General features: G+C 35.5%; 2 protein-coding genes across 4 annotated transcripts; one reads left to right on the plus strand and one right to left on the minus strand.

Annotated features, from left to right (window-relative positions):
* Positions 1 to 19,687: 19,687 nt before the first annotated feature.
* LOC148955059 (endoribonuclease rege-1-like) lies at positions 19,688 to 83,102 on the minus strand. Of its 3 annotated transcripts, none has more exons than XM_089108035.1 (6): positions 83,056 to 83,102; positions 43,837 to 44,536; positions 41,350 to 41,489; positions 27,214 to 27,448; positions 23,137 to 23,381; positions 19,688 to 20,974 (listed from the first exon to the last, which is right to left on the minus strand). In XM_089108035.1, the coding sequence occupies exons 2-6, from the start codon at positions 44,526 to 44,528 to the stop codon at positions 20,187 to 20,189; spliced, it is 2,100 nt and encodes a 699-aa protein (XP_088964161.1). In that variant the 5' UTR covers positions 44,529 to 44,536; positions 83,056 to 83,102; the 3' UTR covers positions 19,688 to 20,186. The 3 variants fall into 3 exon arrangements, with proteins under 3 accessions (XP_088964161.1, XP_088964163.1, XP_088964162.1); XM_089108037.1 differs by having other exon boundaries at positions 83,066 to 83,088; XM_089108036.1 differs by lacking the exon at positions 83,056 to 83,102 and adding an exon at positions 82,986 to 83,017.
* LOC148955060 (uncharacterized) lies at positions 49,724 to 61,425 on the plus strand. Its single transcript, XM_089106084.1, has 2 exons — positions 49,724 to 50,203; positions 61,285 to 61,425. The coding sequence occupies exons 1-2, from the start codon at positions 49,724 to 49,726 to the stop codon at positions 61,423 to 61,425; spliced, it is 621 nt and encodes a 206-aa protein (XP_088962210.1).
* Positions 83,103 to 119,870: the final 36,768 nt, after the last annotated feature.

A 119,870-nucleotide genomic window follows, 5' to 3' on the forward strand; every position in this document is an offset into this window, starting at 1 on the left:
TAATAAATTTAGGGCGCGAGACAAAAGAAAATTAATTTTTTCAGCCTTGGAATCCATTCCAAAGAGTGGCTTTAGACTGCGTAATACAGGTCCATAGGTCAATAGCTAAATTTAATATTATTTTGAAAAGAAACAATAAATTTGAGCAAAACACCTTTTGTTAATTTTTTTTTTTTTTTTTAAATAAAACTAAGAGATAGAGATGACATTTCTCCCATTGTTCTGACCTATTTTCCTCCATTATTTAACTGTGACCTAAATTTATAAACAATTTTGTGTTTTTCATTTTTGATTATTTATGATTCAAGGACCCAAAGAGACACCCTTGCTCATATACCCCAACACCCCCTTCTTATTCTTTCTTCAAGGACTTTCAATGACGGTAACTGCAATGTGTAATGACGTAACGTCTTGTAATGACGGTAACTGCGATGGAATCATCAATGTATTTTATGAACTTTTCAGTTCAAAAACAAAGTAAAAAAAAGTTCCTAACATGAGGCCCAGGCCCGAAGTAGCTATCCTAAGCTATATATTCAATCTTCAAAAATTAAGTGCAGGCGTATTAAAGGAGAATGCTTTATTCAAAGCAAAACAACAAAAATTTTGAAAGTTGAAACCAAATGCTTTCTAATAAAATTTACACTAACTATTTAACACAACCCTTCTTGGGCTACTTTCTTATGATAACTTTTCTTTGAATAAAGTTCTTTGAGGGATTTTAACTCTTCTTCGAGCACTACTTTCTTTTTCTTCAAAAACCCAAACTTTATTTCAAGTTCTTGCTCCTCGTTTCTTCTTCTTTTTCTATAGGCACGGGCGGCTTCCTTGTTCCGTTCCTTAAGAGTTTTCAAACAATTTGCGGCACTTTTAGCCGCTTTCACCTGGTCTTTTTTACATTTATTGTTTGTCTCTTGATAGGCAGGCTTTGCACTGGCACTACTGCTTTCATCAATGTTAGTATCCATTTCGATTGAACAAGATGAAATTCCGACTTCAACAACTGAACGACTACCACAGCCTGGTAGTAACACTGCAGGTAAAGCTCCACCAGTATTCGAGCATTGATCAATGTTATGGTTTTTATTCACGACACTAGTTAATTCTGATGTCCCTGCATTTGTCTGGCTTTGTCGTTGGATGTCGATATGATCGTTTAAACCTCGAGACTGATTGAGTACCTCCTCCAATCCCAAAATATCCTGCAGTATGTCTTCTTGGTTTGTAAAACTTGTCATTCCACTCATCAGCAGCCAATCTTGGTCAAGGCCAAAGTTTTCATAATTTGAATCCATATCACTGACTGGATAATATTGGTTGTTTATATTCATACTTATTTTATCAGTAGCTATTGATCAGTTAAAACGAATTAAAATCTGATTGCATGTTCTCTCCTTTATAAGTCTGTACATTTTGTTAGGCCCCGCCTACTAGACAGCTTTATTCGATGACGTCATTTTATACTGTTTTCCTTTCTACCTATTCCGCTTAGGACTTTTATTGCGCAATCACATGACGTCATAAAAAAATTCTTCACGAAGAAAAGCTTCATGGTGACTAAAGTTGTTCATAAACTTTATTTTTGCTTACAAGGCTAATTGTTTCGGTAATATCCTCCTTGTTTAGATGGCTGTATTTATAAATACGATCTTTGATTCGATAGTCTAACTTATAGGCTTATTTGAGTCCATCCACCTTTTCTTCAAATTACATAAAATGTGCCGATAGAATTTTAAAGAAATAAATTATCAGGGGGGGGTCAAATTAGAGGGTGAGACATAACTAATTCAGTCAATCATGCCAATTCACTACACAGTATGTCCTTCTAAAGTTCGAAGTATTCTGGATACAGTGCTATCGTTAGTTTTCTCCTTATAGTCAATTAGAGTGTTAAATTAGTACAGAATTATGGGTCTCCCATTTATTATTTATTCATTAAGATTCACCATATCAAATAAATAGTCAAGATAGTTGAGGAAGAGCAGTAAAGAATATAATTCTCTTTCCCGGAAATTTAATTTTCAGTTTTTAATTTACAATACCAAAAAAAAAATTAATTATATTTCAATAAAATTTAGCCATAAATTAAATTTTTCTTTGAATAAGTATTTGAATCACCGAAAAGCTATTAAGCGGTACACGAGCCTACAGGATCGATTTATAAGGCCCACCAGCTATGTTATCAGTAGCTAGTACTACAAAAGTTTTAAAGGTAAAATCACACTAATGGATTATTCGAAATTAAGGACTAATATAAGTAAGAGCAATAAGTAATATTGTTAATTGACAATTTAGTACTTACTGAATAATCTAGTGTAAAATTAAGCGTTAGTAATATTTTTTGTTCTGGTAAGGCTATAAAACTGTCTCTGAGTGCACCGTCTTTGGAGATATGGTGCAAATACCCAAGAATAGTGACTACCCTAATGAGAATTTGACAAAGGCATGTCTCAAATATGTCCATCTCTTCTTCCTTAAAACAGTGGTAATATCAAGATAGCCCATTCGACCATCCAGTTCACTTCTCTAAATTTGTATAAAATGCAACCCCGACTTCTCTTGAAAGAATGTTTCTCACAGGACAGTTTTTTTTCGAAAACACGATTTTAAACTTTCAAGTACAACAGGATGTGGTTCCTTTTCGGCTCATTTCCACAAAAAAAAAATATTTCACACACAAAAAAGCCTTTGGCTTTTTCTTAGCTTGAGACTAGTTTTAGAGCAAACTCCTATTTTGAAGCTAAAGCTCTTTACTATGAGGGTATACACACAACATTTTGAGCATGGTGTCATATAGCATGATGTCATACGGATAATATTACAGAAATTAGACGAAAAAAGTTTTTTTGAAAATTAGTTTTGTACTTTAACTTTACCAAGAAGAAATTATAAAAATCACTTATTTATAAGCAGTAGCTTCCAAAACAGTCCTAAAAAATAGCCTAGCTGTGATATAACAGCAGCTGTGTTAACGCTGTGAATAAGGGGCTTTTGCTATTTTGGAAAGAAGTAAATTCATGAGAATGGAACTTTCAAAAGTAAATTCACAGCGTAAACAAAACAGTAATGTTTTGTTTTCCTTCTACAGTTTTACAACTATTAATAATAAGTTTTTTAACCATTATTTGATTTAAGACGTTACATGTCAAGCAAGGACTTTGACATTTAAATCGCATTTTAACAATTAATCGATTTGGTTCTTTAAGCGGCTTTTTTGTTTATTTTTTTGCTTTTTTAGACATTTTGATGTCTATATATTGTTTTATATTAGGAGCAACATTCAGTACTCAAGGCAAGCAATTGTAAAAGTTATTCTATTCAGGTTTTGTTTTCGGGCTTTTTCTTTATATTAAGTTTCTAATGTTGTTACTTCCTTGTACGTTTTATTTTTTCTTTTTTTCGTAAATAAGTTTTCAGACGTCAAACCGAAATTTTTGTATTTAATTATTTTGTTTAATCACTATCTAAATTATAAGCTTTAATCACTATCACATTGTTATATACTCCCATTTTAATATTTTAATAATAAAGCTTTTGTCACCAAATAATCAAATAAAACACAATTTCACTCAGTTTAAAGTAGCCTCGCCTGGAATTGAATACAGATGATTCATTAGTATATCCTTACAATCAAACAAGCCGAACAAGTAGCATCAGAGAAATATTTAAAATAAGCAATTAAATACTAAGGTTGGCGCTGCGTAAAAATTACCAATATTTACACATTACCAATATTATTAATCATTTGTGACAGTGCAGTGGAAGCTCCTCCATCAGGACAGAGGCTCATTCCTGGCAGTCGCAAGGAAAAAAGTTAGGGATCAGAAAAGTTACGTATAATTTTTTTTTACTGTCTTGTGCCACAGAGGATTAATACTCAGCTTGGCGATATGGGGTCCAGGGTTCAATCCCCACTGCACTAAGTTTAGGCGACAAGCTTTCAACTTGTTCCTGTACACAACCTAGTATTTGAAACGTCGACTCGACACCCTGTGTACCAACAATAGCTGTTAAGGATCTTTATCCTTTTATCCAATATTACGAAAAATTATCAATTTAATACTAGGTTGGCGTTACGCAGAAACCATGAATCAAAATAATTGAAATCTACTAAGTGCAAAGGAAGTTAGACAGAAAATGGATGCTTTATATGATATTAATTAAAAAAAAACTTTCCACCAAATGAGTTGTTTAAAGAAATGTAAAGAACTCCATTAAACCAAAAATGAGCAAAAATATAATCAAATAATCTACCAAGCGTGAAATTACCACAAATCAGCATCGATAAATAGATGAAACCCAAAACGAACAGAAATTACAATAAATAATCGAGTCAAACTCAAAACAAGCAGAAATTAGCCCTTTTTATTTTCAATCGATTGAGTCCTTTACGAATTTCCTACGACAACTCCTTCGATACGAAGTTCCTTGGTCTAAAAAAAAAAAAAAAATACATTGTACCCACATCGATTTTACTATGAAAATGTTAACCCTTTCAATCACTTTCGACTATTACAAAGGGCACTAGCCCTTTCAATTTCCAATCGAATGAGCCCTTTTTGAGTTTCTTCGATAACACTTTCTATAAATACCTTATATGCGCCCAGGGCATAGATTACAACCCTTGCCCTGAGGGCTGTGAGGGGGTCGTCATTCTCAAAGACCCAATTTCAAGAACTTTCAACTATGTTGAAAAAAATGGCTAACTAAAAATTTTGATTGGATGTGCTTGGGGAAATGGTGGGCGTGAGAGGTGCGTTAATTGCTCTCCAATCACTTTCAACTGTTAAAAAAGGCACTAGCCCTTTCAATTTCCAATCGAATGAGCCCTTTTGAAATTTCTACGACAAAACTTTCTATAAAACCTTGTATGCCCCCAGGACATAACTTTTGACCAGTTGTTTGCATGGGATTATTTCTTACCTAGTTAATGAGCATTGAAACTTGAAAGATGTATCATTTTCTTATATTCATTATAAAAGACACCTTCGATATTTATTTTTGATCTTTTGATTATTTTTTTTGTATTTTCAATACAAAACGCTAATTGGCTTTATATGTTCATGAACCGCTTTACAATTGAAATTATCTATGCATGTCTCAGTGTAGAACAAACGCTGAGATCACTAAATGTTTACTTCATAATTTCAGCGGTTATACAAAAACCGTTTAGTAAAACTCATAAATTGACATACGACTGACATATTGACATATTTTTATTGGACGTTTTACGGCAAATTATTAGCCACAAATTCAGTTTCTGAAAAAAAATTGGGATCAAAACTCGGAACTTGAGCATTGAAATTGGACAATTTTGAAACGGAAAAAATCACAGGAAGGCAATTCAAAACTGAAAAACTCAATCTCAGTGGCCCAATCTTCCTAATTTTTAGCCTTTCGTAGGATGGATGAAAACGCTGAATATAATTAATCATAGCACATAAAATGGCGGGACAATGCATTACATTGGCTGATCCAGAGGAGGTGGTGGAGCTCCCCCCCCCCCTTCACCAAGATTTTTTCTGGCGTCCTCATTCCTTGTTTTTTTTTCGGTTTTTCACTCTTTTTTAAAAATAATTTATCAATTTGGTCAATTGTTAGCGCCCTTGTCATTTTCCCCCCCCCTAAGATTGTGTTTATTGGCGCACTTTTCGCATTGGTCTTCCTCTCCCCCTCCCAATATTCTGCTCTAGATCAACCCCTGATCCGTTAAAAAGGAAATTTTTCACTTAAGATAGTGTGAGATACACATTTTTATTTTTATCTTGACGTAATAATAATTATAGAATCCTTATAATTTGTTTTATTACATTTGACACCTGTTTAGAATTTTAACAACTTATTTGCGCGACAGATGAGTAAAAGTAGAAAAAGTAACAAAAGTCAAAGACACCTAAGGGGCGGCCTCCCTCCCCTCTGGATTGCGTCTGCTGGAAATCTTTGCCATTTTCCGAAATTAGTTATTCTATTAGTCCACAGAGGATTGATACTCAGCTTGGCGATATGGGGTCCAGGGTTCAATCCCCACCGCACTAAGTTTAGGCGACAAGCTTTCAACTTGTTCCTGTATAAAACCTAGTATTTGAAACGTCGACTCGACACCATGTGTACCAACAATGGCTGTTAAAGATCTTTATCCTTTTATCCAATATTACCAAAAATTATCAATTTAATACTAAGGTTGGCGTTACACAGAAACCATGAATCAAAATAATTGAAATCTACTAAGTGCAAAGGAAGTTAGACAGAAAATGGATGCTTTATATGATATTAATTAAAAAAAAAACTTTCCACCAAATGAGTTGTTTAAAGAAATGTAAAGAACTCCATTAAACCAAAAATGAGCAAAAATATAATCAAATAATCTACCAAGCGTGAAACTACTTCAAGTCAGCGCCGATGAATAAATAAAACCCAAAACGAGCAAACAGTCAAATAAAAACCCAATTGAGAGTCAAAATGAAAGGAAATTAACATGAGTAGGGCTCAGAGCCTCCGTGTTTACCAATAGCCAGAGCATAATTTGCACTTCGATAAAAAAATATAAATGATTTTCATTTTATAACTTTAACAAATAAAGTATTATCAACATTTTGATTAATAAATATCAGTATGTGCACATTAAACTGACAATGCACATTATTTGTAGTTTATTTCTATTAAAGTGCAAATTATGTTTGCCCTTGGGAAGGCAAGGGGGTTTTGAGCCCTACTCATGTTAATTTCTACTCGTTTTGAGTTTGACTCGATTATTTATCGTAATTTCTGTTCGTTTTGGGTTCTATTTAGTTATCGATGCTGATTTGTGGTAATTTCACGCTTGGTAGATAATTTGATTTTATTTTTGCTCATTCTTGGTTTAATACAGTTGTTTACTTTTCTTTCAAAAAACTTATTTTGTGGGAAAAGTCTTTTTAATTTATTTCTATTCGTTTCAAATTGACATAGTATTTTCAGGGAAAAAGAAAATAATAGTTTAAATCCTTTCGTTTTTTTAACTGGAGAAAATTTTTCAGCAATTTTTAACAACATACACCCTTTTAAAAATCTGGACAAAAACAGTAGTGTTTAATTTAGTTTCATACCTCCTCTTTTTAGGTCATACCTAGTTGACCTGAAATAGAAAACTTGATACCATTCGCAAAAAAAATCTGTTTACTTTCTTTGATATATCCAAGCTATAGCTTGGATACACTTTCGGCATTTTGATTTGGTTAAACTTTAAGAGCAGAAGTAGCCCCCAAAGTTTGAACATAATACCCTCAGTCGTTCTTGGGGTACTGCTGAGACAGCTTATTGGGAATTAGCATTAACACAGTGCATTTTGATTTAATCTTAAGGCAACATTTAGTTTTTAAACATAATGGGCAAATAGGAGGGTGGGCGGGGTTATTTGTAAAGAACAGGTACAGTTTGAAGTGCCTTATAGTAAGTGATGGACCTTCATATTTTGATCTTAAAATATAATGTTTCAAGACACTTTAAGGATGCGATGTTCGATTGACAAAGCTTAGTTGTAACAATCAGAAGTCTGAGTCATCCTTGAGAAATTTGAGAACTCTTGACTGGCAACTATGGCTTTTAGTACGCAAAGAGTTTTCGAAAAGTAAATATTATAATATACCGTTGGCATAATTGTCCAAAGAACTTTATCCCCCAGACAGCCAAATATTTCTTTAGAAAATGTCATAAAAAGTCCATACAAAATGGGATACGTGTAGTGTTTTGGGTGTTAAGGGGTTTGAGTGGGGTAGGATGTGTTCCGCCTAGATTTTTCGCCTCCTTAGATTTAGAAAAATATCTTTTTGAGGGGTCTTTTCATTAGAAATGCCATGATTAGGTATTTTCTCGGACACATTTGCCCCCTCTCTAGATTCTGAAAAAAAATACCTTTCACTCCCCTCTAGATTTTCGTGAATTGACGCCACTGATTGTCACTGTTTGGTTTTTAGCCCCCCCCCTTCCTTTAATCTTGGAAATATTTTTCGGGGGGGGGGGATAAAATAATTAAAATTTTTTTTCTGGGTATTTTAATGGATAAAACAAAAAAGATTTGCCCCCCCCCCATCCCTTTTGATTTTCAAAAATTATATTTTGACCCCTCTCCCTTTTAAATTATCGTGAACTGATTGTTGCTGTTTAATCTTTTGAGTTCCCCAATATGTGGTAAAATTTTTTTTTTAAATGAAAACTTTCAAAATTATTCATATCTCTTGAAGGATTTGATTATTTTTGTGGGAAAAGTCTTTTTAATTTATTTCTGTTCGTTTCATATTGACATAGTCTTTTCAGGGAAAAAGAAAATAATAGTTTAAATCCTTTCGTTTTTTTAAGTCTTAATAGTTTCGCCTGCTATTTTTATGCTGGAGAAACTTTTTCAGCAATTTTTAACAACATACACCCTTTTAAAAATCTGGACAAAAACAGTAGTGTTTAATTTAGTTTCATGCCTCCTCTATTTAGGTCATACCTAGTTGACCTGAAATAGAAAACTTGATACCATTCGCAAAAAAAATCTGTTTACTTTCTTTGATATATCCAAGCTATAGCTTGGATACACTTACGGCATTTTGATTTGGTTAAATTTTAAGAGCAGAAGTAGCCCCAAAAGTTTGAACATAATACCCTCAGTCGTTCTTGGGGTACTGCTGAGACGGCTTATTGGGAATTAGCATTAACACAGTGCATTTTGATTTAATCTTAAGGCAACATTTAGTTTTTAAACATAATGGGCAAATAGGAGGGTGGGCGGTGTTATTTGTGAAGAACGGGTACAGTTTGAAGCACCTTATAGTAAGTGATGGACCTTCATATTTTGATCTTAAAATATAATGTTTCAAGACACTTTAAGGATGCGATGTTCGATTGACAAAGCTTCGTTGTAACAATCAGAAGTCTGAGTCATCCTTGAGAAATTTGAGAACTCTTGACTGGCAACTATGGCTTTTAGTACGCAAAGAGTTTTCGAAAAGTAAATATTATAATATACCGTTGGCATAATTGTCCAAAGAACTTTATCCCCCAGACAGCCAAATATTTCTTTAGAAAATGTCATAAAAAGTCCATACAAAATGGGATACGTGTAGTGTTTTGGGTGTTAAGGGGTTTGAGTGGGGTAGGATGTGTTCCGCCTAGATTTTTCGCCTCCTTAGATTTAAAAAAATATCTTTTTGAGGGGTCTTTTCATTAGAAATGCCATGATTAGGTATTTTCTCGGACACATTTGCCCCCTCTCTAGATTCTGAAAAAAAATACCTTTCACTCCCCTCTAGATTTTCGTGAATTGACGCCACTGATTGTCACTGTTTGGTTTTTAGCCCCCCCCCCCTTCCTTTAATCTTGGAAATATTTTTCGGGGGGGGGGGGGATAAAATAATTAAAAATTTTTTTGTGGGTATTTTAATGGATAAAACATAAAAGATTTGCCCCCCCCCCCCATCCCTTTTGATTTTCAAAAATTATATTTTGACCCCTCTCCCTTTTAAATTATCGTGAACTGATTGTTGCTGTTTACTCTTTTGAGTTCCCCAATATGTGGTAAAATTTTTTTTTAAAATGAAAACTTTCAAAATTATTCATATCTCTTGAAGGATTTGATTATTTTTGAGCTCCAGGTCAACTTTTGATTTTTTATTTTATCACCATTTGTAGAAGGATGTAAAAATATTGGATTTTCTTTAGTAGTGAATATGAACCAAAGTTGTGGGACTCTGTTATGCACTCTACAAACAGCTAATCAATTCAAGCCACACATTAAAATTTTTTCAAGGTAATGCTGGAAGCTTGAGAAAGATTTTAAACTATAGAAATTCTTAAAAAATTCGGTAAATTCTACTTGGAATGACCTTATGCAAGGGCCCAAAACCCAGGCATCACCGAAGCAAAGAGAGTGCCATTCCTGTGTGCCGATGACCAGAGCTGCCGACTGCAATGAGTAAAGTGAGTGAAAGGGTGCTGCAAAAAATTCTCAGATATACATCAATTTAAGACTAAAAGAAAAAGTTTTCAGTTTGTAAGGGGTCATGCGACACCTATAATTATTTATAGGTAAACTAAATCTCGGTTATTTTTTTGGAGAGGAAGGGGGGCATTTGGTGCCCCATTGAAAAAAAACTATTAAAAAATCAGCATAAAAGGAACCTTGCGGAAACTACGATATGTACTGATGTCATCATGGCCAGTTTTTGCTACCTAATGGCTTTCTAATAAAAAAAAATTATTTAAGAAAATTATACTTAAAAAAACAATGAAAGATAAAATAAAAAAAGCAGACATTCATAATTAAAGCAGACTAATTAAGCAGAATATTTCAAATATTTAGAAAAATTCTATGTTTTCCCAGCAAAGAGCAGAGCTCAATAGCTGGGAGAAAACCTCGCACCTTTTTTTTTTATTATCATTATTTATTGTAGTATTTGAGAAGCATTTATTTTCCTGTAATTTAACTGTGTGTATTTTTCCCCTTTCATTGTATTTGATGTATTATTTATTACTAAAATATTATTTAGTGAAACAAAAGCTGCTGATGAACCTGATTCATTGAAGGTTTAACCTATAGTTGAGAATAAATTCCTTGCTCCAGCAAGGTCGATCTCCCGTGCCAGTTTCTCAAGGACTCGTCAACGGGTAAGCGAAATTAATTATAAAGGTATTGACATTTTCAAATTCGCGCTCTCCAACGGGTATCGTAACGGGTACCCGTTCTTTTTTAAACGGGCACCTGTTATTCACTATATTCCATTGAAAAGAATGATTCGCTGCTAAGAATCGAACTGTATTTGCATATTCAAATACCCATTACGTAACGGGTATCTTTACCGGTACACGTTATTATCTTAAAAGATACCCGCTATTATCTTTACGGTTAACTGTTATTCACTAAATTATATTAGGAAGAACGATATATGAAAATAAATATAGTTATCACCTATAACTGAAAAAATATTCTTGCTCCAGCAAGATCGATCTGCCAGCTACTCAAAGACTCGTCAACAGGGAAGCGAAATTGATCCTAAGTAAAATAAGGAGAATTACCTTATTTATGGTAAAAACAAAATTTTGTTACCATATTACATTTTATTACAGTTTTTTTTAATTTCTTTGTCATTAATATCGCGAAATTAGTCTAAAAATAATGTAACAGGAAACCTTCTTTTCTTAACAGTCTCGGGTGTTTTCCTTCAGGTTTTCAGAAGGAAATTTCTTTTGGTTTGAACACAGCTTTAAGCTAAGGTCTAACAGAACACAGTAAATTTTAGGGGACCGTAAACGACCAAATGAATTCGTTATGTGAAGTCCGTCTGGTATGGTTCTGAACCAGAAATTCTCTGGTATTCCTTGAAAATTTACCTATCAAACAAGGCAGGTATTTTAAGTACCTATCTGAAACTGGATACCAATTTCTAAGGCTGTATCCAGGTGGGGTTACCCCCTTCCTCCCTACATCTTTTGTCTGATTCGTAAAAACTGACCAAAAATGCATATAAACAATTTCGGTACTTGTCAATTAGCTGAAACCCATGCGATATATTGTATACGGAAGATGCTGAAGAAAAAAGTCAAACAGTTTTTTTTTTAATAGATAATTGGACATTTATTTTTTTGGGAGAGGGGGGTTTTGGGGTGGGGTAAAGGTACCTAAGTTAGGTTACGTATTTAATATATACTATGCTTTATCCCCGACCCCCCTAATGTGCAAATATATAGCCCAAATTTGTTTCTAAACTATTGTATTTTCATTATATTTTGTTTTAATTCATTAGTATTAACATAACTTGACTTCTTGTATGGGTTCCAGCTTATTAACCAGTACCCTATACCGCAATTTCTTAATGCGTGTTTAATTTTTTGTAAACCTCGGCTTGCGTTCAGTAGCGCAAATTACTTCATAGGTCAGTTTTTCTAAGGATAGAATCTTATAGACGAATCGGGCAAGGGCTCCACTAACTCAAGTATCACCTCACTAGCTCAATATACACTCGATACATACTGCTTCCGTATATCGATCTATTATAAATATAGCTATAATGAAAATACATTATAGCCACTTTTTAAGGGTATAATGAAAGAAAGGTTGAGATGGATAGGCCACGTTCTGTGGAAGAACTATCATAGTTTGCCCAAGGTCGTCCTTGTTAGGCAACCATCTAGGGCTTGACGAACAGCTGGTCTCTCCCGAATAAGGTGGGAGGATGTACAAAAAAAAAAAGGAAAACGGTAACTTCCTGCGAGGGTTAAAGAGGGATGCTTTGAATAGATTGGGAGGGAGGAGGAGCGTGGGTAGGTGTGTTGGCCTCAGTTGGCATGGTGCTGCAGTGAGTTGTTAGTAGTAGTAGTAGTATTAGTAGTATAACGCATAGGTCAACATAGGCCTTTTTCTTTCTTAGTCAAAATTGGTCAGTCTGAATATCCACGGGAAATTCTGATCGGCAAGCATTTTAAAATTAAGGTAAATCATGCCATTAGTGGATATTGATATTTAAATGGAAACAAACACCTTGTCCCTAGCAGGTCATATCTGATATTGAAGCAAGCGGAATTTCGCTGTCAGCAGAAGCATTATGAATCAGCCTTTTCTACATTAGACCATTTTAGAGAAATATTTCTGGAATAAAACAGAGAGTGACCTATGAGTAGCTTTCCCATCAAGCTCTAGCTAAAATGGAAATAGATACCGGAAGAATATGTTGCCAGTGAAAAACCAAAATTATGCGTCTGTATTTTTTTTCTAATTTAACCCATAGGGACTTCCCCTCGGGGCAGGGGCAGATCCAGGATTTTTTTTAGGGGGGAGGGGGGTTTAAACTAGGTTGATCTAATAAAAAAAAATTAGGGGGCGCGCGCAATAAGTCGATCCGGTAAACTTGCGGTAGGAGAAAGTTTAATTAACGCAAACTTGGGTTAATTAAGTAATTTACATTACTTTAGACTGCACTCGGGGGGCGAGCACCCCCAAACCCCCTGGATCTGCCACTGCCTCTTGGTAAAATTTTTTGTTGGCACTCTTGACCAATACACTTCCCTCATTAAAGTGACCCTATATTTAGTGGTCATCTCTATCTTTTGAGTTTTTGGCTAATATTGAATTAATTTATAATTATACACTCGATTTTGAGTCGGTGATTTTCAGATTTAAAATTTCTGCAGGTATTTCATTAAGAGTAGAACTTTGAGAGACAAAGGGAGCGTTGTCTCCCAATATTTTTGAAAAAATAGTAGGACAGGCTTGGGAAATGGGATAATAGCCCGAATTGAACATTTTGAGTGATAAAATAAGCCTTGACCCCCTCCAACAGTATTCAGAGAACGGCATTGCTGTTAATTTAACTCTTTGGCTAAGAAAGCTGACTATCTCGGACATTGATTTGTGATCTCAACAGAAAGTTGTAAGACCGATTGGTACATTCCTTCAAGAGCCCGGAAAGCGATTCCAAATCGGTATCGAAAAAAGGAATTGGCATCTCAGTCTGTCACTGAAAGCCCTTTATAGCGGACAAGATATGACTTCGTCACGAAAAGTAGCTTTGAGTAACTGTTACTTTATTGTACTCGCTTCTTCAACATTTCAGTAGCCAAGGGAGAGAGCGAGAGAGAGAGAGCGCGAGAGCGAGCGAGAGAGAGCGAGCGAGAGAGATAGATCGAAAGAAAGGGAAAGAAATAAAGAAAGAGAGAGGGAAAGAGAAAGAGGGGGAGGGAGAGAGAGAGGTGCCATTGTTAGCTAACATCGTATACGTAATGCTTGCAATATTGCACATTTTAGCCGCACACGCTCTCTAGAGCTTAATGGGTGACCATTTTTATATATTTTGTTCCTTGTTTGTGCTTTTTTTGTATTCTAATAAATTCGTTCTCTCTCTCTCTCTCTCTCTCTACAGATCAAAAGATGAAATGAGTTAGCATTCCTATACATAGGATTAAAATGTGAAGTGAATGGTATAACAGGAACAAATGGCTGTTTATTATATCAATAATATACATTCAACACAATACACGGTATTGTTTTCTGAAATTAATTTCTGTCATTAATTGACAAGAAGAAATATATCAATAGGCTAACCTATCACCCAATAATGTAACAACATTACTTCAAGATAATATAATAAAACGAAATTAGTAAAAACGAAGAGAATAATTTTCAACAATTCAATCAAGTTTTAAAACAAACCCCACAACCTAAACTTGGGAACTATTCATGCATTAGGAATTAGAAGTACGCAATATCAAAGAATATCGAACTATTAATACATCGATTTTCTTAAGCATGAATAGATTATAATGCGTTTTTACCCTCCGCCCTCATATCTATACCCTGGTTCGGCTTTCAAACTTTTTCATGCATTCTGGAAGTAAGTTAATCCACTTCTTCTTTCATTTTTGAAAGTATTTTCTACAAGTGCTAAGGAGGACTCGTAACCGTTACATTTCGAGAAGCTTCAAAACTGGACCAATTAATGGATAGATTTCATAAGGGTCGTGCAAATATTGAGTGTGTTGGAGCACGGCCTATCCGATTTATCCGCTTAAATGAACTTCCCAGATGTAATCCCTAAAAGATAACTACAAAAAGTTTTCCGGCAACTTGTCAACTGAAACGCTATAGACAACTAGGCGAATAATAACACTAATCACGGTTACTTCATTGCAAACACAGCTTATTTACAAACACCTGAAGGTGTGCCACATTTCACAATTACTCTCCTTTTTTGTCCTCTGCATATTATTTCATATATTCTTTCCATTTTTGAAAAGATAGAATTTTTGTTTCATTATGACGTCACTTATTCTCAGTTATCCTACTTTTTCCAGCGTTAGCAGGAATAACTTATCAACAACTAATCCATACCGTTTCAAGAAGTAATCCCTTTTCTCTCTGATTTGTTTATGTCTCGCGAAACACTAAGGATAAGTAATCGGGTTTGATGGATAAGTGATCTTGGAATGCTCGTTATTTTATTTTCTGTACTCCTCTTATTCCATTTCACACGGGGAAGAGGTTGAATGAAATAAATTGTTATTATATTCAAAACACCAAAGACGACATTGTTTAATGTGGTCACTCTTGCATGCAAATTGCACTTTAAGTAGAATTTTAAGTAAAATAGTCCTAAGCGAAGAACAGTATGATAATACTAGAAGATAACAAACCCATGCATGAATAACATAAAAATAGTAAGGTTTTACTATTAAAATAGATTTTCGTTACTAATATAGTAACTTTTAAAATTGTTACTAAATAATATTTGCAACTAGATATTTCGTTTCTAACGTTTTAAAAATATTTTGTTGCTAAAAAAGTAATATTTTATTGTAAACATCATAAAAATAGCAATATTCAGACAAAGATATGATTTGTTATGACAGTTGTAAAAGTATTTGTTATGACTTTTATCACTTATGACTGGCATTTAATTATTTCATTAAAAGAGGAACTGAACCACTTACTTTCATTGGATACAACCATTTTTATGAAAAACCAATGTCACTTTTTCAGTCAATTTGCCCGTATTGAAAACAGTCAAACTGTATACTGAAAAAAAACCCTTAAAACCACTACATATAAAAAAGAAAAGGTACTGAAACCCTTAAGAAACAAGATTTTTTTTCTGTTTTACAGAAATCAAAAAAAGAAAATCAGATTAATAAATCCATTACAAACGCATTTAAAGCTGACAGACTGTGCATTGAAAAAAAAACCTTAAAGTTACTGCATAAAACAAAGAAAAACGTAATAAAGCCCCTTTGAAGAAAAATGGTTTATCTTAATCTTTATGTTTTAAAGAACCGAAAACCAGACAATATCATGATTTAAGCAATGAGAAACGACTAAAATATAGTCAAAATATGAACTGAAAAAAAAGAAGAAACTTAAAGTTACTTTATACAACAAAAGAAAAACCTACTGAACCCCTCTGAAACGAATTGTTCCTTTTTACAAAATCGTTCTGTTTTTCCCATTTATCGGTTTTACAAAACATGTCATAAAATTTTGTTATGACTGAGAATCCTATTATTAATGTTCCAGATATTCGATATTTTGCACCGATATTGATATACAGCTCGATATATTGATACCAGCATCAAATATTGCACACTACTATTACAGATGCATAAACAAAATCGGCATTTATTCACATACATTGAGTTGATTCATAAATAATTTCATAAGAGTAGCCAAAATTGTAATCTTTTCCGATTATGAAACAGGGTTAAGGATGTATATTTCCAAAGATTTCTAGTCAGAAAATTTGAAGAACATAAGGGCCCAATAGAAAGCAGGGAAATAGAAAAAGACAATCCAAGTAAAAAGATGAAAGAGCTCGAGAAATATAGATAATTCAAGTTGAAATATTAAGGAAACTATGAGCCCAGTTGAAAGCAGAGAAGTAGAAACGCAAGCCCATATGAATTTTTAAATATTAAGGAAACTATGAGCCCAGTTGAAAGCAGAGAAGTAGAAACACAAGCCCATATTAGTTTTCCAAACATAAAGCGTTCGTTTTTTAACCTCAGCCCAGCCTAACTTACTTTTATCACGCCTTCTCACGCCTCAAGTACTTAATAGGGCGACTCTAGGAACTCGGCCTCTACACATCCTGTCAATATGTATTATCAATCAAATCTACTCTTGGTTTATGAATTATTTATGAATTGACCCGTCAAAGATTAAAACGACAAACATGGCCTTAATTTAGAAAACTATACATTCACAACAAGACAGAGAGTAAATAGAAGTAACAAGAGTACTTCAAAGTACATAGATAGGAAATAGGTAAAATGAAACTACAGATAAACAGGGCTTAGTCACAAAAAATATTGTCAGCCAAAACTTCAGTATTTTTACTGACTTAATATTTCTCACAAAAAACAAATAAGGTATCAAAAAGGCGTTTATTGGTCTCTCCAGAAATTGCTTGTTATTCCACAACTATGTGCAACTTGATGTACAAATATTAAAAGGCAGGGTATTTGGATTTCCTTTTCGATATCTTTCAGTATTTAAATATCTAGCTGCTCTATCATTGAAGTGAGTAGCAACATCTATGTAGAGTGGAATAATAAATCCAAGATTGCAAACTGATGTTCAAAACTCCGAAACTAGGCGTTATATTTCAAAACTGTATCCCTCATTCTCATTTAATTTGTTTTTAAAAACACTAAAACTTCAGAGTTAATTCAAAATTTTAAAAACGTGAAAAACGTTCCCAATTTATAAGACATTATTGGAGTCAATTTTTAACGCACTTCATAATACAATAACAAGATGTTGAAAAAAAAAACTGTTCAAAACAAATATATAGCAAGAAAACCAAATAAAGAAGTCGCAATGAAAACACAACAAATTATATATATATATATATATATATATATATATATATATATATATATATATATATATATATATATATATATATATATATATATATATATATATATATATATATATATATATATATATATATATATATATAGTAACATAGTAACGTAATGTATAAAATAAGACAATCTACAAAAAAAATACAAAGAACAAACAAGCAGTTCTACCTAAAAGGAAAAAGGACTAGGTCGACTTCAAATCTTCACTTTCACTTATTATTTTCACTTCCTAGAGCTTAAGGCCATATTCATAATAATTTAATTTCTTAAGTATTATTTCCTTTAAATTTGAAAAATAACAAACAAAGTATGATAATAATTTTAAACATATGGATAACCCAGACTTAATCAGTTCCAAAGTCCTTCCCGAAGGAATAATACCTATTTCTGATAATAGCTATGGTAAAATAGAAGTGAGTAACAAAGCAGGCAAAGCAGTTCAAAGTAAAATAGCAAAATAGCTGAAGAGTCTTTACAGCATATGAAATTAAGATGCCTTCAAATTGAGATACATTCAATACAACTAATGAGAAACATTCTTTAACACTTCATGGTGAAGTATCAAAAATGACTATAGATAATCTTTATCTATTAAAATATACCGTTAATTGGACTCAATTAATTGGATTAATAATATACCGTTGGTTCATTAGGTCGTGTTTTTACCCTAAAATCATCTGTAAATATTCTAAATTAGTTAATATCGAGTTACCTAAAATGAGAAGGCATTTGTGGCAAATAAAAACATTTATAAATACATTTTTTTTATCTATAATAATGTAATATAGCAGTGATCTGTCAAATTCAGTGCAGTAGCATTGTGCAGTAGTGCAGTAGACAAATTTCTAAGAAGTGAAGACAAACAGCGACGCAAGGTCGAACCTCAACCCCACGCCCTGAGCACAACATGTATGTACCTTTACTTAGAGGCAAAGAGGCAAAAAATTATATACATACAGCTAAAATTCTATATCAAAAACATAAAAAAAAGGGGGAGGAGAAATAGGACTTGAAAGTCTTCACTGGGAACCAACTATTCGCACACATTCGCAAGCATGCGCTGAAATTTATTTCAAGCTTTGCATAAATATGTATAACTTTTCAAGCAGGGGAAAAAATTGAGGAAGAGAAAAAGATTAAGAAATTTAAGAAAGATTAAAAATAAAAAAGAAAGATTAAAATAAAATGAAAGATACAGCAAATAAAAGATAAATATAAAAAAAGACAAAAGCAACAAGAAAGAGATTACTCAACAATGAAAATAAACTATTGTCAAATTTTCCTAACACTAGATCTATGACGGACAGCAAAAACCTCATATCTGCATTTTTTTCAAAATGTCTGGGTGAACAGAAAATTATAAAAGCAAATTTAGTATTTAGATACAAGGTTGTCCCTGGCCAATAGCTTTGGACTTACGAAGCCCAGTAAAAAAGTTCACCAGTCCACCAGACGTATCTTCACTATATGGACACACAATAGGGATTTTGCAAAAGAAATAATTAAACAGATTTTTGAATGCCACGGTGATGTGTGAAATCTGGAATTTAATCAAAATTACAAAATAAAAAAACAATATCCAATAGGGGGAGAGAAGATTCCCAATTAATTATTTGAAAACAAGATGTTTTATTCGAACACTGTTAAACAAAGTACAAGCTCAAGTAAGACCCAAATTTTGACATGGGAAGTAAAAACAAGTAATGGACATGGGAGGGCTTAAACAAAATCGGTACCGGTGTATTATGCGGGCACTGCTAAAGAAGTCAAGTTTGGTTAATGCTAATAATGAAATGAAGAAAATAAAATAGGATGAATGTATATTAGTTTATAAACAAATTTGGACTATATATTTGCACATTAAATACGTAAAGCATACTATATATTAAATACGTAGCCTAACCTAACTTAGGTACCTTCCCCCCCCCCTAAACTCCAAAAAACAATCCTTTAAATATTGTAACTCGTTGAGAAACCACGGCTTTGCAATCATTTATCTATAGCGGTTTCTTGCAAATACCCTGTTTGACGGGTTTCGTGACTGGTTTCCTTGTACAATATATAGCAGTGCCCGCATAATGCAAAAGTACGCGTATTTAATATATGCTATGATTTACCCCTTTCCCCCCCCCCCTAATGTGCAAATATATAGCCCAAATTTGTTTCTAAACTATTATATATTCATCCTATTTTATTTTATTTCATTAGCATTAACCAAACTGGATTTCTTTAGCAGTGCCCACATAATGCACCAGTACCAAAAAAGTATTTACAAACCGTATCAAAGATTTATATATATATGCATTTTTGTTACTTTTTTACGTGTCAGCCAAATCTATTTATTTTGGGTGGGGAGTCACACCCGGTAGCCCCCCCCCCTCCTAGATACGGCCTTGCATATATATCATATTCAAATAAATAAGTAATCAAATTAACAAGGATTCTTGACTGCTAAGTTCCCTGGATGGGTCCTGCAGTGTGTTGTTACAGCCGGGTTCGTTTCTGGGTTTTCCCGTTTGACCAAGCTAAGTTAAGCCCACTACGCCATCACAAGACTCCATATTCTAATTACATTTAATTATGCACTTTTTAAAATCATCTCCTATTCCGTGCTGATACAGCTATATATCATGGAATAAATATGGCCCATCGTTGGCTTAAGCCACGGCCACTGAATGAAATAAACTTGAGTAAATTTTGCTAAGAAATAGAGTTAGCCATGCCAACCGAACAAAATAAGCTGCACGCGCTATGCCAATGCAGTAAGTCGTACACATTATACGAAAAAGAAATATACCTTCAAAACAAAATTTTTATGGGTTATTCTTAATTAGTTCCATGATAACCGAGGATATTTTCTGCGGGTCAGTTTCCTTTGGAAGTAGAGCCATGGCTTCCTGTACTTTACTTTCCGGGAAAAGAGCAGAAAAATGGAAGTACATTTCATCTCTCACCTGCTGATAGCTCAGTCCAGGGGAATCAGGAGGATACTCAGGATACAAAGGCCTGGAATGCGGATACCAAGGAAGTAGTTTTGGAGTTGATGGCGAAACATTTTGGTCTAATTCAGCAGTACTGCAGCGAAAACTATCTGGCAGTAAGTTCAATTGGGTATCGGAGGTACTAGACAACCTTGAAAACTGGGGTGTATACAGGACAGGCCTTTCTCGGGGCATAAAAGCTCCTGGTGCAGACGCATTTCTGGTAATCTGCGTATGTTGTATTTCGACTGGGTAATAATAGCCAGGTAATGGCCTTTCTGGAGCTATACTTAGCCTGTTCACACCATAAGGGTAGTAGTGAGTCAGTCTTGCATCACCTGCTGGATTCAAAGAGAGTTGCCGTTGAACAGGTCGATGAAGATTCTCATGCTGATCTTGAGAAAGTCCATGCCATGGATGATTAGGAGGTGGTTGTTGCAACATTTGTTGCATTTGATCAACAGGTATTGGCAGAGATGTTGCTTTAGAAGGACTTCTGTTCAGTTGCATGGGTTCGTGTGTAACACCTGTGGCAACAGAATTAGTTCGAGCAAGATTCCGCTTAGCTGGCAGAAGTCCGTCGCATGAACTAGGTTGAGCTGGGAGACTCACGGCCTTTGCTAGAAATAAAATCAAAATGATTTTAAATTTAAAATCCTTTCCAATTGATTAACATTAATTAGACAAATGAACACATTTCATAGTTATAAATACTCTTAAGCAACCATATTAGTATTTTTACGGCGGGGGGGGGGGGGTACATACTTAATGATTACGAATAAAAAATCAATTTAAAAAATTTAGGGCTCCAAACCTAGTCGATAAATTCAAAATAAAATTAGAGCCCATAAGTCCTCAAGAGCCAGTAGGCTACTGCAGCTTTATGATGAAATACAATTTTAGAAAAAAAAAGAATCAACTACACTATGGAGGGACTATATTCATTTATCCGCGGTTCACTTTACTAAATCATATCAAATTACTTAAAGGGCGCAACAGAAGTAACGCCCTTTAAAAAACACCGTAATTTCGTCAAAATCCTGGGGGGGGGGGGGGACAAAGCTGACGCCAAATTTCCCAAATCAAGTAAAATGACAGAGAAAACTGAAAAATAGACCATACAGTAACAAAAAAGGTAAAGACGTACTAAAGAAAACTGACCCGTTTCTGTGGATACTTGAATTATCCAGGCCTATTATAGTTTTGACAAGATTTTTGGAGAAAATAAATTCCAGCTGGGGGGGGGGGTTGCAAACTGGGGTCTGGGAGTGGGCTGGGGCAAGCTGAGGTTTGGGAGAGGCAGTTGCCCCTCCTGTCCCATAGAAAACTACGCCCCTGAAACACATACGAACTTTTAGCAGAAGTAAGATCTGTTATTCTTTTTTTTCTTATCACTCCGACTGTATTTCCGAAAATGGCGCTGAATTCTTGCAGTGTATTTAAACTTCCTTTTTGAATATCTTCTTAGGCTTAAGGGGTTTTCTGCCGTCCAATTGTTTGCTAACAATGTTAGCTAGCAGGTATCTATTTGGACAGCGGAAACAGAATTGTTAGGTAGCACAAATACTTCGCTTTAAATTCTCTAACACATATTCGATTTCTAAATTATATTCTTTAACAACGTTAGAAAAATTGTTCCAAGGGTTAACAGAAGGGTTAATAAGAAATACTTAAAAACAAATATGAAAAATTAAACATGATACACTTACAGCGATCACTTTTTGAGGGTTATAGCAGTATAGTTCAAACCTTCCAATTATTAAATACGTATTTAAATATTAAAAATTAAACAAGAATTTAATGTATTTAATATTTTTTAATATTTAATTTGTTAATCCTGTTATCAGAAATACTAAAACTTACAATAAAACCTGATGTTACAAGACCTTATCTAACCTTAAAAAGCCTTATTTGGCCTAACTTGACCATTAAAAAAGATAATAAAAGTACAAATTTGTTTGCTCCGGGATAATGATATTATGTAGTTTTATTGTGAATGAAATATTTATCTAAGTGTTTTTTCGATACACAAATTCACCCTCCAACTTCGTATAGAAATATATTTATTGATTTTTTTTCTTTTTGGTAGTAGCACACCCGCGCAAATGACGCTTTTGGTGTGCTACCGATTAATTTTGTCTCTGTTGTTTTTTCTTTTAATACAATATTGCCACTACTAATTCAAAATCAATACTTGTCCTATAAAACCTTAGTTGTTTACTCCGATGCAACTGAAAACACTGCAGAGAAGTGCCAGAAAAAGGAACGGTTGGAAATAAAAACATTGGGATAAACATTAGTCAGAAATAAATTTTGGATAAATATAGTACAAAAATAAGTTTTGGGCTTTTATTTTTACTTCACGAAGGAACGAAATGCGATCCATTCCTCTCAATAGGGCACACTCGTCTAGTAATTATGAACTAATTAAACTAAAGTTTTCAGCCTAAAATATGATTGGTGTATTGTCTTTTTTTCCAAAATGGGACAAAACCAGAATATGTATCTGCAACATAACATATACAACATATACAACATATTTAGAGGACTTTGCCACCCTCTACGTGCAACTAGACACTGACGATCTTAAAAAAAAAGAAAAATCTGAAAAAATAAAATATAGACCAAAGAAATGATGCTTAAAAACAAAGCTTAGGAAACATGAACTATTCTTAATTAAGAATCTTTAAAAACAAACTTCTCTCCTAAGTTTTGTAAGGTAATACGTACCCATAAAGACCCTAACATCTAATTGTACACAAAGCAACATAGAAATTCTTACCATTTTTATCCTGCCCTTTAAGTAGCTTCCTTTGGGAGGCTTGCTCTTGTAGCCTTTCAGTGACAGATTTCTGAGGTAGATTACCTCTTTCGGGATGCTGAAACTTGCATTTATTTCCATATGTACATTTTTTGCCGTAAGGACAAGGAGGAGCCGTAGAACTAGCCAAGTGGGGTGGTATTTTCCGCAGAAAGTCATCCAGTGTCGGTCCACTTCTTCCTAGTGGATCATCAGGGGGCATAAACCTGCAACAGAGATTTACTTTATATTTATTTTGTCCATTTTTCCCCTATCATCATAGAATTTATACGTTGATATATATATATATATATATATATATAATAATAATAATAACATTTATTCGCCCACCATCTACAAAAATAGACTATAGTGGAGCACTACAAAAAGAAAAATGAAAAGAAAAAGAAACCAGCTTCCAAAATGATAAAGATACGACATTCATTGTAATTTACGACACTCAAATAAATGCAGGTGAGAAACGCCGTCTATCTAATTTAACTTTTAGCACTGAATTATTTCGAATGCTGGACCAATGTTTGGTTGGCTCTCTAAGACCATTTTTTTCAAGGTGAAAATTCCTATAAAGCTTGGGTATGTACAATAAAAATTTTGCATTTTTACATTAGCATTTTTTGACGTTTTCAGTGTCTCTCATTTACAGCATGTGGGATGCACCGGCGAGGTTATGTCTGCTAAGCCCACTGAACAATAAATCAAGGCGAGAGATTTCCTGGAGTAGTGATTCGGCACTACAGACACATAAGCACATTTATTGGCGGTAGTCGTTTGCTTAACAATTGCTTGTCTAGTTTTAATAATTGTTTCTGCAACAATAATACCAAGATATCTCAGCTCTGATACCGTAAGGACAACATAATTTCCGAGAGTGACAGAATCCCTTTGCGGTGCATTAAAGGACAAAAATTCACACTTATCAATGTTGATAGAAAGCCCGATAGATTGAAAGTCACTTAGGAGTCGATATATATATATATATATATATATATATATATATATATATATATATATATATATATATATATATATATATATATATATATATATATCAAAATATGGTATCTATGTGATGGGTGAAGCTTGCAAAATACACGCATATTAATCAAATCATCCAAATACATACAAAAGAAGATTAGATGTATCCCCCTTAAGAACAAACTAGTAAATGCACACAAATCCGGGTTGAAACTGAAGAAAAAAGTAGACAAAAAGAAGAATAATGTGATTTTTGTGACTAATTTTAATTGTGACTGATTTGAACTATGGAAACTGATTTTAAACGTCAAAAAAGCTCGAAGCAAAAAAAAATTTCTAAACCAGCTTTCTGCGGTAAGAACTTTCCACCAAAACCTGAGAGCAATGAACAAGACAAAACAAAGCGGATTTGGCTATGACTATAATTAGGAAATAACCTAGGGATATTATCTGCCTTTCAGCAACTGCTGAAAAAACCACAGCTAATCGACAAATTAGAAATTCACTAATGATTGTACTAAAGGAATGTTGAATTTCAGCATAGTGCGGCAGGGGCATTTTAAAATCACAAGATATGGACTTAGCACCAAAGAGGATAAAAACTCATTGATTTATATTCCCTGAAACAGAGGGTTACTAGTTACTCTTGAGTAGTGAGAGGGTGTGAGAATTACAAACATTTCTTCCGTAATTTTTTCTTTTTGGCTCATGTGAAGCAATTCTCTGATAAGTGACCTTTGTGGCACTGATAAAGCCAAGACTTTCGATTAAAATAAGTACAGTTCGAATACTTTTTGAGGAGAGCGGCAGATATTAAAAAGTTCAAAATGAAAAACAAATATACAAAAATACCTAGGGTTTTAAAAATGTTGACATATTCTTGGAGGGTTCATGGAGGGTGGAAGAAATTATCAACATATATTCCCCGCTTGCAACTACTATATTTACCAATCTATCTATGCAACACGTCATCTACCTGCTTTTGGAGCCTCATAGTGGCATTAGGGTGGATCTTTTACGAATTTTTCTAACCAGAAGCGTGACTGTCAAAACCACACGAGGATGACCTCAAGGAGGTGCGAAACCTCGACGAAAACATAGCCTAGTAAACAACACCATATTCCCGGAACTTTGATTAATGGATAGTTCTAATGCATTTTGCTTATTTTGATGTTTTTGGCGACTGGGCAACTTCATCCAAGCTAGGTTATTTACAGAGAGTTGCCTTCCAATTTGTTATAAAATATTTGCAGGCCTGAATATATATTGAGTCGATGGTAATAGGCTTGAGATTTTATATCAAGGGCGTCAACACTAGTTGATAGGAGTGTATCGCCAATTGTGGTAAACTATATCAAACAGTTCGTGGTAACGAACTGTAAGTAAGGAGCGACCCGGCTCAATGGTAACCGAAACTCTAAAAAACGGGAATTTGGTACCAATAGATACATCAAAAGAATCAGATTTTAATTCTGATTTCAAATATATAAGTTTCATTAAGTTTAATCTTACCCATCAAAAGTTACGTGCCTGAGAAAATTTGGCTGATTTTCGAAAAAAGGGGGACAGACCCCTAAAAGTTATAGAACCTTAATGAAAATCACACCGTCATATTCAGAGTATCCGAGAACCCTAATGTAGAGGTTTCAAGCTCCTATCAACAAAAATGTGGAATTTTCCATTTTTTGCCAGAAGAAAGTTCATGAATGCATGTTTATTTGTTGTTGTTTTTGTTTTTTTCCCCAGGGTGTTCGTATCGACCCAGTGGTCCTAGACTATCGTAAAAGAACTCTTCGGAACTGACATTAAAAGTTCTAGTGCCCTTTTTAAGTGACAAAAAAAAATGGAGGGCAACTAGGCCCCCTCCCACGCTCATTTTTTTCCCAAAGTCACCCGATCAAAATTTTGAGATAGCCATTTTGTTCAGCATGGTTGAAAATATGATAGAAATGTCTTTTAGGATGACTTGATCCCCCAAAGTCTCCAGGGGGAGGGCTGAAAGTTATGAACTTTACTCAATGTTAACATATAGTATTGGTTATTAGGAAGTATACAGACTTTTTCAGAGGAGATTTTTTCTGGTAGGTGGGGGAAGGAGAGGGTCGGGGGCTATATGGAAGGATCTTTCCATGAAGGAAGTTTTCATGGGGGAAGGGACATTGCTATGAAGGGGGCGCCGGATTTCCCAGCATTATTAAAGAAAAAGATCAGGAATTAAATAAAAAAAAACAAGTTTTTCAACTGATCAACTGATTGTGATTAAGAGGTCATTTTTAAAGAACTGGAAAAAAAATTCGAACTATAGTTTAAAGAGCAGGGTATTGACTAGGGGCGAACCCCCTAATATACGTGTTAAAAATTTATGAATATAGAAGTTCGTTACGTAAGTTAATTCTAAGTTACGTATATTTATTACTAATAAAAACGTTCGTAAATAAAATTAAACAAGTTTCGAGAAAGCCATTTAACCAAATATAATATGCAAATTTTGTTTTAATTATTCATGTACGGTGAGCCAAAATCAAAACCTGCATTAATTCAAAAACGTTCAAAAATTAAATAAAAAAAACAAGTTTTTTTAACTGAAAGTAAGGAACGACGTTAAAACTTAAAACGAACAGAAATTATTCCGTATATGAAGGGGCTGTCCCTCCTCAACGCCTCGCTCTTTACGCTAAAGTTTGACTTTCTCACAACTCTATTTTTTTAAACAATAAAAAAACTTTAGCGTAAAGAGCGAGGCGTTGAGGAGGGGACAGCCCCCTTCATATACGGAATAATTTCTGTTCGTTTTAAGTTTTAACGTCGTTCCTTACTTTCAGTTAAAAAAACTTGTTTTTTTTATTTAATTTAGTGACCAAGAAGGGCCTAAGCTTGCAAGAAGTCTCCATTCAACTAGAGGTCACGGGGACATCTTGCAATCCGGTTTTAAGCCGACTTAAGCGCTTTTTACAAATCTGAGAAGAAGTTATTGATCCTTGACCTCTTCTGATGGGATCATTTCTTTTCTTGAGGCCATGAGAGTTCAATGATCTAAAAAGAATACAAATCAGATTTAGTTACCTGTCACTCACAAATGTATACATGAGTATTCGCTCTTCAACAACCTTCTTAAATTCAGGGGATTCCTGTGCCAAATCTCGATAGTTGTCGTTCGAAACAACAATACCATCATCTTCAGCGGCCGTTTTTAAAATATATCGATCATCGTAGCAAACGATTCTTCGTCCGTCAACAAAACGAGACGGTGTAAAAACCAACATTCCCTCTCTTTCCAATTCCAGTAGTATTTCCTGGTCTATAAATAAAATTAATAACAACGTTAAAATTAATTCATAAACAAAATAAATTAGACACGAAAATGAAGAGTGATACTTTTGTGACGCGTTCGATGCATGAGTTTAATCCTTATCTAAAGTAACAGATGGCGTCACTGGGGGGTTAATTTTTTGGGAAGTGATTTGCATAGGATTATTTCTTACCTAGTTAATAAGTACTGAAAACTTGAAAGATGTATCAGTTTCTTATGTTCAGTTTAAAAGCCACCTTTGATATTTATTTTCGATCTTTTGATTTGAATTACAGTATTACATTTTTTTTCGTATTTTCAGCATGAAACGCTGAAAGTAGCTTTGGAAGTGAATTTTGTCTATATATGTCTCTTTTTTGCTATTTTTTTTAAATGTCTAATTTTTTGCTACAAATTTTTTTGCTAAGCCATTTCAGTGGTTATACAAAGACCGTTTAGCAAAACTGATAAATGGACATATTTTTACTGGACCTTTCAAGGCGAATCCATTCGTCTGTCAACAAAACAAGACGGTGTAAAAAGCAACATTCCCTCTTTCTAATTTCAGTAATATTTCCTGGTCTACAAATTAAAGGAATAAAATATGTTAAAATTGACTCTTAAATAAAAAAGTAAGGAGAATAATGACATTTTTGTGACTGATTTTAATTGTGACTGATTTGAACTATCACTAGGAGTTAATTTTTGACCAGTTGTTTGCATGGGATTATTTCTTACCTAGTTAATGAGCATTGAAACTTGAAAGATGTATCATTTTCTTATATTCATTATAAAAGACACCTTCGATATTTATTTTTTATCTTTTGATTATTTTTTTTTTGTATTTTCAATATAAAACGCTAATTGGCTTTATGTGTTCATGAACCGCTTTACAATTGAAATTATCTATGCATGTCTCAGTGTAGAACAAACGCTGAAATCACTAAATGTTTACTTGATAATTTCGGCGGTTATACAAAAACAGGTTAGTAAAACTCATAAATTGACATACGACTGACATATTGACATATTTTTATTGGACGTTTTACGGCAAATTATTAGCCACAAATTTAGTTTCTGAAAAAAAAAATTGTGATCAAAATTAGGAACTTGAGCATTGAAACTGGACAATTTCGAAACGGAAAAAATGACAGGAAGACAATTCAAAACTGAAAAACTCAATCTCAGTGGCCCAATCTTCCTAATGTTTAGCCTTTCGTAGGATGGATGAAAACGCTGAATATAATTAATCATAACACATTAAATGGCGGGAGAATGCATTAAATTGGCTGATCCAGAGGAGGCGGAGGACCCCCCCCCCCCTAACAAGATTTTTTCTGGCGTCCTCATTTCTTGTTTTTTTTCTGTTTTTCACTCTTTTTTAAAAATAAATGTATCAATTTGGTCAACTGTTAGCGCCCTTGTATATTTCCCCCCCCCCCTAAGACTTTGTTTATTGGCTCACTTTTCGCATTGGTCTTCCTCTCCCCCTCCCAATATTCTGCTCTAGATCAACCCCTGATCCGTTAAAAAGGAAATTTTTCACTTAAGATAGTGTGAGATACACATTTTTATTTTTATCTTGACGTAATAATAATTATAGAATCCTTATATTTTTTTTTATTACATGTGACACCTGTTTTGAATTTGAACAACTTATTTGCGCGACAGATAAGTAACAGTAGAAACAGTAACAAAAGTCAAAAACACCTAAGGGGCGGCCTCCCTCCCCTCTGGATTGTGTCTGCTGGAAATCTTTGCCATTTTCCGAAATTAGTTATTTTTTTCATTTTGTCGTAACATCTACCAATAGTTTTGGAAGCATTACACAGAACTAATATCAAAGTAGCACCGAACAGAAATTTTGTTCAGGTATAATAATTTCTTTTCTTTTCAAAGTTATTTTAGCGTTCAATTCCAATGCGTCGGAGTGTTCATGATAACCTGACACAACCAAAACCACCACGAACACGCACATATGTGTCAAGAACTTTTAGGCTTGCGCCCCTCCCAGATCCAAATCTCGGTATTTTTACAATAATCCAACAATTATAACATTCTTTATAATTCGTATCAGATTAACGACGCTTCTTGGCTACTAAAGTTCCTGCACCGGCCCAGCCGTATGTTGCGACAGTTGGGTTCGATCTCTGGGTCCCATCAATCTCTCGATCTCTGGGTACCAAGCTGAGATCAAACCCATTGCACCACCACAGGGCTTGTTTAAAATTTGGTTTTTAGTCATTTTTTTAATATCCCCTACCAAAATTAAGCTCCGCCTTGAAATTAATTTGGTCAAGAATGCCTAACCAAAAGCTTGTTTGTTTGCATCGCATTAAGCTTTAGATTATCAAAAATCAATTATCAAAAGTCTCATTCTTAGCTTAAATTTGTGTATGTAACAAAAATTTGAAGATGGCTTCATATCAAATTTACTGTCCTAAAAGTAGCTAAATTAAAAGTGACGTTATTAGAATCACCAGCGTGTGCGGCAACGGGGGGAATTAAAAGAAAGCAGACTAAATAAACAATCGGAAGATTTTTTGCATGTGTCAGATCTTTGCTTTTTATTCATTCCACCAGATTAGCATACATTTTCAAGTGCATTTGTGTGCTCAGTTGTATCATCAATTGCACAACTCTGTTAGTGCCACTGAGATGTTCTTCAATTTTTTGTCTATAAGATTTTTGTGTCTTCTTTCCTACTTCTTAAATTTTGTATTTCCCAGCGTAGAATAACCTCTTCTTATGATAGTGAACTGGTTGCCAGTTACGTACGCCAAATATATGGCTGCCGAACTCCAATTTTGGAAGAAGCTCTAGGAATATCTAAAATTCCTTTGAAAAAAGCTACACTATTTGTCGTTGTTCTTTCACTTTTAGTATTATATGATCAAGCTTATGTCAAGGTATTCTTCCTTTAATCAAGTCATAATAATACGTAAAAGACTTTGTTAAATGCAGTTTTCGTCAAAAAATATATTTTACTTAATTCCAATCCCTTTCGACCTTAAAATAGCACTTGAACTTCAATTTCTAAATGAATAAGCCCCATCTTAAGTTTTCACAACCACTCTTTTCATCATTAAACTTGTGATAGATCTTTTGAAAGCTACCACCTCCATATCTATAAATTTAGGGAATGGGAATTTAATAAATTTAGGTTGTGAGACAAAAGAGAATTAATTTTTTCAGCCTTGGAATCCATTCCAAAGAGTGGCTTTAGACTGTGTAATAGAGGTCCATAGGTCAATGGCTAAATTTAATCTTATTTTGAAAAGAAACAATAAATTTAAGCAAAACACCTTTTGCTAATATTTTTTTTTAAGAAAACCAAGAGATAGAGACATTTCTCCCATTGTTCGGACCTAATTTCCTCCATTATTTAGCTGTGACCTAAAGTTATGAACAATTTTTATTTTTCATTTTTTGATTATGTATGATTCAAGGACCCAAAGAGACACCCTTGCTAATATACCCCCAACATCCCCTTCTTATTCTTTCTTCAAGGACTTTCAATGACGGTAACTGCAATGAGTAAAGACGTAAAGTCTCGTAATGACGGTAACTGCAATGGAATCATCAATGTATTTTATGAACTTTTCAGTTCATAAACAAAGTGAAAAAAAGTTCCTAACATGAGGCCCAAGCCTGAAGTACCTATCCTAAGCTATATATTATCCTAAGCAATCTATCCTAAGCAATCTTCAAAAATTAAGTGAAGGCGTATTAAAGGAGAATGCTTTATTCAAAGCAAAACAACAAAATTTTGAAAGTTGAAACCAAATGCTTTCTAATAAAATGTACACTTTGACTATTTAACCCAACCCTTCTTGGGCTACTTTCTTATGATAACTTTTCTTTGAATAAAGTTCTTTGAGGGATTTTAACTCTTCTTCGAGTACTACTTTCTTTTTCTTCAAAAACCCAAACTATATTTCAAGTTCTTGCTCCTCGTTTCTTCTTCTTTTTCTATAGGCACGGGCGGCTTCCTTGTTCCGTTCCGTAAGAGTTTTCAAACAATTTCCGGCACTTTTTGCCGCTTTCACCTGGTCTTTTTTACATTTATTGTTTGTCTCTTGATAGGCAGGCTTTGCACTGGAACTACTGCTTTTATCAATGTTAGTATCCATTTCGGATGAACAAGATGAAATTCCGACTTCAACAACTGAACGACTACCACAGCCTGGTAGTAACACTGCAGGTAAAGCTCCACCAGTATTCGAGCATTGATCAATGTTATGGTTTTTATTCACGACACTAGTTAATTCTGATGTCCCTGCATTTGTCTGGCTATGTCGTTGGATGTCGATATGATCGTTTAAACCTCGAGACTGATTGAGTACCTCCTCCAATCCCAAAATATCCTGCAGTATGTCTTCTTGGTTTGTAAAACTTGTCATTCCACCCATCAGCAGCCAATCTTGGTCAAGGCCAAAGTTTTCATAATTTGAATCCATATCACTGACTGGATAATATTGGTTGTTTATATTCATACTTATTTTATCAGTAGCTATTGATCAGTTAAAACGAATTAAATCTGATTGCATGTTCTCTCCTTTATAAGTCTGTACATTTTGTTAGGCCCCGCCTACTAGACAGCTTTATTCGATGACGTCATTTTATACTGTTTTCATTTCTACCTATTCCGCTTAGGACTTTTATTGCGCAATCACATGACGTCATAAAAAAATTCTTCACGAAGAAAAGCTTCATGGTGACTAAAGTTGTTCATAAACTTTATTTTTGATTACAAGGGTAATTGTTTCGGTAATATCCTCTTTGTGTACATGGCTGTATTTATAAATACGATCTTTGATTCGATAGTCTAACTTATGGGCTTATTTGAGTCCATCCACCTTTTCTTCAAATTACATAAAATGTGCCGATAGAATTTTAAAGAAATAAATTATCAGAGGGGGGTCAAATTAGAGGGTGAGACGTAACTAATTCAGTCAATCTTGCGAATTCACTACACATTTTGTCCTTCTAATGTTCGAAGTATTCTGGATACAATGCTATCGTTAGTTTTCTCCTCATAGTCAATTAGAGTGTTAAATTAGTACAGAATTATGGGTCTCCCATTTATTATTTATTCATTAAGATTCACCATATCACCGGCCCAGCCGTATGTTGCGACAGTTGGGTTCGATCTCTGGGTCCCATCAATCTCTCGATCTCTGGGTACCAAGCTGAGATCAAACCCATTGCACCACCACAGGGCTTGTTTACAATTTGGTTTTTAGTCATTTTTGTAATTTCCCCTCCCAAAATTAAGCCCCGCCTTGAAATTAATTTTGTCAAGAATGCCTAAACAAAAGCTTGTTTGTTTGCATCGCATTAAGCTTAAGATTATCAAAAATCAATTATCCAGAGTCTCATTCTTAGCTTAAATTTGTGTATGTAAAAAAAATTTGAAGATGGCTTCATATCAAATTTACTGTCCTAAAAGCAGCTTTACCAAATTAAAAGTGACGTTATTAGAATCACCAGCGTGTGCGGCAACGGGGGGAATTAAAAGAAAGCAGACTAAATAAACAATCGGAAGACTTTTTGCATGTGTCAGATCTTTGCTTTTTATTCATTCCATCAGATTAGCATACATTTTGAAGTGCATTTGTGTGCTCAGTTGTATCATCAATTGCACCACTCTGTTAGTGCCACTGAGATGTTCTTCAATTATTTGTCTAAATGATTTTTGTGTCTTCTTTTTTACTTCTTAAATTATGTATTTCCCAGCGTAGAATAACCTCTTCTTATGATAGTGAACTAATTGCCAGTTGCGTACTCCAAATATATGGCTGCTGAACTCCAATTTTGGAAGAAACTCTATGAATATCTCAAATTCCTTTGAAAAAGGCTACACCATTTTTCGTTGTTCTTTCACTTTTAGTATTATATGATCAAGCTTATGTCAAGGTATTCTTCCTTTAATCAAGTCATAATAATACGTAAAAGACTTCGTTAAATGCAGTTTTCGTCAAAAAATATATTTTACTTAATTCCAATCCCTTTTGACTCTTAAAATAGCACTAGAACTTCAATTTCTAAATGAATAAGCCCCATCTTAAGTTTTCACAACCACTCTTTTCATCATTAAACTTGTGATAGATCTTTTGAAAGCTACCACCTCCATATCTATAAATCTAGGGAATGGGAATTTAATAAATTTAGGGCGCGAGACAATAGAAAATTAATTTTTTCAGCCTTGGAATCCATTCCAAAGAGTGGCTTTAGACTGCGTCATACAGGTCCATAGGTCAATAGCTAAATTTAATCTTATTTTGAAAAGAAACAATAAATTTGAGCAAAACACCTTTTGTTCATTTTTTTTTTTTTTTTTTTAAAGAAAACTAAGAGATAGAGATGACATTTCTCCCATTTTTTGTATCTAATTTAATATATTATTTAAATTTTAGCTAAATTTATGAAAAATTTTGTTTGTTTCATTTTTTATTATTTATGATTCAATGACCCAAAGAGACACCCTTGCTCATATGCCCCCAACACCCCCTTCCTATTCTTTCTTCAAGGACTTTCAATGACGGTAACTGCAATGTGTAATGACGTAACGTCTTGTAATGACGGTAACTGCAATGGAATCGTCAATGTATTTTATGAACTTTTCAGTTCAAAAACAAAGTGAAAAAAAGTTCCTAACATGAGGTCCAGGCCTGAAGTAGCTATCCTAAGCTATATATTCAATCTTCAAAAATTAAGTGAAGGCGTATTAAAGGAGAATGCTTTATTCAAAGCAAAACAACAAAAATTTTGAAAGTTGAAACCAAATGCTTTCTAATAAAATGCATACTTTGACTATTTAACCCAACCCTTCTTGGGCTACTTTCTTATGACCATATTTCTTTGAATAAAGTTCTTTGAGGGATTTTAACTCTTCTTCGAGCACTACTTTCTTTTTCTTCAAAAACCCAAACTTTATTTCAAGTTCTTGCTCCTCGTTTCTTCTTCTTTTTCTATAGGCACGGGCGGCTTCCTTGTTCCGTTCCTTAAGAGTTTTCAAACAATTTCCGGCACTTTTAGCCGCTTTCACCTGGTCTTTTTTACATTTATTGTTTGTCTCTTGATAGGCAGGCTTTGCACTGGCACTACTGCTTTCATCAATGTTAGTATCCATTTCGATTGAACAAGATGAAATTCCGACTTCAACAACTGAACGACTACCACAGCCTGGTAGTGACACTGCAGGTAAAGCTCCATCAGTATTTGAGCATTGATCAATGTTATGGTTTTTATTCACGACACTAGTTATTCTATGTCATGCTGGTTATTGGCGACATGCTTAAAGAGCTTTGAATTAACAAAAATCTGATTGCCTGTTCTCTCCTTTATAAGTCTGTACATTTTGTTAGGCCCCATTTTATACTGTTTTCATTTCTACCTATTCCGCTTAGGACTTTTATGGCGCAAGCACATGACGTCATAAAAAAAATTCTTCACGAAGAAAAGCTTCATGGTGACTAAAGTTGTTCATAAACTTTATTTTTGCTAAAAAGGGTAATTGTTTCGGTAATATCCTCTTTGTGTAGATGGCTGTATTTATAAATACGATCTTTGATTCGATAGTCTAACTTATAGGCTTATTTGAGTCCATCCACCTTTTCTTCAAATTACATAAAATGTGCCGATGGAATTTTAAAGAAATAAATTATCAGGGGAAGGGGTCAAATTTGAGGGTGAGACATAACTAATTCAGTCAATCATGCCAATTCACTACACAGTATGTCCTTCTAAAGTTCGAAGTATTCTGGATACAGTGCTATCGTTAGTTTTCTCCTCATAGTCAATTAGAGTGTTAAATTAGTACAGAATTATGGGTCTCCCATTTATTATTTATTCATTAAGATTCACCATATCAAATAAATAGTCAAGACAGTGGAGGAAGAGCATTAAAGATTATAATTCTCTTTCCCGAAAATTTAATTTTCGGTTTTTAATTTACAATACCAAAAAAAAATTAATTATATTTCAATAAAATTTAGCCATAAATTAAATTTTTCTTTAAATAAGTATTTGAATCACTGAAAAGCTATTAAGCGGTACACGAGCCTACATGATCGATTTATAAGACCCACCAGCTATGTTATCAGTAGCTAGTACTACAAAAGTTTCAAAGGTAAAATCACACCAATGGATTATTCGAAATTAAGGACTAATATAAGTAAGAGCAATAAGTAATATTGTTAATTGACAATTTAGTACTTACTGAATAATCTAGTGTAAAATTAAGCGTTAGTAATATTTTTTGTTCTGGTAAGGCTATACAACTGTCCCTGTGTGCTCCGTCTTTGGAGATATGGTGCAAATACCCAAGAATAGTGACTACCCTAATGAGAATTTGACAAAGGCATGTCTCAAATATGTCCATCTCTTCTTCCTTAAAACAGTAGTAATATCAAGATAGCCCATTCTACCATCCAGTTCACTTCTCTAAATTTGTATAAAATGCAACCCCGACTTCTCTTGAAAGAATGTTTCTCACAGGACAGTTTTTTTTCGAAAACACGATTTTAAACTTTCAAGTACAACAGGATGTGGTTCCTTTTCGGCTCATTTCCACAAAAAAAAAAATATTTCACACACAAAAAAGCCTTTGGCTTTTTCTTAGCTGGAGACTAGTTTTAGGGCAAACTCCTGTTTTGAAGCTACAGCTCTTTACTATGAGGGTATACACACAACATTTTGAGCATGGTGTCATATAGCATGATGTCATACAGATAATATTACAGAAATTAGGCGAAAACAGTTTTTTTGAAAATTAGTTTTGTACTTTAAATTTACCAAGAAGGAATTATAAAAATCACTTATTTATAAGTAGTAGCTTCCAAAACAGTCATGAAAAATAGCCTAGCTGTGTTATAATAGCAGCTGTGTTAACGCTTTTGATATTTTGGAAAGTAGTAGAGTCATGAGAATGGAACTTTCAAAAGTAAATTCACAGCGTAAACAAAACAGTAATGTTTTGTTTTCCTTCTACAGTTTTACAACTATTAATAATAAGTCTTTTAACCATTATTTGATTTAAGACGTTACATGTCAAGCAAGGACTTTGACATTTAAATCGCATTTTAACAATTAATCGATTTGGTTTTTTAAGCGGCTTTTTTGTTTATTTTTTTTTTGCTTTTTTTAGACATTTTGATGTCTATATATTGTTTTATATTAGGAGCAGCGCTCAGTATTCAAGGCAAGCATTTTTAAAAGTTATTCTAGTCAGTTTTTATTTTCGGGCTTTTTCTTTACATTAAGTTTCTAATGTTGTTACTTCCTTGTACGTTTTAGTTTTTCTTTTTTTCGTAAATAAGTTTTCAGACGTCAAACCGAAATTTTTGTATTTAATTATTTTGTTTAATCACTATCTAAATTATAAGCTTTAATCACTATCACATTGTTATATACTCCTATTTTAATATTTTAATAATAAAGCTTTTGTCACCAAATAATCAAATAAAACACAATTTCACTCAGTTTAAAGTAGCCTCGCCTGGAATTGAATAGAGATGATTCATTAGTATATCCATACAATCAAACAAGCCGAACAAGTAGCATCAGAGAAATATTTAAAATAAGCAATTAAATACTAAGGTTGGCGCTGCGTAAAAATTACCAATATTTACACATTACCAATATTATTAATCATTTGTGACAGTGCAGTGGAAGCTCCTCCATCAGGACAGAGGCTCATTCCTGGCAGTCGCAAGGAAAAAAGTTAGGGATCAGAAAATTTACGTATAATTTTTTTTTACTGTCTTGTGCCACAGAGGATTAATACTCAGCTTGGCGATATGGGGTCCAGGGTTCAATCCCCACTGCACTAAGTTTAGGCGACAAGCTTTCAACTTGTTCCTGTACACAACCTAGTATTTGAAACGTCGACTCGACACCATGTGTACCAACAATGGCTCTTAAAGATCTTTATCCTTTTATCCAATATTACGAAAAATTACCCATTTAATACTAAGGTTGGCGTTACACAGAAACCATGAATCAAAATAATTGAAATCTACTAAGTGCAAAGGAAGTTAGACAGAAAATGGATGCTTTATATTATATTAATTAAAAAAAAAACTTTCCACAAAATAAGTTGTTTAAAGAAAAGTAAAGAACTCCATTAAACCAAAAATGAGCAAAAATAAAATCAAATAATCTACCAAGCGTGAAATTACCACAAATCAGCATCGATAAATAGATGAAACCCAAAACGAACAGAAATTACAATAAATAATCGAGTCAAACTCAAAACAAGCAGAAATTAGCCCTTTTTATTTTCAATCGATTGAGTCCTTTACGAATTTCCTCCTTCGATACGAAGTTCCTTGGTCTAAAAAAAACAAAAAGATCTAAAAATACATTGTACCCACATCGATTTTACTATGAAAATGTTAACCCTTTCAATCACTTTCGACAATTACAAAGGGCACTAGCCCTTTCAATTTCCAATCGAATGAGCCCTTTTTGAGTTTCTACGATAACACTTTCTATAAATACCTTATATGCCCCCAGGGCATAGCTTGCAACCCTTGCCCTGAGTGCTATGAGGGGGGTTGTCATCCTCAAAGACCTAATTTCAAGAACTTTCAACTACGTTAAAAAAAATGGCTAACTAAAAATTTTGATTGGATGTGCTTGGGGAAATGGTGGGCATGAGAGGTGCGTTAGTTGCTCTCCAATCACTTTCAACTGTTAAAAAAGGCACTAGCCCTTTCAATTTCCAATCGAATGAGCCCTTTTGAAATTTCTACGACAAAACTTTCTATAAAACCTTGTATGCCCCAAGGACATAACTTACAACCCTTGCCCTGAGGGCGGGGGGGGGGGGGTTTCATCCTCAAAGACCTAATTTCCAGAACTTTCAACTACGTTGAACAAAATGTTTATCTAAAAATTTTGATTGAATGTATTTGCGGAAATGGTGGGCATGAGAGGGGGGTTAGTTACCATCTAATCACTTTCGACCATTAAAAAGGGCACTAGCCCTTTTAATTGGCAATCGAACGAGCCCTTTTTGGAGTTTCTACAACAACCCGTTCTATAAAAACCTTATATGCCCCCAGGGCATAACTTACAACCCTTGCCCAGAGGGCAGTGAGTGGGTTGTCATCCTCAAAGACCTAATTTCGAGAACTTTCAACTACGTTGAACAAAATGGCTATCTGAAAATTTTGCCTGGATTTGTTTGGGGGAATGGTGGGGTTGAGAGGGGGGTTAGTTGCCCTTTAATCACTTTCGACTATAAAAAGGGCACTAGTCCTTTCAATTTCCAACTGAATGAGCCCTTTTTAAAGTTTCTATGACAACACTTTCTATAAAAACCTTATATGCCCCCACGGAAAAACTTGCAGCCCTTGCCCAGAGGGCTATGGGGGGAGTGTCATCCTCAAAGACAAAAACTTCCGGACCTTTCAACTACGTTGAACAAAATGGCTATCTCAAAAATTTGATTGAATGTGTTTGAATGAGCCCCTTTTGAAGTTTCTACGAGAACACTATCTATACAAACCTTATATGCTTCCAGGGTATAACTTACAACCTTTGCCCTGGGGGTTCTTGAGGGTTTGTCAGCCTCAAATGCATAATTTCCAGAACTTTCAACTACTTTGAACAAAATCGCTATCTAAATCTCTAAACTTTGACTGAATGTGTTTGGGGAAATAGTGGGCGCGAGAGGGGGGTTAGTTAACTCTCCATTCACTTTCCACTATCAAAAACGGCACTAGCCCTTTCAATTTCCAATCAAGTGAGCCCTTTTTGAAGTTTCTACGATAAAACTTTCTATTAAAACCTTATATGCCAGCAGGGCATAACTTACAACCCTTGCCCTGAGGGCTCTGAGGAAGTTATCATCCTCAAAGACCTCATTTCCAGACCTTTCAACTACGTAGAACAAAATGGCTATCTCAAAATCTTGATTGTGTGTGTCGATGGGTTTGGGGAAATAGTGGACGCGAGAGGGGGTTAGTTGCCCTCTAATCACTTTTAACTATTAAAAAGGTTACTAGCCCTTTGAATTTCCAATCGAATGAGCCCTTTTTGAAGTTTCTGTAAAATCGCTTTCTATAAAAACCTTATACGTCCCCAGGGCATAACTTACAACCCTTGCCCTGGGTGCTGTGGGGGGGGGGGAGGTTGTCATCCTTAAAGAGTTAATTTCCGAAACTTTCACTTACGTTGAAAAAAATGGCTATCTCAAAATGTTGATTGGATGTATTTGAGGAAAAGGTGGGCATGAGAGGGGGGTTAGTTGCCCTCCAATCACTCTTAACTATTGAAAAGGGCACTAACCATTTCAATTTCCAATCGAATGTGCCCTTTTTCAAATTTCTACGACAAAGCTTTCAATAAAAACCTTATATGCCCCCAGGGCACAACTTACAACCCTTGCCCTGAGGGCTGTGGGGGGTTGTCATCCTTCAAGATCTAATTTCCAAGACTTTCAATTACGTTGAACAAAATGGCTAGCTAAAAATTTTGATTGGATGTGTTTGGGGAAAAGGTGGGAGTGAGAGGGGGGTTAGTTGCCCACAAATCACTTTCGACTGTTAAAAAGGCCACTAGCCCTTTGAATTTCCAATCGAATGAGCCCTTTTTCAAGTTTTTACGACAAAGTTTTCAATAAAAACCGTGTATGTCTCCAGGGCATAACTTATAACCCTTACCCCGAGGGCTGTGGGGGAGCGTCCTGCTCAAAGATATAATTTAAGGACCTTTCAACTACGTTAAACAAAATGGTTATCTCAAAATTTTGATTGGATGTGTTTGGGGAAAAGGTGGGCGCGTGAGAGGGGTGTTAGTTGCTCTCCAATCACTTTAAACTATTAAAAAGGGCATTAGCCATTTCAATTTCCAATCAAATGAGCCCTTTTCGAAGTTTCTACGACAAAACTTTCTGTAAAAACCTTAAATGTCCCAAAGGCATAACTTACAACCCTTGCTCCGAGGACTGTGGGAAGGTTGTCATCCTGAAAGACCTAATTTCCAGGACTTTCAACTACGTTGAACAAAATGGCTATCTCAAAATTTTGATTGTATGTGTTTGGGGAAAAGGTGGGCGTGAGAGGGGGGTTAGTTGCCTTCCAATCACTTTTAATTATTAGAAAGGGCACTATCTCTTTGAGTTTCCAATCAAATGAGCCTTTTTTGAAGTTTTTATGATGAAGCTTTCTATAAAAAACCTTATTTGCCAGTTCAGGGCTTATAAACCTCGTCCTCAGGGCCGTGGGGGAGTGCTCCCGTCGAAAACGTCATTTATACCTAGAAATGATCTACGCTGAAAAAAATAGCTATCTCAAAAATTTTGATTGGATGTGTTTGGGGATATGGTGGGCGTTGAAAGGGTGTTAGTTGCCTTCCAATCACTCTCGGCTCTTAAAAAGGGCACAAACCCTTCCAATTTTCAAATGAATAGTTCCTTCTTGAAGTTTCTATGAAAACTCCTTTGATACAAGGTGTCTTGGACTAAGACCAAGAGAGAAACTAAATGACCAAAAAATAATAATACAGTGCGTCAATATTGTTCCTTACTTAGGCAGCGCTATTGCGCTGCCTATGATTGATGAAAAAAAGAACTGTTTTTGTTTAACTATTTGTCTTGCATATTTTTTCAAGTGTCTAGCCTTCCTGGACCTTTCAGTTAGATGTTGTAGAAATACCAGCACATATTACCTATAAGAGATGACAAACAACAGTTTGAGTGCAATCACGAATCGAGAGCAAATACTGATCCACGAGTATTGAGCGATATTTGTGACAAATACGATGTTGGCTATGAATTGTCTACGTTTGTCAATTTAAGGACTTTTAAAAAATTAATTTTACTTCTCAATAACATTTTATTTTTTATTCCAGAAGTCCTTGTTGAATTCTTGTTTAAAAAAGAAATTATGTGTATATACCTGTAATAGGGGCCTCTGGTCTTGACGATTCTTTCCGCCATTTTGGAACAAAGACTGTAATATCATTATGACCTCTTGATTTGAACCAATCCACGCAAATTCTCAAGCCACGGCAGGAAAATATTTGCTTATTACCATGACTGTAAGTAAACTATTCAATAAACTTACATAAGAGAAAACACAAACAGATACAGATGATGGCAAGATAGAGGCAAAGGACAATAATTACGGATGACGTATGACAAACATAGTCTAAGTTAAATGTACTACCCGAATTATGAACATAAGTAAAACTTTGATTCTTCGTGGCACCTATATAATCATCATCGAACAGTCCGAAAATAATACTTGGGCGATCAGAATCACCACAAGAATTAAGCGGGTCGGTTAGGTCACAATTTATGTCACCAGTCACGATACAGCTTAAACCATACTCTTTTATTTTAAGCAAACATTTAGATAAACGAGCGACATTGCAGTAGGCTACAAAATTCTGAAAAAGTATAATCGGAGAAAAGAGAAGAGAAAAATAGAAAAAAATGACACCATAAAATGGCAAAACAACTGAGCTGCTAAACCAGGCAGAGGAAAGCCCAAATATTTGAAACTGTTTTCTGGGGGCTGGAGTTAGTCCTTGCGCCAACAGAGAATACAGTTTACCATTATTAAGGAATCACCACCCTCCCCCCCCCCCAAAAAAAAAAAGCAAAAACAAAAAAAACAACAGCAACAAAATTGCATTAAACAATGCAAATAAACTTTAAATGAACACAAATTACCACAAATAATTGCAGTGTTACTGCCCCCCCCCCCTTGCCATTTGCGCTTACTAAATACTCATGAAAAGGTAGCTGAAGTTAAAGTTTTATTAAGCTAATTTATTTTCCATATGATAAAAACTCCACATTTGAAAAGAATTGACTAATTCCTGGAGTTGGGAAAGGAATTGATAATTTCCTGAGAAAGGAAGAACGTATTTAGGGCAATTAGTGCCAAATCAAACTAGTAAAACCTAACTGATTTTCATTTTAACTCGTGTTAATTAAGTCATTTTTTGTTTTTTTAACTCTTAACTTAAGAGTCTTAAGGCTTGCAGAGCCAAAATTCAAAGTGAATAAGTTAATGTGGAAATAAAGGTAAATAGCATAACAATAAAATAGTCAAATTAGTGGATATGAAGGTATGTAAAATCAACTCACGTTAAGTCCTTCTATCCCCCTGCAATGGCGTATCCTTATTGAAAAGAAAACTACAAATTAGTAGTAGTAAACAACTTATATTTGACTTATATAGTACTATTTTTGGTTATATTTGATAGCCACTTTCCTTTTGTTACCATTAGCATCAACAATCAAACTTAATACTACTTGTAACAATGATAAAACAAGAGTTTTATTTAAAATAAATATACAAAAACAACCAAATTTAAATTCGTTTAGGCTACACACCCTTTCTAGAAGACAAAACTGATATTTACACTCACTATAGGCCAACAAAAAAAAAGATAATAATGTAACAAGGGCAGTGGAGTTGGTCCACTTTACCATCAACTCCGACTCTGATAATTGGCCTAAAACATTAATTGTGTTTATTATTATTACTTTTAGTAGAGTTTAAGATTATGAGCATTTGGCTTGACTCCAGCCTTTATGTGTTTCCATAACTCCAACTCCCAAAGGGTCTTACATTATTTCTGTTACTCCGATTCCGTTTGGCAAACATTTAATAAAACTCTGATTTCACAACTCCAACTTCACAGCCCTGAATAAAACAAACTAGATGAATAGATTTAGGCTACATCTATTACATCGTTTAGGCTACATACCCTTTCTAGAAGACAAAACTGATATTTACACTCACTATAGGCCAACAAAAAAAAGATAATAATGTAACAAGGGCAGTGGAGTTGGTCCACTTTACCATCAACTCCGACTCTGATAATTGGCCTAAAACATTAATTGTGTTTATTATTATTACTTTTAGTAGAGTTTAAGATTATGAGCATTTGGCTTGATTACAGCCTTAATGTGTTTCCATAACTCCAACTCCAAATGGTCTTACATTATTTCTGTTACTCCGATTCCGTTTGGCAAACATTTAATAAAACTCTGATTTCACAACTCCATCTTCACAGCCCTGAATAAAACAAACTAGATGAATAGATTGAAAATGATGCCAAAGGGAATAGCATTATTCCCAAAAATATATTTTTGTTTTATTAAACATTCATTCTTTTTTGTGGTGTACCTAGCAAATTTTCAGGATTATGGGCTTTACACAAATACTAGATATTCCTGTAGCCTGTAGATATTCCTGTAGCTCAGCCCATGCAGATTGAGGGACTTCACAAGATTCCCCCCACCCCCTCTCTCCCAGCTTTAGCTAAGAATGACTCTTTTTCTATTCATGTTTGGCTTCTTAGTGGTTTCCCTGCTTTTTTAAATCACTTTTTTATTTAGGATTTAAACAAAAAAGTATTTTAATTACCTCATGGCTACATTACTGCCATCTATTACAATTTTCCTCAGTGAAACAACTTGCTGAACAGGTACTTCTTTCTCTGCAACCGTCAATACTTCTGGATTTTGAATTACTTTTTGGGTTTTTGTCTTGTGTGCATTTTCACTTATTTTGATCAGCTGACACAACAGTTTGTCTTGACTTGGCGACGTCCCAAGTTTTTTCAATGCTTTAAAAACTTGACTTTCAGAGTATCCAAGTTTAATACCATATTCAACATGATTTGGATACACAGGATGCTCTTTAATAAGCTTAGACATGTCCTCATCATCTGATGATGTTTCACTTGCTCCATCATCGCTCAGCTCATCTCTACCCAAAGTCTCAGAAAAGGTACGTGCACAGCTACTACTCAAAGATAAACAAGACAAGCTATTTTCAATTTTTGACAGGCTTTTAGTAGGGCCAACTGATTGGTGAGCTATTTTGGAGTAACTTAAATCTAAATCCGAGTCATAGCTCGAGTCTTCCGAATCCAACTTTTTCAATGTCCTAAAGGTGTAGCTATCACTTGTAGCCCGATTGACAGCCTTATGAAACGAGGTACCATCACCTGTGTCTGCAACAATTAACTCAGGCGGAAGAGGTCTTGAAAGGAGTATACTTCGGGCCATAAACATAGCATCACTTTTGCTGTTGTTCTTTGCCTTCAGATCCATAAAGAGTACTGAAAAAACAACACATGATAAGCAACATAGAGCTACAACAAAGTTAGTAACTGTTAGTTATGTACTACTAAGATTATAAATATACAACAAAGATGTAACATCATGGAAATATTGGGATAGATGAGATATTCGTTTTTTATTTGTATTGCTTTTCATGACGATTCAATGATCTTTTGTCGACTTCGCCAGCACGAATGTTGTGAAAGCAACTATTTAGTTTGTTTCTTTGCCGTCGATTAAACATTGTATTTTTCAAACCCTTGATAATTTCAAACTGATAAGTCCCAAGAAGAAATCATCCCTGGAGGCATAGTTAATTGACATTCGGCTTATTTTGAACAAGATGACTATTTCAAAGTTCTGATCCGATGCCCGGGGGGGGAGGGCAGCTATAAAGAGCATGGGAGGGGGGGCTGGTTGCCCTTCGACCACCTAAGCCGTTCTTGAGGTATTGCAGATACGTCTTTTTGATAAACTGGATGTACATAGTGGCTTTTAATTTAGTTTAATATACCCACTCAACATTCTCCAAAGTTTTACTTTGAAACCCTTAGAATTTGGAAACACCCAGGATTGGATATTTAACCTTTTCCTAATGATAAATCCTGCATGTAAACAATGGGCGAATGGCATAAAATACTATCCTTACCCGGTGGTAGTAGGGGGCGTGGCATTCCCAAAAGCATAGCAATTAGAACATTTGACTAGTTTGAACAAAATAACTATTTCAAATTTTCGATCAGTGTTCAGGAGACAGGTCACCTTAAAAAGGGCAGGGGGGGGGGCTGATTACTCTCTAATCACTGTTCAACCTACCCTGAAATTTTCAACTTAATGCCCTCAGCCTTTTTTTAAAAGCGTTTTGTTCAAAATATATACAAGGTCTAACAATTATGCCCCCATGGATAATATGCCCCTACAGCCCCCGAGGCAAGGAAAGTAGATTATGCAATTTGTCCATTTTTTACAAGTAGGACTTCCCATTGGGAAAGAGGGAATGTTTGATCCTTGGTCTCTCCAAAAAGGCTAAGGGTAGTGAGGTAAAATTTTGGGGAATGTTGAAGGGTATGCTAAGATAAATCAAATGCACTATCGTACCGAGTTATCAAAAGATATATCTGCAATATCTTAGGAACGGGTAAGGGTATCAACAAGAAACTTTCAGGGCAACTACTATTGCAACTGCTACTGTGACAACAACTCCGACCACTTGTGACTGTAACTGCAACTACTAGTAACTGCAACTACTTTTACTAGCAATTAGTTTCAAGAATTTTTGAGGGGTGTATTGAGCAAAATCAAAACTCCCTATATGAAAAATCAAACAAAAAAAATCGACAATTTTCAAAAATTTCGAGTTGGATTTTGAACAAAATCCAAAGACACACAAGCCTATTGCATCATTTGCGCTTTACTGAAAAAAAAATTATATTACAAACTATTTTTATATTTATAACTTTGGAAAAAGAATTAAAGTAAAAAAATCTTGAATTGCTACGATTCCAGGGATCAACATAATTATACATTAAATTTTAAATTTAATTTCATTATTTCCTTCCAGTCATCTTGATTATTATAGTAATTTATTTCTGATTTGTCGTCAAATGTTTTGAGGGATAAATCACCCTCTTCAAAATACAGATAGTTTTCAATAATATTCAAATGTAAATAGCGACGAAGACCACACTGCTTTTCAATTTAGGAGGCAGTGCAGTAGCCCACACCCCTCTCCGGGTTACTGGCGAATAATTATGTAGAATATATTGAAAATTGGGCGTTGGAGTCGTATTTTTGTAAACATATCTTTTGGGGAAGTTACATGGATGACGTAATTTCACTTTGGAATTATGGGGAAAATCAACTTAGGGTTTTTTTTAGATTACCTTAATACATATGATAGAAATTTACAGTTTACCTTAGAAATTGAAAGTGCAAATAAAATCCCATTCCTAGATATGTTAATTATTCGTACGAATCCTGATAAGCCCTCAAACATAATTTAGCTCCCATACATCCCAAAAATCACTACGAATCTTAAAACAGTCTGCACACAAAATAATATGTATGTAATTTTTACCAATAATTTCAAAATCCTAAATTTCCTAAATTCCGGTAAAGATAAAACCCCAGTTACTCACCATAAAGGGCTCTATCAAATACCATGCGATTGTGGCCAATACTATGTAAGTAGAGCTCTACCAGAATTTAGAGAAACGCCTACAACAGTATAAAGATGATATCACCAAAGCTCTAAATTCTAATACTGCTACTGTTTCTTTTGATTCTGCTTTAAGCAGCCATGTGTTTGAAAATCCTAGCCACAAAAAAATTTTCAAACAATCAGCCCTTATTAGCAGCGAACTATGTATAAATCAGATAGTTCGAAAAGCAACTGAAATCAGACTTATGATTAATAATAATATTTCCTTAAATAGGGACTTAGGGGAATATTCACTAAATGCTCTATAGACAAATTTGATTAAAAAAGATCTTACAAAATATTTTTTTTAAACAGTAGTCATTAACACAGAACTAGTCACAAATAGACCTTTGAGGTCAGTTGCCTAAAAGGCAAGATCAGCAATAAGACCGTGTTTTTAGTTATACTTCTTTCATTTCAACGAATTGCCTTGTTTCATCTCACTTTATTTAATCAGTCCTGGTTGAACTTCGCTGAAGTAAGGATGCTGGGAATGTTTAAAAAAAAATTCATTTTAGTTTTGATTGGTCGTATGTTGTTCTAAGTCTTTCTTCTTTCATATATTTATATTTTGCTGAGGACGGCCCTTGGACATAGGGCCGAAGCATTCATTCAAAAAAAAATCCATTGTCTTACGAAAAGAATCTTAAAACGAGTAAAAACTAAATTGTATATTCAAGTCAAACTTAAACATAATTAATTAAAGCATGAGTTTAGCTATTGTCGCTTGCCCGTCCTCTAACCGTAAACATTCTAAAGCCTGTTGCGTTATTTGAATATTACAAACATCAAAAACATCATAGCCAGCATCGTATTTGTCACAAATATCGCTCAATACTCGTGGATCAGTATTTGCTCTCGATTCGTGATTGCACTCAAACTGTTGTTTGTCATGAAAGGTCCAGGAAGGCTAGACACTTGAAAAAATATGCAAGACAAATAGTTAAACAAAAACAGTTTTTTTTTCATCAATCATAGGCAGCGCAATAGCGCTGCCTAAGTAAAGAACGATGTTGGCACAATGTATTATTTATTTCTTGGTTTCTTGGTCTTAGACCAGGGCACTTCGTATCGAAGGAGTTGTCGTAGAAACTTTAGAAAGGGCCTCTTCGATTAGAAATTGGAATGTCTTGTGCCTTTTTTAATAGTCGATAGTGATTGGAAGACAACTAACCCCCTTTCCACACCCACAATTTCCCCAAACACATCCAATCAAAATTTTGAGATAGCCATTTTGTTCAGCGTAGTTGATATCTACATAGAAATTATGTTTTTGAGGAGGGCACTTCCCCTGAGCCCTCAGGGCAAGGGTTGTAAGCTATACCCTGGGGACATGTAAGGTTTTTTATACAAAGCTTTGTCGTAGAAACTTCAAAAAAGGCAATTCTATTGGAAATTCAAAGAGATAATGCCCTTTCTAATAGTCAAAAGTGATTGGAGGGCAACTAACCCCCCTCTCACGCCCCCCTTTTCCCCCAACACATACAATCAAAATTTTGAGATAGCCATTTTGTTAAACGTAGTTGAAAGTTCTGGAAATTTGGTCTTTGAGGATAACAACCTTCCCACAGTCCTCAGAGCAAGGGTTGTAAGTTATGCCTTGGGGACATATAAGGTTTTTACAGAAAGTTTTGTTGTAGAAACTTCGAAAATGGCTAATTTGATTAGAAATTGAAAGGGATAGTGCCCTTTTTAATAGTTTAAAGTGATTGGAGAGCAACTAACACCCCTCTCACGCCCATCATTTCCCCAAACACAACCAATCAAAATTTTGAGATAACCATTTTGTTTAACGTAGTTGAAAGGTCCTTAAATTATATCTTTGAGCAGGACGCTCCCCCACAGCCCTCGGGGTAAGGGTTATAAGTTATGCCCTGGAGACATATACGGTTTTTATTGAAAAATTCCCTATTGTTCCTCTTGTTTTTGATGTTTGTAATATTCAAATAACGCAACAGGCTTTAGAATGTTTACGGTTAGAGGACGGGCAAGCGACAATAGCAAAACTCATGCTTTAAGTAATTATGTTTAAGTTTGACTTGAATATACAATGTAGTTTTTACTCGTTTTAAGATTAACTTATTCATCTACATCAGACTGTGTTATCTCTATGTTTTATATGATCATCTATTTGAATTTAAGTTCGGTTTGGGTTTAATTTATTCTTTAATTTTAATTTCTGGTTGTTTTGAGTTTGAATTATTATAGAAGTTAATTTCTGCGGGTCTTAAGTCTGATATTCGGAAAGCTTTTTTTTCAATTATTGTTCTAAAAAGAATGATTACTGCCAAATAATTTCCGAATGGCCAAACAATTAGTCAATAATTTCCAACGGCCAAAATGTTAATTTGCATGTTTATTTTGATGGTCATTTGCAACAGATATTCAGGATTCAGAATCTGTTTTTTTTTTACTTAACAGACCATTCCTGATGATTAAAAATAGACCTTATTATCAATTAGACATCAAACTTGCAATTTGACCTTAAGGAACTTAAGTTCCTTAAGTTCAAATTACTTGCAATTTGCAATTGGAACTTAAGTTCCAATTGCGAATTAGTTTTAGTTTGTCTTCTCATCCAGGTATCGTCATAAGCAACTGTAAAATATTCAGAATCCAATCTAAACTAATCCCATGGGATTTACAGTGAAAACAAAATTGCGCCTCATAAGATTTCCCCCCCCAAGATTTTGAAAATTAAATTTAAAATATTCAATTGTCTCTTTGAAAAGTGACAAGCATTAATAAACTAGAAGGTTCCATGCTGCAGCAACTTTGATCCCAATGTTCCAGAACCAAAGCAACATGTGCCAGTGTGGCCCTTTTCCTCATCCCCCACTATGCTTGATTCGGCACGCCTCTGAAAAGGTAGGACATAAAGCAGCTGATCCCGAATAGATCTGATAGAAATCACCCCCGTCTTCTCCTTCTGGTATGCAGCCTAATCAATAGAATTTAGGTACCCTCTACGATAGTAATTATATACATGCTTGTATCAAAGAAAATCAAAGATTTCAAAAGATTCATGCATTACATATTTGAGCAAGATGGAGTTCTGAAGAGCCAACTTTTAAAAGTGAGTGAAATTTACAATAAATGGCAAAGAAGAAGAGTGGCAATAAAAACATATGGATGCATTCTAACCAACGAGATATGTGACAAAGAAGTGCTTGAGCAAGTGGTTGGAGGAGGGTCAAGATGGAGTTTTCCAAAAGGAAAAATTGAAGATCATGGAACTGAAATAGAATCTGCAATCAGGGAAGTGAATGAAGAAACTGGGTATGACTGCAAAAGTTCCATTGATGCAAGGGAATGGATTGAGTACTATGGCAAGAGCAATAAATACTGCAAGCTCTTTGTGACCTATGGAGTAGGTGAAGACTCCGAATTTGCTCCAACGGTTAAAAACGAGATTTTAGATGTCCAATGGCACTCAATATCAGATATCCTTCATAAATCCAACAGTGTAGAACATTGTCTACTTCGGCCGTACATGAAAGACCTTTTATTGCTGATTAAAAGAAAACAAAAATAAAAAATACTGAGCAATGCAGCTCTGGCTTCAACTAGTAATGATCGAGACAAAATAGAAGCTTCCAATGTATATGTGCCACCCTTCAAAAGAAGCAGGAATTTCAGTAAAGAAGAGCTAAGTCCCAGAATAATTGCAATTAGGCAGCCAAGAGGGCCGGATGGAACCTAAGGTTTTAAGAAAGTGTTTTAAACACATGGAGCGTAATGTTTTGTAGAAATTTGTGGTGTTTACGCTTTTGTTTTTACTTTATTTTTGGACTTTGTAATTTGGAGCAAAATTTTAAGTAACTGTAAATTTGAAAATTTTTATATCTGAAGTGAGATGTGTCAAGCAAAATTTTATAGTTTGAATTATTTTAAACGTATTTTATGTACCCACAATAAACCATTCTAGGGAAAACTTCTTACAGAAATCTCCATCTTATTGAAATAGGCTCTTTTTTTATTGCGTCAAATCTCATTTGTATGATATCTTTTTTTAAAGCCACTGCATCTTTGAGAAGTAATATTTGGTTATTATTTTCTAAGTTTTTTACTCCTTTTTCCTAGATGGAGCATTAACAAAATTTTCTGCAAGTTTTATATACATAAAAAATACTGGAACCAAAGAGGTTTGAACGCCACAACGACTGAAATGTTTTGCATACAATAGAGGATATGTTTGCATAGGAACTCTTGATGGACTTACAACTTTATGCATGTATTCAATTTTTCAGAGACAACGCTTTAGCATTGCCTATATCAATGAGCCATAATGCTTCAATGTAGTAATATAATTTGTCTCCTCAGAGGCACTCTACCTGCTTTTCCTCCAAAAAAACATCCAATCAATATTTTGAAATAGCCATCTTGTTGAAATTAGTCTTAAGAACAAATAAGACAAAGCACAATATTCAAAATACAAATAGTTCTTAATAAAACACGAATTACAGAAAAGATTTTAAAACTCTTACGGTTAGAGCATGGGGAAGGGGATAGTAAATAAAATTCTGCTTTTAAAGTAATTTTTTAAAGTAATTTTTGTTCATTTTAAGTTTGACTTGAATACACAATTTAATTTTTATTTGTTTTAATATTTACTTATTCCTCTATATCAGCATTCATTTTAGTTTAAATTCATGGATAAAATTGCCGAGGATCTGGAAGATGTAGCTAGACGGCATAAGAGTAAAATGTTGTACTGGCATGTTAATAAATTGAGCGGGAGTAGTCAATCCGGACTTGTCCCAGTTACAGATAGGAACGGGGCCACAATTAGTGATAAGAAAAGAGTTAAAGAGAGATGGGCAGAACATTTGAAGAATTTGGTAAACCGAGACAGAGTTGCAGGAAAAGATAAAGGGTTAAATGGAACAGTTTATTGTATCTTGTACTTTAAGTAAGATTTGTTTCATAAGTATGAATTAGTGACAGTGGTAAAAGGATAAAAAATAGCAAGGCTGCAGGTGCTGATAATGCGATATATGAGTTACATAAATACTGTGATTCTGAGGTTACAAATAACTTACTGGAGATTATGAATATGATTTTTGAAAAAGGGGAAGTACCTAATGATTTTAGGAAAACCTTAGTTAAACCACTTTATAAGAAAAGTGATAAGAATGAGTGTGGTAATTGTTGAGGCATTGGTCTGGTCTCTGTAGGTAGCAAATTACTTAGCAATATAATACTTTTTAGACTGAGAGATGCTGTAGACAAAGTTTTAAGAGAAGAACAATTCAGTCTTAGAAAAGGTAGAGGATTTGTCGGCCAAAATTGCACCCATATGTTAATAATTGAGAAGTGCATGAGTTGTCAAACACCTTTGTTACTCAGTTTTATTGATTATCAACAAGCGTTTGATTCTGTTGATAGAAAAGCTCTAGCAAAGGTTTTATCCTTGTATGGTGTACCAGACAAATACATTAAAGTGATTAGTGCTATGTATGAGAATAACACTACTGCAGTTACGGTAGGAAATGAGGTTAGCAGCTAGTTTTGTATTAAATCAGGATTTAAGCAGGGTTGTCTTCTATCCCGCTGTATATGGATCATTTTGATGGACTTTGTCTTAAGGAACACAGGAAAGGCGATGGGAGACCACGGAATCAAATGGGGAGGAAAAAGTCTCCTGGACTTAGATTATGCTGATGATTTAAGCATCCTAGATGAGAGTGTGAGCAAAATGAATGAACTTTTAGAGGTTTTGCAAGTCCAGGGTGCTATAATAGGTTTGAAAATTAATGTTAAGAAGACTAAGTCACTTAGGCTAGGAATAAGTGAAGATGAAAAGGTGACGTTGGGCAACGAAAAAATTGATTAGGTGGACAGCTTCGCTTACCTTAGCATTATAAGCGAAGACGGTGGGAGCAATGAAGATGTCAAAAGTACAATAGCCAAGGCTCAGGGTGTTTTTTTAACAGTTAAAAAAAGTATGGAAATATAGAAAGATTAATCTTCAAACAAAAACTAATATATAGAAGCTACAGTGATAACAGCGGCCAAATATGGATCTGAAGCATGGATGCCCCAAAAAGTGGATGAACATTTGCTAGATGTTTTCCAGAGAAATTACTTACGGATTGTTCTGGGTACCCGGCTGACTGACAGTATTTTAAACAGTAGGCTGTAGGAAAATTGTGGTTCAATACCGCTTCTATGGCTTTAATGAAAGAAGGGTTGGGGCGGCCACGGGACGTTCTGTGGATGAAGGATGACAGATTGCCAAAGATTGTCCTTTTTGGCCAACAGCTCTATGGCTAAACGGAAAGCAGGTCGTCCCGTCTGGGGAGGACATCATAAAGAAAGATTTAAAGGAAATGGGAACTTCCTGGGAGGGTGTAAAAAGGTAGGATTTGAATAAATTGGGATGGAGAAAGAGCGTGCGTAGCTTGTTGGCCTCAGGCGGCTTGGTGCTGCAGTGAGTTGTTAGTAGTAGTAGTAGTAGCATAAGATTTCATTTCTGCTCATCTTAAGGTTGATATGGCTCTTTGCTTTGAAAAGCTTCTTTTTCGGAAAGTACATTTTATAAAAAATACTAAATAAATGCCCAAAAATTCTTGACTTTTGAATATCTATCCAAAAAAATATTAGTATATTATTACAGTGTATGAACAGTATACTTGTATTGGTATTTGTATGAAATACCCCCTAACGCTCAAGTTGCTCATTCATTTACGCATTGCAGAACCGGTTTTGCTGGTTTCTTTCAGCTTAGTGTGAGAAAGACAAAGAGAAGTGACTGATTAAATGGAAAATATATAATCTGGGCTATATATTTGCGCATTAGAGAGGGGGGGGGGGTATTTGGTCAGTTTTAAGTTAGAATAATACTACATAATATGCAGAATATTTGTATCAAACACACTAGGCATGCAGCCCTGCTATACTTTACCCCACCCCCCTACTGTGCAAATATATAGCCCAAATTTGTTTCTAAAGCCTTATATTTTTATCATACTTAGGTATATTTTATTAGGATTGAGCGTCAGAAAAACATATTAGAAGAATATTAGGTAGGGAGTATTTCATACAAGTACCCTTTTATTAAACTAAATACAATTTTAACAGTCAGAGGAACTAATTTTTCACCTCATCAGAACAGGGGTGCTATCTGGTAAGGGCAGGGGAGCAACTGCTACCTCCAGAACCCAGTTTTCCCCCAAGCTTAAATTTAGTTTCTTCAAAAATCCTGTCAAAACTAAGATAAGCATGCATAATTCAAACATCCAGAGAAATGGGTCAGTTTCCTTTAATCCGTCTTTGCCTTTATGGTACTATTAAATAAAATAAAACAAGTTTTTTAAACTGAAAGTAAGGAGCGACATTAAAACTTAAAACGAACAGAAATTATTCCGTATATGAAAGGAGCTCTTCCCTCCTCACCGCCTTGCTCTTTACGCTAAAGTTTTTATTGTTGTAAAAAATAAAGTTTTGAGACAGAGTCAAACTTTAGCGTAAAAAGCAAGGCGTTGAGGAGGGGACAGTCCCTTTCATATAAAGAATAATTTCTATTCGTTTTAAGTTTTAATTTAGATAATTACTTTAATTTTAAAAAAATTGTTTTTTTTTATTTAATTTATGATAGTTTTTTAGTTAATTCATCTTTTATTTTAATAAAAATTTTAATTTTCTTTTGCTAAATGGATGTCTTTACAAATTAACTTACGTAACTAACTTCTATATTCCTATATTTTTCTTCTGGCAAAAAATACGAAGTTGCAGATTTTTGCATATATTAGCTTGAAACCTATGTAATAGGGTTTTCTGATACGCTGAATCTGACGGTGTGATTTTCATTAAAATTCTTTAACTTGTAGGGGACGTTTCACCCCTCTTTAAAAAATCGAGTAAATTTTCTCAGGCTTTTAGCCTTTGATGAGTAATACTAAACTTAATAAAATTTATATATTTAGAATCAGCATTATAAATACATTCTTTTGATACATTTATTGACATCAAAATTCTGTTTTTAAAAGTTTCGATTACTATTGAGCCGTATCGCTTGTTTTTTTATTGTTTTTTTTTTTGTTACGTATATGTTATTACGTATATGAGGGGTTCTCCCCTTAGTCAATACCACGCTCTTTACGTTAAAAGTTAAAAAAAAAGTTTTAATTCACAAACCCCTGAATCAAAAAGGCTGTTTAATTAGAATAGATAGCTCTTTTGAAAGCAATAAAAAAAACTGTAGCGTAAAGAGCGATGTATTCACTTGGGGGAGAACCCCTCACTTACGTTATAATTTCTGTTCGTTTTAAGTTCTAATATTACTTCTTACATTTCAGTTGAAAAAACTTGATTTTTTTTATTTAATTTCTGATCGTTTTTTAAATAATGCTTGGAAATCCGGCGCCCCCTTCATAGAAATGTCCCTTACCCCAAAGAAACATCCTCAACGGAAATATTCTCCAGAGTAACCCCCTCCTTTAGCCCCCCTCCCTCCAGAAAAAATCCTTCCTGAAAATGGTTGTATACTTCCCAATAACCAATAAATAATGCTGGCAAGTCTGGCGCCCCCTTCATGGCAATTTCCCTTCCCCCATGAAAACTTCCTTCATGAACAGATCCTCCAATATAACCCCCGACCCACCCTTCCCTCCCACTACCAGGAAAAAAAAACTCCTGAAAATTTCTGTATACTTCCCAATAACCAATACTATATGTTAACATTGGGTAAAGTTCATAACTTTTAGCCCTCCCTCTGGGAACTTCGGGGGATTAAGTCATCCTAAAAGACGTATTTATTATATTTTCGACCATGCTGAACAAAATGGCTATCTCAAAATTTTTATTGGGTGACTTTGGGAAAAAAATAAGTGTGGGAGGGGGCCTAGTTGCACTCCATTTTTTTTGGTCACTTAAAAAGGGCACTAGAACTTTTAATTTCCGTTCGAATGAGCCCTCTTACGATATTCTAGGACTACTAGATCGATACGATTACCCCTGGGGAAATAAAAACAAAAAAAAACAAACAAACAAATAAACACGCATCCGTGATTTCTCTTCTAGCAAAAAATGCAAAATTTCACATTTTTGTAGATAGGAGCTAGAAAACTCTATAGTAGGGTTCCCTGATACGCTGAATATGATGGTGTGATTTTCATTAAGGTTCTATAACTTTTAGGGGGTCTTTCCCCCTTTTTTTAAAATCAGCCAAATTTTCTCAGGCGCGTAACTTTTGATGAGTTGCACTAAACTTGATGAAAATTATATATTTGAAATCAGCATTGAAATTTTATTCTTTTGATATATCTATTGGTATCAAAAACCCGTTTTCTAGAGTTTCGGTTACCATTGAGCCGGGTCGCTCCTTACTTACAGTTCGTTACCACGAACTGTTTGATATGGCTCATTTGTTGCTTTTCACTGTCACTTTCACTTGATTTGGGGACATTGGCCCAACTTTACGCCCGCCCCCCCCTCCCCCAAGATTTTGACAAAATTACACCACTATTGTGCTGCCAATTTTAAAGAAAGAGCTGAAAATCCTTGCTTACAATTATTACGCAATTTTATGCTGAAATTGACGTGTCTGCCCCATTCCAGTGCTAGAAATGAGCGTCTGTTTTTTAAGTTAAAAATAATAAAAAACCCACTCCACAATTGACTCAATCCGAAATCTGTTTCCTATGCCTATCAGAAGAACAATTCCTGACCAAAGTTCTTGGGAATTCACGGATATCCTTGTAAGGAAAGCAAGAAAGTGGAAAGAGTAAACTCCCAATTTATCCATGTTCCCAAATTGATTAGGTATGCTTTGCTGTAAAAGCATCTAATATGTTGTATCTTATATCAGGATCAAAAGTAAGTTTTAAATCCAGTCCAAAACACTTATCTCTTTGAGTTGTTTATCAAGATTTTCCTAAATAAAAATGCAATCTTAACTTGTTTTTTTCCTCAAAATATCTAAATTACATCCAAAATACTTGATTTGAATTGAAAATCAAGTATTTTGCAGGCATCAAGACATGGATAATTGTATAAAAAGCCATGACGTATAGTCCAGGTGATTGAGAGGCCTCTTTGGGATAAGCCCTTTTTAGGATCATATGCAGCGCGGTTGCGCTGCCTATGTAAAGAACGATGTTGGCACAATGTATTGTTTTATTTTTTTCTTCAGACCAGGGCAATACGTATCGAAGGATTTGCCGTATAAACTTCGAAAAGGGCTCATTCGATTGGACATTGGAGTGGCTTGTGCTTTTTAATGATCGAAAGTGATTGGAAGGCAACTTACACCCCTTCCACGCCCACCATTTTCCCAAACACATCCAATCAAAATTTTTAGATAGCCATTTTGTTTAAAGTAGTTAAAAGGTTTAGAAATTAGGTCTTTGAGGATGAAAGCCCCCTCAGAGCACTCAGGGCAAGGGTTGTAAGTTATGCCCTGGGGGCATATAAGGTTTTTATAGATAGTGATGTTGTAGAAACTTCAAAAAGGGCTCATTCAATTGGAAATTAGAAGGGCTTGTGCCTTTTTTAACAGTCGAAAGTGATTGGAGGATAACGAACCCCCCTCTCACGCCCACCATTTTCCCAAACACATTAAATCAAAATTTTGAGATAGCCATTTTATTCAACGTAGTTGAAAGGTCCAGAAATTATGTCTTTGAGGATGACAACCCCCTCACAGCCCTCAGGGCAAGGGTTGTAAGTTAAGCCCTGGGGTATATAAGCTAAAAGCGTTGTCGTAGAAACTTCAAAAAGGGCTCATTCGATTAAAAATTGAAACAGATAGTGCCCTTTTTAATAGTCAGAAGTGATTGGAGGGCACCTAACCCACCCACCCACCCCCCCCCCCCTCACCCCCACCATTTCCCCAAACACATCCAATCAAAATTTTGAGATAGCAATTTTCTTCAACGTAGTTGAGAGATTTGGATATTAGGTCTTTGAGGATGACACCCCCCAGTCCTCAGGGCAAGGGTTGTAAGTTATGCCCTGGGGGCATATAAGGTTTTTATTGAAAGCTTTATAGAAACTTCAAAAGGGCTCATTCGATTGGAAATTGAAAGGGCTAGTGCCTTTTTTAATAGTTAACAGTGATTGGAGAGCAACTAACGCCCCTCTCGCGCCCACCATTTCCCAAAACACATTCAATCAAAATTTTGAGATAGTCATTTTGTTTAACGTAGTTGAAAGTTCTAGAAACTAGGCCTTTGAGGATGACAGCTCCCTTATAGCCCTCAGGGAAAGGGTTGTAATTTATGCCCTGGGGAAACGTAAATTGTTTATAGAAAGTTTTGTCGTAAAAGTTCAAAAATGATTCATTTAATGAAATATCGAAATAGCCAGTGCCCTGTTTTTTACCTAAAATTTAAGGCAAAGCTCGAAATTTTTATAGTAAAAATCAATGATGGTTCCTTATATTATTAGTTTTTTCTTTTTTTTTTGTTTAGACCAGGGCACTTCGTATCGAAGGAGTTGTTACTTCGAAAAGGGCTCATTCGATTGAAATTTAGAAAGGGCTAATGCCCTTTTTAATTGTCGAAAGTAATTGGAGGGCAACTAGTCCTCCTCCCACGCCCACCCTCCCATTTGCCCATTATTTTTAAAAACTAAAATTTGCCATAATATTAAATCAAAATGCACTGTGTTAATGCTAATTCCCAATAAGGCATCTCAGCAGTATCCCAAGAACGACTGAGAGTATTGTGTTCAAATTTTGGGGGTTACTGCTGCTCTTAAAATTTAGCCAAATCAAAATAGCGTAAGTGTATCCAAGCTATCAGTAGGGAGGGGGTCACCATTTCAAATTGAACATCCATATATGGGCATTGTCCAAGGACATTAAGGGCATTATAGCATGTCCTATGGATAAGACATTAAGCCGTAGGACAAGACTTAATGTCCCTGGTAAAAAACTTAGGACGAAACTTAATGTCCATGTTTAAAATGTTATTTTTAGACCAGTCAGACGCTATGAACCCCTGTACATACAAGATGACGTCTCTTTATAGATCTATTTGGTTGTTACAGTGTTTTATGGCTATGTGTTTTGATGGCTATGTTGTTTGATGTTATGTTATGTGGTTTGATGATGTTTCATAGTTCTGTCTGCTTGTTGTTTCACGATCTGATGTTAATTTCATGTGTTGGTTATGTGGACCTACGTTGTTTCACAGTTATATTCTCTCTTTTGGTTATAGGGTTTGATGGTTATTTTGTTTGATGGATGAGTTATTTTACGATTTTTTTTATTCACACTCTGCTTTTTGATGGTTTTAGTAGTTATTGCCTATTTTTTTCGTTTGTTGTGCGATATAATGTAGTTTCACTATTTTACTCTGCTTGTCTATAGTTATATAGTTTTATACTTCTATCGAATACGAACAGAAGTTTACATCATTGCCAGATAAGAGCGTCTAACGGGACAGGATCACTTGTCTCTTTCTAGGCCAATCAGGGAGTCGGAAATACGAACGGGACAAGATCGCAATTCAGCATTGAGATTTTGTTTATAATGAGCACGCTTTGTGATTAAAGTAACATATCGTTTCACAACACAATGGAACAAACATCGAATACTGTGAATTTAGAAGTTTTAGCTACACAAATATATAATGTGAGTTCTGTTTAGTAAATTTTCTTTAGTTTTTCCAAATAAAATCATTTTTTGTAGTCCCCTCAATATATTCAAATTCTGGGTATACCCCCCCAAAAAACAAAATCGGTATGCCTTGTTTTCAAAATATACTCTTTTTTCCATGTAAAAACCCACCCCCCTCCCCCCATTCGATAACAATTAATTCTTTCAACAAAAGTTATTCTTTTACTCGAAAAAGGTGACTTTTTCACATGCGTTTAAAATCATCAGAATCTTCACACTTGCAATTTAAACAAAAACTGTGTGTGAATATGTCTCAAGTGGGGTGATTTCGTAAACAAATCTTTTCGCACGAACCTTGTCTAAATTAACAAAAACAAGGGTGGTAGCTAGACAAGGAAATGATTAAGGCTACAGACTTTGCGTAATTCTAGACGGTCTGAAAAAGGGGCGAATTATTTGCAAAATTAAAAGATTTATTTTTAGAACATGGAAATTATGTAAAAGGGGGAGGGGTGCTAACAGCCCTTTAGAGTGCATATTTTTTAGGTACTTTTCAGAGCTTGTGGGAAAAGAGAGTCATTATTCCTTTTTCTAGCTTTCTTTCGATAAAGTTTATTTTACATTCTCAGGGGGGGGGACCGTAGAAATTACGGTTTTTAAATTTGATAGTATGAGGCTAGAAAGCAACGTCTTTACTTAAGGGGGAGGGTTGCTAAAATTAGACCTATGTCTCTTACACTCTAAAAAAAGACATCTTTTATTACCAGAGCGGAAAAGGGTTGCTTTTGCAGACAATTATATCTTATGAGGGGTGTTCAATTTTCAAATGGCTTTGATGAAGGCAAATACTTCTTTTATGAAGAGAAATAATGGTTTACTTAAATCTTCCAAGTTTTACCTCGCCAAAAAGGAAGGGATGTAGCGATTTTAATGCTCTTATTTTGGAATTTATGGATTTTATCTACTCTTTAGATGATTAATAGTTTAAGAGGCTTTCATAAAAATACTACTTTCACTAATGTATTTTCTTCTGTAACAGGGAGTCATTATTTGATACTAAATTTTTTTCTTCTTTTCTAGGAAAATTTTGAGCAATGTCCCCCCCCCCAGACAAGAAGGCGAGAACTACTGTTAAAACCCCTGTGAGGGCATCAGTTGTCCAGTATGGCCGTTGGCCAAAACCTTCAGCTCAGTGTACCCCCCATATACATGGCTATGACGTTACTGCTCCGTCCACCCCCTATCAAGCGTTTCCGGGGCCTTCAAGACCAACGACCTTCATACAAGGCGAGAATGAGCCTCCTTCAGCCCTCAACATGCAAGCTGTAGATCTTAATGTAAGTTTTAAATTTTATTTCCGGTAATAATTTTTCTCCCAAGTCAATTTGAAGGATAGAGATAGTACCGTTAGACTTCGAAATAATTCCAGATTCTAATTTGCTTAATATTGCTGTCATGGGGCATTTGTAAGAGATGCGAGACTTAACGGTCCCATTTTACCATATGCTCCAGAAAATCTTGAAAATAACAGACTTGCATTAACGGATGTGAGGTTAGGTTAGATTGGTTTATACACATTGAAAATAAGCTATTTTCAGGAGATGACCTCAAAGGACTTAGACTACCCCTTTCAAACCAAGTAAAGACCTCGTTTTCTTCCCAAAGCAGATAAAGGGTATTAATATGAAATTTTTGGGGGTTGCTTGAACAAAATCAAAATCTACTTTGGCTCGTTTGGATTGTAAATATGTTATATCTCTAATTCATATAGGGTGGCTATTAAATTGTAACTTTCAGGATATATAGAGCTGGGAACAGTGAGTTAACCAAATGGTACTACGTGTACATAGATAGTGCTACTACTAATACTACTACTACACAGCGTGTCTTTTAAGCACATGTTTTAAATGATATGAAAATATAATCCAATTTTAATATTAGGGTGATTTAGACACTTTGAAAATAAACTATTTTCCTTACAGGTTACATCGGTTCCATATGCACTACCCCCTCACCCATCTGAAGAAACAAGTCACGAACTATGTGTTCGCATTGACGCGCCAATGGACTTTCGTGACAATCATATCACTGAAATACCAGATATCGACGAACAAGATCTATAACGATGTGGTAAATTCTTACGTTATGGTGATGGTTGTGTTAATTTAGACGATACTCCTTCTGACATTGACATTTTATTGAATAATTATTTAGGTTTAGACGCTAGTACACTTGAACAAGGCAATGCAGTTAGTTCAGAGGACGATTTACCATGGCTGAGTCCGAATACAATGCAAATTTTAGATAATTTTACCAGAGAACCCTCCCCCCACCCTCCCATGGCTGAGTCCAAATACAATGCAAATTTTAGATAATTTTACCAGAGAGTTAAATGAGAACCTTCCCCCCACTGATTTAACGAGTATAGTCCCTGTTCGATCAAATTTAATTGAAAATGAAATGGCTTCGATGGATTTTAGTACACGGACCAGCCCTTTTGTCGAACAGTGGGGGAGGGGGTGGTGATGGTAATTTACAAGGGGGAGGGGGTAATGATATACAGTTCACGACACTACCAGAATTTCAACAAAACAAATTCGATATTGAATACAATAGTCGTTTTTACTACAAAATTTGGGGATTCGTTTAATTCGCTTACGGAGGAAATTTATAGCCGAGCCCATTTATATTGTTCATGAATATGTAGAAAAAATTCGTGCACTTTTAGAAAACCAGATTCAGGTGTTGGAAGGTCGGGACTCTATTAAGGCCTCGATTGTTTTAAAAATATTTTATCTAAATGAGTCATATGCAGGTTATGATCATTACTTACACACCGAGATGTTGGTGTTGAACTCTCATTTGGAGAATTATGAGAACGGGAGTGGGTCCGTAGTTTTATTTATGGAATATTTAAGTGTAAATATATGTACATTTAAAAAAGATTTTAATCAAAGAGGGAGTGGGGCGGGGGAGAGGTTTATAGTTTTAAAATATAATCCCGATTTAGAAGGATGTCAGGGCTTTCAACGAATCTGTTACTAAACGGTTCAAAAATAATTCATGTACGCTTTCCTTACACCGGCTATAGAGCCTCTAGCAGTTGACACTTTAATGAGAAATTTAGAATAATGGGATGTGCCTGGGAAAGAAGGGTCTGATTTTCCCATAGTAGATTTCTCTTGTTTAGCGGAAATTTTTCCGGTAACACTCAGGTCAATAGATATTATTGAACGGGCCAACGCCAATTTAAATATCGGTGTTATTGTGCTCCAATATGAAACAGAATTTCAAGAGGATATGCGTTCTAATAAAAAGGGTGTAATACTCCCAGTAAGGGCCCCATCGATTGAATCGGTGAAGCACTGAGTTTGGCTGATATAAACACCACCTAGTTAAACCAAGTCAGTTTGACTTTTCAATCCTATTACGGGTATTAATAGAGTTCGGGGCAGGGCTCAGATGATTGGGGTATGTTATTACTGCCCGTCATACCTGTCTGAATTTTGCAGGGATTTAAAGCTACAAAACTCCTTAAAGCATTGCAAATGTTACGGATATCAATCGATGGAAACAGTTTTGCGTGAGAGTGAAATTTTACATTTAAAAAATATCCAGAATGCTCTTATGCAGCGATAAAATAGGTTTGGACTGTGAAGCTAAGCTGGCAGATGTGAACGACCCATAATTTCCGAATCGTATCAAGCAACATCAAGCTATAGCAGTTTCATATGCCCATGCACAAATAGACCGTCCTAACACTATGTAACTTTTGGAAATAGTCGATACATTAGACGAGATTGAGTGCATGATCAAAGCATTGACTAAACTAATTGTCACTGCATATGGAGCTATATCCCTTTTGAGACATACCCACTACCCGATATCATTATCAGCAGGGGATCGCCTTGCTATTAAGAATAAGACAAAATGTTGGGTTCGTAAGGATGACTATGAAGAGGGGGCTAAGGGGACAGGGACTGGGGGGAAAAGAGGAGGGGAAGGAGAAAGTCAGGGACCATAATCACTTGTGGCAGGATGTATCGTCAGGGAGTAGTAATTTTGGTGGTGTAGCAAACCAATCGTGCAATGTGAATGTAAGCCAGCAGTTTTTATACGGATTTTCATTCACAATTATGATTTGAAATTTATTTTACCGGCTTTGGCACGTATGCACAGAGAGGAGGGGGAGTAGATAGTCCATGAGTAAACAACTCATTTAGCTACAATATTATCCCCAAATCTGCTGAGAAGCTAGTACTTTTAGAGTTGAAAGGCAGGCAGTGGATAACGGGCATACGTGTTGGAATAAAATCCAGTTTTTAGATTCTTTCAGTTTTTCGACAAGGCTCTGAGTCAATTGATTTAGGTGCAGAAAAGCGGCAATTTTGATAGTTTCCCTCTGCTTAAACAGCGCTTTCCACAGTGAAATGTATGACTTTACTGACCTGTAAAGGCATATATGTTTATGACTATTACTGTTCTGGCGCGCGGTTAAGCGAGGAGAAACTCCCTCCCATCGAAACATCCTATAATTCACTTACGAATATTGAATGCGCTAAGGAAGAAAATGAATTTGCCAAGAAGATATGGGCTAAGGGTAATTGTAAAAATGGTTGGGATTATTGTAGAATATACTTGGCCAGTGATGTGTTAGATATTGCCAGGAAAAACACAGATCAAATTTATTCAGAGTTTGGGCTAGATATTGGCTATTATTTTTCAACACCGCACCTCGTCATGGAATTGAATTCTAAAAATTAGTAGGGAGGAAATAGGATTGATCACCAATTTGGATCAACACCTTTTTGTAGAAAGATGGATGAGGGGTGGGTATGTTTTTCATGGGGATCGCGTTCTTACAATGAATCCAACAGGACAAGACACCGGTGTAAAGTCTAATGCAGTTTTTCTTGACATGAACTCATTGTACCCCTCGGCAATGTCTCACTACTGTTTACCATGTGGCAATTACAAATGGCTTGAAAATCCTTGTGAAATTTCCGACATTTAAACCGTCGAGGAAAATGGTCCACAAGGATGGTTCTTTGAAATTGACGAGCACATACCTGTGGAACTTCACGATACAGTAAAAGATTTTGTATTACCGTGCGTGAATAGACCTATGACCAAGGAGTCATTGAGCCCATACAATCGGTCTTCGGTCGAGGATATGAGCATGCACTAGACCCTCTCCAAGCAGAAACTAATTGCCTATCTGGACCCGAAACAGAATATTGTTGTTCACCATGTCCTATTGCGATGGATGGTGAGCAATGGTTTCAGGGTCACAAAAATACACAGGTCCCTGCAGTTTGATCAGAAACCCTACTTGAAGACGTTTAGTGACACATTTGTCAGTAAACGCTCACAGGCAAAGAGTAAATTTGAAAAATTAATATATAAGCTTATTTTAGATTCGGCTTTCGGAAAATTACTGGAGAAGGTACGAAACGGAACATCTTATGACTACGTAACTGGCCCCAAAATCTGTGTATAAATTCTTACCGACTCCAAATTTACAACATTAATGAGTAGAAAGCCGAATATAGTTCTTCTACACAGAAAAAAGAGAAATGTTGTACTGAATAAGAATATAGCGGAAGTAGCTCGGTACTTGAAATTTCCAAAAAACTCATGTTGACGTTCTTTTACAATGTGTGCAAGTTAAAATGGCCAAGGGAGGGGGAGGTTCAAGTTTACTATGGGGACATAGATTCTCTGTTGTTAAGAGTTAAACCAGGGATTTATTAAATGATTTGCAAAATAGGGTGCACATCAGCTCGCGGAAGGACTACACCAACTAGAATGAGAGCTTCTATCCCGAGTTGGTGAAACGTCAGGCCCCCAATCAACTATTAATGCTAAAATAGGAGTCAGGGAGTGATTTAATATCAAATGTGGTGTTCCCCGGTCTTAAAATTTCCTGTGTGCAAACACAAAGCAAGGATGTGAAGCCGGCATGCCACGGGGTGCCTAAACACTTTGTAAGAAATAATTTCGACATGAGTGTCTACAGAAACTGTGTAGACAGTTGTCTAGTGCCAAGAGCAAAAGTGCCAGCAATTTGCTCTACAGTATAGGAACTGTGCTGTTAAAGTGGAAAGACATTACATGCCAGGTATAACTCACAACGTCGATGTGCTACAGAAGGACTTAAGAGTACTCCCCCACGGCCGCTATCAATTTCAAGATTGTTCTTAACGTGTGGACAATATAAACCACATCAGTCTGAATAAGATAGTTTAAACTAAAATAGTATAAAAATGGGGGGACAACATTTTCAATCATCATTTTGCAGCAGCAGCTATTGTATACAGAGTTTGTTTTTCCGCACGGCCCTGGGGGGCGCCCGCCCGCAGCCGGCATTCGGCCCCGGGGGATGGGAGGGGTCCCTTGGGGGGAGATCCTCATCTTTTAAATGTTGTAAATAGTCAGGTTTCTCATATCTTAGTCTAGGAATTTGTTCAACTGTGCTGTTATTGTTCTTGTTGTATTTTAAGTTGTTTTTGTCAATAAGTGAAAAATAGTGTGTGCTATTCGTGTTTTTTTTGGTAATAAATGAAAAATATTGTTGTATTTTAAGTTGTTTTTGTCAATAAAGGAAAAAATATGTTTTTCTTGTTATTGAATAACATACTAGATAGATCTGAGGGAAAATTATTATTTATTCATTAGACAAGTATGGTTTACCGTTAGTTGTAGTCCAACTTTTGTCAACAGCAGTATGTATCAATTTAAAACACCATTCAGGTCGTTTCTGTGTGGCCCGTCAATGTCAGGCAAAACGAGACTTTTAGCTAAAATAATTAAAAATTGTAATAAAATGTTTTTGGAAAAACCAAAGAAAATTTACTATTGCTATAGTATTTGGAAGAAACCCCATGATCAAATTAAATCTATTGCCACTGCTACGCTCATGCAAATACAGCTTCTGATATGACTTGGTTTTTTCAATAGCTTTGAGCAAAACCTATAGGTATCTATTAATTATTTAGCTGAATCAATTGAACAGTTCTCACAGGAAATGCTACAACTGTTTACTGCTCTCTCTCATAATGAAAACATTTCCATAGCCTTAGTTCTAGACGATCTGTTTCATCAGAGCAAGTGCATGAGAACCCTCGCTTTGAATTGCACCATCTATATTATCTACTGGTTGCTCCTGATTCAAGTTCTCTAATAACTCTCAATAAGAAAATATATCCCGGTGCTCCCAAATTTCTACTTTCAGCGTACAGTCAGGCGACATATAAGCCCTATGGGTAGATTTTGCTAGATCTTAATCAGAATACATCCGAGGAAATACCTGTAGTCACAGATATTTTTGACAAAGAATTTACTGTATATCTTCCGGTGAACCGTAGAAAAGGCAATTAGTTGCCATCATGACACTTAAGAGACTACACGAGAATAGACACTTATTTTCCATTCGAGGCACTTCAAAACCTCGACTCAGAAAAGCCATACCCGGACATGGCGCTGGCAATGATTTTATTAATCTAATATCTGAACTTTGTTTAAATTTAACTGAGGGCAATGTACACTTGCCAGAAGGTGTTAGACAACAGACCAAGCAACATCGTTCCACTGTACGTGCCTTGGCTTCCAAAAACAAAGGAAAAAAATTTAAAAGAAAACATCTTCTTAAACCGGGCGGTAGCTTTACTTTTACCACCAATAATTGCATGACTTGTAAACAGTTTTCTCTAGATGGCTAAACCCTATAAATTGACTCCAATAGAACTTTTCCTCTCCCCCGTGGAACACTTTTTAAGATAATCTAAGCAAATTTATTAATGATGAAAATATTACCAATGATAAAAAGCTAGTTTTACTTCAAGATGCATTGCGTCGTGTGGACAAACATAGACCTTATCGTTAGAGATCCACGACCATCACAGATCCCCCTAAACATGAAACATCTCAAGATTCTGCAGCAACACAATCAAAGGAGAAAGAATTGAATTCCATAGTGATATCAATTGGAAACATATTGCCAATGACCTATCGAGCACACAGTAAAGAAGTATTAGCATATCTCATGTTGGAGAGTGGTGGTGATTATTATCAAGCTCAAGTTGATAGCACGTGAAAACAAATTATAATTGAGGGAAAAAGTTATAACATGCTTGATTGAGTTTGCGACATGCTGATAAATCGTAATTTACTTTAATCATTTGACAATAATCTATAAACCTTTCTAAATGCATCATACTTACCCAAAAGTCTTATCGGTAATAGACAAATTCTAAAAAAATTAAAATAATATAGTAGAGGTGTCAGTCCTCTAACAACACCACCATTTAAAAAAGAAGTAGAAGATGAAGATTATAAATAAATCTTGGAAAATACTAGCACTCCTATTAGCAGCAGCAATAATTTGATAACACCAGTGAAGGCTAGACGAAACAGAGGACGTATTGATATCAACTCCCCATCCCAAGTGCCATACGCCAGTTTGCGAAAAGGTAGTGCACGCTACACTACCTGTTTGCGTTCTAAATAGATGAAGTTAGTCAACGTATCCATAAAAGTATTTGTAATTGGAAAGTTTAAATTCCCCCACAACACTTTTTAAAGCAACCTCTGCCGTAGATTGTAGCACTTTAAGAAATGCAATGGAGTATCTAAAAAATGAACCGAGTTACTAGACCCCGGCGCCGCGCCGGCGGAGCGACCGAACGCCGCCAACGAGCGGCCCGGTCGAACGCCGCCGACGGGTCGTAACGCCGCCGGCGCGCCAAAGGCGCCCCGCCGCTTACAGAGGCGGCGCGTTCGGTCGACTTTAAATTAATTTTGCAGCAATTCTTTATTGCGTCAACCGCAAAGTCGGAGCTTTTCCTTCTCGTGTGGTTTAGTATTTCGATTTTCCTGATTAGAAATCAGGCAGGGCTTGCACCATCCCCGAAAATCTATGTGTCACCCCGAAAAAAATTTGGTTCCCAGAATCTATTTTGTTACTTTGCAAAAAAAACAGACAGATGCAATATGCAATTCCAAATATTGCAATATACACAGTTCTTCATATGTTGACAAAAAACAGTATCGTCTTTATGAAATGAGTTTATATCGTTTTGAATGTAGTTTCCCAATCGCTATTTTTAACATCGTTCGTAGACAAGAATTTTATTTTCAAGTTGAATAGAATTATAGAACGAATTCACTACTATACAGCTTCAGCCTTCAGTTGGATTTTGAAACTGACAGCCAACAGATTGTTTCTACAGCTGAATTGTAAGTTTGCAGCTTTTTTTGCTGTTTTTAGATAAGATTTTCGTAATGTTTAATACTCAATTGTTGAACGCCTGAATGTTTAATACTCAATTGTTCGGAAGCTACCCCAAAATATAACTCATAAATAAATTGTAAATTATTGCCTATAGGTAGGGGGGCTATCATTTTTAAGTGATAATACCTTGTTTTTTTTATATTGAAAGCAGGGATGCCAAAAGGATAATTATTTTTTTCATTTAAAGTGGAGACAGAAGAAAATGATATCATATTCCCTGGGAAACCATTGAAATATTTTGATAGACCCAGAGCCCCCCATTAAGACTTGTTCATTGTCTTCGATATTCCGCGATTTCTCATAGGCTACTGGCCTAATTTGGCTTTTGGGTGTGCTCCCTCTTAATTAGATTCTTTGGATCTTATTGAATGCCACGGCGAATCTATGACTCAGTTTTCCAGTAATTTGAGGTATATCTGAATAATTTCGACATTTGTGTTGTTGTCTTTCTGTCCCTTTACTCATACCCTCAAATTTTTTTCAAGGAGCACTAAGCTGTTTAACGTTATTTTGCGTGTATGTTTGAACCATATAGTGACCTAGTTAATTATTAAGTAACTTATTTTTCTAATGAAAGCTGAGACGGTATCCTATCAAGGTGCTATCCAGAGGGGGGGGGTATTACATTTAAATGATAATATCTCAAATTTTTTTTTATTGAATGAAGGGATCCTAAAAAGTAATTTTTTTTAATTTAAAGCAGAGACGGCATTTTATCAAGGTGGTATCCAGAGGGGGGGGCTACTGAGCTATAATATCTAAATGATAATACCTCAATTTTTTTAAAGCAGGGGTGCCAATAAGTTAATTATTTTTTTTTATTTAAAGCAGAGACGCTGTCCTCTCATAATACCTTGTATATAGTATAATACCTTTATTTTTTTATTGAAAGCAGGGATGCCAAAAAGTTGAAAAGTTGACAAAAATTAACAAGATTTTCGTGAGTTATACTTGATACAGCACTTACATGGTTTTATCGTCCAAAGGGAAAGGCACATATGCGTCCAACCCGTTTTTTTCTTATTGACGAAGCGGGTTTAATTTGAAAACATTCATTCATAAGTACCAGGCAGATTCACACTAAAATGAATTGGTGTGACGAAAGCAATATCGGCATCCCCGCCTAACGTTGCGCTCGAGTGACAATGCCACCCTTAGTGACAATGTCCAGTGCCCAAGTTACATTAAAAGGCCAGGTCATAATAAAAGCTTTCAATTTGGGAGGTTCAAGGAGGAGTCTTCGACAGTCTTATGACATCAGAGTACTAGATGTTGCAAAGTTTTTACGTATCTACGGTGGTTTAAAAAATTCGATCACCCCTCAAATGATTACCAAAAATATGCAAAAATATAACATTTGGAATATTATAACACTTTTTTCAAAGCTTTGAAGAAAAGCAAAAAAGGCTAAATACCCCTAACTACGCTTGAAAGCTATTTTAAAAAGAAAATCTTTGGAGATTTCCATGGAAATGACCATAGCAGAAGCTTTGAGTCTGGGTGGGAATCTAAAAAGAGTCTTTGAGTATTTTGACAACAGGTGACTTATTGTTGCGACTTTTTTAAATTTGGCAATTTTTGTGAGCATTTGGAAATCAAAGCTTGAACTCAATAACTGATACTAAGTGTCCTAACATTTTGCTTGGATTAGAAGTGATGAACTAGGATGAAAATCGAAACATCATCCTGGAGCTACTTCAGTCTGCATATTATTTCATTTAATTACATTTAGAACGGATGAGCTTTTCATTTTTTACCAGAAAATAGCTGGCAATTAATTTTTCTTCAAACCGAATAAAGCATTAAGTGTTTTTTTGTTTCATTGTAATTAAAGTGTTCTCATGTGAAGTGTTCATCATGTATTTTTCAATTTTACAAATTTACTCCTTTTAGATGCAGTTTATAATTTGACTGATATTACGTATTTATCAATTTATAATTTGGAATGAATTCCCAAAGAACAAAAACGAATAATATCCAAAAGAGCAGACCAAAGCAATAAAAAAGCAGCAGTTCAGCCTTAGCCTACATGACATATATTCTATAAAGAAGCCAAAAAACTTTAAAATGCATTTTTTTTTTATTGTTATTAAAAATCAGTTTTTAATACAAGAAGTCTTTTTCAGAATCCAAAAGAGCAAAAAATAACAATCAAAATCAAAGTCGCCCATTTCAACTGTTTTAAAGGTGACAAAACAGATATAGGCAAAGGGCATTATGAAAAAAATAAGCTTGTAAGTTCAAAGTTACATTCAAACTTCTTACCCAGATAACTGACGAATTTTGTAATACGGTATTTGAAGTTGAATATGCAGTAATGCTCGATGAAAAAAACTACCAATTTTGATAATTATTTATGTTAAGAATACATAACTAATAGATAATTCAACCAATCGTATTATGCAAGGGTTCTGAAACGCCACAGCCATTTCGTTTCTACTACATTTCTACTTCTCCTGATGAATAACGAAGAAGACTAGTTTCCAGCCAGTAACTTGTGAATTTTTGAACTCATGAATAGGCTCGAATCTGTTGTAAATTTAAGCTGTGATTTGAGAAAGACTACTAAAAACATTAATGTTTACGGTCAACATTGATCACGCCGGCGGCGCGCCACCGACATCTTACCGGCGGCGCACCGCCGACATCCTAACGGCGACGCGGCGTGCTGTTTTTGGCCCCCCCGCCGCCGGTCGTCCCTCATCGGCGCGGCGCCAGGGCCTACGAGTTACACACTGAATCGGAATCGTAGGTTTCGTGGCAAACAATATCGACAAACTAAAGCCTTTTTCCCTCTGCATATAATGCAAACTGATGTTTTAACTCTAGACGCGATTCAACGGCGTCACAATACACCCTACAAATATATTCTAGTGGCAATCAGTGTTTTCAGTCGCTATGCATATGCGATTCCATTGCGATCAAAGCGAGGTGTTGAAGCTACTCAGGCTTTAGCAAGTCTTTTTGAACAAGATTGTTACAGAAAAATTCAATGGGATTGTAGTAGTAAATTTGTTAAGCCTCAAACGCAAAAGGCTCTATTCAAATATAGTACATAGCTATATCACGGTCACAGTCCGGTAAAGGCTGCATTGGCTGAACGATTGATAATAAAAATTCGTCTATTAATTGCAAGAAATTGCACGCTGAAAAAATTGCTGCTTTTATTCTTGATTTAGATAAAATCATACAAATATATAACCAACGACCACATCGATCCCTATCCAATGTTAGCCCTCGGGAAGTTCATTGCAGTGAAAATACATTTGATCCTTTTCTTAACCAGTATTCCAGTAAAAAATTGTGAAGAAAAAACTCATTGGTGGTAATACTGTTTGAATTAATAAAAACAGCAAGATTTTTCAAAGCGGGAATTATTATGGACAAATGAACTTTTTAAAGTGTCCAACATCCTAGACACCAAACCCATGACATACCGACAGCGAGACACCAAAGATGGTGAGATCCTCGGTGGTTTTTATGAATAGGAACTACAAAAAGTTAGAAACAGTAGTGAAGTTTATCAAATTGAAAAGATATTAAAGAGTCATACTCGCAGGGGCAAGAGACAATTGCTTGTTCGTTGGCTAGGATACAGCTCTGATTTTGATTCTAGGGTTGCAGTTGAAGACATTAACAATGCCCAATGATTTCTATGTGGCATTCATGTCCAATGTTTCCGATCCTCTCTACAATGATTTGAATAGAACAAGTGATTTTTGGACGAAACTCCCCCACCATCAAATTCGACAGCGCGTATGAAGTGGCTCTTGTTGACTGTATTCTCAAAAATACATGTGACATCCTGAGAAAGGATCACACATATGATATAAAAATTAGACCCTATGATTGGCCGCCACCCCCAGGTGATCAAGAACAAAATCAAAAGATCAATTGGATGAATTATCCGTATATTGAATTACCCTACGAAGAACTCACCTGTATGAATGATTTATGTCGTTCTATCAATAAAAGAACTTCCGCTCGTAAAAAAAGTAGCCTTTCATTTCAACTATTCAAAGAAAGAGGGCAAGATCTACATTAGTTCACCCATTGTCGATGAAAAGGTTATTCTCAATGATAATCTAAAAGATGTTCTTGGCTTTAAGTTCAATATAATCAATGGTAAAAGTGCTGGAAACACTAATTTTATTTTTGGTGACTACCCGCCTGCTTCATCCACGGACACTTGTATATTTCTCAACGCTTCATTTGCTGAAACATCCAGAGTTGGCAATAGCAATGTCCCACTGCTACGAGTTCTTGAACGAAAAAAAAATCAAGAACATATTAACCATTACAATATAAAGCATCTTCAGTATATCCCTGTAAACACTTCCTATTTGGAACTGCCAGTTAACGCTAAGAACTGAATTAGGTGATCCCCTAACAATATCAAAAGGTTTGGCTGTGATTACATGCCATTTTCGACCCGTCGTTGTCAGTGTTCAAAAAAACAAACAAGATGTCTAATAGAAAAGTTGTATTCATTTGTCCTGATATTGACTGCTATGTTAATACTCTTGGCCCAAGACAAGTGGGCAATGGGATGGACTATTATAAAGGTCGCACATCAATGTCTGGTTATGGTATTGGCAGTTGGTTTGCTAAGCTGTTTTGCTCTGCACTACCTCTGGCTAGAAAATATATTGTACCGGCTATGACAGATTTTGCATCCTCTACACTATACGATTGGAGCTCTGGCAAGGATTTAAAAAAAGTGCTGCAGAGAATCTTGGGCCCAGCGTATGAACCCTTGGTAACCAATTTAAATTTCAAAAAAATGAAAAAGCTTTAAAACGATCGAGACAAGGTGCACCACTCACCAGTCTCAACTCAGGTCAGAAACGATAGACATCAGCCTTGTAAAAGAAAAGAAGGAAAAAGACGACTCGCACAGTAAACAGAAGAAGAAGCCCCAAGAAGAGAATCGTTAGATCGAAACTGGATTTCTTTTCATAGATGGCATATCTACCGCATAAGGATTCCCAACCTTCAATCTCTTCATTTTTTAAATCTATTCAATGCAGAAAATGTTGATGTGAGTGTAAAACATGGATACTATGAAGAATTTTATCCACAACAACTCCTTTCCGATAATATCCACTTTCAAATTTATTCCAATGAAGACTAATTGATGGAGATGTCTTCAAAATTTATAGATTTATGAATGAAATTCCGGAAATCCGACCATTCATTGCCAGTTCATGCTGATGGAATATCTTATGAAAATTGTATATTACATAATTTATTTTGTCAATTCAGTGTCTACATAAATGGCACTTTGGTGAGCACAAGCAACAATCTCACGAATTATACAAGCTATATGTAGTTTATGTTGATGACACCCAAGTCATACAAGGAATTAAGAGGCACCTCCAATGGATATGAATATTACTGATACTAATAGTACAGATGCACTTAAAAATGCTACAACTAGTGAATTACATCTAGTTGGAAAAATACATCATGAAATATTTAATATACCCCAATGGCTACCACCCAATATTAAAGTGGATATAAAATTGACGCTTGCTCCATTAAATTTCATTTTACGAAAAGAACTTACGAAAAGAAGAGCCAATCCTGATGTAACTCTCCCTCACCTCGGCAATACTACAAGTACGAAAGCAGCAGGTTATAAGTTCTGTTGCTTTGGCAGTGGAAAAACTGAGAGCCAGTGGAAATAATATTAAACTACTTGTTCCTCATACAATCACCACCCAACGTCATATTGCCAAAGGCTCGCGTACCTTCACCGACTCATCCTTTATCAGTGGCGAAATTCGATCGAAATTAGCATTGGCATTTGTAAAAACCGCTGGTGCAATAGGATCGTGAACTGGATCCCCACATAAATTTGATATGTTTGGGCTTTCATCTCTTGTTTGCAAAGTAAATGGAATCCCACTCTACAATCTATCTTTTGATAAATCCTATAGGACATTGTAAGAGTTGACAATACAAACCCTAGATCATGATAAACAAATATTTGGCAATGGTATAACCCAAGAAATGTTTGATAAAACACATGGTATCATTGTATTGGATTTGTCTGGCACCCAGGATATGAGTATAGTACGAATTAGGAGTGTGCGTTTAGAGTGTACATTTGCTGACCCATTACCTGAGAGTATTGCCCTAATCTCAGTAAATAAATTTAAAACTTATTGGGAAATCACTCCCAAAGGCAGTGTTCTACTTGATCTTGCACCATGAACACTAGTAAAATAGTCAGTGTATTTAATATGGACCCCCTAAATGTTCAAATACAGATCCTATTGTCTGCCCTCGAACTTTCTTGCTAAAATTCAAAGTCCCAACAATACCCTAATTATTGTTAATAGCAGTCCGTCGACCGTGAATACCGGCCATTGGCTGTGCATCTTTCAAACAATGAAGAGGATTGAATTTTTATCCTCTTGGCCTACCCTATACATTCTACAATCCACACATCAGCAACAATATAGAGAGCAGTGGGAAAACTATTATTCAAAATCGGAAGAGAGTAAAGGATCTAACGACTAAAAGCTGTGGTTTCCATACACTACTATATTTCGTGTTCAGATGCCGTGAATATACTTACAAGCAGTTTCTCGACATTTATGTAGACAATCCACGTCTGAACGACTTTATGGTGGAAAATATTCTCTCAGACCTGTATAATAATGATTTTAGTGCCCTACGAGTAAAGTGCTTAAAAACGTATGTGAATTTGTTTATTAATAAAGAAAAAATGTATACAACAATGTCTTAATTCTACACTTTAGATTTCTTCTTCGGTGTATAGGCAACTGTCGAGAACCACTAATAATGGTAGATCATTTGAATTCACTGTATATTGATCTTTATTGGCTGCAAAGTCAGGGTCACATTTTCTACAGTACAATGTAACTTCACTCTTGTCGTATCTCTTTGTACAGTCAATGATACTATTTGCATCCATATTGTGAAATTCACGTGTTTCAACTTGTGTATTTGAAGCAATATCACATCAGTTTTTTGAAATGGTGAGTCACACTCGGTAACTGCCGAATAGAAATCGCTAGGTTTATAGTCACAATAGGTAATGTCGTTATAATAAAAACATAGAACCAAATTGTCTTGTTACTCCAACAGTTGAATTGTAGACCTGATTCTTCCTCCCAAAATAATTTAAAACCACGACGATACGAATCTCGTAGAGATAAATTCTAATCACGTTTGGGGTTCTTTCCAATCATACCGGGATAAGTATTCTCCCATTGATCACATTTGTCATAGTGGCAATTGGAGCATAGTTGCCCTCTAGGGTGAGAGTCACAAATCTCTTCAAGACATGAATTACAGCCTTTAATTTGTACTGCATATCCTCTGTGTAATTTACATGGATTGCATAATTTAAAATTTTCATTATATTTATCAATAATTGTACAATTATCACATGATGACCAGCTGCTAAAAGTATATGTACAAATTGGATATGTATAGAACATTTTCGGTTTCCAATATCAACTCTCTCACAGCTAAAAAGAAACTGATCCACGTTCGATAAATTCAGAGGGGGATGTGAGAGGAGTAACTCTGTGGAGTTACATAACCTTTTTCCAAGGGTGAGCCATCTATCTAGAATCTATGATATTATTTTAAAAAGCATATTTATAATACTATTGTGCTTTGTTTCAATTAATAACTAAATAAACTTAGTATAAGTATTTCAGTTACGTCTTAAAAGCTTTAAACAATAATCCAATGAGGAAGAATAACTCCCTAATACAATGCCAAGTGTCCCCTGTGAGAATATCTTTCGTTGATGCGATAACTCGAGAAAATCGTCATCCAAAATCAAATGTTTTTCTATAATCACAATGTTTAACCTAATTATCTCTTTCTCAAATTTGTTCATTTATTAATCCTATCACTCTCACTGCTGACTTTAGACTAACCATGATTCGTTTCAATTTAAGCATATTCGCTAGCCTAAAAAAAAGAAAGGAGACATTTTCGATTTCGAAACAATTTTATTGAGCGTGATCATACAACAATAATATATATTGTATATATACAATTATTGATATAACTTATTGTCATCTATATGCTTCACTATTGCATTTAAAGCACTTTGAATTCTATTCACATGTGCTATATCAAAATTAGCAAAAATCCATCCTTATATTCACTGCGATCTTGTCCCGTTCGTATTTCCGACTCCCTGAATGGCCTAGAAAGAGACACGTGATCCTGTCCCGTTAGACACTCTTATCTAGCAATGAATTAAACTTCTGTTTGGATTGGATAGGCATTGAAACATCAAACAACATAACCATCAACAAACAGAACTATGAAACAACATCAAACCATATAACCAACAAACGATATTGCCATCAAACCACATAACCATCAACAAACAGAACATAACTATGAAAAAACATCAAACAACATAACCATCAACAAACAGAACAGAACTATGAAACAACATCAAACCACATAACCAACAAACAATATAACCATCAACCCACATAACCATCAACAAACAGAACAGAACTATGAAACAACATAAAACCATATAATCAACAAACAAAGTAACCATCAAACCACAGAACTTTCAACAAACAGAACAGAACTATGAAACTGCATAAAATCATATAGCCATCAAACAATACAATCATCAAAACATATAACAATAAAACAATATAATCACCAAATAGATCCAGAAGGAGGTGTGGTCTTGTATGTACAGGGAATCTAGGCATCTGATTCGTATAGAAACAACTTTTACCAAGGACATTAAATCTCGTCCCAAGTTTTTTACCAAGGACACTAAATCTTGTCCAGGCTTTTACCAAGGACATTAAATCTCTTCAATGCCCATATATGGATGTTCAATTAGAAATGGTGACCTCGTCCCTACTGCTATCAAAGAAAGTAAACAGATTTTTTTGTGAAGATAATTTCGGAGACCACACAGCCTATCCGTGACAATAAAATAAAAGTTCAAACTAGGGATAAAATCCTTTTTAATAGACAGTGTATAATAAATTTCACAAAAAATACCAGATATTTGGTCACTGTATATGTGATCAAAATAGGCCTATCTGGTATTTTTTCTAAAATTTATTATACAATGTCTATTAAAAAGGAATTTATCCCTATTTTGAACTTTTATTTTTTGCAAATGGTATCAAGTTTTCTATGTTCGGTCAACTAGAGGAGGTATGAAACTAAATTAAACACTACTACTTGTGTCAAGATTTTTAAAAGGGTGTATGTTGTTAAAAATTGCTGAAAATTTTTTTCCAGCATAAAAATAGCAGGCCAAACTATAAGGTCTTAAAAAACGAAAAGATTTAAAGTATTATTTTCCTTTTTCCTGAAAAGACTATGTCAATATAAAACAAACAGAAATTGACTGAAAAAAACTTTTTCCACAAAATAAGTTTTTCAAAGAAAAGTAAAGAACTCCATGCAACCAAAAATGAGCAGAAATAAAATAAATAATCTACCAGGTGTAAAACTACCACAAATCAGCATTGATAAATAAAAGAAACCCAAAATGAACAGAAATTACAATATATAACCGAGTTAAACTCAAAACGAGCAGAAATTAACAGGAGTAGGGCTCAAAACCCCTGCGCCTTCCCAAGGCCAGAACATAATTTGCACTTTACTGAAAAAAAAAACAAATGAATGTACATTGTCAGTTTTAATATATATATACTGATATCTAGTAATCAAAATGTTAATATTATCTGATTTATTAAAGTTACAAAAGTAAAAACATTAATATTTTTTTAGTATATTTTGTTCATTATAATATTTTTTCATTTGGAAGGATTTTTTTTTTCAGATGACATTACATAAAAAAAAATACATAGCAGCACAGATTTTCCTGTCAAAAGTTACAAAAAGTTGCTTTTTTAAGAGTTTGGATGTTACAAAACTTTTTAGTCCAGCGGCAACCCTGCCATCAAGATGGTACTTCTTTTTAAAAGTCCAACCTTTAATTCATTCATTTTAACTATAAAATTTTAATGAATGCATTTTGGATATTCAGAATCTACATGAATAATAAATTTTGGTTCTGCATTTATTTTCACTTAAGAATTTTTTAGAGTTTCAATGTCTGTTGACCAGTGTTGCTTTTTATTTACAGTTTGTTACTACAAACTGTTTGATCAAAAACACTCCTAAATGTGTGGGGGATACTACTCCCTCCTTTGACCCTGTTTTTCACATACAAGTTTGGTATTTGTATTATAGTATAAAGGCAAATTAGCTTGTTATTCATACTGATTAGTGGAAAGAGATCAACTGTTAATTTTCAATTATAATCCATGAAGCAAAAAAAATAAAAAATTCTGCCTCACTCAAATGTGGAAGTTAGTTTTTTCAACAAAAACATTTTTAAGTTTGTTGAATTGCTAAAACTAGTCATTTTGTTGTAGCCATAATATAACAAGGGCAATTATGGTGCAACTACTTGCAACTAACTGCAAATATACTTGCAACTAACTGCAAAATCCTTAAAACGTCAGCAAAAATGCCTTTAAAAGCACTAAAAACCGTTTCAGAAATGAAATCAAGGAGCAACAATAACTTAAAATAATCCTGAACAAAAGGCGCGTCTTAGAAAGACCCTTAAAAATACCCAATAAATCCTCTGATCCTAGTTTTATTTTAGCTACAGTCGTGTGCCACAATGAAATTGGAGATGACATGACTTGCCTGTTGTGCTGTGGAGGTAATGAAAAATTATTTAGTTTGGAATTTACAACCCTACCTCAGTGGCCATCACTGAGAGGACCCAGCATTGCTGGGAGGATTTTGGGTCCAAACTGACAAGATTAACACCTACAAAACAACAAACTTTTCACACCTTGCACTTTAGAAAGGTAATTACTAAAATGGGTGATGTTTTTTACTGTTTTGATTTGTTTTGTATTTATTTTGCAGTGTTTTATTCATTTATTTTCATTTTTTATGTTTACAGAAAATTATATATATATATATATATATATATATATATATATATATATATATATATATATATATATATATATATATATATATATATATATATATATATATATATATATATATATATATATATATATATATATATATATATATATATATATATATATATATATATATATATATATATATATATATATATATATATATATATATATATATATATATATATATAGTATTTTATGATTAAACACGTACTTTGAGGAATTAAATATTAAATCAACCAAAAATAAAGATTTGTTTTTGTGCCAAGACTTCACTCTGTTGAAGTAAGTTCTCTCATTCCAGGCAATGTGTGGTTAAAAGTTATAAAAAATCATGCTGCTCTCAATGTGTCTTATCTTACTGAAACTTTTAACTTTAGCATATTTCAGTAAATTAAAAATAAAAATAACAACTGATGCTTGTCTCTTAGCCAGATATTTGTATATTTGGTATGTTATGTATACATGATTGAATAATAAATGAACTTGAACCTGATGAGTTACTATGAAATGACTTCTTTAGTATAATGTTTTCCTTTCTCCTCCTAAATACCACAAGGCAACACAACAAGAAACTGAAGATCCCTTATTTCATCAAGCAAGAGTATCAATAGTTATTCTCATTGTGTTCTGTTATACTCTAGAACAGTCTGTCCTAAGTCAATGTCTTCAAGAGCCTTTAAAAAGTACCCCTGACACCATCTGCAGAATTCTCTACACAATGCTCACAGTTGAACCAATTGGTATAAGCACAGGAAAAGGGCACTACTCTCTACTTGATTTTAAGAATATTTTTTTTCATATTCTAATTAAAAATGCAATTTTTTATTTTCCATAAACAAAGAAAAACTTGTCCCTCCTCCCCTATAGATCATGAAAATACATTTGACCTCCCTCCCCAGAATTTTTGTAAATTGGTGCAGCTGGAGGCTCAACATCACCTTATCATACAGGGAAAGTGACAAGATAATCCCTTTCAATGTATTGTACTTTATAAATAGGCCTATAACTGTCTCCACTACAGTAAATTTGCAATTTTTGTAAATTTTATTTCTGATATAAATGAGAGGTAAGTTTAAACTTTCCCCCATCCCCCTAATGTGCAAATATATACCCTGAATTAGTATATATAGGGGTGGGGATAAAATCCATTTCTGACAAAAGTGATTATTATATTTGGAAAGAGCATAAAAAAGGCATTGAGTGGTATGTTTACTTTATTTGTAAGTCAATAACATGATTAACAAAAAAATTACCCTCAAATGTGCCTATATGACAGGTTTTCAGTTATCAGTTTCTTTGGGAAAATTCTAATTTAGCTACTTTTGGCTATCTTGGAAAATGAAACATTCTCCCTCATGTTCTCCTCCACCCCTCTCTCTGTAGACAGTCCTGACCTTTAAAAATATGTGTTTTATAAAAGTGAAACCTTGCAAAATAGATCTTCTGCTTAAATGAAGTACAACAAAATTGTTTTCAGCTTTATAACTTTGCTCAATCCTAAATTAAAAGGTTTTAAAGATATGCAAATACATTTCCTAAATTTTGAAGAAAAAAACAAAAAACATTGGTTTGGATTAAAATTCTACTCAAATAACAGGAATTGCATTTTCAGAAGTAAAGGGCTGGGCACACATAGCTGATTTTGGGAACTGATTTCCAAATCAGCACCAAATTTAAAAGAAATCAGTGTTTATTTGAGCTTGAAAAATTTTCTAGTTGTTGGTGCTGATTTACAAAATCAGTACTGATTTTCATCATGATCATAGAAAAAAGGAATACAAATAAATAGTCAGCCAGAGATGTCTGTGGTGAAAGACCCCACTAGTGAGCTGAGGACTAAACTGAGAACTAAGCTGAGATCATTCATGCAATTACTAATAAACTCTAGTTGACTATTTGTGTACATGATTTTTGTTTTGAAAATCTTGCACAATAAATTTTTCTTTCAACAAATTTTTCTTACTGCTATTGTTGGTCCACTGATGCTGAAATCAGCCATGCACGCCCAGCCCTTAAAGAAAGAGAAAAAAAAATGGTAAAATTCTACTGTAAATTTTTACCAAATCATATTATTGAGTTACAAATAAAGTGAATATACAACTCAATGCTTTTTTTTATGCTCTTTACAAATATAATAATCATTTTGTTGGAGATGAGTTTTACCCCCACCCCTATATATACCATTCAGGGTACATATTTGCACATTAGGTGGGTTGGGGTAAATTTTACTTCTGATGTAAATGAGAGATACGTTTAAAATTTCCCCTCATTCCCCTCTTGTCCATATATATACCTTGAAGTGGTTATATATAGAGGTGGGGGGTAAAATTAATTTCTGACAAAAATGATTATTATATTTGTAAAGAGCATAAAAAAGGGATCACATGGTATATTCACTTTATTTGTAACTCAATAATATGATTTGGTAAAAATTTACCAATTCTACCTTATCTAGCCTATTTTGCAAGGTTTTATTTTCATAACAGATTTTCAAAGGTCATCAGAGGTCACTGCCCTCCAAAGGGAGAAGGAATGGAGGTAGGTACTTTAAAATAGGGTAAGACACCCAGTAGTTGGCCACCTGCCTATTCTCGGACAGAATGTAACTAACAGGGAACCTACCTCTAGACACCTGCTGTCTTCTAAAAACTTTCTAAGCACATTAGCCTAGAGGTAGGTTCCCTGTTAGTTACATTCTGTCCAAGAATAGGCAGGTGGCCGACTACTGGGTGTCTTACCCTACATTCCTAGGATATACTTTAGTCTGTAGACCCATCCTTCAGAGTTCCATTTTCCTAACCTAACCCCTTTCCAAGAGAGCCAAAAGTAGAATTTTACTGTAATTTCTGCTAGGCTATTTGATTACAATTTTAAGCCATTAATGTATTTTTAAGGTCATCAGAGGTCACTGCCCTCCAAAGGGAGAAGGAATGGAGGTAGGTACTTTAAAATAGCCTACCTTCTTAGGATGTAGCCTACTTTAGTCTGTAGACCTAGGCCTATCTTTGAGTTTCATTTTCCTAACCTAACCCCTTTCCAAGAGAGCCAAAAGTAGCTAAAGTAGAATTTTACTGTAATTTCTGCCATTTGATTACAATTTTAAGCCATCAATGTTTTTTTCCAATTTAGGAAATGTAGCCTGTTTGCAGATCTTTAAAACCTCACAAATTGAGATTGAGAAAAGTTGTGAAGCTGAAAACAGTTTTGTTGTGCTTCATTTAAGATATATTTTTCAAGGTTTCACTTTCATAATGGTTGTACCTTAACCCATTGCAGGGATGCAGTTGCAACAGCAGTAATTACATTTCAAGAAAGCATTGAATTTAGAACTAAATGGTATAGGCCTAGGCCTATTGCATTTTTTTCCATCTAGTTTATGTCTATGACTGACCATAACCCAATAGTGAATGGAAGAAAATCAAATCGATAAATAATCAAACAGGGGTATAAGATCTACAAACCCGGATCTACTTTGGAAGGGAAAGTTTCTTGGAATTTTGTCAATGAAGTTTAAGTTATTTCTTCTTTAGAAGTCCTAATTCTCTAACACCATCTTAAAACGAAAATGACTATGAGCACAGACCAAAAAGTATAGTTCTACCATGGTCGTCTATACAACTCTAATATTTTGTTTAGTCAACCTGTGTTTTCAAGAGGTAGAAGGAAAATTTGTTATGGACAATTTTCAAGTCTTCCAAACAGTTGATTTTCTTAAGAAGCATGGAAATAACTAAATATTCATCCTATGGGAAGAGGAACAACGCAACACACGGGGAGAGGATAAGCTTTACACATGGTTTTCAAGATTTCTCCAGGGGCTACTGCGCCTACTTTTCCCCTAGCTATATCCAGCCTTATAGAAAGCAGGGTTTCCCAAATTTGTCAGTCTAACCTTTCAATTATCGTTTCAAATCATATCATTTGCCTAGCTGACCTGTCAATGAGTGTTTGGACATTCAACTGTGGCGAACCGTGGTGAAGTTATAGTCAAATCCAAGCGTTTTACCTCCCACAACCTCTGGTTACTCTGAGCACTTGATTTAGAGCGGTGATACTACTGGCTGGACTTTTTGTAGCTCATACAGCCATGGGCATGGCTAGGGAATAGTAATAGGGGGTGGCCGGGGCAGCCAACCAGAAGATGGAAAGTCAAAGCATAGTCTCAATTTTTAATTATTTAATTTAGGATTTATCGATTTTCTAGTGAAGATTTCAAACTTAGGATGTTAGCAAGCAAGTTAATGAGAGAAGCATAAGTGACACTTTGTTATAATGATATCATTCCCCATCCTCAATAAAAGAGTAACGCTTTCCTTGACTCTATAGCAAAGTTGAAAGAGCCAGCAGCTTAATTTATAACAAAATAATTATTATTTAAATAAAATACAATTTTCTAAGTAATAGCTATGGCAACCACAAAGGTATGAAAAAAAACTCTAAATCCTAGCTAGAGTGGAATCATTCACAGGCCGATATAGAAATCAAGTAACGAAGTGTACAATTTGACTAAGTGGATATCGTCTACCCAAGGTGGAAAATAAAATGATAAATATTTTTTTTCAGCTCATCCTTTGCTTCCAAACATTAAAAGGTTTTGCTGCCATTTTATTGAAATTCTTTTCAATTTCATTTTTATTCCATATTCCAGATTAAAAAATTCTAATCGTGGAAAATTAAAAGAAACGGTGCCCTATTTTTCAAGAATTTTTAGAAGGCTTTCAAATCCCAGAACTTGGCTCCGATAAAAACGCCTTTGTGAAAGAAGGTTAAACTTTATTTTAATCTTTAAAATAAAGCTATACAAATGAAATATTGCTCAAACATCTACTGGTAGTACTACACACCTGGTCATGACACTCTCTTGGCAGCCCTGAATATAATAGCCCTAATATAATAAGGGCTAGTGTTGGCAACCACAAAGGTATGATAAGAAAAACTTTAAGCCATAATTAGAATAGAAATATTGTTAAGGCCGATATAAACAAATAAAAAAGCGCACGATTTGACTAAGTGGAAATCGTCCACCCAAGGTGGAAAACAAAATGTTAGATATTCCTTTTCAGCTCATCCTTTGCTCCCAAACATTAACAAAAATGGTTTTGCTTCCTCCTTATTGAAATTTTATTCCATTCCGATTTTTTTCCAAATTCCTGATTGCAAAATTCTAACCGTGAAAAATTAAACGAAATAGTGTGTGATTTTTTCAAGAATTATCAAAAAGCTTATAAACCCCAGAATTTGGTTGATATGCCCTTATGAGAAAAGCTTAAGACTTTTTGTATTTCTAAGATAATGCTATACAAATAAAAGATTTCTCAAACATCTAGCGGTAGTAGTACACAACTTGTCATGCCGAAAATCCCTTGGCAGCCCTGCATCCATAGAACAAAACATACTGAGCCCAGGTAAAAAAAAAAAGTCTTATCTCCAATTTTCGCGAAATTGGAGTTAATATGGTATCTATTTAAATTCGGTTACAATACTCCATGTTCAATTTTAAACTAAACCTTAAGCATATATTGAGTTCAATAAATTATTATTCTAACTTTAATAAAACTTAAATTGAAACGTAACTTAGCTGTCAATCCATATACCTTCTGCCTCTTTGAAGTGTTTACAATAGTGAGCTTACTCCTTTCCCAGTTTACATGTGCAGTACGGAAATGAGGCTGTCAGGGTGCAGGCAATAACAAATTAAACATAGTTTGTAAGTTGACATTTATTTTGTAATCTACGACTCAATCTATACGATATTGAAAATTGTTTTTATCAGGTAATAGGTACTTACTGTCCATGATTTACTAAGTACTGAAAAATCAAACATACCTTATTCACCGAATTTTCTGTTTATTAGCTTTTAACACTATAATTTAGTAATCCAAAAAAAGAGGATCACGTTTAATAGCCCAAAAATTCTAGTGAATTCGCAATTAATTTGTAAAAAACAACAACTAAACTATCGAACAAAACCAATTTTTTCAGGTGCACTTGCCAACGTGGTTTGGTGGCTTGAGAGGCTGTGAAGCAGAAAAGGTACGAATTTAGAGCAAGGCCCCTGATCTAGGCAAAATTAAGTTTACCATGATACTGCATGCAATAAAGGGTTTTTGGAAACTGCTGCGACAATTGAGATAAACCGTCGGTTGTCGGGAATGATAAATTAAAATAACAAATAAATATAATTAAATCTTTATCTCAAGTAAAAACTATATCGTTTTCAATTTTGCCAACATTTCTAGGTTGGGCAACAGGTTTAATAGGACGGAAGTTGCCCACTCATGACCCCACTAGCTAGGCCCATGCCCATAGCATATATACTCTTTAACTTGGACAATATTTGTATTTTGAAAAGTGTACTTTTGTCTTATTTTTGCTTTAGACAGTTTTTAACAAGATGACTATTTATAATTTTGACTGGATCTTTTGGAGGGAGGAGAGCTAGAGTGCCTCTAAGGAAATAGATTGTAATAATACATTAAAGCCTTATGCCTCTTTACTATAGGCAACGCCAAAGCGTTGTCTCTGAAAAATTGCATACACGTGGAAAGTTGGAAGTCAATCAAACGTTTTGGTGCAAGCAAATCCTCTATTAAAGTGTTTTTCAAACTGGAAGGCGAGCCTCCATAGGGAGGCACGGACTATTCTAAGAGGTGGCACGAATATTAGCCAGGATTGACAATAAATCAAATGAAATTAAGACTACACAATCATGCAAAATATCTTATAGCCCTTTCGTGACTGCCAGGATTTGGAGGCCCAAGCTGAATAACAGCTAGGTTCCCCATATCAAGGTAAAACTAGTAAGATTTTATTATGCTGCTGGATACTCCATTCATGAGCGATCAATTCTACGATCGTTAGAAACGATCTTTGCGATCAATTAGTTCTCAGATGAGTACCACAAAATTCGCCTTAAAAGTAGACAAAAGAACTGATGAAGCTAAAACCGCATGTTTCATTGGATATTTTCGATGTGTTGAAGAGGATAATACAGCTGAAGATAAATTATTTTGCAGACTTATTCTTAAAAAGCCACATCCAGTGAAATTTTTAATATAACTGGTATTTTTTTTTTTTTTTTTTTAATAAGAAAGGCAAAATGTGGAAAAATTGCATGTGGCTTGTTAAAGGCGGTGCAAAGTCAATGTCAAGACACAAAACTAGGCTTTTAGCGCCAACTAAAATGAAAACACCCGATGTTCTTTTGACGCACAGCACGCTCCACAGAGCAGCTCTCATATCAAAAAGTATCAGTGAGGAACTTAAAGATGTTTTACAGAAGCAACGAAAGCTATAAACTACATAAAAAACAGTCCATTATAAATTAGATTATTTTTACAAAGCTGAGAGACGATATGAGAGCTACTTTCATGACCTTTTTGTACTAGAATGCTGCCTATCTCGTGCCAAAGTGATTTAGAGGATACCTGAACTCGAAGTGGCAATTGCAATTTTTATCAAAGAAAATCAAAATGAGAAGGCAAATAAATTTAGGGATGGTAATTTAATTATTTAACTGACCTGTTTGGTGGATACTGTAGGAAACTTAACCCCTTGAAACTTAAGACATTTTAACCCCTATGCCTTCCCAAGGCCAGAATAGAATTTGCATTTTACCGAACAAAATACAAATGAATGTCCATTATCAGTTTAATATAAATATACTGATATTTATTCCTTAAAATTTTGATAATATTGGACTTATTAAAGTTACAAAAGTGAAAACATTAAAAAAACAAAAATCAGTAAAGTGCAAATTATATACTGGCCTTGGGAAGGCATTGGTGTTTTGAGCCCTATTCATGTTAATTTCTGCTCGTTTTAAGTTTGACTCCGTTATTTATTGTAATTTCTGTTCGTTTTGGGTTTCATTTATTTATCGATGTAGATTTGAGGCAATTTTACGCTTGGTAGATTATTTAATTTTATTTTTATTCATTTTGGTTTAATGGAGTTCTTTACTTTTCCTTGAAAAAATTATTTTGTGGAAAAAGTTTTTTAAACTAATTTCTGTTCGTTTTATATGAAAGTCTTTTCAGGTAAAAAGAAAATAATAGTTTAAGTTTTTCGGTTTTTCTGTAAGAATTTGTAGTTTGGCCTGGTATTTGCATGCTGGAAAATTTTCAACAATTTTTAATAACATTCACCCTTTTAAAAATCTGCACATAAATAGTACCGTTTAATTTAGTTTTATACCTCCTCTAGTAGATCTGAAAAATAAAACTTCATATCATTCGCAAAAAAATCTATCTATGCTCTTTGATAGCTTGGATACACATGCACTCTTTTGATTTAGTTAAATTTTAAGAGCAGAAGTAGCAATAAAAGTAGCCCAAAACGATTGATTGTTACACCCTCACAGCCGTTCTTGGGATACTGCTGAGATGTCTTGTTAGCAATCAGCATACACACACTGGTTTTTGATTCAATGTTAAGGCAAAATCTAGTTTTTATTTTAAGGGGCAAGTTGCATAACTGTGGGGGGGATTGACCTGTGCAATAGCCCTAGAGATACAGCTACAAGACCGTACAGCTATGATGAACAAAATGATTATCTTAAATTTTGATTTGAAGTGTTTGGAAAATGATGAGCTAAAGAGGAGGATGAATTGCCCTCCAATTAATTTTTACTCTTAAAATGGATACTAAAACTTTGAATTTCTAATCAAATTAGCTGCTTTAAAATATCAACGATATTACTAGCCATGATAGAGTAGCGCTGCCTATGATATTGTTTATATGCCTTTTTAATACTTGTATGCGTATAGTTTTTTCATTTAATTGAAACTCCCCGTAAACATTGTATCAAAATTTAGTTGAACCGTAGATGTAGTATTAAAAGTATACACATTGTCTACACATAGGTCTTCTGGAAAGTTCAAAATTTGTAACAACTTACCCTGAAAGGTCCAACTTAAAAACGTAAGCCGTTATTGTGATATTGCTTTGTCACCCTTTTGACAATCTACATGATCATGGTTCGTTTTGATTTAGTTCTGCATCTGCCTATTATTCCCTGAAAGCTTCACCTTAATACCCTTTGTTTTTGTATTAGCAATAGTTGTAGCAGCAGTAGTGGCATTAGTTAGAAGCAGCATGCACATACCATCTTTTTTTCAACATCCCCTTCAACTTACGATGACATTTTTAACTTAATACCATCAACCAGTCCCGAAGAATTGCTGATACACCCTCTTGACAACCTACGTGGGCATAGTGTGTTTCGATTTATTTTAACAGAGTTACAAGATTGCCCATAATTTTCGCCTTAATAACCTTGGGTTTAATAGTTTTAGTAGTAGCCACAGTAGTTAGTAGCCACAGTAGTAGTAGCCACAGTAGCAGGAGTAGAGTTAATAGTAGTAGTCTTAGCTTTAGCAACAGTAGTATTAGTAGCAATAATAATAGTAGCAGTAGTAGTAGTTGTAGGAGTACGTAAACTAACTTAAACCCCTTGCACCAGGCCTCTGGAGGGCTGTGTCAACCCTGGAGGCATTGTTAAATGTTCTTTGGACTATTTTAAACAAAATTGCCATCGTACAATTTAAATCAGATGCGTTTGCTGAAGAGAGGGATAGTTGGGAGAGGGACTATTTGACCTCTATCACTATTGACTATTGAAAGGGAACTTGTAAGTTATACCCCCGGGGAAGAACTTACAACTCTCGTCCTCTAGCTCTGGTCGTTTTATCCACCCAAAAAGCCTTGCTATATGATCTTTGGATTATTTTGAATAAAAGGAATGTCTCAAAGTTTCTACTGGATGCATCTTGTAAAAACACGACGTGTTTGTTTGTGTGTGGGAGGGGGGTGTTAGCTACGCTCTGAACACTTTGACTCTTAAAAAGGGCACAAGAACCTCTTATTACCAATCCAATGAGTCTCTTCCAAAGCATATACGACCACCCTTTCTAAAAGAACCTTATATGCCTCCAGAGCATAACTTACAACCTTTGCCCTAAGAGCTGTAGGAGGGGGGGGATTGTCTTCCTCAAAGACATAATTTCCGGACCTTTCAACTATGATGAACAAAATTCCTATCTCCAAATTTTTATTGGAGGTATTCAGGGAAATGATGAGCGTGGAGGGGTGGCGGGGGGCTGGTTGCTCTCAAATCAATTCGACTCTTAAAAATGATGCTATAACTTCCACTTTCAAATCAAATGAGGCCCGTCTGAAGTTTATACGACCGCCCATTTCATGAAAACCTTATATACCCTCATGGCATAACTTACAATCCTATCCTCAAGGCACTGGGGGGTTTGCCAACCCTAGAGGCATTATTATATGTTCTTTGGACTTTTTTTTGAACAAAATCTCTATTAATAGTTTTAATCAGATACGTTTGGTGAAAAGAGGGGTTATCGGGGATGCGGGGATGCTGAATGCCTTCCATCACTTTTGACGCTTAAAAAGGAACTAGAAATTCCAATTTCCAACCAAATGAGCCTCTTCTAAATTTAAAAGACCATCCCTTCCATAAAAAACCTTAAATGTTCCGTGGCATAGCTTACAACCCTTGCCCCCAGGCTCTGGTGGTTTGTATCGACCCCAAAAGCCTTGTTATATGATCTTTGGACTATTTTAAATAAAATGACTGTCTCGAAATTTCTATTGGATGTATTTCAGGAAAACACGACGTGTGGGGGGGGGGGGGGGTAGCTGCCCTCTGATTATTTTGAATCTTAAAAAGGAAACATCTGAAAGGAAAATCTTATTACCAATCCAATGAGTCCCCTCCGAAGTCTATACGACCATCCTTTCTATAAAAACCCTATATGCCCTCGGGGCATAACTTACAACCCTTGCCCTGAGGGCTCTTAGGGGGTTATCATCCTCAAAAACCTTATTTCCAGAACTTTGAACTACGTTGAAAAAAGTGAATATCTCAAAATTTTGATTGCACATGTTTGGGGAAATGGTGGGCGTGAGAGGGGGGTTAGGTGCCCTCCAATTACTTTCAATTATTAAAAAGGGCACTAGCCGTTTCAATTTCCAATCAAGCGAGCCCTTTTCTGAAGTTTTACGACAACGCTTTCTATAAATAACCTTATATGGCTCCAGGGCATAACTTACAACCCTTGCCCTGAGGGCTGCAGGGGGCGTTTCATCCTCAGAGACATATTTTCTGGACCTTTCAATAACGTTGAACAAAATGTCTATCTCAAAATTTTGATTGGCTGTGTTTGGGAAAATGGTGAGTGCGAGAGGAGTTATTTGCCCTGCAATCACTTTCGACTATTAAAAATAGCACTAGCATGGGCGCCCATAAGGTGAATTCCAGGGGGGCAAAACTCGTCTAATTGGCACTTTTATACTATATAATAGAAATCTCAGAACAAAATTATAAAAATAAGGCAGCATCATTCATCCAGGGGGCGGCCCCCTGCCCCCCCCCCCTTATGGGTGCCCATGAGCACTAGCCTTTTGAATTTCCAATCGAATGAGCCATTTTTCAAGTTTCTACGACAAAGCTTTCAATAAATACCTTACATGCCTCCAGGGCATAACTAATAACCCTTGCCCTGAAGACTGTGGGGGGAGTGTCCTTTTCAAAGACATAATTTCCAGAACTTTCAACTGCGTTGAACCAAATGGCTGTCTCAAAATTTTGATTGGATGTATTTGGGGAAATGGGGGGCATGAAAGGGGTGGTATTTACCTTCCAATCACTTTTGACTATTAGAAAGGGCACTAGCTATTTTCAATCGAATGAGCCCTTTTTGAAGTTTCTACGACAACACCTTGTATAAGAACCTTATCTGCCCCCAGGGCATAACTTGCAACCCTTGCCCTGAGGGATGTGGGGCGTTTTCATCCTCAAAGACCTAGTTTCCAGAACTTCCAACTACGTTGAACAAAATGGCTATCTCAAAATTTTTATTGGACGTGTACGGGGAAAAGTTGGGCGTGAGAGGGGGTTTAGTTGCCCTCCAATGACTTTCAACTATTAAAAAGGGCACTAGTCCTTTCAATTTCCAATCGAATGAGCCATTTTTTAAGTTTCTACCAGAACGGTTTCAATAAAAACCTTATTTGCCCCCAGGGCATAACTAAAAATCTTGACCCTGAGGTCTGTGGGGGAAGTGTCCTGCTCAAAAACATAATTTCTATCTGGGAATCAACTACGTTGAACAAAATCGCTATCTCAAAATTTTGATTGGATATGTTTGGGGAAATGGTGGGCGGGGAAGGGGTGTTAGTTGCCTTTCAATCACTTTCGACAATTAAAAAGGGCACTAGCCATTCCAATTTCCAATTGAAAGAGTCCTTTCCGAAGTTTCTACGACAACTCCTTCGATGCCAAGCGCCCTGGTTTAGAAAATACATTGTGCCAACATCGTTCTTTACTTAGGCAGCGCTATTGCGCTGCCTATGATTCTCGTTGTAAGTAACAACCTCAAAATGAGTCAGCTTTGTTCGGGTACTCGGGAAAATGGAGAACTCCCCAGGGAATACATAAAACTTTGAAGGGTTTGGCTATCTAACAGCATAATTTTTTGTTTTTCACTCCATTTTTTACACGCTCTGATGCTCGCTTTCTCACAATTGCTGGTAATTCTCATTGCCGCTTATCCTTTAACCGCATATTCCCTTGTTCTTGCTGTGGCTTATCTTTTAGCAGCATATTTCTTTGATCTTCACTTTAGTTTTTGAGTAGTTTTAATTCTTGCTGCCGCTTATCTTCGAACCGTATATTTCTTTGTTCTTTGCTTTTATTTTTGACTCATTGTAACTGTTGCTGGCGGAAGTTTTCTGACTGCATATATTTGTTCTTCATTTTCGTTTATCACTACTGTAGACACTTTTTAATACCCTTTACCTTAGCTGCTTGGATTGGTCTTGTCAAGTTTGATGGTCTACGTTGTTCATTTGTCCTCTAGGCATTATGAAACTACTTCAAATGCCTTTTTTAAATAAACTCATTATACTTGATATTTTATACTTAGCTATGTTCCTTTTGTAATGTTTCATGCATCATATATATAAAAACTATACGTTCACTCCTGGAGAGGGGGAATAATGATGACATAAAAATATACAGTAGATAATCATATCAACTAGTCTAAAAATAACAAGAGACGGTAAACTAATTAAACGACACTTTCATCCGCGTGTCTTGAATTCAGATCACTCTCAACAAATGATTCATTTGCTCCGATATGCATAAATATAAGAAACAAGGAAATTATTCAATCACGGATTTTTTTACTTCAGTGCTGAAAACAATATGCTTGAAACAATGGATAATTAATAAACAATTAGATTATTAGTCTAAGTTAGATTATTAGATTATTAGTAATATACGCAATATATTGTCAGACAAAAATTTACACCAAGATTGAGAATAACCAGCGTCACATAAATTGGACTCTTACCCAAAATAGACTAAAAAATCATTCAATTTAAAATTGCAACAATTACAATGTTAACGCAATTACAGCTAATTTAATTAAATAAGCAACCGACGATAAGATTATAGACTCGCACTTCAGAGATTTGCGACAAGAAAGGCTTTCCCCATTTTTAATTAAGTCTTTATTTATTTGTAACCCATCTAGAACAAAAGGCAGACACAGACGGAGTATAAACAAAAGAAATAAGAAGGGGCGAGGCACTAGGGCCAACGAAGTTAAATGGAGAGCCATTCACTGTCATAGCAGACAGTACCAAGGTTGGGAAGACACTTTCTCGTTGTACCGTTTAATTTGTTCAATTATAGCTGCCGTCAGGTCCGCAATTTAAAATTTTTTAACAAGGTGCGAATTTCTTGTCCACGGCGGGAGTCGCAACAAGAGCTTCGCATACTTAACGCGGAACTGAGCTTTCTTTTCTCTGGCTCGGGAAAATTCTCCAAAATGGGCTCAGATACAGGAAATGGGGAAGGGATACTGCGTTATAAAGTCGAGCCAGAATTAAACGGTTGAAACAGATTTTAGATGAAACTACTCTACTGTAAGCAAAAGCCAGCCGTTTATAGAGATGATCAATAGGAAGGGAGCGGGTAGTTTTGAGATCCTTTCCAATTGGTAAACCAAGGTAAATAATTTTCGAGATAGGGGCTATAGATAATTCTCCCAACTTCACAGACGACACCTCTTCTTGGCGTCAGTTGAACAGAAGAATCTCTGACTTCTGTGGGTTAAATTCAAGGCCAATGCGACTGTAATTTGATTGTAGTGTGGAGAAGCTGGTCTCTGTACCTGCGACATTGCGGCTGGGGTTCAGAATGTCATCGGCATAGGCTATCATTGTGACGTCTCTGCCAGGAGCTAAGCATGTTGTCTCGATAGTAGACTGTGGCTCAATGATGCAGTTGTTAAAGGCACAAGGAGATGTGACTGATCCTTGTCGAACACCCTTTTTTACTGGGACTACAGGATAAACCCTCGGTAGGAGAGCATCACGTCTGGTGTATATTCAGTGAGGGCCCAACCATGGCCAGGAAGTAAGAGTTCAGCCTGTAGGTGACCATATATGTCTTTAATGGGTAGTAGGATGTCCTTCTGTACACCTCTCTTTCCCATACACAGAATGAGTTGGTCATGGAGAAGGGAGTCGTAGGCACGGCGGACGTTATGTAAACCTATAATAATGGACTCCTTCGATTCCTCATCGTCAATTAAGACTGAAGCCAAAGCGGAAATGGCGTGGACGCAACCAAGACCCTTCTGGAACCCAAACTGGGAAGGGAGAGTCCAGCATTTTTCCTGGATTTCATCAATGACCAAAAGTTGAAGGCTTTGAAAAGCGTTGGTGCCACTGTGATCGGTTTGAACAAAACACATTCCAAAGTACTTTTTCCTTTGTTCGGGACTGACCTAAGCGACCCAGTACTGAATGCTGATGGTACGAGTCCAGTGGTAAAAATTATCTGAAAAAGGAGAGTTAGGTGTCCCATGAAAATCGGGCTGCAATGGCTAAGGTGAAGGGCGGATACACGGTCAATGCCAGTCGACTTCTTCTTTTCAACCGTTGGATCGTAGACGCCACCTGTGATTGGGTAACTAGGAAAGCTGTATCTGGAATTGATGAGAGGAAGGATGAAAGCTTTTCTTGAACAGAAATGTTGAGATCCTGTTTTGGGGCTGAAAACTCATCAAGGTAATAGTTTATCCATGTAAAAGATCAGATATCTAGCTCGGGACCTGCTGACTCCTTCTTATCAAACATTTTTTATAACATTCTAGGATTTTTAATTTCTTTTTCAGAAAGCTCAGATTTCAACTGCGCGTGGTGACGAGCAAGCGCCTTCCCAAACCTACGCTTTGATGCAACTCTGATCTCTTTAACTACTCCTGAGCGTGGTCTACCACATTCTTTCCATATCCCTACCAGAAGGTAGCTCTGTTGCATGTTAATTGTAACAAAAGGTCAGAAGACCATCCCTTTTCTTGAGTTCCTTGTTTGACACGAGACTTGGGCACTGCCTGAGATTCGGTAAACAGAAGAGCATGGGTATTCGGCGTAATAAATATTAAGATGTAGCCGCGCATCTCTTTCATCACGATGAGAGAATTTCATAAGTAGGTCAAACGGTATGCGAATTTTTGACAGAACAAGATCACAAGAACCTTAAAACTTTTCCTTATCAATTTTACGCCAAACCGGAACCTCATGCCACCTCTGTGTGAATGCCGACGAATTATTCGCAGCGGAAAACGAGGTAGGCCTACTGATAATACACTGAACTGTGAAATGATCCGAAGCAAAACTATTCGGAAGTACAAGATCGTCCCGTACTGGCAAAGAATAAGAACCGTAAGAGTGGTCTAGATTGGACGTAAAGCCCGTATGGTGTATATACGAAAAGTTTTGGGTTTTCCATTGAATAGTAATACATTTCTACAGTTTCCCTAATAGATTGAAGAACCGACTATTTTGGGCACTAATATCAACTTCTAATTACAGCTAAAGTCACCCACGATTATGTACTCAAGGGAATCGCGCTCGGCTTTCTTAAGGCAAAGGGCTAGTTTGGCAGCACATATAGCAAAAGCAATATTAGATTTGTCGTTACGATAATCAGTTGGACGGTACACATTTATAACTAACAGGTTATCTAGTCTAGTTGCAAGGAAATTGTCACTGTTACTGTATACTTTGCACGCGAGACGATTGCTAATCAACGTGGCAATACCGCCAGACGGACGGCCCCGTGGAGATGACCGTTTTGAAGGCACGGAAAGACAAAGTGGGAGGGCCAGAGATTTAGTAGGTTTAGGCCAGCTTCTGAGATGTAATGTTCTTGCAGGCATATCACATTATATTTATTCACAAACTGGTCAACCACAAGAGACCGCTCGGAAAAACTTCCGTTCATATTCCAAGAGAGTAGTGAAATGTTAGAGTCAATCATTTGTTTCTTCTGTAATTTTGCCTGCATCATCATGGTTGCAGCGGCAGCTGCATCCTAGTAAATAGCGAACCACAGCTCATAGTAACCAAAAGTTAAAAACTACGTTTAAAAAAAACTAACTAGTGAAAAAAAAATTCCCATCTGACATTGATTCAGGAATGATGACTATTATTTCCGTTTGTCTTAAAAAGTGAAAGTTTATTGTGAAAAGAGATGTATAGTGATTTCGAAAAACAGCCTGAAATCCCTCGAAATTGGCGTCATATCAAAATGAAAAGTGTTCCATTAGAATCACCATGGCCGATAACCTTTTACATGGAAATTACAGTCCCCCTCCTTGAACAACAAAGAGAAGAATTACCCGAATTTTCCTAAAGAACTGTTTTCATTTGTTTTTCTTCCTCTTTGGATGCATAATCTTGCGTATGGAGAGAATATTACGATGGAATTGTCAAGTAAATAATTTGAATAAGTAAGTATAACAATAAGTAATCCTTCTTTTAATATACAACTTTGAGTGGTTCCAGAACCACATGCTTACACTTCCCCAACCACTGAGTGGCAAGGGATTGGAGTCAGGAGCGTAATTTCCTATGGGACAGAGGGAGCAACTGCCTCTCCCAGACCACAGTTTTCCCCTAGACCCCTGTTCCCCACAGATGAAATTTAGTTTCTCCCAAAATGTTGTCAAAACTAATATAAGCCTGCATAATTCAAGCATCCACTGAAACACGTCAGTTTTCTTTAGTACATCTTTACCTTTTATATTACTGTACGGCTCGTTTTTAAGTTTTTTGTCATTTTCACTTGATTTCGAAAAATTGGCTCCAGATTTTAACCCCCCCCCCCCCACACACAGGATTTTTATAAAATTACGCCATATGTTGGGGTAATGACTTAGTGATCTATTAAGAATTTCGTTGCAAACCATGAACCTGATGACCTCTATTCCCTTCTGAATCAAAATGCTTGACAAAATACCTTCCCGGGACATGGTTTAAAAAATGAGTGCACCACATTTATAAAAACAGTGAAATTATCTGAAAATGATCATATAGAAGGGGGAAAACCCGTGACTTAAATAATACAATTAGGAATCGAACCCAAGACACTCTAATTTGAAGTAGCATTCTATGCAATTTGTATCAGATTAACGAGGCTTCTTTGTACCGTAAGTAATAAGTGATGTATTTAAAATATAAAAAAAAATTCTTTCCTTCTAAGGATAATTCCGACATAAATTAAACTTCCCCTAATTAAGTTTAAATCCCGTTTCAAAAAGAAAACTTCTTAATCAGCAAAAGCATAACCACATTCTAGTCTCAGCCAAACATTAATGCTAATCGGTTTTGAATTTTGTGTAGATGCTTGGTAATAAAAAAATCACTAGATACAAAGTTCACAGGAAGTTTAAGTTATCAGAGCAGTATGAATGTTTAATCATCAAAAATATTTAACACAAATTATTGGATGGACAGTCAGCATAATGAAGTGAGTGCAAACATAATTATAAGGTAGCGGGCCCTTCACAAGAGTGGGCAAATCGTGAAATAGCTCTTAAGGGCGCAGAATGAGTACTAGTTTGATATAGTGAAGAAAAGTTTATTTCGATTCATTCGTTTGTCAGAACTATTATTAGGCATTCATTTGTCAGAATTATCAATATGCAGTCATTTTAGAGATTTGGTCATTATTATCTCTGCCTCTATTGTCGTCAATTGAAGTAAAGCCCTGTAGTACATCTAAAATGTAAGTCTCAATAAAATTATTACTTTTCTATTTATGTTTGTTCTTATTATATGCCTGTATCTCATCGCACAGTAGATAACTAGGTCGATTGTACTCCAATGGTAACGCTCCCAGGAATCTGATTTCTACATAATATTAGAGGTAATTGACAAGGAGATAACTCGAGGAATCGAAGTTACACTCCTGGATAGATAGCTGGAGAATTTCTAACCTACTATAGTTACGCATTTTATTTTCTCTCCTTCAGCAAGCGGCGCGGTCACCCATTTGTCTATTTCCCTCAATCGCAGTCGTTGCAGTCCTTAACGCCAAGAGATAAGCTGTAACGGCACAGATGATGCGATCGTAAAATTCACCCGGCTGAACTTAGCTTAAGAAAAATTCCCCGGTGGAACCTTTTGATTTTCTTATTATTTTTATAGCTTACTTAGCTTATTACTTAGCTTAAGAAAAGTTCACCTGGCAGAACAGAAAAATTCACCTGGCAGAACAGGCGCGGTCGGAAACTTGGAGGACGACATGCGAACTAGTTAGGCTTCAAACTTCGTAATTTAAATTTAAATCATTGGAGAGATACAGACTTATAAGAAAAAGTGATTGGCCTATAACCGCTAAGTTATTATAGGAAAACCCTTTAAAATATCTAATAGGAGATAATGGCCTCCCCCAAATAGGTTAAGTAAAAAAAATAATAATAAATTTATTTTGAGTTATTCAAACGCAAAAATGTCAGAAGAATTAAGCGAACTATTAATGGCGCAAAAGTTGGTCGCAAAGAATGTAGAGATAACAAAATCCATCCCGCAATATGATGAACAAACAGATATAAACGAATTTAATATCCAATTGGCCCAGTTTGTAAAATTAACAAAAACAGAGCTAGAAACGTTAGTCGGTATGCTCCTACTTAGATTAAGAGGGCAGGCCTTAACCTTCCTAAAGCAAATTGAAAACACTATAGGGGAAAATGACAATTTGCCGATAAATACAATAGCAAAATTGTTAACGGCATTCAAAAATAGATTCATCGAAACTAGTTCAACTAATAAATTAAAACACGGAATGGTATGCTTTGACCATACACAGAATATAAGAGAATATCTTCATAATATACCGATTTCAGTAGAAGCAAAATTCGGAAAAGGTTCAGGAGAATTGTATGAAAAAATCATACTAAACGCCTTTTTGTAAGGGCTACCCCCAAAAATATATAGAATGGTAATATCCAAAAACATCCAAACGCTGGACCTTGCAGTTCAGGAGGTGGGACGAATGATCGAAATTGATATGATCGTGACAAATCACTGTAAAACAAAAATAAACAGCCTAGGCGAATCAAGCGCAAGCTTGACCTTTAAGGGCGATCAAGCTTCTACAAACTTCCTTTCAAGGGATAATTCCCCAGTGCTACAAATATAGAACGCAAGAGCCCACGAAGCAGAAAATTCTTCGCTTTCATCCGATTAAAAAAATTACTTATGAAATAGTTCCACAATTGTAAGATTCTATAACTGTAATCGACCTGAGCATATCGCGAGAGAGTGACGCTATGTCCCTAATCGCACACCAAGGATTGCCGTCGGTAATATGCAAAATTATAGCAACCATTTGTTCGGAAGAACAAATTTTAGCGCCAGTGGTGCACTAGGCTACAGCCAGGGAATATTGTGCCAATCAGTACCCCAAAACGCGTACCAACCAAATTTGTACAATCCTCCCCCCAATAGACAAAATAATTAGCGATTCGAAAATCCAAATACTCGTCAAAACCAATATAGTGCAAGGATGATATATAGAAATCTCAAAAATTTGCCGATGAGATACGCAAATTTTTCAAGCCAACGGCATTTGCTGTCAGTGCCAACAGCCGGCACTGACGCAAGAAATCCAAACTACCGTAATAATACATGGCGAAGGCAGACAAATGTAAATCAATTAGATATGCCTACGGAATCTCACATGTCTGAATCTCTATTGCAGACACAGACGTTCGAACAAAATCCTCGGGGAAACGTGTCAGACCCCTCAGAAGAATAAATTGGACCCAGAAGGTGCCTAAAATATTTTATAGGTTTAACACAGTAATAGTATTATCCCTTAGGGACGTTAATTATACGCTACCTACATCCATCGAATTTATCCTCTCAAATTTTTATTTTATGGCTTTATACGACTCTGGTGGAACGGCGCGTATTTTAAACTGAGGTGTACTTAATGCTACCTCTATATAAACGGCGGCAGAAAAATTTTAATAATCCCAATTTAACTAGTGTGAAAGCGCATAGATTGCACGCAAAAGGTACAATCTACCTAGACGTAAAAAGTGATATTATAATTTTTCCGACAAACTGTATAATATGCGAAAAATTCCCGTATGAAGCCATCATCGGCGCAAATTTTTTTAAGGTTCAATAAGGTATTATTAGACATAGCGAACGAAAGGCTTGTCTACCCGGCTAAGGTAGGGGAAGGAATTTCTACCTTAAGAAATTGTAACAGAGGTTACGAAGAGAATGTAACAGTCAATTAAATTTCTGGCGGTATAATATCACAATCTTTTGAACCTCATGTCTCGCTACAAAGAGGACATGCCATAATCAGAAATTTGTTTAATTTTTCTGAGAGACATTGCAGAAATGAAATTAATTCAAATAATAAGTGGATTGAATCTGCAAAAATGAAAATAGGAGACATGCGACGATATAGGTCGAACGAAATCAAGAAAGTAGTGGAATTATGGAAAAAGTAGGGAACCCCAATGCGGTTCAGGTGCAGCCAATGTCATTGGCGGATAGCGCCAGTCTAAATTTAATAGACAATGGAAATAAAGAAAAATATTATGGATTCGCAATACGGAAAACAAAAGTCCCTCCCAAAACGATGCAAAGAATTCAAATATCACAGATGATTGAACCAGTGGATAGCAAATCCGAAATATGGCTTGCGATCCCGTCAAATGAAATTCCTGAAAATCTGTTATGCGAAGAACAGATTATATCTTACGACAAAGGAAAAGGTTTTATTTGGGTAACTAACAACCACGAAAATGATACAATTACAATAAAAAACGGGACGTGTTTAGTTCAAATCCAAGTTATCCCGGAGAAAGATTTAGATAGATGGGAAAATTCCAAAAGAAACCTAGTTGACGGCATTAAAACCTCAATTAACAAATACCCTCTAACTAAATCGCAATTCTTAAACAAATTTAATATGAATCATATTACTGACTTGGAACTTAAGAAAAGATTATGCGAATTATTATGGAATTTCAAAGATGTATTTTCCGCATCTGAACATGACATCGGACTGATACCTTTTTATGAACATTCAATTCTAACGACCGGTAATCCTGTCGCAAAACAGCCATATCGTGTGCCGTATAAGCACAAAGAGTGGTTAAAAAATAAAATTCATGAATTAGAAAAAAATAAAATTATACGCCCCAGTATAAGTCCGTATTTGGCACCAGTGGTCTTGGTACCAAAAAAGAATGGTGATCTAAGACTTGTGTTAGATTATAGAGCCCTTAACAAACAAGTAGTTAGCGATAAATTTCCTTTACCAAGAATAGATGAAATCCTTGACTCTATCTAGAGCAAAAACAAAATTTTTACTTCTTTAGATCTTACCCAAGGCTACCACCAAGTGAAAATAGCCGAAAAAGATGTCTATAAAACTGCGTTTTCTACAACTGAATGCGGCTTCTATGAATACCTAAGAGTATCTTTTGGACTTAAGACAAGTTCAAGCGCGCTATGTAGACCCTTATTACACCTATTAAGAGGATTTTAGAATATCATTCATTTTGTTGATGATGTCATATGCGTAGGAGAAAACGCTGAACAACACTTAGCAACATTAGCTAATGTGTTCGAGAAATTCAGAGAGGGCATTTCAAAATGCCGGCCTGAAAAAGTTAATTTATTTCAACCTAAAATTAAATTTTTAGGAGTAGTGGTCACGCAAGGACAGATATTTCCAGACTCAGACAAAATAAATGTGTTGAAAACCCCAAACCCCCTAGAACTATGAAAGAATTAAGAGGAATTCTAGGTCTTACCAGTTACTTCAGAAAATTCGTGCGCAATTACGCCCAAATTGCGAAACCCCTCACGGAATTAACTAAAGAAAACTCCCAAAATGTTACCTGGTCCCAGGAAGCTCAAAATTCCCTAGACCGTCTCAAAACGGCACTCACTTCTGAAACAATATTATCGCTGTCTGATTTTGAAAACGGACAATTCGTGGTCACAACCGATGCAAGTTCGAAGGGCATTGGCGCTATTCTTTCGGAAATAATCCCGATAGAAAACCCTAATCCTCTAGAGGGAACGGCTAAACAAAAAATAATAGAAAGTTATATGCTATTCGAGTAGAACTTTATTAAAAGGCGAAAGTAGTTATTCCGGCACCAACTTAGAATTATTATCTATAATCCACCACTTGGACAAATTTAGACACTATTTAATTGGTAGAAAATTTATACTACGTTCAGACCATAAAAGCTTGCAGTACCTGCGCACTTTTAAAAACCCCACGGGAATTCTAGCTAAATGGATTATGAAAATCCAAGATCTAGATTATGAATTTGGATATTTAAATGGTAAACGAAATACAGCTAGTGACTTCTTGTGTAGATTCCCAGAAAATATGCCGTCGGAAGCCGAGGAGAACAAAATTAACGCTATCAATACTAAGAGTAAACATAAATGTAAGAAAAACAAAGTCAAAGACACAGTAAAAGAAAATAAGGATAACTATTGTCCCTTGTCTTTAGAAAATATAAAAAGAAATAAAAAAAAGTACAAAATGTGTTTAGCACTTATTAATTATTTTGTGAATGATGATACGTTATCAGATAAATTCAAAACTTTTAGTAAAGAAATAGGTAATTTTTACTATGATCTTGATGAAGAAATACTATGCAGTATCGTGACTGCTGAGGCAAATAGAAAATCAAACCTCAATAATACCTGTATTACCTCAAAACTTAGTAATACCTGCATTCGAATATTTTCATTCAGATATTGGTGGACATTTAGGAATAACAAAAACTTTCCATAAATTAAAACAATATTTTTACATGCCGTCGGCAGTAACAAAACTCAAAGAATTTGTAAGTAAATGCGAAGCGTGTAACTTAAGAAAAAACCCCAAGCCTCTCCTAACCCCCCAATGGAAAGAGTCCCGGTAGCGGGATTCCCCTTTGATATTGTCTCATTTGATTTATATGGAGCCAGTGGAGGCTTACTTGTTTCAAACGGAAGTTAGACTTGTATTCTTTCTGTTATAGACCACTTTTCCGGATTCAATTTTACAAAAGCACTAAAGAATCAAGGCACGTACGTTATGAGCAAGGTATTAGCAAAATTTTTTTTAAAATTTGGCATCCCAAATAAGGCTTTAAGTGACAAGGGAAGCAATTTTGTTTCAAAGGTAACAAAAGACTTAATGAGTTTTCTTAACATAGAGAAATTGGTGACATCCCCATATCACCCACAAGCTAATGGTAAAATAGAAAATAGGCATAAAATAATTCCGAATGTATTAAGCATTTATACAAAAGACACCAGGAACGATTGGGATCAATTCTTACGTTATTTAACTAGCACAATCAATACTGCTTATTCAGAAACAACCAAAGACAACCCTTTTTATTTACTATTTGGTCGCGATTTTAGAATCCCGTATGATGAGATTGAGTCCCGGCAATATTACAATAACTCGGAGGATTAAAAACAAGAGTTTATAAATAGGATGAGGAAAACTTATAAAATAGTAAAACAAGAGTTGGAAAAATGTAAAATAAGTCAAGAGCTCAGAAACCAACCCAAAGTCAAGGGGAACATAGATTTTAAGAGAGGAGATTGCGTCTACCTAAAAAATGAGGCAAAAGCGGAAGGCAAGAAACTTTCCAATAAATATTCTGGACCGTACAGAATAGTCAAAAAGTACGATAACGATTATACTTTTAAAACGGTGAACCCTGATAGTGGAAGAACTTACAAGGCACATGTTAGCCGAATAAAAAGAGCAAAATTTCCGGAAAGGTGGGTACCGCGTCCCTCGCCTACCGATTCGTCAGATGCAGAAGGCGAGCCCCCTAAATCAAGATTGGTAGAGCTAAAACGCTTTAATTTCAAGCAAGACTATTTCGAGAATGATAGTGACGAGGAAAACTTTGAAGAATTTTTAGCTATGAAAAATCTAGTTATTCTTAAAAGAAAATCCCTAATACCAGTAAGAATAAAAACGCCAAAAAGCCCAAAAAGTTCATCATCGGAGAGCGCAGGAGAATTAGATTATACAATATCTCCGAAAAACCAACTTTTTCCTGATAGAATTTCGACTCCTTATCCCCCCAAAAGATTTCCAGATGATATGGTTTCCCCAGCAACCCCAATAGAGAGACCCCTGTCGCTACAGGAGGAATTGAACAGAGCTGTAGAAACTCCGGGTATTACTGTAAAGAAAACTCCTCCCAAAGATTCAATTAAAACAAATCTGCAAGAAGCTATGGATTTAATAAATTTCCCCATAAAAACAAGGCAAAGTACGTTGCCCTGGAGTCAAACTCCCAAGGACGCCCAGGAAGGACAATATCATGATATAACTGTGTCCAAGGTCAAGTCTAAGCAATGGAATTCCTGGAGGGAAACACTAGTGCAAAAAATACCCCATCCCCCCGAAGACATGGCATTTAAACAATGGCGGAATCCCGCAAAAATTTTTGATTCCTCTCAAAGTTCTCTAGAGTCTTTCATATCTCCCGAGTTGAAAAATCAAAGCGAGGACTTAGAGAATAGGCCTTCTGCTTCCAGAGGAGTAGAAATTTACGAAGGAAGGGCAGGTGATACCTCAAAAACGCGAAGTGCCACTTCTAAGAGTTCTAAGGTGGAATCATCTGAAACCAGTTCCGAAGAGTCTAACGACGAATCAGACCATATGGTAGTTAAAGAGATAGAGAAATCAAAACCGACTTCAGCGGCCGCGCAAGCTAAAGAAAAAAAATTAAAACGGAAAGAATTTTTGAAAAAAAAATACAAGAAATTCGATCTTATATCACTCGCAAGACCTAAATAGAAAAAACTGTACGAAACAGAAGAAAAAGTAACGACACAGTCAGGTAGAACGGTTAAGAAACCGGACAGATTGAAATACCCTTAAAAATACAGAAAAAAAATATTTTAATAGTTTGGTGTCATAAAGAAACAATAATTTAAAACTCTTGGAACAAAAATGATATAGCTACAAAATACTAAAAGAAATTTTTTCAAATATATTTCCGTACATGTGTAGTATACCAAAAATAAAATCTCGTGCTGAAGGCACACGGCAAATAGTTTTACAAAAAATAATACTGCTGAAAACAAAAAACTATTAGTATAAATATACGTAATTATAAACTGATCATTTCAGATCGTGACAACAGAATCAAGTCCTAATCGGAAGGCGACAATCGATACCGAAAGTGGCCAAATTATAGTAATGGCGATAATCGCTTTTTACCACTTAGATTCCTTACACTATTAATAGATCAAGGGTATAACCTACTAAATGGAGGAAATTTTCTTAAAAGTTTGTATAAAAATTGCTGGAACTTTAATGGCAAAAACCCCGAAATAAAATCCAACAGATTGGAAGTTACCGCGCGAGATTATAATGACATAAAAAAAATTGTACTAATTTTTTTTGAAGAAGATGAAAATTTTGGATCCAGGGTATTCCCTGGTTTTGACATTATTGTACGTGAACAAAAATGTTGTGATGCGTCACACATACAATTCATTTTTGGAGTAATAAAAGTCATAAATAATCCGCTTTCCTTAGCTGAACGATGTCGCAAAATAATTCGTGAAAATATGCATAAGAAAGATATATCGAATACGTTGAAAAACCTAGAGCTTCCGAACGATCTATTGGTCTATTTGATATACATAGACACAGATTCGCCCACGAGGCAGACCACGAAAACGATGGATGGAGAACTTCCACTTCGACAACGTCAAGATAGCCCAGTTATCACGTATCGCACCAGATAGAGCAATGTACCGACCCCTTACGCATGAGCTAGCAAGAGGAGTGGCCCCAAAACGTCCCACGAGGATGGCCGGGACCTAAGTAAGTAAGCAAAAATATAATAAGTCCTAAAATAACCAGTTTTAAGGCAATCGACCTGTCGTACACTATTCCGAATATAGAAAGTGAGGAAATGAAAACCTCAATATGGTCCAAAATAGAAAAGAATAAAAGGACATTACTGCTTACAAAAATAAGAGAAGTATTAGATTCCCAGATCCCCCTATTTACTAATGAAGACCAGAGACTAACGTACGTGGATAATAGATACGGATTATTCTCAACCAATTTCTGGTGGAATATACTACTGACCGTATGTGTCGTATTCGCGATTTCCCTGACCATGAGAACCCTACTAACTTTTAATTAGGGAAGAGTTCTGAGACAAAAAAGGCAAAACCCAAAGGAAGAACCCGGGGAAACGGCTGAAATGCAGAAGTTAAACCCGGAACCCCATGAAAACGTCTAAGCCAAGAAAAAGGGGAGACATTAGAAAACGAGTGGGTATAGAGGTCTCCACTCGTCCTTGCTATGTCTTATTCCCTGATTGTAAGTGTCGTTTACGTAAAACTGTGAGGCTATGACGCTGCAACATGCGTTTCTTAAACAGCACGGACGTGCGTGAACAATGAAGGCATGAAATATGTTGTAAACTGAGACCTCAAACTAAATGATGTAGTGTAACTCATGTATAAAAGATTATTTTAAATCTGATGTAGAGTTAAATAAGGGTTGAAGAAGATTAAGATAAAGTGTGTGTAATAACGTATACTAAGGAAAATAATAAGAGACCTTATTTAAAGTAATAATGTCATTTTTTTAAAATAAATACATGTGCATTAACATTAGCATTTGCTTAATATTGCCTTGTAGCGTAACGTTAACCATTAAATGTAACCAATTATATTGCTTATTATGTATTATGACGAATTGTTTTAAAGAACGTGTGATTCTGCCTCGTTATTTCTACTACAGGAAGTGGAATAACATATTGGAAATCGATCATTACAATGCGTAGTCCAGTGCAGATACAACCTCGTAGCATCTATTTTCATCATACCTCAACCAACGAAGAGTACTCACCATAGACTCCAGGCAATTTTCGTCCTAGCTTCGTTTACAAAGATTACAGTTACCTTTTTGATTATTGTTTCCTCGACCACAAACCATATTACGTATCAGGTAACACTATATTTGAATCTCAGTATCCAGTGCATTATCGAACTATATAAACACACAAATCCTGAGAACCCCATCGACCAGTACAAGATATGAGTACATAAATATCACCCTTGATAATCCTTATGGACCTATGTACCATATGACTGTATGGTTACGATATTGGATGAACCCAAAGATTATTTATGTGTCGCAGATTCACGCGTCGAATCCCTTTCGACCATTTCTCAGAATCCATCCTATCACCTCTATCAAATGCAAAAAGTTCCTATCTCTGTTATCCCATAAATGTTACGAGATAATTTCTGAAAAATGGACCAAGTAATCAACCACTGAATTGAAGAAACCAAAGTAACCTCAGTGACTAACACCTCAGTGACAATATACTCCTCCCACAAGTTAAAGACAATACGTTGAAGGAGTCACTAAAGTTTGATGTCGACCCATTCCAAATTCAAACATCTATTCCCCTGTGATTAACCAAGGAATCACCACAAAATCTAATAGATACTAGCTATGAACGAACAATTTTATAAGAGAACTGTAACCTCTAACTGCAAGATCGAATAATTTTATACCAGAAATACATTCTCTATGTGCTTTAAAATATCCCAAGAACGATATGCTGAGAAGAAAATCAACCCAATCCGGACTGCGTTGATAATAGACCAAGTCCCAAGTCCCAACGGTCCCAGTGTACAACCCCTTAACGATAAGGCACCTTATGAACTATCCAAAAACAGCAGATGATAGTGAACTCTGATATTAAAATTCCAAACACCTGTACCTGGGAGTATCATTTCCCGTTTGACAATTAGAGAAAGCGTTTCGTCCAAGATGAACATAACCATGCTCGAACTCTTCTGGGAAGAAACTATATTGTAAGTGTTTTAAAATTTTTTGTCAAGACGAGAGGAGTGAAGGACCATAATTTACAACAGAAGGAGTGAGTACGCTAAGAGACACGTAAGGTGATGAAATAGGTGTGAATTAACACATGTCAGATTTTAATAGTTTTGATAAAAAAAAGTTTTGAAAAAGCAACTTCGATAACTTATTATCAAAATTACATAACGAACAAGCCCAGTGAAAATGTTTTAATGATTACCAGTGAATGTAGTGAACATTTTAAATCATTCATATATATATATGTATTGCTATTTACTTAGATAGAGTTAATGTAAAATCAATGTATTTCCCCATTAATTTAGCGTAAATAGGAAGCATAATTATCTTATAGCTAGTAAAATAAAAAAAAACTTGTGAAAGGTGAATTTTCAAAAAATCATATAGAAAAAGTAGAATTGCCCCAATCTTGTTGTAATATATGAAATTCATTTGTAATAGATGTAAAAAAAAATCCCTAGTATAATAGCTAGGCTAGAGCCATAGATAATCTCAGTCCGGTTGATGAACTTTAGAAAGGGATATATAATAAAATAAGAAAAGTAATAGAGAAAAATTTTGGCACTCCTGATTAAGCTTATATAAAAGTATAAAATAATACAATGACAATTAAAATTACATAAGGCCAATAGTAAATAAATCGCGAATATTTCAAAAACCCAAGGGCAAGCAAGTCCTAATGACGGGACGTCATTAAATAATAGGAAGGGTAATATGTACCGTGAGTAATATGTGATATATTTAAAATACAAAAAAAAATAATAATATTTCCTTCTAAGGATAATTCCAACATAAATTAAACTTCCCCTAATTAAGTTTAAATCCCGTTTCAAAAAGAAAACTTCTTAATCAGCAAAAAAAAACTGCATTTTAGTCTCAGCCTAACATCGACGCTAATCGGTTTTGAATTTCGCTAAGATGCTTGGCAATAAAAAAAATCACTAGATACAAATCTCACAGGAAGTTTAAGTTATCAGAGCAGTATGTATGTTTAATCATCAAAAATATTTAAAACAAATGATTGGAAGGGCAGTTAGCATAATGAAGTGAGTTTGCAAACATAATTATAAGGTAGCGAGCCCTTCACAAGAGTTGAGTAAATCGTGAAATAGCACTTAAGGGCGTTGAATCAGGACTAGCTTGAGATAATGAAGAAAAGTATTTTTCGATGTATTCGTTTGTCCGAAACATTATTGGGCATTCATTTGTCAGAATTATCACTTTGAAGTCATTCTAGAGATTTGGTCATTATTATCTCTGCCCCTATTGTCGTCAATTGAAGTGAAGCACTGTTGTACATCTAAAATGTAAGTCTCAATAAAAGTATTAATTTTCTATTTGTGTTTGTTCTTATTATATGCCTGTGTCTCATCGCACAGTAGATAAATAGTTCAATTGTACTCCATTGGTAACGCTCCCAGGAATATGATTTCTACATAACATTAGAGGTAATTGACAAGGAGATAACTCGAGGAAGCGAGGTTACACTCCTGGATAGATAGTTGGAGAATTCCTCACCTACTAAAGTTACGCATTTTATTTTCTCGCGTTTATTGAGTGGCGCGGTCTCCCCGTTGTCTATTCCCCCCATTGCAGTCGGTGCAGCCCTTAACGCTACAAAATAAACTGTAACGACACAGATGATGCGATCGTAAAATTCACCCAGCGGAACTTAGCTTAAGAAAAATTCCCCGGTGGAACCTTTTGATTTTCTTATTATTTTTATAGCTTACTTAGCTTATTACTTAGCTTAAGAAAAGTTCACCTGGCAGAACAGAAAAATTCACCCGGCAGATCTTGACTACTAAGGTCCCTGCGCCGAGCTGCAGGGGAGTTTTTTCCAGTCTTTTTTATTAATATTTTTTATTGGTCGTCGATGCTTTGAAAGACAAAGCACGCTCTTCAAAATACAAACTGTTTTCAATAATACGCAAATGAAACAATAGCCTGTAGAAACTTAAGAGTTACAGGAGGGGGAAAGCGACAGTAGCTAAACTCCGGCTGGAAGTAATTTTGTTTAAGTTTGACTTGAATATACAGTTTAATTTTTACTAATTTTAAGACTTACTTATACATCTATATAATAATCTGTTATATTTATGTTTTATTTCGTTTACTTTAATTTTTGTTTGTTTGGGGTTTCTTTTATTCCTTAATTTTAATTTCTTGTTGTTTTGAGTTTGTATTATTATATGACATTATTTCTGCTTGTCTTAAGTTTGATATGGGTCTTTATTCTGGTTTGAAAAACCTCTGATTCTGAAAGTTTTTTTTTTAATTATTGTTCTGAAACGAATGATTACTCCGAAACAATTTTCAAACGGCCAAACAATAGTTAATAATTTGAAACGACAAAAATGTTAATTTTTAAGATTATAATGATGATCTGTTGCAAAAGATGATAAATATAAATGTTTTTACTTTTATGACTTTAATAAATCAAATAATTTTAACATTTTGATTACTAAATATCAGTATATGTATATTAAACTGACAATGCACATTCATTTGTATTTTTTCAGTAAAGTGCAAATTTTGTTCTGGCCTTGGGAAGGCCCAACTTATGTTAATTTCTGCTCTTTTTTAGTTTGACTCGGTTATTTATTTTAATTTCTGTTCGTTTTGGGTTTCATTTATTTATCGATGCTGATTTGTGGTAGTTTCGAGCTTGGTAGATTATTTGATTTTATTTTGCTCATTTTTTGTTTAATGGGGTTCTTTACTTTTCTTTGAAAAAGTTATTTTGTGGGAAAAGTTTTTTTTTAATTAATTGAGGATCAAAAGTAATTGGAAGGCAACTAACACCGCTTCCACGCCCACCATTTCCCCAAACACATCCAATCAAAATTTTGATATAGCCATTTTGTTCTACGTAGTTGATTTCCAGATAGAAATTATGTTTTTGAGGAGGACACTCCCCCCACAGCCCTCAGGGCAAGAGTTGTAAGTTATGCCCTGGGGGTATATGAGCTTTGTATAGAAAGCTTTGTTGTAAAAACTTTAAATAGAGCTCATTCGATTGGAAATTCAAAGGGCTAGTGCCCTTTTTAATAGTTGAAAGTGATTGGAGGGCAACTAAACCAACTCTCACGCCCACCATTTCCCCAAATACATCCAATCAAAGCTTTGATATAGCCATTTTGTTCAACGTAGTTGAAAATTCTGGAATTTAGGATTTTGAGGATGACAATCCCCCTCCCCCACAGCCCTCAGGGTTGTAAGTTTTGCCCTGGGGGCATATAAGGTTTTTATAAAAAATGTTGTCGCAGAAACTTCAAAAAGGGCTCATTCGATTGGAAGTTTAAATGGCTAGTGTCCTTTTTAATAGTCGAAAGTGATTAGAAGGCAACTAACACCCCTTCGACACCCAACATTTCCCCAAACACATCCAATCAACATTTTGAGATAGCAAATCTTTTTTCCAGTTCACTTTTCACTTTTTTCTACTTTACTTTTTAAGCGTAAAAAGATATCGGAGGGTAACCAGCCCCCCCCCCCCACGAATTTTTTTCCCAAATGCATCCGATAAAAATTTTCAGATAGCTATTTTGTTAAAAATAGTTCAAAGATCATATAACAAAAACTCCGGTGTCGACACAACACCCCAGGCCCCCGGGGCAGGCGTTGTAAGTTATGCCCTGGGGGCATATATGGTTCTTATGGAAGGGATGGTCGTATAAACTTCAAAGAGGGCTAATTTGAGTGGAAATTGAAACTTCTAGTTCACTTCTTAAGAGTCAAAAGAGATTGGAGGGCAACTACCCCCCCCCCCCCTCCACGCCCTTTTTTCTCAAACCCATCTGATAAGAACTTTGAGACAGCCATTTTATTACAAATAGTTCAAAGACCATGTAACGAAAACTCCGGGGTCGATAGAGCCCCCCAGGGCCGGGCGGCAGGCGTTGTAAGTTAGGCCCGGGGGGAATATATAGCTCTTATGGAAGGGATGCTCGTAAAACTTCAGAAAGGGCTCATATGATTGGAAATGGAAAGTTCTAGTTCAGTTTTTTAGAGTCAAAAGAGATTGGAGGGAACTAGCCCCCCCCCCTACGCCCCATTTTCTCAAATGCATCCGATACAAATTTTGAGATATCCATTAAGTTAAAAATTGCTCAAAACTCTGATAACAAAAACTCAGGTGTCGAAACAACCCCAAGGGCCCGGGGGCGGGCGTTGTCAGTTATGCCCTGGGACATATATGGTTCTTATGAAAGGGATGCTCGTATAAACTTCAGATAGGGCTCATTTGATTGGAAATGTGTCAATACAACCCCCCCCCAAGGGCCCCGGGGAAGGCGTTCTAAGTTATGCCCTAAAGGCATGTATGGTTCTTATCAAAGAGATGCTAGTGTAAACTTCATAGAGGGCTCATTTGCTTGGAAATTTAAAGTTCTAATTTACTTTTTAAGAGTCAAGAGCTTTAAGGGCAAATGGCCCCGCCCCACGCCCTTTTTCCTCAAATCCATCCGCTAGAAATTTTGAGATAGCCAGTTTTTTTTTTTTTTTAATTGTTACAAAACTTAGATAAAAAAAACTCCGATGTCAACACAACCACCCAAGGCCGGGGGGATAGGCGTTCTAAGTGTTGTCCTGGGGTCGTATATGGTTCTTATGAAAGGGATGCTTGTATAAACTCCAGATAGGGCTCATTTGATTGGAAATTGAAAGTTCTAGTTCACTTTTTAAGATTCAAAAGATTTCCAAGGGCAACTAGCCCCCCCACACACTCTTTTTTCCCCAAGCCTATGCGATAAAATTTTTCACAGAGTCATTGCAGGAAAAATAATTCAAAGGTGGAATAGTTCAAAGAAAACTCCTGTGTCGATGCCATCCCTAGGGGCCCGGAGGCAGGCGTTGTAAGTAATGCTCTGGGAGTTTATATGGTTTTTTAAGGAAGGGATTCTCGTATAAACTTCGGAGAGAGTTCATTTGATTGGAAATTGAAAGCTGTCGTTCACTTTTTAAGAATCAAAAGAGATCGAAGGGCAACTAGCCCCCCTCCCTCCATACCCTAAATGTATAAGATAAAAATTTTGAGATAGACATTTTGTTAAAACTAGTTCAAAGTTTAGATAACAAAAACTCCAGCATCGGCACAGCCCCCCAGGGCCCAGGGGTAGGCGTTGTAAGTTATGCCCCAGGGGCATATATGGTTATTAAGGTATGCTCGTATAAACTTCATAGAGGGCTCAGTTGATTGGAAATTGAAAGTTGTAATTTACTTTTTTCAGAGGCAACGCTATAGCGTTGCCTATAGTAAGCCATACGGCTCCAATTTTTATTATTTTTTTTTCCCAGAGGCACTTCATATGGAAGGGGTCGCCGTCCCCCCTCCATGCCCTATTTTTCTCAAACCCATTCGATAAGAACTTTGAGATAGCCTTTTTTTAAAATAGTTCAAAGATCATATAATGAAAACTCCGGGGTCGACACAACCTCCTAGGGCCCGGATGCAGGTGTTGTAAGCAATGCTCTGGGGGCATATAGTTCTTATGGAAGGGATTCTCGTATAAACTTCGGAGAGGGTTCATATGATTGCAAATTGAAAGTTCTCGTTCACTTTTTAAGAGTCAAAAGAGATCGGAAGATTTTTAAGTTCTTATCATCCAGGCATAAAACTCCAGGGTCAACTCAATCCTTAAAAGCCCGGGGTAAGCGTTGTAAGTTATGCATAGGGGGCATATACAGCTGTTGGGGAAGGGATGCTCGTATAAACTTCAGAAAGGGCTCATTTGATTGGAAATTGAAAGTTCTAGTTCAGTTTTTAAGAGTCAAAAGAGATCAGAGGGCAACTCCCCCCCCCCCACGCCCCTCTCCCCCAAATACATCCGATAAAATTTTTGAGACTCATTTTGTTAAAAATAGTTCAAAGGTCAGATAAAAAAGCCGGTGTCGACAAAACCACTCAGGGTCCGGGGGCAGGCGTTGCAAGTTATGCCCTGGCGGCATATATGGTTCTTATGGAAGAGATTCTCGTATAAACTTCAGAGAGGGCTGGTTTGAATGGAAATTGAAAGTTCTAGTTCAATTTTTAAAAGTCAAGAGATCAGAGGGCCCCAAGCCCCCCCACCCACGCCCTTTTCCCCCAAACCCATCCGATACAATTTTTGAGATAGCCATTTTTTTTAAAATAGATCAAAGGTCAGATAACAAAACTCCGGCGTCGACACAACCCCCAGGGTTGGGGGGGGGGGGGGCAGGCATTGTAAGCTATGTCCTGGGGCGCATATGGTTCTTATGAAAGAGATGCTCGTATAAACTTCAGAGAGGGCTCATTTGAATGGAAATTAGAAGTTCTAGTTCATTTTCTCATATTAAAAAAAGATCAGAGGGCAACTAGCCCCTCCCATCCTCCACGCTTTTGGATTTTTTTGATGGATAGAACCATCCGATAAAAATATGAGGTGACCATTTTGTTAAAAATAATTCAAACATTGGATATTAAAACTCCGGGGTCGACACAACCCCCCAGGGCCCTGTGACAGGTGTTATAAGTGATACTCTGGGGGTATATTGGTTCTTATAGAAGGGATGTTCGTATAAACTTCAGAGAGGGCTCGTTTGATTAAAAATAGAAAGTTCTAGTTCAATTTTAAAGAGTCAAAACAGACCGAAGGGCAATTAGCCCCCTCCCCCACGCCTTTTCCCCCAAAACTATCCTACTGCGTCATTGGCGCTTTACTGAAAACCAATATTATTACAAATATTCTCTTTTGTACTTAATATTGAAAATAAAAATTATAGTAAAAATTTGAACTGATTTTGTAGTGATATTGACCTATCTAATTATAAACATTATAAAAACTTATACACTAAACTCATCCGTGAAGCGAAGAAAAATTACTATTATACAAAAATTCTCAATAGCAAAGGAAATCTGAAAAAGATATGGTCCACCATTAATGATATACTTTCAAAAAATATAAAATCAAAGTCTATACCTATTCACCTTAAAGACACAAATGGTAGATTAATTGACCCTTTACATGCACCTGATGCATTTAATAATTATTTTTTGAATGTTCCTCATACTGACTCCCGCTCCTCCTCACAGGCTGTATTCCCTTGCTTCAATCTTAGATCCATGTTTTTCTGCCCAACTGATAGCAATGAGGTACTTCAAATCATCGGTTCTCTCCCTAACAGTTTTACTCCTGACTGTCTTGGATTAAGTAATAAGCTCCTGAAGACCATATCTCCTTTTGTCTACGAGCCCATCAAGCATATTGCCAACCTATCTTTAACCCACGGAGTTTTCCCTGATTTACTGAAGTCAGCCATTGTTATTCCAGTTCTTAAAAAGGACGATCCAACTGAGATAGGTAATTATCGTCCAATCTCAATTCTTCCTGTTATATCCAAAGGGCTCGAGAGAATCATCTTCAGACGTCTGTCTACTTTTCTCTTTGACAGTCAGGACTCTGTTTCCTTGATCCGTCCTCCCTAATAAGGCTTTAGGCCGAAACTTTCAGCTTCCCATGCTCTAATCGACGCCACAGAGTTCATACGCTCACACTTTGACCTTAATAAAACTGCATTGGGTTTATTTTTGTATTTTTCTAAGGCCTTTGACATGGTCGATCTTAGTATTTTAATAAGTAAATTAAATAGTTACGGTATTCGTGGTGTTCCCCTCTCTTGGTTTGATTCTTATCTATCTGGAAGGGTACAGAGTGTGAGCCTGGGTGGAGTATCCTCTCAGCCCTTACCTGTTCGGAGGGGTGTCCCGCAAGGCTCCGTTCTAGGCCCTATTTTATTTCTCCTGTATATCAGTGATCTTGTTACAGACCTGGGCCCTTCAGTGTACACTGTATTATTTGCTGATGACAGCAACTTCTTCAGCACTGGCACCAATCTACCATTGGCAATAACCTCTGCCCAATTCTTTCTGAACAGAGTCCAGGCGTGGTGCCTTACAAATAACATGACCATTAATAGCAAAAAAAGCCAAATAGTGCTATTCAGAACCCCCTTCAACAAATACGTTATTCAACCTGCTCTTGGTCTCAGGTACTCCTCCGACATCCTCCCGCAAGTGGAGGCTACCAAGTTTCTTGGTGTATTTATTGACTCATGCTTGTCATTTTCTAATCATATTTCTTACATAACAGCAATAATTTTGAGACAAGTTGCTATGATTAACCGTGTGAATTATTTTTTTCCTCCTGACATCCTAGTTACCCTCTATTATTCCTTTATTTGTCCTTACCTTTCTTATTGCGGATCAGTTTGGGGAAATACAAAACGGTCCTTTACTAAAAAACTCAAATTTGCCCAAAACCGCGCCATTAAAGCAGTTTTTCAGCTTCCCCGTCTATATCCAACTCGTGATTTGTATTCAGATTTTGGCATAGTTCCACTTGATCAAATCATACAAAAACTAAATTTATCGCTTGCTTACTCTGCTTTCCACAATAATCTTCCACCTCAACTCCTAACCTATTATAATATTAATAATTCGAAAGCCCACTGTCTCCGTTCATCCAATAGAGCCTTTAAAATTCCTAAATGCGTTTCAAGTGCTGCCCAGCAATCTCCCATTTACAAATCCATTATTCAATGGAACAAAATTCCCTCCAGTGTTGAACTAGCCACAAGTTTCTGCAAGTTGTATAAAAATGTAACAAAACTTTATAGTATAATTTAATATTTCAATTTTTAACAAATTTGCTCTAATTATCCATGTTTTATTCTTCTATATTTTTTTTTTCAGTGTTACTTTAATTTTTTTTTATTTTGGTCCTTAACAAGTTATCTTCTAGGATCTTTATTTTTATTTATGTTTGTGTTATTTTTTTATTCTAAAAAAATTGAATTGAATTAGCTTTCAGCAGTTAATAACATTATACATCAAATACTTAGTAATTTATTAGTTCTTTCTAAAGTTGTTCAAGATAGTTTTACTACAAACAAGAGTTTGGATACTTCCCCCTTCGTTAACTGTAAATAAAAACCAAAGGCCTACTGCGTCATTAGCGCTTAACTGAAAACAAATTATATTACAAATATTTTCTTTTCGAGTTCTTACAGCATTAAAAACAAAAATAAAATTACAGTGAAATAAATTCTTAAACTGATGGATCTTTCAACAATTAATATCATTATATATCAAATATTCAATTTGATGTTGTTTATACTTTCCAAGACTGTTCAAGACGCATACAGTTTTCAGTAAAGCGCCAATGGCGCAGAAGGTTATTGACTTTTATAGTGAGAGAAGGAGGCGATACCCAAACTCTTGTATGCAGTGATATTTGTTTGCTTCAAACTTGATCTGCATTTTCAATTTAATTTTCCCTTGTTTTAAGATTTATTTATGCGTTTATATTAGTATCTATTCCATGATTGACCGCAGTGATTATCTATTTAATTTATGCTCGTTTTGGTCTTCATTCGTGCTTAAATAGCGAAATATTTTTTTTCGTTTTTAGTTTTATTCTCATATTCAATCTAAGCATTACTCACTTTAAGATCTATTTTTCATTTATATTATTACTTGTTGTATGTTTTTTGCTATGATTGTTTATTTAGTTTCTGTTTGTTTTGGGTTTCATTTATTCTTTAATAGTAATTTCTGGTCGTTTTGAGTTTGAATTTTAACAGGTATTTTTATCTGCTGAGCTTAAGTTTAAAATAGCCTTTACTTTTCTTTAAAAAACTTATTTTTCGGAGTTTTATTTTTTAATTTAACTTAAAATGAGGGACCACATCCAATCTTAGCCAAATTTCCATTTATACTCCTTTTCAAGAAGACTGCTACTACTAGTATTACAAACAATTCATTGCAACGTAAAACCACCTGAGGCCAGCACAGCAGCACACACTCCTTCTCTATCGCAATATATTCAAAGCAACCCTCTTTAATCCCTCTTACGAAGCTCCAAGTTCTTTTAAATAAATTCATATGACCACTCATCAGTAGCGGATCCAGGATTTTAGGAAGGGGGGGGGGCGACTCGTTGCGAAAAATTCCCATTCGAAATTAAGCCTAACGAGTACCTTACTGATATTGAAAGTTGCATGCCTCTGCTTCTATCCGTCATTTATTTATCGGTTCTATAAAGTTATCCACAGAACCACATTTATAAACACTATCAATATTATATAACAAGTTCTCGCCTTCTTTTTCGACTATTAGCAAATCTATCAATAACACTTTCTACACTTATGTGAATATCACTGCGAACATGAAGAAGGGCAAGTCCGGTGAGTCTTTCCTCCGTCATTCCCCTAGTGTTTCAGGTATTCTACCTGTGCCTGCATTGCTTTCTCTCAGACGAAGCCACCGAGTTTTCCATATTGACAATTCTCCAGCCAGAGCAAATTCACAAACCGATTGGGAGGGGAAACCCATTACTAACTAGTATCGCTGTGACAAGTCATTTGTTATTTCAGCGAATTTTTGTTTGTTCATGTCCGCACAGTCTACTAACAAGAAAGTACCAAGCTTGATAGTGTCAAGCATTTCAACGAAAAAATGACTTTTTGAGTCCAAAATGAGCGTGTTCAACAGGAAAATAAAAACTAACCGTCTATAATATTCTTCGTGTGAACTGAATGGTCTATTAATCCGATTCGTTTGTTTTTTCGCTATCCTTGGGACTGTTATTTCTAAACCTAGCTCGGTTGCCACTTTAGTTACCTCGTCAAATGTGTTTTTAAACTCGCTTTCACTCTCCCGACGCTTGACTTTGAGCTGGGTAAGAAGGTCCTTAACATGGCTTGCTGCAGACGCAAGGTCTAAGCTCTTCTTCTGAAATAGCCAACTGAGCGGTAAAATTAGTCCAGATATGTTACTAAGAAAGTAAATGGTTACTATCAGGTCGAAGGACGTGACAGTAGTCAATAAGGATTTTGCTTTTGCTCCAGTTGTGCATTCTGCCTAGCCACTGATGATCTCAAGAGCTTCCACTATCTTAGGGAGCTCTACCACAAACTGCATTAAGGAATCGTGCCTTTCGATCCAGCGCGTTTCACACATGCCAGTTAACTGTGCTTTCATTCCTCTGGTTAAAACATAATTGCGCTTTAAGAAGCACCAAAAAAGCAACTACTTTTTTTATTACTCTGACGGAGCCTCTGACGCTCTGGACAGAAGGAGTTTTTGACATGGAAAGACCAAGAGTATGGCTGAAACATGAGCAATACAGGATATTTCCTGGTTCCTCTTGAACTTCTTTTACAGCTCCACCAGTGCCTTTTTACATCCATCAGTGCCTATGCCCACACAATTTTCCAAGTCTAGCCCAAGAAATCGAACAAAATCCAACACAACATTTCCAAGCGTTTCCCCTTTAATGGTCGGGCGGTTCGAAGTTTCCAATGCTGTCCGAGCAACATGTTTCGTGTAGGTCTAAAAAACCAACGAAATCTTCGCGTCTTTTGCAATTGTAATTGTAGCAAAGGGCAATACTCAGTTGTGACTTGTGTGATACATCCGTTGTTTCATTAACAGCCACACTATGGAACTTGGCAGAATGAACTCGTGCCAGAATTTCTTTAAGAATCTCTTTGGCACAAAATTCAATTAATTCATTCTGTGTTGTTTTGCTTATATAAGTAGCATTTACACCTGAGCTTTCCGAATGTTCTTTAAAGTGATGTTGCCACTATTTACACGGTACCTTAAAAGTTCTTGAAAGTTCTCTTCGTTTGTCAATGGATCCTTTTCTGCCAATAATTCTCCATCATCTCTATGGCCACGAAGAGCAATGTTCTGTCGACCCAAGAAAACAATTGATTCTACAATTGGCTTCAATCCCGCTCTGTTTTCCTGCACTTGTTTGCTACGTTGTTCGTTATAAAGGCTTAAAATGTTGGTTTCAGGGTTGTCATATTTTGGAAGGAAATGCTTGCCTGAGTAAACTGAATCGTGGTGAATCTGATTATTTTCAAGAGACACCGAGTCACCGTCTTTTCCAGTTAGCGCAAAAGTCACGCGGGGCTTCTTTACCATCTTTTGCAATTAATTGGAGCCTCAACCCCTCGGACGTTAAACGA

This window comes from Artemia sp. Qi Xiang Cuo, chromosome 2, assembly GCF_049724085.1.
Source record: "Artemia sp. Qi Xiang Cuo chromosome 2, ASM4972408v1, whole genome shotgun sequence".
In the NCBI taxonomy this organism is placed as follows: Eukaryota; Metazoa; Arthropoda; class Branchiopoda; order Anostraca; family Artemiidae; genus Artemia; species Artemia sp. Qi Xiang Cuo.

Coding starts and splice junctions, on each gene's coding strand:
- LOC148955059 (XM_089108035.1), bottom strand. CDS start 44,528: ATGGATCTGAAGGCAAAGAACAACAGCAAAAGTGATGCTATGTTTATG. Junction 27,449..41,349: donor ACCAGAGGCCCCTATTACAG/GTATATACACAT, acceptor TTTTATTTATAG/ACCAGGAAATACTACTGGAA. Junction 23,382..27,213: donor TATACATTTGTGAGTGACAG/GTAACTAAATCT, acceptor TCTCTGTTGCAG/GTTTATGCCCCCTGATGATC.
- LOC148955060 (XM_089106084.1), top strand. CDS start 49,724: ATGCTTGTATCAAAGAAAATCAAAGATTTCAAAAGATTCATGCATTAC. Junction 50,204..61,284: donor TCCTTCATAAATCCAACAGT/GTAGAACATTGT, acceptor TTTTCCTTACAG/GTTACATCGGTTCCATATGC.